The sequence below is a fragment of the Hesperophylax consimilis genome, chromosome 21, assembly GCF_061612785.1.
Source record: "Hesperophylax consimilis isolate HC1 chromosome 21, BYU_Hcon_1.0, whole genome shotgun sequence".
NCBI lineage: Eukaryota > Metazoa > Arthropoda > Insecta > Trichoptera > Limnephilidae > Hesperophylax > Hesperophylax consimilis.
In genome coordinates, this window is record NC_142856.1 from 14777467 (window position 1) to 14899362 (window position 121896).

The 121896-nt window shown below is 33.3% G+C and overlaps 1 protein-coding gene across 1 annotated transcript; it reads left to right on the forward strand.

Annotated features, from left to right (window-relative positions):
- Positions 1–22845: 22845 nt before the first annotated feature.
- On the forward strand, positions 22846–121407 carry LOC149413648 (uncharacterized). The gene is made up of 8 exons (XM_089644510.1): positions 22846–23349; positions 92728–92938; positions 106552–106662; positions 108482–108646; positions 110019–110119; positions 111037–111196; positions 112413–112625; positions 114726–121407. The coding sequence occupies exons 2-8, from the start codon at positions 92827–92829 to the stop codon at positions 114806–114808; spliced, it is 945 nt and encodes a 314-aa protein (XP_089500636.1). The 5' UTR covers positions 22846–23349; positions 92728–92826; the 3' UTR covers positions 114809–121407.
- The last annotated feature ends 489 nt before the right edge of the window (positions 121408–121896 follow it).

Below are 121896 nucleotides of genomic sequence, written 5' to 3' on the forward strand. Positions count from 1 at the left end.
TCTTTGATGCTTGTCTTGTTCTTTGATTCTTGTTTTGTTATTTTGTTGATACTTGTCTTGTTCTTTGATGCTTGTTTTGTTCATTGATTCTTGTTTTGTTTTTTGATGCTTGTCTTGTTCTTCGATGCTTGTATTGTTCTTTGATTCTTGCTTTGTTTTTTTATGATTGTCTTGTTCTTTGATTCTTGTTTTGTTCTTTGATGCTTGTCTTGTTTTTTATGCTTGTTTTGTCCTATCATGCATATTTGCTTTACAATTGGCTTTCTCAGAATAAGTTTTAAACATTTCTGGAGCTCATCGAGAGTGTATTTTGACTGAGCGTAGCGAAGTCCATTTTTAAGTCAACCATTTTGCAATTCGTCTGTCTGTAAATTTGTATATACGTTTTGTTTTGTTTCCGGTTCAAGATGGTGATCGTCTTAATGGTTTCGTGAAGATTTTTTTTTCAAATGAGAAGTTATCGTGTGTATTCTAACCTACCGAAAGAAATTTTGAAAAAAAATGAGATGGTTTCGTTTTATTCGACAAATTTCATAATTCCTTATTTGAAATTTGAAAAAAAGTACGTAAAATATACGATTTATAATTTTGTAGGTACCTATGTAAGTCTTACAATATCAGCGAAAATTTGGTTTTAATTTATTAAATTAAAGAAAATTAGATACACACCTACATTTTTTGCGCGATATCTAGGTATTATTCACAGAACTACTAGTATGTTATTACAATATGTAAATTATCGTCTCTTGTTAAAATTATAATACTAACAAGATTATTAATATATTTTTTAGAATTGTTACCATATTCTTTTGTCCAGAATATAGATTCTAATATTGGTCATTTTGACGTTTCCAGGGCCATTCTCGCGTGCGTTTTTCTTTGAGTTCAACCCAATGATTGTAGCACGGAATACATCAGGGATTAAAAAATAAAATACTTGATAAATAACTGAATTTCTTGGGCGAGCCAGAAAGGAGCGCTGTCGCTGACATCTAGCGGAGGGATCGGCAAACTAACACACCTTAGCTTGGGGAAATTATCGTTTAATGAGACAGGTGTCGCTTTTAAATATTGATAATAAAGTGGGTTTACAAAAGTTCCAAACCCACGCACACAACAAAATTATTAATTAAGCTAATATATTATTAAGGAATTTACGAAACGTGATGCGCATACTAATTAGATTTTTTTATTTGCAACTGATGTAATGCCCTATAGGCTAGAGAGAATTTTCATTTTAATTATAAAAGTTATGTTTTTTCGTAAAGCACAAACCTATTTCAGTCGGCTTAAAATAATATAGTAAATAAGAAATAAAAATCTGAAATACATGGCAAAGTGTTTTAAATTTGCGTTTAGCCTTGATCCTCTGTAGAATTTTTTGATTTCAAATTATTTTACATTATATTAATCTGTTTATTTAGAAAACGATATATTGTAGGTTGGTAGATAGGTACTCTATGGTGAAATAACACAATTTAGAATGAAAACGTTGCTTGAAATGGCTTTAGCAGTATTTGGGGGCCCGATCTGCAGTATATATATATATATATAAGGTATGCGGGCACAAGCCCGGGGACCTTCGTACTGAAGAAGCATCGCAACTGTATTGTTGTTGTTTTTCTCTATGCTTTCAAAAAGGGCTCCCAAACTTTGTGCAGGGGCCCAAAACCTAGGGCAGAAGCCAAGGCGATATTCTGGAGAAAGTTTTCTCTTTTAAATTCTCTAGCTACCATCTTTCCTACTTCTAAACCTACCTCTTCCTTATCTCCTTTCCTTCCCACTCCCTCCAACCTCCCAACACGCCACAATTGGGGATGACATTATTTTATTAGCTCTGAGGAATTATAACTTCTGTTCGGTTCACATTTTTTTTTAAATATATTAATTATGATATTTATATTATGCTTTGTGGTGAATAAAATACGGTAGATATTAGTAGCATATACCTACACGGTGTTCGTAAACTAGTGGTACAAGCGGGAATCTAATGAATCCAATTTTTTTTTAGATTGATCATTTCGATTTTTTTTATTTACTATTTTCCTTTTTTTCAACCGGAATGAACAGCAGATAGTAATGAGTAATGCTGATTTATTAAATATCTCTTCAAATTATTGGTAATCCTGGAAAAGACTGCAAGCCGCTTCCTGATTGAGTCAATTCGTAATACTATCGGAACAAGTGTACACCTGCGTGTGTCTTAAGGCGATGCACTACGTAATAATGCAAAATCATGTGTTTTTGGTTTGAAAATTTGGTCTCCTAGAAATGTTTCAGATGCTTTAATTAAATACTGCAAGTAGAATACATCTTAGCCTTTGAAGCAATCGAGTATTTTTTAGATAAGTCTTTTTATAAGCCCAGAAAAAAATAATGTATAAGGCCTATGAAAACTGCTTTAAAGTTTTTTAAAGCAGTTTTTCGGTTATAGTTTTATTGTATAATGTAGAAATTTAAGTTATTTATAAAATGATCGAATAACATTTAAATATTTGTGCCTGAACATCCACAAAATAAAATAAAATGCACTTTTTGGAAACGTTTTTTTCTTGCATAATTCAAAACAGGTGGATGGTGTTAAGCGGGAACTTAAGCCTTACGTAAGGTGTGTTATCGATAGCGGGTCGATTCAAAATATTACACGACGTAGTGCATCGCCTTAATAACATAACGAAAATAAAAAAAATATGATTTTATGGAAACGTGTTCGGACATCGTGACAAAACATTGGTATTTTACTTAAAGTTTATCAGGATTCCTGTCAATTCTTTCGTTAATGGACTGCAATCCCGTTTTTAACAGGAATACGAATAATGTGAAGAGTCTTAATAAATAAGCTTTTTTTACAGATGTAAAAAATCCAACTTAGGAATAAAAATAAATATTCGATATAATTTCGCCAGTTTCTCGACACCGTGTAAATGTAAAAAATCATGTTTTCAGCAGTTTCAGTTTTTACTGTACATTCGAGCATAATAAAACAATAAACACTATATCTTGAACATTAATTTTATTGATAAAAATCATCAATTATGGAAGCAGGGCTCGAAAAATGACTGCCTTGAAAAGACTCTTCAGCATTGTGACATACATCCCAACCCTTCTCTTCCCCATCTCCTTCACTACCCACTCCCCTCAGCCTAGACCCTCCTTGCTTTGCCTTGATAATGCCTTCGGTAACTTAATAGTATGGCAATGCCTTCGGAAGGCGAAACAGCTGTCACGCCTAATAATAATTACACAGCTGAACTTGCTTAATAATAAACCTTTTTTTGTAAATTTAATAATAATACTATTTAATTTATAATGAAAAAAACAAAAAATTATATTGATGATAAAATAAATAAATATATAAAATAATAATATTCAGGATGAAAAAAAGCTAAGTAATAATTTATTTGAAATAGTAATAATGATAAAAAAATATGTCCACAATGGATTGCTAGTACCTACCCTTATGTACGGCATTAAGGCCTGGAAATGGCAGAGGAAGGATGAAAGTAGGCTGAATGCTGTAGAAATTAGATCCCTGAGGCGTATGTGTATTAAGACCATGTATGAACGTGTGAGAAACGTAGTGATCAGCAAATAATGCAAGGCCGATGGCGATGACGTTTAGATGGTTTGGGCATGTAGAGCGAATGAACGAAGAAAGGAGTGTAGAGAGAATATATCACGCAAATGTAAATGGAAGAAGAAGTTGGGGACATGGAACATGGAAGACATGACACGATCAAGTGAATGAGATACTAGAGTCGGGTCATGTCAAGGGTCAGAATAATATAAGAGTATTTATGAGACGATGTATGAATATGAATGAGGCAAGGAGTGTGTGCCAAGACCGAGTTCACTCTGGCTACCCCTGCGGGGAAACGGCCTGATGGTTAGTTAAAAAATAAATATTTGAAATAATCATAAATTTAAAAAAATAAATACAGGGTTTTCCAATAAGAGGTGTTATTTTGATATTCAAAGAGCTATCGAGCTAAGCTATCGATTTTTTATGGCCGGAATTGGATGGTATTGATCTAGACAACGTTTACTTTCAACAAAACGGCGCTACGTGCCACACAAGCAACCATTGATCTTTTACGGGAAAAGAGGTGATCACAATTGGCCACCGAGATCTTGTGATTTAACACCTTGCGACTTCTTCCTTTGGGACCACGTGAAAGAGAAGGTCTACGTCAACAGCCCAGCGTCGATTCAAGACCTCAAAGATGGAATTCGTGAGGCTATCGAGGACATAAGGCAGCCACTTTGCGATTTGGTTATGGAAAATTTTATGAAAAGGATATGGTCCTGTAGGCGTAGTCGTGGTGGTCATTTGACTGATGTTATTTTTCACTATTAACGGCATACCTTTCTCTTTATAATGAAATAAACATTTGATCATTTATATTAAAAAAGGCATTTTTCTTTGAATATCAAAATAACACCTCTTATTGGAAAACCCTGTATTTTAAATAATCATAAATTTAAAAAAAAAAATTAATAAAATGGTTAAAAAACGTGAAAATAATAATTATTTTATCTATGCATGCATCTGCAAATCAAACCATCCACACGATCCGACTTGCAGAACCCAATACACATGTAGGCAAAACCGCAAACAAAATTATTATTTTTCCAAATAAATGAAACAGTGTAACATTGCTTGAACCACTATATAGTATATTTTTTTAATAAACGCCTACTGGTTTCGGAACAACCGTTCCTTTCTCAGTCGTAATAATAATAATTCGGTTGGCAGTTCAATGTGTTGGGTTCTGCAAGTAGGATCGTGTGTAGGGCATATAACATTGACCTGCCGCCCCGGCTAAATAATGATTTGTCAGTTTCCCTCGTCCTTGTTCTTTGTTTATCACTCGCGATGCCTCTCCCCTATCAGTCGACATTTGCAGTCGTGTAGCCTGGTGCCCAGTGCGTGTCGAGACCATTTCATGATGATAAACATTATAAAGCAGAGGTCCGAAATCCGAAGACCGCGGTACCTGTTTTTATTTAAATTAATTAGATGTACTTGACGAGTTTTTTGGGGTGAGGCGAATTAAGAGTCTTCCATTGGATTGATTGATTTGGAGTCTTCCATTGGATTGTCGCTTTGTTTCGGGGTATTATCCAAAGCACCATGCTTCTTCACCTCTGACAACCTTGGATAAAAAGTTTGGGTCGTTTGGAACTCTGTGGATAACAACACTCACCAAAAAATTACACCAGCCGAAATAAAGACTTCTCCACCGCAGTGCTTGGCATACTGACTCGGGGAAGGTAGCTAAACACTACGACCACCGCAACATCAGTTCGGTTTATTTTGGGTACCCCTTCGTGTAAATTTTTTATTATAGACTATCCAAAAATAGATTTAAAAAAACAGTATGCTGACAAATATATATAAATAACTTTCCAGTGATTCCTGGGTTTTTTGGAGTTAATTACGTAGGCAACTTTCCAATACCTACTTATGTTTGTACATTTTTATTCATCGAATTTTGTACTCCAAATAAATTCAGAAATTGCTGGTTAATGTAAGTTAAACAATCTGCACATAATATTTTTACATACAGTTTTCATGAGTCAAAATCATGGAAAACCAAAATTACTTGGAACAAGAAAATGAAGGCAATTTGTTAAATTTAATGAATAAATTGATATGATATGATTTGAGATTTTCACTACCTCTTTCTTTAGCCAATAAATTGTACAGCGCCCTTTAGGTGATTTTTCACAAAAACGGCGCTCTACAAATTATCCAATTATTATTATTATTATTGTTTTGGACAGCATTATAGTTTCCATCATAAGGGCAGATATGTAATCAGATAAAATGTAGAATACACATCTGCCCTGATGATAGACACCGTAATACTGTCCAAAATTTTGCCTTCATAAGGAGGTAGCCCAACACGGCATAATACCTCGAAAATAAATCACTATAAAATTGGAAAATATTTATATTGAGAATGATAGTTTGCGATCCCTGTAAAAAGAATTAGGGAGTGTGGATATCGATTGCACGTGTTTTAAAGGCTGTGGGTGTGGCTATTACGTGACTTTCTACATAAAATGTAGATTGCAGCAAATAACACTTTACGATTTTATTTTTTATTTCTATGAGTACATTATTTTTCATTAGTGAAAACTATATTTTTATGTGATATTTTTATATTACCGTTGAAGAGTCCCAGCTGGCCGAACTAATCGAGGCTATGACTACCCCACTCGGAGTATGTTATGAAACTTAAGGGAGTGAGGAGGGGAAGTAAATAGGGAATAGGAAGGTGGGGAATGGCACATGGAAGTACATGGATATTCAGATCTGGTCACCAAATCTCTTAATATTAATTATTATTTTTTTGGTAGACTAATGTTTTAAGACAAGGTTTTTTTATGCATAGCACAAAGGGTAACAATTATTTTACAAGCAATAATTATTCGCCTGAAACACTCATCCACATTGAAAAATCTCCTGATAAAAGATACATGACCATCTAGTGAGAGAGCATTAGAGAGCATAGCACTTACAATGCCTTTCTCATATAAAATAAAGTTGGTTGTTTTCAGGTGAAAAAATGTAACAAGCAGTAATTGTTGAATGAAACACTAGTATATATTGAATCATTTCGCGAGTAAGAGATAAGCCGCCATAGCTCAGTGGTCAGAGCTGTCGACCGGAAATCGAAGGGACACGGGTTCGTGTCCCGTTGGCGTCATGTATCTTTTATCAGGAGATTTTTACCAATAAGAGGTGTTATTTTGAATAGCCCGCTATTTCGGTAGATGATACTTTTGAAGCTGTCATTTTTTGACATTTAACAAATAGAAACTATGCCATTAATAAAAATGGAACAATACATGCTTCAACAACGCAGTAAAATTATTAAAATTCACTTGAGTGAATCAAATGCAAATCATCTTGAGTGATGAGGACCATTTCCACCTCGGTGGCTTCGTCAACAAGAAAAATTGTCGCATCTGGGGCTCGGAAAACCCAAGAGTTATTGTTGAAAAGCCTTTTTATCCTCAAAGTGTGACTGTTTGGTGCGGTTTATGGTCCGGCGGAGTCATTAAACCTTACTTTTTTGAAAATGAGGCTGGAGCAACAGTAACGGTGAATGGATTGCGCTATCGAGAGGTGATTAATGATTTTTTGTAGCCGGAATTGGATGGTATTGATTTGGAAAACGTTTAATTTCAACAAGACGGCGCTACGTGCCACACAAGCAACGAAACCATTGATATTTTACGATTGAATATCAAAATAACACCTCTTATTGGAAAACTCTGTAGTTAACTGTGAATGGAGAAAGTTTTTTAAAGTTTTATTTAGGTCAGCAAGGAGCGACAGGTTCGTGTTTGCCCGCGCTGACTTCGGAACCGAACCCGTGGATTTATAAACTAAGCATTGTATTACACTCCCCTACTCTAGCAAACCATCCCAACCCCTACAAACAGCTATCAAAGACAAACATAACATAGTGATAGACTAACAATTAACAAATAACTAACTAACTACTAACCATCATGCCGTTAGGTAAGGATTATTTATTATTCATTCCTTTCTTTGCAAGTCCGTTCTATATTATATATTTTTTCCTATTTTAAATAAGTCATGATTTATTAAATATTTAGGCTACCGCCCACTATACAGGGTGTATCGGCACGTACCCGACAAACTATAACCAGATTTTCCTTGGCACATTTGGAGTAAAAAATGTTATGGGCACTTTGCTGTCCAGTAACATTTTTTTCAATTATAAACAAAAAATTATAAAAAAATCCACACTCCGTCACTGTCATTGGCATTGTTTCTCGTGTTCAACAGCTGTTATTAGCAAGTGTGTCAAAAAGCGTCTTCGCTCTTTCATACACACTAAATAATAATAGTTAAAAATGAGACGAATAGTGCCATGCCATTTCGTTGTGATTGTAAAAGCGCGCCATTGTAGGTATGTACGTATATTATTCAACGAAACTCGAATAAATATTGCCAGATGGGTTTTTAAACTGTGACAAAGGATAAAACAGTGGTGACATGTAGTGAAAATATGAATGGTAATTTTTTTATTAAAAAAAATGTTACCTGTTAAGGAATAGCTGGTTAACGTTTGTCGGGTACGTGCCGATACACCCTGTATAGAAACTTTTTTATTAAATATTAGCGCCCTCCGTCCAACACTTTTATTTACATATCTCCTTTTAAAACCATCTTTTTCTTCTTTTTGAAAGCTTACTACGGAGCCTTAAGATATAACTCCAGTACTCAATGTTCCCGTTCTGCTACAATCTTCTTACAACCAGTATACCACCTCTTCCTCTGTTTGCCTTTGCGTTGCTTCTATTGGGACACACACACACACAGTCACAATCGTTCGTGTCCTGTCATATGTTATTCTTTCATCGGGTACAATCCTCGTTGTTTTTGCGATGTCTTGGGCTCTAGATTTTCTAATTCACAGTTCATTTGAATATTCAATGATCCATTTTCTACCTTATTTCCAAATTTTAGAGTCATTGGTCAGCAAAATTCATTCACTAAATGACAGTTTTAAATTCATTAAAATGTCTTCTTCTCCTTCGTATGCCATTCTGTGGCAAAAAAAAATATTTTACTGTATCTGCCAACGCAAGTAAATAATCCAGCTTCTGATTTGAGAGCCTGCTCCGAGACGATCTGCTGCTTTCAGGGCCTCGATTCTCGACGAAGTCATTTCACTCGACAACGAGTGATTCGACCCACCCGTTGTTTGAGTGCAATAACTTTTGACGTTTGGTGTATGTACTTTCGACGAGACTCAAAAATAAGAACGTCGACCTATGTATGTACTTTGGACGGCGATTGCGAGCGGCCTGGATTGGAGAATCGATACCCTGGCCGTCTCAAAATAACAACGTCTGCTCCAAACTGACTGCATTCCGCTTGTGATATGGGAATCTATTAAAAGAGCTACCAGTTTCCGCACAGTCAGTGTTTTTTCAAGTGTCTTGGGGCTATGGAAATTATCTGCCAGTACGGTAGCACAGCTTCTGAGATGGTAACTTGACTCTGGGCCCTCGCCTGATAGACCAGAGTCAGAGCCAAGACCAGTGTTACACGAATCAAGCCAATGGGAGACTTGTTGAAATGACTGTTTTCGTTGATGTAGACTATATTTGTCATTTCTAGCCAATTTGGTCGTTATCAGACATGATTTGGTCTTTGAAACACTAATCGTCGACTGATATCAAAAGATCCACTCATGAAAGACTTCTAAGGAAGGGACTAATACATTTAGGTATCTGCTGGTTGTCGGGGATGTAACATATTAACAATAAAATATATTTTCATCGGTAAACAATTATTTCACTTGTGGTTTTCAATCAACATGAAATAAAAATTTGAAATCTTTGGTCTCCGGTGCAGGTCTTAATAATGTAGTAATACAGAATCGTCATCAATATTCAAATTTTGAGACGCGTATCCAAAATCTAAACAAACCTTAACGGTACATTCCGTTATGCCGGTTATGAAAGATTTATAGATCCGTTTATTGTAATGCAAAAGTAAATGTAATGCAAACTTATGCATTGATTTTTGTTGTGTTCCCACAAACAGTTCTCCAAATCGTCGTGGAAGGAGATTTTAAATAATAGGTTCTTGTGTTTAAATCAGGGATTTATTAATACTTCGCGTATTACAATGGTGACTCGATAGTCGACCTAACTAGAAGCTGGATAAATGAGATCTGAAAACACCAAGTTTGTCTGGAAGCATTCTAACTGGTCCTGGCGACTACTGACTACTAGCTGCCATCTTGCGGACTTCCAAGCAAGCTCTATGCACTGCCCTCTATGAGTACATCTGTGAAGCTCTTACTTCCCAACAATTTTCTTTTAAAGATATATCAATCTGTTCATTTTGTTTGTGGTGCTTTATTCAGTTCTTCTCGTCCTTGATGTCCAAACAATATTGTTAAATGCATTTATCGTATTTTTGGTGTCTTTATCCAAACGCGGTGAAGGTTGTAGGGATTTTTAGGTTTATTTTATTTATTTATTTAACGCCCAGAGGGCTTTTACATGGTTGGTAGTATAATTTTAATTTGACAAATACTTTCAAACATAAAAAATAAGAATAAAATTACATTTGATAAAAGCTATGAAACAAGTCATACAAACACAAGAAACAAAAACAGAAAATTACAGCTATTTGTTGGTTTACATGATGTGTTTAGGAGTATTGTTGAAATAAATGTTTTAAATGATCCACAAAACTTGCCAAGTTGGTATTGAATATGTCAACATCACCCAAGTAATGATTTCCCATTAATAACATTTATGTATGCATTTCGTTCCATTCTCTAATTCAACTCCTTGGAAAAATAAGGTCCATCTAACTGATTTCAGTTATTGATTGAAAAATGTTCCAACTTCACTATTTTTTATATTCATTATATATAGACACCAACGTCATTTACTGAATATCAAAAAAATATCATAATAATATATGTTAAAAGTTCCACCCTCAGACCTGAGATATGATGTTAGGTTCCAACTGAATCAGTTAAATAGGTACTATAATTTGTGACACAATATTTGAACTGCACATGGAACCTTGTTCTTTAAAATTTATTTTGAAATTCACTTCACACCATTATATGCATGATACTGAGCATTCCATCCATTTCATCTGACGGTTTATCATTATTGCTGTTTTTGTATTTCTTTTGTTTAGGTGTTTTTGAAGAACGTCAAATCTATTTCAAACATTCAGTCAATGACGTTACAACGTCATAGCAGTATTTTAAACCGATTTCTTTCGTAATTTTTATTATCTCAGTTGCACAGTTTATTGTCCCTCGATATTTCCATAATATTCAATTTATTGAGTTATGCTTATAGATGGGTTAAAATCAATCAAAATTTTTATAATTCTGAAGATTTTATTAGTGATGTTTTTAAAAGTTATAGGTTTGATTTTAATATTCTTGCTAGATGAAATTCCAAATGAAATGGCGTAAGTAATTTAAATATTTTTTTGGTATTTTTGATCATGACCATTGACCTATCGAGTGCAGATCTGTTTATGTCTGAGCACTATAATTATAACCCTAATGGCTTGGAACTTCTTCTGTAATATTGCGTGATAGCATGAATAAAATCCTACCCAGTTCATAATAAAATTGACAGAATTAGGCTAATTTCGCCTACTTACATAGTGTAGGGGAAACTATTGATCGTTTTTCGGGGTGTGTTTACCAACCCTCGTCAGCACGAGCTCGCTGCCCTAAGAGAACACGAGAAGCATATATATATATATATATATATATATATATATATATATATATATATATATATATATATGATGAGATCATCGTTAATTTTGGAAGAGCTATGCATCCTGAACAGGCTATCATCTGTTTACCTATAAGTATTTATCTCATTTTAGAATTCCACTGGAGTGCAGAATGTGCTGTATGCGGCCAGGCCGTCTGCGGACTCAAGATAACAACACTTCTGTTTGGCGAAAAGTCCTTTTATTGATGTTTCCGTTAGTGGTTAGTAGTGGGGGTGCGTCATCACTTTGCTCGTTAAAATGAGAATTCAAACAAAGTGGCTCATGATCTCTGGTAAAGTGGAAGGAAATACTGTCGTTCGTGCCAAAGATATTGTAGTCGCAAATTGCATTCGAATCATGTTTTTTTGGTGGACTGTAATTGACACAATTACTTGGGGAGCTGGTTAAAATTTAGTTAGAATTGGGAACTGACTTACCCTTGGTCTTCTGAACACGTCTTATGAGAACACATGTTAACTATTCTGGTTCTCTTAGCAAGCTCGATAGTATATACACGATGAGGGTCACTTAACGTGAACACAGCCTGTCTTAATAGAGTGACGAGGTATCGATAAAATGTTGCAAATGTCATTCGGTTGGTAATCAAAACTATCTGGTAGGGACAGATAATTGGCTAAGCGAATGCAGAGTGAGGGAATGTAGGTAAATATGTTAGTGGGAGATGCGTAGTTGCTTCAAAACGATATATAGATGAACCAGTGTTGACAGCGAAGATTATCCTATCGTTCCTGCTTAGTTTTCTCGCTGGGGATGTTTGTATTTAAATTTTTTAAAGAAAAAAATATTTTGATTAAAGTAAAAAATATTACAGCCCCGACTTTACGTGAAAGCATTGTGTATACACGTCTTAGTGTATTACTGTGTTAGCAAGTGCATACGATATCGATTTTGGACACCGTTCTTGTTGCTGGTGGCACAGCCATGAAAATCAATAAATGCCACATGCTTTGTGTTCATAATCAGTCGACAGTTTAGGCACTAGATCTGAATAGCTGGATGCAAACTTAAACTTTAACTTCATGTTTCCTATCCAATGAAGAATTGCAGTCAATTATTACAATATACTCTATCTTCAATGTCAGAATTAAAACGCAAATTTCATGTTGTTTTCCAATTTTTTTGTCTTTTTTTTTTAAACGAGTCTAATTTGAAGTATAAGTAGCGTCACAGGATTTTACATGCAAAAATGACGTTATTTGGTTCTACATCTCAGTACAATGCGTTCCGGACAGTACTGAATGACGGTCAGAGCCAAGTTGTTTGTTTTTTGTTTTTTTTTTTAAATATTGTTTATGTTATAAAGTTAAATACAAATAGTATTTCCTCGCCATAAAAAAAACAAGGTTCTTGTGTTTGGTAAGGGAACGAGCTCAATTAAGTGTGTAAAAATAAAAATTATAAAAAATACACAAGCAAAGCGCAAGATTGGCCAATAGCAGAAAAAAAAATCATAAGTATATTTTCTGACATACATTGCGACTGGACAAGTATACATATGCATATAAATAAATAAATTTCTTGTACTGACTCGCGTATTTATTTCGATTCCACGTATTTATTTATTTTTATTTATGTATATTTACTATTATTCGTATTGACATAATTATATTTCATAAGGTTTTACCCACCAGGATTTTCCGTACTGAGGAATACATTTTACGTTTTCCGCATTTTATTCAATTTACATATAATATAATTTAATACCTCTTACGCAGAGGCGGCTCTAGGGATTCAGTCGTGGTAGGTCATTTGAAAAAAATGTGTGACTAATCTTTATTTGATATTGTGAAAAATGCCCATATATTATTAACTATATCAATTTGTTATAGAGTTTTAGAGTCGCGGACTCTAAATAAATATTATGTTAATATAATAAATTGGAAATAAATACACAATCCATGTACTTACGGCAAATTATTTTTAAGATATTAAGTTTTAATGTAGTTGTCCACAACATTAAAATAAATAAAATCAGTGTTTGATTCTATTTGACAATGATTTTTGACGTTTTTTGTTTTGTTTCATTCTAAATCGATAACAACATAAATAATTATTCTAATCCTTTCCCGAACTATGCAATTGAAAAACAACCATTGTTCCACACACTACAAGCGTGTAAAATGAAAAAACGACATTTGTTTATGTCACCATCTCTGTAAAACATATAATATTCACCGTGTTGTCTCCCCCACGGTCATGACCTAAGCGTCCCTAAACTTTCTTCGGAAGCTAATTTTTACTTCGACGAAAAATATAGTGCCATCTCATTTATTCTATGGCGCGCGTAGGGACAGAAGATGCCAAATTGGACATTCTTTAAATTGACCCAGCCAATCGTGTGGACTTGTGAATGAAAGCTTCTATTAGAGACAACAGATGTCACTGCTAGTCACTCGCCGCCGCCGCTGTTTCGCGTTACATTTTAAATGTTTTGATGCACATAATTGATTATTATATTTATTATTGTTGTCTTATAATTTTGGGGGGTCAAACACCAATTGACCTAAGGGAAGAACCGCCACTGCTCTTACGCTAGTTAGGTTAGGTTTTACAATGTAAATATAAAAGCAAAAAATTTTTTTGAACTACACTGTATATGTGTGCATATCAATAAAATTTAATGTATCTGAATCATCGATGTAGGTATTATTGATGCTGCGTTATTAATGTAGATATATTATAATGTAAAAGTCACGTCAATTATAGAAGAATGATCAATATCACTCATCAATATAATAAGAAGTAAGTTTCGGCGTAGGTACTCTTAGGAGACCGACCTCTGGGACTTTGGAAGCTGGTCTGAGATTACATCAAATATGCCGATTGACAGGTGCATGATCCCGATGGTTTCTGGTTTTTTTTTTGATAGCCACTAATAGTTACGCTAATCAAGGGGGCAACTGTTTGGTGATTGACCCTTAAGAGAACTCATTTCAACTGCCTTCTCTCTACACGCGTGTTTTCCCATATAATATTTGCAGAATACCATCCATTGTATTCAGGTTTAGAAGTGTCAAATAAATAAGTTACCAAAATTACACCATACAGAAAGTATAGGTTTATTTAACTGTTGAGAAGTGAGTAAGTTAAGAGCTTCACAGATGCACTCATAGAGGGCAATGCAAAGAGCTTGTTTGGAAGTCCGTAAGATGGCAGCTAGTGGCCAGTAGTCGCCAGGGCCAGGGAGAATGCTCCCAGACAAACTTACTATCCCTAGATCCCATTTAGCCAGTTTCTAGTTAGGTCGACTATCGAGTCACCATTGTAATACGCGGAGTATTAATAAATCCCTGATTTATCACAAAGAACCACAGACATAAGAATATATAGACTAGAAATTAAAGGTGAGGGGTAAAATCAACTGTTGAAGAACGAAGGGGGTAAAGCTGACTGTGATTCGTCAATAAATCAATCTGACAGTATATAGGCATCTCGCATTTTAATATCACCATTTAGTTCTTAAAAGTAAAATCTGTTTTTGAATGAATAGACATTTTTACATGGGAGCGCAAATTACTCGCCACGTTATGAACAAATTTGCGAAGCTCAAATTCGGCAAAAAAAATTTCTTCTATTTTCAGAGTCAAATATTTTGTTTACGTATTTAGTTAAGACACTTTTATAAGTGTTCATAATTTACTTCCAAGTAACAACGATGCGCACACTTGAGAATCGCTACATTCGACCAGTATCTCGATGTGATAGTATATGTTTCTACAACTGATTCATATTATACGACGTGAATAAGCTTAAAATGATGCTTACATATGGAATGTAATACGACAATTGGGTTTATTCTCTTTTTCACATCTATTTTTACAAGTTTTCATATCACAAGCCACTATTTTGCCGTGTTATTTCATAAAATGCCTCGACCATAGCTCGACGCTAGTTCGAACAAAAATGATGACGTCACATTCTCAAGATTCAAGGGAAGCCATACGCGAGCCCAGCCGGCTCCAATGGAACCGGTATGGGGAGTGGGGAATAATACGCTTTTAATCACTTAGGGCAGGTCTACTAATATTCATATGTCTATGCAAAGAACCAATTATTTATAATCTACTTCCACGACGAGTTGGAGAACTGTTTGTGGTTTGAACCCACTAAAAACAGATGTACAAATAAAGTCTTAAAGCTAACTAAGACTAAGAACAAAGATGAGTCGAGTACTGTATATATATATGAATATATAAGGAATATTGTGTCACAGGTTGCAGGGTATAGGAATATGGATCGGTGTGATTAATTTTTACCAGAATACAGATACAGTAGGTACATCTCAAACATTGTAGTCAACAAAGTGATTAATCAAAATAAATAATTATCAACTTCTTGTTTTTAACTTTAAACTTTTTATAGATTAGTTTTTGTATCTACTGGCCACATATGATAGTGATTACAAGTGGGTATCGTTTTATAACAGTACGTTCCTTTCGAATACTCCACGTTGATGTGGATACGTGCTCTGCCTGTGAACACTTATTAATAACACACTTATTATTTTAATACAGCCCAAGAGTCCCAACTGTCTAGGAACAGTTAAACTTTCTTCTTTTTTTAATGTTTTTTACTTTTGGCTGTGTCGTATCGCTTGTGCAGTGAACAAAATGAATTACTTTGTATGTTTCATTAATCCCCCGACTAGAAAGAAATTAGGGAATACGAAAATTTCCAGTAATGAAAAGTGGTTGTTATTTAATGACGTTACCTTTAGGGAAAACAAATTCGTGTATTTTATACGACTCTGAATCAGTTACGCAAAATACTCCTTTCGACTTATCTAATACTTTCGTACGCAGTGGGTGATTGCTCGTGGTGTAAACGGATAAATTGATAAACGATTGAGCCATTGGTATAAAAAAAATATGATTTTAACGAAGAATTATAGTGACATCATCAAACATACTTATTTTCTGTTGTCACGATTCACGACAACTCAACACAGTGGCAAATCAACATAACTTTGACAAGTAATATAATGTCATTAAAAGTGTGTTGATTTATCACTGTATTGAATTGTCCGAATACCGATTGTAACTCTGGTTCAATGAACTCAGATTTCTTTTGAATGCAAGTGTCATTTTCAACTAATTGTGTCAAGAAATCATATAAGCGATAAAATACCTTCCTATAATTAAAAAAAAAACATATATTTATTTTAATTGTAATTTTGAAAATTGGAATGTGTCAAGAATTCAGACTTTGATAGTAATATTTTATACTATTTTGCGTGATATTGTATATGTTTGGCATCAAAATCTATTCACTTCATAGAAATAAGGTGGATTGATACATCATTGTTGCCCTCGGAGAATCTTAATCAAATGTAATAGAAAAAATATGCCAGCATGCTGACCACGATGGTTCTAATCGTTGCTAAGCTACGAAAAAATTGCACGGATCATCAAAGCGGCGAAGCCAATGAATAATGCGCTTTTGGTGTGCAGCAAGAAACAAAGTCTAGTGGATGGTGCTGACGATTCTTTTAATTGATTTTTTTTATGTATATATGTTTTATTTTTTTATATTTCTTATAAGGATAGCGTTATATTGCTTTAGATAATGCTTGGTTTTATTAACTAGCTTAGTCAAAAATAATAGATTTTCATTTGTAAGGATTTTGAAAGTTCAATTGATGAACTATTTTTTTGTATCATCAAACTCCCCCTTAAAGGGGTGATTAGATTCCCGTCCCTGCTCCAACGCAGACGAATTTTGATCATCGTTACTTTTCCTGTGTATTTACGTGATATTTATAGAATATTCCCTATTTTGTTTATTCCCAATATTAATGTAATTTTGTTGAAAGTTATTGTTATTGTTTGTTTGCTGCTGAAATTTCATTACTGTTCCCTACTGTTTAAATACTAATCCATCGTCAACATACACATGTTACTAATTCCTGTTGTGTAAGGACACTTGAGGCTCTAGATTCGTTTTACATAATCATTATATTATTTTCTAGTTCCTTATGTTTAAGGATGCAGTTTTAACCGAACATTCAACCACCTAAGCTAAGGACTCCCAACACTCCTTCTTCTTGCAGGCTTGCTAAATTAATAATAGTCACTTCAATTTGGGAGGCGGGTTTTCAATTCAAGAAACATTTTTCGTACACAATAATAGGTTACTGGATTTTCCGAATACCTTGCTTACAATACAAGTCATAACAGTATTACGTATACACCAATCTTATTGATTTCTTGCAAATAATAATTCTATTACACTAAATTTAATAACATGAGTAACTTATTTGACTTCTTTTTAGGAAGGTACCTAATGTCTCCTGTGATAAGTTGAGGAATATAAGTAGTGTATAAGAATGGTAAAAAAATAATAAACCAGCTATTTAGTTATTAAAGTCATTTAATTTCCTCACTGGTGAGATTCTGATAAGTATCTTCCACTATGGCATGTAGCAAAAAACGAACTATCACTTCCACACCGATAATGGCCAAGAAAGTCGATCGAAAATAAATTATAGATCAACACAAGCCACACTTTCAGATCGGCTAAACTATACATAAAAATACAATTCCAACTAATATTGTTGCTTCAGAAGAGGAAAATTTACTGGATATTTGATGATGTTCACTGACTATGTTTCCAGGTCCCATTAGATAGTGAATAATACCAATAGAGTTAAAATTTGATGCCCCTTGTCAAAACCAGTAGAACCTAGTAAGGTGATGACTGTAATCAATAATATTCGAATGATTTGTATTTTTTTGTGGCGCCGTTTTTTTGAAAAATAATCTGAACAGCAATGTTCAGATTGTACCTTTAGGTGTTAGGTATTATCAGCAACTTGGAAACTTGACAATTCGGCGCCCGGAGCAGACTGCTCCAATTGCGCTTGCATAGTGCCGGCCCTAAATACCGCATTTATATCAGCCTTACATTCTTTCCAGATCTCCACATTTTTAACACGATCTTACAAAGTGTTACCCCGAATACGCCTCAAAAAGATCTCATTTCTGCAACATTCAATTCACATTCATTCTTCGTTTACCTAACAGGTAAACGAAGCCACAAATCAGGGCCGGTACCAGCACTCGATCACTGATAGCTTCGCATCTTTGGACATTTTTAAAAAACATTTTCATAGCCAATTCTATTAGGTTGGTTAACTTTTGGGGTAATAGCTCTTTAAAATACATTCACTGCTGTCGTGACGGACATCGATAAAACGAAAACTAACTGTTTCCAAGAGGAATTTTTACGTCGTTGACAGAGCTGAATAATGGCTAGGAGTAACTGTAATTCAAAACAAAGAATTCTGTCCGGTGTTGCCATAAAGAAGGAAAAACAACTTCGCCAAATGTAGCGAATAAAAGTAGCGAGTTAAAATCGTAATATAAATCAATGATTTTTAATCTTTTACAATAAATTATACATAAATCACGTTTTATACATAAAATACCTTTTTGTGAATACCGAATCCCATCTGCTAATCCGACCGAATTTCTTAAAACCGTGGCGTATTCAATCAGGGTATGTTATGTTATAGGCTGAAGAGAGTGGGGCAGATGACGAGATGGGGTCGAGGAGGGTTCAATGGTTCCTTTCTCTTCAGGTATGCCACCAAACACAGCTAAAGCTATTTCAAACTTCATTTTGTTCTGATTGGCTATGATTAGTGTACATATCTACATTTGATGAACGTGCTTCAAATACACTATTATGTTATATTATTATGTGTGGGTTAGATGGTTTATGTATGTAGAGTGGATAAACGAAGAAATTTTGCTAATTTTACACCAGCTTTTATGTAATTTTCAGGTAAACTGTAAGAAATTAGGTACTTACGAAGCAATTATTATTATAAACCTTTAAAATTATTTTGATTTGAATATGTAAGTTTTAAGAGAAGTCAGAATATATGTTATGGTTAAGGTTTTCACGGGTGTAAGATGTAGAATAATGTTCTCGGTTTACCCGCGTAAAGTAGTCCTTAAAAGGACTTTTTAATTTCTGACGTTTCGGACAGATCTCACTGTCCATCTTCAGAGGCCTTATGTCCTGAATTTCGTCTCAAACTGAACGCTTTCGCGTGTCTGTTAGGTCCGGAAGTCAAGATACAAGTGGGTGCTTATCAATTCTTATGTCTAGGACGAAGTATGCGTGTTGATAGTGATTTGACGGTAGAGGGGGTGGGGGCGGGGTTGGCAATATCAAGCAGTATGTGTGTAGCGACCTGATTGGGTTGTTTTGAACTTGTTGGAAGTGTTTCTGAGAATTTTGGAAATGTCGGTTTTGGGTTATTTTGGTCAATTATAACTTTCCAGGTGTTGGGAATTCTAATTGAGTCATTTCTGGTATTCATATTATTTTTATGTTTATGAATTTCAATTGCATCGCGGTAAATTCTTTTTGGCTCATTGTATATGCTAGCTATTGTTGTGGTATTATTAAAGTCCATTTTATGACCTTCATTAAGGACATGTTGTACTATGGATGAAGTTAAGCGTTTATTAGTGACATCTACCTTGTGTTCTGCAATTCTACATGATATTTTTCTGTTACACCGTCCAATATACACCTTTTCACATGCCCCACAAGGTATTTTATAAATACCATGAGACTCAAGTGGAATGTGGTCTTTCGGACTTCTTAATAGAGATGAGATTTTATTTTCCGATTTATAAATTGTTTTGATTTTATTGCTTTTGAGGATACGACTAATTTTATCTGTTGAGCCTTTGATGTATGGGAGAATCGCTATAGAAAGGGGGGGTTCTTCTTCCGTTTCAGGATCAGTTTTTTTGCGTCTATTTATGGATTTGTCTATTAAATATTTGGAGAAGCCATTTGCTTGAAGAGCGCTGCTAAGAAGATCTAGTTCTTCGTGAATATGATCTTTGTCCGCTAGTCGTTGTGATCGGGTAACTAAGGTATTTATAACTGATGATAATTGAGATGGATTGTGATTGGAGTAAGCGTTTAAGTATCTATTTGTATGTGTCGGTTTACGATATACGGTATGGCCAAGGCTGCCGTTATTTTTCTTTTTAACTAAAATATCGAGAAATGGGAGACAACCGTTTTCTTCGATTTCCATGGTAAATTTAATATCTTCGTGGATACTGTTCAAATGAATAAGAAAGTTATTTAATTCTTTAATTCCGTGTTGCCAAATAATGAAGGTATCATCTACGTACCGACGCCATAGTGAAGGTTTCAGAGGAGCGCTCTCTAGTGCCTTTAATTCAAAGTACATCATATAAATATTAGCGATTACTGGGCTAAGGGGGGAACCCATGGGAGCCCCAAGGATTTGTTTATGTATTTGTTCCTCAAACTGAAAGTAGGTATTTTTAAGGCAATGTTCCGTCAAAGTGATAAAATCAGCAGGAACGTCTAGTTTTGTTTTAATTAACTCTAATGCTTCAACGATTGGTATTTTTGTAAACAAAGAGACTACATCGAAGCTAACTAAAATGTCCCCTTTTTTTAGAGTTATATTAGAAATTATTGAAGTAAAGTGCTCAGCATTACGCACGTAAGAATCAGCTTTTTCAACAAAAGGCTGAAAGCGTCGGGCTAGAAATTTTGCTAATTTCTGGGTGGGTGAACCACACGAGCTAACAATAGGCCTGAGGGGTGCGTTAGGTTTATGAATCTTTGGAAGACCATACATTTTTGGACAGCGTGATGACTTTTCTCTAGGGATAAGTATCTTCTTGATTTCATCATCGAGTTTGGAGGCCATGATTTTACTTTTTGTTGTTTTCTCAAGGTATGTAGTGGGGTCATTTTTATTTACTTTGTAAACAGGATCAAGTAAAATTTCGCGCATTTTTGAGCTATAATCGCTTGTATTCATTATTACTGTCGCGTTGCCTTTATCTGCCGGTAAGACTATAATTTCTTTATTCAAACGAAGTGCCTTAAGGGCTTTAGATTCTTCTAGTGTAATATTTTTCTTGGGTTGAACGGCTTTTCTAAGAATATGACAAGTTTCTTGTCGGATAATTTCGGCTTTGTTTAAGGGAAGTTTTGAGATGGATGATTCTACTGCGGTGATAATATCTTCTTTTGGAATTTTTGAAGGTGTTACACTAAAATTGAAACCTTTTGCAAGTACTGATTTAGTGGCGTTATCAAGGGGAAAGTTTGACAAATTGTGAACGACTTTATCTATGTCTAAAGCGTGTGTTTTAGAGGATGGAGGTGCGCGGATGAGAATTGCAGAACACAAGGTAGATGTCACTAATAAACGCTTAACTTCATCCATAGTACAACATGTCCTTAATGAAGGTCATAAAATGGACTTTAATAATACCACAACAATAGCTAGCATATACAATGAGCCAAAAAGAATTTACCGCGAAGCAATTGAAATTCATAAACATAAAAATAATATGAATACCAGAAATGACTCAATTAGAATTCCCAACACCTGGAAAGTTATAATTGACCAAAATAACCCAAAACCGACATTTCCAAAATTCTCAGAAACACTTCCAACAAGTTCAAAACAACCCAATCAGGTCGCTACACACATACTGCTTGATATTGCCAACCCCGCCCCCACCCCCTCTACCGTCAAATCACTATCAACACGCATACTTCGTCCTAGACATAAGAATTGATAAGCACCCACTTGTATCTTGACTTCCGGACCTAACAGACACGCGAAAGCGTTCAGTTTGAGACGAAATTCAGGACATAAGGCCTCTGAAGATGGACAGTGAGATCTGTCCGAAACGTCAGAAATTAAAAAGTCCTTTTAAGGACTACTTTACGCGGGTAAACCGAGAACATTATTCTACATATATATATATATATATATATATATATATATATATATATATATATATATATATATATATATATATAAAAAAAAAATACATATATTTGTAATAAATGTTGTTTTAAATTTAAAATTTTTTAATTGTTTAAAATGAAAATCTGAATTAAAAATCATATCAATAACAATAGTAAAATTATGAAGTTATTATAAATAATTATGGGTAAATCATTTTTACATATTTATAGTTATATCATTATTTATTATTACTTATATCAATTGTAACATATTTTTTTGGAAATGATATAACATTACTATTTTGAAAACATATATTTGTAAAAACATTTATTTTCCAATAGATAAATTTTACATATTTTTCAACATAAACTCTATTGACAAAAAGGTCACTGCTCAGCTATGCATTCCGGATCAGCATAATAAGAAGAAAAAAATGATTAAATATTTTTCTGTTTAGGTTTTTATTTTATCAAACAAAATTTAAAATTTACGTGCCATGCATATATAAATCTAATACTACAACCATACTCAGCATACTAACAATATCTAACATTTGGAAATCGTACATGTAATGAGACATATTTTTTAAAATTACTGTTTATATTTGAATTGTGGAATCTCGCTATCGGTAGATAGTAGATAGCGAGAATCATTTCGTGTGGCAACACCGCACACCGCCCTCTGGCGCCCGCCGCGCAAACCGGCGGGAGTCGTCTCACCTTTACAGAAAGACACGTTGAATTAGTCCGCGAACAGACGCGACCACGCCGGTCGTTGGCATTCAATCATATTATATTAAATTCTAGAACAATCTCCCGAATATAACCGTTTCACACAAAAAATTCAAACACTATACAAAACCTATGACGTGCGTTCCAAAACTCACTATTAACAAAAATCACGCGCGAACGCCGCCATTTTTAAAAACATTTAAAATTGTTCTTTTTTAAATAATGCAATATTGTTATTTTATTCTCCTTTCATAGGTGTGCCATAAAGTTGTGCAACGAAACGTGAAAACAGGTGTGTCCTTGTCTCTTTGAGTATGTATAACAGTGTAGTGGAAAGAGATAACTAGATTCGGTTGTAATTTTTTTCTTCTCTTTGTTCGTTTTTTCCATAATTTTGTGCTTCGCTGGTTTCGAGTTTGGATGATATTTAGTGACATCTCATTGGCTGTTTTTTTTTATCATTCCGAGAAGATTCTAACTGGATTCTTGGATGCTTTAAAAAGGCAAGTACTTATATTATTTTATTTCTAACTTGCAACTAAATAGGATATGAAATATGTTTTATTTATATCGTGCAACTATGTACCTACATAATAAATACATGAGTACTTATGAATATGTAGATTATATTTTCTAACTTACAACTAAGTCCATATCTGTATTGAAATGTGTTTTATTTCCATCTTGCAATTAACTTGCAACTAATCATTGAATTATAACTTATTTACGACCATAGGTAAGTATGTATATATGGAATTTAAAGATTATTGTTTATAAACCATCTTCGTTCGAATTAGGTTTGATTTATAACATGCTAATCTATCAAAGTACCTATATAGAAGTAGGTTTTATTTCTAATTTATAGTATGACTAAGTATAGTAGTATAAATAAATATTGAAATGTACGCTAAATCAAAATACCATAAGTTTTTTGATCGAAATTAATTGGCTTTTTATTAAATATTGAATTGGTTGTGCATTATGTATCTTTTAATTTATTTGAAATACCCGTATTTATCGTGAGTTTACTCAGGATTTTCAATATAATTTCAGATATCTGACGGTAATAAATGCCCTGTATCTACTTAGTTTTTGAGAGATCTAATGATTTTAATTTATTTTTTACTATTGTCAGCTGATCTATTTCAACAGATTCTCGTGTTTCTTATAAATAATAATAATAATAATAATAATAAATGTAGAACGATCCATATAGAGAAAGGCAAAATTGTAGATGGGGACGAGAGTATATTTAGAAATTTCCAAATTACTAGTATGAAAAGGGATGAGGTTTATAAGTATTTAGGATACCCACAATCAAATAGATTAGACCATAGTAGTATTAAAAATGATATTAGGATTAAATTTCAAACTAGGATAAGGAAAATTTTAAAATGCAATCTATCTGCTAAAAATTTAGTAAAAGCAATAAATACTTGGGCAATACCTCTATTAACGTACTCATTTGGCATAATTAAATGGTCTAATACAGATTTAGATAACTTAGAAAGATTAATTAGAACTACGCTAACAAAGTTTAATTGCCATCATCCAAATTCAGCTATAGAACGAGTTAATTTACCTAGAAATTTAGGAGGTAGAGGTATAGTCAAAATAACTTCTTTGAAACATAATCAGGTAGAAATGCTAAGAACTTTTTTCCATAGGAAAGCTCATAGCTCAGAAATGCACAAAATAATTTGCAAGGCAGATAGAAATATTACACCTTTAAATTTATACGATGAGAATGCCAACATTTTTATAAATCCCAACCAGGAATTATTAGATTCCTGGTCAAATAAAATTTTACACGCAAAACACTTCAATTATCTCAACCAAACGTATGTTGACAAAATTAAGTCAAACAAATGGTTGAGTATTGGAGAGTTGAGCGCAGAAATAGAAGGATTTATGCTTGCAATTCAGGATAGAGTCATTAATACTAAAAATTATAGAAAGCATATAATCAAAGATACAAATCAAATTGATGATTTGTGTAGAAAATGTTTGGCTTTTCCGGAAACTATAGAACATATCATATCGGGATGTTCTATATTAGCACCGTCCGAGTATACATTTAGGCACAATCAAGTTTTTAAAATAATTCACCAAAATTTGGTAATTAAACATAACTTGATTGACTGCCGTAATGTAGTACCATATTATGAATACGAACCAAATTCATTTTTAGAAAACGAATTTTATAAAATATATTATGATAAAACTATACTAACAGACCGAGCGATTAGTCATAATAGACCCGATATAGTTTTACATGACAAAATTAAAAAAATAACTTATATCATTGATGTTGCTATTCCAAATTCCTGTAATATTCAAAAATCTGTTAGTGAAAAAATAAGAAAATACACAGATTTAGGAAATGAAATAAAAAGAATTTGGCATTCTCAGACTATAAAAATATTACCATTCGTTATTTCGGCTACTGGCATTATACCTAGCTCTCTAATTAAAAATTTAGGCGTATTAGATCTATCAAAAAATTTATATATAAAGATGCAAAAGTCGGTCATTTTGAATACATGTAGGATAACAAAAGATTTTTTAAATATTTATGTTGAGGGATCAGTAGGATTTATAGGCCCTGTTAGAAGTTCTACCGAGCCGAACCCTCTGATATGAAAATATCTGGAGACGGTGAATTTTTTTTCCCATTTGATATCTGGTGATTTGACGTGTTGTTGTTCTTGTATTGTTTTGTATTTATTTTACTTATATAATGCACTTACATAGTGTTGATTGACTAGCTGATCGTTTGTGGAAAAGTGAGTGGAAGGGTTAAGTTTTTCCTTTGGGGAAGACTTAACCCGGACAACTAAATCGGAAGTTTAAAAAAAAAAAAAAAAAAAAATAATATCTTTATTTAGGAAAGTTTACACATTACAACTATACATACATATTAAGGTGTACATTAATTTGTAACTTTTATATTTAAGGTTATAAATTTAACAAAAATTAAGAACTATTTATACAAACATAATATTTTGAAGGTAAATAGAAAATAAAAGCACAGTTGTGGTTTCTCAAATACCATTAAATAACAGTAAATTATTTGCTATGCGCTGATGAACCTGTGTTTGCTACCAATTCACGTACCTAGAAAGAAATAACTGGTTTGTGTATGCAGACATACGTGAAAAGGTTGTAAAGTCATTAAAATTGATGCATAGAAAAGCTACACCACACATGTCATTTTCATCTGCTTGGAGTACGTGGTCACACTCGAAAAAGTGGAGAAGATAATAAGAAAGAGGAAGGTAGGGAAATGGTTAATTAAAAATTGATTAAATTGATAAAACGGATAATTATAAATAAACCACCGTCCTTGAAAAACATTATTTATTGTATCTATTCTAAAATCGATCTTTGTTAAATTAAAATGAAATTCTTTATTCAAATTAGTATTTTTTTTTACATTACCCGTAAAAATAAAATATAATACTGGTTGCTATAACAACCAGTCGGCCAAATTGATTTTTTTTTCACTAAGAATTTACGTAATAATGTAATTATTATCATTTAATACAGCGTGCTTCAAGGAGTTAAAAGTTTTTGAATGCTCAATTAGTTAATATTGTTCAACTATATTCGTATAATATTTGGATGGTTTGTAACACGATGTCTAGAAAATCTCTCAATTGAAAATTCCATAGCTCATGATGGAAACGACGTGCAAAGCAGTAACCCAAACAGAAAAAGCATGCCTGAGTACCACACAATCTAAAAAGTTTAGATGTTTTGATTTTTGAGTCATTGTACCGTGTTGCGTTTCCTCCTCCCTGAGTTAAAGTGTCCATCATCAGGGCAGATATCTCTGCACAACTGCACAAAACTCAACACAGCACAATAATCCAAAAATCAATAACAATAATACCTTTAGCCGTGAAAATCTCAAATCATGTCTCCTTAAAAGTTGTTTCTTATTCTCTTGAAGCCCTCTCGAATCGTAGGTTGGCTATCATCAGGATCATATTTACTTGTAGAGTATGGCTTGGAACAATGCTTCCTCATAAGTTTTAAACGTCAATGTTATTAAACGTATTGTATTAGAGTAGACCCTGACTTGATCCCTGAGGAGCGCCTTTTCTAGTAGGAAAGCTTGTAACGTGAACATTTTCTTCACTTAGGTGGTCCTATTTATTTGTAAAGTTAATTTAGGAGGCTACTGTAAAGTCAAATTGTTCAGTGGGTCACATATTCAAAGCTATCTAATTCTGTTTATAGTGAAGTGAACACATTAGAGACACGTAGACCAACGCATGAAATCTATTACCTGCAGTGTAGGTACCTATTACTAATTACTTCTACACTGATGGATTACTCATTTAGAAATATGTACATCTTAGTAATATGTCTTTGACTTTTCAATTATTATGAATAAACAGAAAGGCACCTCCCATCAACTTTCAACGCGGAAACAGGTTTTTATAAGCTGATAGACTTCGTATTTTTAATAAGGCATCAGTTAGGTCATCACTATTTTTACTATTCCACAGTCGTAGCATTCGGAATGTATTGTTATTATTTTATAAACATTACCTTATATTATAAAACGCATAATAATCTTACAGTCAAGATCAATAACACTCCAATAACGAATGTTATGTGTTTGAAATAAAGCAGAGTGTATTAAAAAAATGTTAAAAATAATTTTTTTTTAATTATGCCCTCTTCTTGTTTTTTCTGGTTCTTGGGAGGTTGGCTATCACCAGGGTTGACTGTTACCACTGCAGATTGCAGCCTAGAACGACCTCGAAGACTCCAGCACTTGTACCAGTCATGTTAATATCAAAGTTATTTTAAGCTAGGTTATCGGCTAGTCGCTTTTTATGATATGGTCAATTATTTGAGTAATTTTCTTTCTAAATCTTCTACAATTTCACAAATTTCAGTGGATTCATCACTTGGGTGATCTTGTATTTGTCGCCTCCTCATGATTTGACCAGTATTTTGGGGTTTTATTATTCATATCTTCTTAATTTCTCTTCAGAATAGAATTCCACCAAATCCGACGGTTCCAAACATAGAAATTTTAATAATTTAGAAAATCTTGGCTGTTTGACAAGCAACTTCAATGTTACTCTATCTGTCCAGATAATTTGGATTACATCAAAGTCTTATTAAATTATTAATTAAAATGCTTGTACCATTTGAAGCAATGTTTGTGAATGGTGGTCTTTCATTAGACCTATCAAAGTTATGTTGTCACTTCTTTGCTTCTTTTTTATCCATCCAACTTTTACATTCGCAGAAATCGTTTCGCACCGCAGAAAATGCGTAGCCAAAAATAGGGACGCGTGAATTTTTTATTATCTCAACACCAAGACCAAGAGTTCGCTTGAGAGACTCTTGTATTATTTACGTTGATAGTAAATAAATTTAGAGAACGTGTTAACCCCTCAAACCTCAGAAAGTGATTACTAGCCACAAACATATTCCATTAGAGCTTCTGAAGGACAAATCTGACCGGGGCGTCCATACATTATAAAAGTATTTTTAATATTTTTTTGTTTCCTTACAAAAAATTTTTTTAAATAATTTTCTTGTTCTTGGTTTTCTTTGAATTTCTGCATCCTTACAGTTATATTTTTCAATGTTTTCGGTCCTCTGATTTTTGGCGGTTATAAAACCAGTTCCACGAGGACCAACGCAGGATGGGCAGGTATTCAATAGACAGGTAGGTACCGGCGCATATCTTGGTCCACGCTGACCGACGCGCCTACACAATAATATTATCTGTGAATTGTTTATTTACAAAAACCTCCGTGAGAAAGTGCTAAATGGCCATTAGTGGTAAAGCCGATTTAAAAATGTTGATTTACACTATTATTAGACAACCCACATCGTCATTTAAAGAAAATACAAAAGAAATGGCTCAGTATCAGTATCGCCCCAGTGAAAGACCAAGACCAGAAACGAATCATTGCTTGAAATGGCGTTAACCATGTTTGGTGATCGATTAACATTTCACAGCCTTCGTCTTTTCCATTTCCTTTACATCTTCACTACCTTATACCTCACTCCCAAATAGATGATACCATAGTCCAGTTGGGACTCTTTTGCTGTGTTCGCATAAAAAAGCGGGATTACTGAAATAAATCAATATTCAAACGATTATAGGACCTGTCCACGAAAATCATTCTCGGCCAAAAGCCTACCTTAACCCTTACAGCCCCAGTTTTAATTCAAATTAACACGAACTTTGTGATTTTTTTTGCCGTAACTTTAGTGATTTAGAAAACCCATGTTTTTATTTTATTATAGCTTGTTATCTTTTCTGTGGCGTCTATTTTTTCCTCTTGATTGAAATCTTTATTCCCGCACAAAAACGATAAATATTTTGACATCTGCTGATTGTGAGTTTCATAGAATTTCTGCCGTCATTGATTACTTCATTTTAGGTGAGATATCAATATTTTCTACTAGAATTACAAATATTTTAACGCATTAAGATGTGTTCTATAATAATAACATCAGTTCAATTCACTGTTCACAGTCATTTGCCAGAATATCGTAAATGAATTTCAATGTTTATTCAAATTAACACTGGTAGTGACGGACATGTTTTCGACTAGTATGGCGAATTTTTAAAGATTATTATTATCCTAGATTATTTCTGAATGAATTTTAGTTTAAATGTTATTTTTTTCAAACCTTAGAGATTATCACTACATTGTAAATGTACATTTTTTACATGAAACAGTTATTTGTATTACTTTTGTGTTATTTGTCAAAGGTATAATAGTGATTTATTCTTGAGGCATTATGCCGTGTTATACCTCCTTCTTTAGTCCACGTTTCGCCTTTTTTAGCCAATATAACACATCTGCCCTAAAGGTAAACACTGTAAGGCTGTCATTAGCCATTTGGTTTTTTTTTTCGCTGATTTCGCTGAACGCTGATTCTACATAGACTCCTTTCAGATTTTTATCAAATTATGATCCATATAACGGTTGTGTTGTTAGGCTCGTAAGCTCGTATTTGTTTAAAAGCTGAAACGAGCCAAGAATAGGCTTTTAACGGGAATCATTCACATGACAAAAATTCAAAATGGTGTTGATCGATGAGAGTTTTACAATAAGTTTTGAAAAACTCATAGCCCATACAACCTAATTAAGTGGGTACTTCCCTTTATTTAGTTTACGTGAACTGTTGTTCGTTCGTTGGCGATCTGCAATCGTACTCGGGAACGATGACAAATTACTGACGTTGTCGATAATACCTTAGCGACAGATAACCCAATTCTTTATTTCCAAACCTTCCGAAGGAGCAGAGCTGTTCCTTTGATGATCAGTTCTCCTAAAATAGAACTTATCCGCCCAAATCTGCATGGAATTTGGTACTTAAATAGCTGCCCTTCAACCATGAAAGCAAGAATAAAGACCTGTTTTTCCACACGAAAACTATGAAGAAATATACCCAAATAATTTATTTTAAATGTATTATTTTTTTCATGTAAATACCGCACAAGAGTCCGTAGTCAATGATATTATGGCATATTCAATTATAATTTTGAAAATGTTACACCAGTACGAACTAGGATCGTTTTTATTCAAAAGTTAATTTTGGATTTTAGGCCAAAATACCAAACTGAATATATATTCAATGTGTTTGTGGTATTTCGACCTTAAATCCAAAAATAAAGTTTTGTGTGTAAAAGACCGGGAACTCGTTCCTCAACAGCGTAACAAAGTATTGCCTGCTACTAAAAGTTTATCAGGATACCTATCAATTCATTCGTTAATGGCTTGAAATTCGGTTAAAAATTGGATTACGAATAACTTGAAGATATTCATAATAAATTAGCAACATGTTTTGTCAGTAAGTTTTCTCGGTGCATGACCAAACGATCAAGTTAATAAAAACTATTCTCCCAGAACTGTAGTTAAAGAAATGCATTTAATTAAAAAGAAGCTTAATTTACGGAGCTGATTATTTCTTTGAAGCTTTGTGACTTAACTTTTCGTTACGTATGTACAACTTATACTGAGTTGCATGACCATTGTACGACGTTGCGTGAGAAACTTGTATCATTCTTTCTTCCCCCCATGAAAAGCTATTTATAGAATGATAAATAGGTTATTTTTATTCAAGCAGGTAGCTATTTGCATGAATATATTTTGTCAATAAGATGCCAAGTCTAGTTGGAGCTTTTCTGTTTTTTTCTGATTGAATTGCTTCAAATAAAGTATTATTATCTCAATATTTCTCCAGCGTATGAAATATATAGCGTATGAAAACTCATTTTTATTTATCTTTATTTTATATTATGGAAACAGTAAATGATTTACAGAGTTGAAACAATATACAGGAATAAGATACTTCATGTTGTGTACCTATGATATGTTTCCTTGTAATGTCTGCTAAGTGATATATTTATTCCTTAATTACCAGGTGACTTGTGTAGTTTATAGGTGTGTGTGTGTGTGTCTGCATCTAGCGCATCTGTATGTATGTGCTGTGAATAGTTTAATTTATTGACATGATGCCACGTTTGAATTTGGGCAGTGAATCCGAAAAAATGTCAATGTTAGAGTTAAGACAAATATTAATACAAATAATTTCAACATAATGCAAATTTCAAAAAGGAATGAGTGATATATATTCTATTATGACAAAAAAAATTATACATATATTTACAGATATATCATAATGCGTGTAGGTATCATTATCAAAACTGTTCACTAAGAATATTAGGCTCACTAGATATCTACCTACCTGCTGAAAATCTTGCCTGTCTAATAAAAATAAAACAATCCAAAATATTCGTAAGTTAGGGGTCCGAAAAGTTTGCGTTTTTTATCGAATAAATGCGCGTTATTTTTCTAGAAATTCGCGTTACTTTATAAGAAATTTTTAAATGGTAAAGCGGTGTTATTCTTCAAAAATGGTGGTACTTTGCAACAGAAGTAATGTTGTATTACTTTTTAATTATTTTTTAATCTAAATACGTTTCTAAATTAACATTTTCACAAAATCGAAAATGAATGACAGTACGTCACGTTTTCTAAGTTGATTGCGTTCCGTGACTATTCAAGCTTGTTACAACCATAGAGAAATAAATATTTAGCATGCAGGTTAAATGTTACCTACTTTCTTGTATAAAAAAATACAAGAAAATTGTGTGAAGAACAAGAACTCGCGAATTTCGCTTTATTCGCATGAAAATGGGGAAAGATAACCAAATTTTCGGGTCACTAGTAACATTTTTTCCAGGAGAACAGAAAGTTCTATGGATGAAACATTATCCTAACAAAATAGTAGCCGCTATTCACCGCTTCGGAGCATTCACGACTCCGCCTAGACTGTGCGAGTAACGGCATCTTCCCGACACGCCGTGCGCCGTGCGCCGTGACGCTAGTCAGACACGTTTCTGCCCGGGCACATCCGTTCTGGCCCTTCATCCTCTGCAGTCACGAGAACCGGTACGAACGCTGTCTAGAGTCACGTCACGGATTCTGTACACTGATTAAATCCTAGACAAAGATTTGGCATTAGAAGAAAAGTAATAGAGTGGTAGATACCAATAGAATGACGAAAGACCACAAATCACTATCGGTGGTCAACCTAACCTAACCTAACCTAACCCAACCTTCATTTTCTTCATCTCATTCCCCTAAACAGTCCAAACTTCTGGCTTTCATCCTCTGCTGTCACGAGATCTGGACAGACACTGTTTAGAGACACGTAATGGATTCTGTAGATTGATGAAATTGCAGGTTTGGCATTTTTATGGAACTAGAAAATCCGCCGATAGTAACCTTAAGTGGATAATTTTGAGGTGCAACCTAAATTTCCCTGGTTAATAGGGTCACCAGCTTTTGTGGTTTATTTTTAGCACCAATACATTTTATTTTAAATTACTAGGTTAAAGGAAAATATTCGTAATATATTTCTTTGTTCCCCTCACTGGAGATTTCTGCGCTGAGGCTTACGAGGATTTAATTAAATACTGATAATGTTGCATAATTCCATTTCTTTAAGCCAGTATTTTTTTTAAATCATTTGTTTTATCCGTTAGAACGTTAGGAGTAATTAATTGAAAACATAGATTGTGTTCCCTTCTGTTTTGTTTTTAAATTTATTATTTATTTATTTATTTGACAATTTGTATAGCGCCGCTTTTGTGAGATATCACCTCAGGGGCGCTTTACAGTTGATGCAGGTATTACAAAAATATATAAATATTACAAAAATAAAGTGAAGTCAAGTTAAATAAAATGAAGTACAGGAACAGGTGACACGAAGATAGAAGATGGAGACTCTGCAGCTAGAATCCTAGGTGGTGAGGAAACTGGTCCAGCTGCTGCATCGAAAGAGTCCACCGCGTCCATCAACAGTGCCAGCACGAGGTTCGTCATCCGTCCAGGTATGTGTCTGCTGCTAACAAAGCGCTGACACAATATCCTCTCACAGATACCAGACCTTGGCAGCACCGCTGTGACGTTCGACGAAGATAGAAGATGGAGACTCTGACAAGAATCTTTGGTGGTAATCCATTTTCTCTTCTTTTCATATTGGTCGATATTTCTTAGGAGCTCTTCAACTCATCACCTCCTCCTAACACTTTCTTACATTCAGGGCCGGTCCTGGGTATACCTTAACCGTAGAGAAATAGATGCATAGAGTTCATTGACTATTTTTTCATTTCCATTTATGGGTGGGTACATTTAACCACACATTATCCACTTTCGATTACCCACTTTATCAGTGGCCACTGCTAAACCATAGTGTCGATCGGTAGGACTTACAATGATTGAATGCTGTGTTGAAATTATAGCTTATTATTGACTTAATCATAGTTTGCCAAGCTTGCATGTGACGGCAGGGCTGGTGAACCTCCCCAAGGATATTCTGTCAGGGATAGTGAACTAATTGAAATCCTGGACTTTGGCTCTTTTTTACTTCAAATACTCAGCAGCTACCAAAGAAGAATATCAATTTTAAATAAATACCTATATTCTGAACATGTTAACAATAAAACACTTACCAAATATAAAATATGGATTCCATTTTTTTTTTAAAATTAATTGACATATCTTTTTTTAAAGATATAATTTTGTTTTTAAAGCAAACATAGTTTACACCAAATATATATAGGTTATGTCGAGAAATATATAATGTCTTCTTTATTAATTTTTCTTATCATTTTTTTGTGATTATAACAAAATTAATTTATTATTTAATTAATTAATCGATTACTGGAATTCTAAGTGAAGTGATCAACTTCTGTGATTTTATTGGGAGTATTTAAAATATACTTTAATTGAATGATGAAAATATAGCTTAATCGTGTATAAATTTTAATATTTAATTTTAGTTTTTTTATTTTTTTTTAGTTTTCTGAATTTTTATTTTTTATTGTAACACATTGCATTTCACAAGTCTTTTAATCAAGACCATAAACGTCTCCAGTTTGGTAAGTCAGAGATCCTGGGTTCGATTCTCAGTTGAGAAAGATATCTTTTTATTTTTCTGTATCTTGTTCTGTTTAATTTTTCATTTGAATTTATTAGAATTTTCTTCTTTTTCAATAAAATATTACATTGATGGGTATATCCTTCATAATTTTTAAAAGGAAATTTGACATTATTCATTTAGACTTTTAGAAATGGTTAGTAGATACTCCATATTAATAAAAATCAGATGTGTTTATCCGAGACACCATCTAGGTTGCAATCCAATTCTTTAGAACTTTGTAATCATTCAAAAAGATAGTTGCCAAAAATATGGGAAAAATTGGTTGCAAGATGATACTGTTAATTTTTAATTTGAAATAGTGATCGACAAATATATCTTATAATAATTAAGTATCAATGGTCGAGTGGGTAAAGACGTTGTCCCGGTGAGACAGGAATTCTGGGTTCGATTCCCAGTTGACACCGTTATCTTTTTTATTTTTCTGTATCGTATTCTGTTTCATCTTTCGTTTCGATTAATTAATATTAATTAATATTTTAAGTGATAAGTTGGAGAAATAGCCACCGTGTTAGTATTTTGAAACTTCTAAAAAACTCCGTTTTCAATCAGTATAAATAACGTCCCCCGCAAAGCCATAAAGGTTGGTAACCTCTACTTTGTAGTAACAAGACTCGATCCGGAATAACCGGATTTTTTTTGCTTTCTCGCATACCAAACACTTTGCATTGCGATCACGCCGTACAAATCATTGAGTGGACAAATTAATCCAATCAATAAAAAGGATTTAGGCTTTACGATCAATCCAATTTCAACACATTAAAAAGATAAGACTTTTTTGATATGTTGGTTGAGCTTTTTATTTTATTTGATGGGGTGATTCTATTTTTTAAATCTCTTGTCTAGCCTACGTAGATGACTGAAAAATGACGACATTTACAAACAGGGGTAGGCAAAAATGGTTGATTACTAACTTCATCTACTTCTTAAATGATGTATTGACTCGTTTCAAGCGGGTGCATAATGTTTAAAATAACTAAATCTTGTAATTTATTGTTCAATTGTCTTGTACTGGAATACTGCATTTTCAATTATTATTCTGAGTTAGATAGTATCACGACTATATGATACAAATTTGAAAAAAAATTATGTGTGCTTAGGTTGTTCCTGAGTAGATACCCGCTCCACCCAAGAATAATAAAAAATACATGCCACATAAAAAAAAATAAAAAGTCTTTGAATCAAATTTCAACCACGCTTTAAAAAAGACAGGAATCACAAAAGGAAGATTATACCTGATATGTATTTGAGGCATTCCTTTTTACTCCTTTTGTCTTCATTATCCCATATTGTAAAGCTGTGGGTGTAGAGAGAGCATCGACCGAGAGCGTTTTATGAGAGCAATAATAAAGATCAGATTGGGCGAACGTTCGATATTGTAAAAAGCATTGACTTATAATATATACATAATATTACGAATACCAATGAAATACCTTATAATACTATGGAGCGGTTTGTTCCTTTCAAAATGTTTAAAACAGCTTGACACGTTTAACTTTGCAGAAGCTTAAACCAGTGCAAAATAAAGCCTACTCATAATAATTTCACCACCCTCCATTGATGGAGTGGTTTAAGGTCGTGGGGTGCGGGAAGGAAAGGGATGAGATTCTATTTTGGTAGAAGGATTTCTAGCAATCAAACTTCTAAATCTAAACACGTCCACAATTAATCCATTAGAAAGACCAATTTAACGTTTTGCTGTTGGAATATAATAAAATATACATATTTTAATTTCTTTCTCATTGTAATGATTTTTTTCTTCTTCATTTAATATATTATAGTTAATTGAATCGTTTAGAATTTTTTGATCATCAGACGGTCGGTTGATCTGATTTTGCATTCTTTATAATAATAATAATAATTGGATGACTTGTATAGCGCCGTTTTTGTGCAAAATCACCTCAAGGGCGCTGTACAAACTTATAATACATTTTTACAGTGATCTATGTTATGACTTAACTATTTATGGAGGAAATATACAGTACAATCTTTACCTGGTAGGTCACTTGAGATTAACACTCAATTAACATTATCTAATTGTTTATTGGCGAAATTAAGATACAGGATTTAGGACTTAATTGAAAAATTTAATATAACTGGACTTTCTCTTAGGAATGGTATATTTAATCTAAGGGTACGACAGCTTAAAACGGTAAGTTTTTAGTTTAGACCTGAATTCTGTTGGAGTTGTTATGGATCTTAGTTCCGGAGGGAGTTTATTCCAAGCCTTCGGCCCAGATACTCCAAAAGCGCGATCACCAAACTTAGTATTTGGCTTGCGCTTAGGTTCCATCAGTCTGCCTACAGCTATTATGTGAGCGACCTGATACCTCTACAGATGTCTTTAGTGTAATATCCTTGAAATTAGTGTAAGAGCTCACCCATAGATGGCGTTTAGCTGTTGAATATTGTAGAGCACGAGGTACAACAAATAAGGTGGGACCCTCATGGTCGGGGTCCACATTATTCTAACCACCTACTAATTAAGATATCAAAGACAATTGTCAATTTATCACGTTAAATTCCAAGTGTTTTGTTGAACCGGAATTTTATTTAAAAAAGGGAGTTTATGAGAAAACCCGGAGACACAACAGTTAGGAACATATATTTTCAGTTAACTTTTACCAGTAGTGCGACAATAAATAGTGTTACAGCACTGTAGTATTATACTCAAAGATCTTACTAAATCTCTACTAGAAATAAAACACTAAAGTATTACAATAGGAACCAGTCCACCACAAATTAATTTCGCAGTAATAGGATTATAAAAATCCACCAGTTGGCGCTGTTTTTCAAAAAAACATGTTTACCTGTCACAGGTGACATCTATATAGTATTAAGTAATCGGTGAGAACTTTTGGAGATTTAAGATTTTGAACAGAAGAACATTAAATTTTTTATTTACATAAATAGATAGACAAACGGCTACTAAATGCTGTCAAATTGGTCGCTATTTCATTCGAATTGATTCCAATTATGTTTACATTAAACAAGTAGGTTATACTCGTAACCGCACGAATATGTTAAGATTATTTTGAAAATTGTATCTAATTTTTCATCAATCCCAATTAAATCTGAAATTAATTGAAGGACATTGACCTCTTGTCGACCCAACTACTCTCATTTGCGATTACGTTTGAACTACAGCAACAGTTAAACAAGTTACAGTTATTTTTGCCTTCTGAGGGTCTGCCAACCGTGTCTTTTCAACTACGACGAGATGAATATATAATCGTTGAGCGAGCAAAAAAGACGTAAAAATGGTAGGATCGAAACTAAATACTTAATTTTGATGGGCATGGTTTAGCTTCGGTTTTTATCGGAATTAAAACTGGCAGCGGTTGAACATACTTGATAGCAATTGGTATTGGTATTGGCTATACTTTATTTTGTAAAGTTTTTCAATAGGTTTAATTTAATGCAATTTATTGCTAATTTAATTTAAAAGAACATTAGGTCTCAGAGGACACGTAAAGTTTCACATGAAAAAAAAAAAACAAATCGTACACTGTATACAAATCGTACACTGTATACAAATCGTACACTGTATACAAATCGTACACTGTATACAAATCGTACACTGTATACAAATCGTACACTGTATCTATACAAATCGTACACTGTATACAAAACATTGTATACAGTGTACGACGGCTGGGAGCAGTTGGGACTATTGTGTGGTTTCACATTAAAAATATATATATATAAAAACAGAACGAGTGTCTAAAATCCAAATTATAAAATGGCGTCTGATATTTGATATACTAGCAATTGGCAAACTAAAACCGACAATTTTTATTCGCTCTAGTTTAGATAGGGAGGAAAAAATCTAAAACCTATGTATTTTAAAATATACATACGGTCTGAAAGGGTTAATAGTTGCTAGATCATGTTTGTATTTAAACAGGATTTTTTTTCGTAACACGACACAGGACTATTTTTCCAGAACCGACGGGACTGAGACACTTTAAATTGGGGTACATATCCACCGAACTGGACCGGAAAATCCTTCCATCTATGTAGATGGAAGGATTTTCCAGTCTGATGAATTACATATAGGTTCAAAAATAGATTTCACCAAATTACAGATAGGTACATAAACAAACCTTTTAGGTATATTTAAAATCTTTCCTTCCAACATCAAAGCAAAAATAATTAAATATTGAAGACAATATTAGTGATTCTTAAACGCAAATCTGAAACAGAAAAATCAGAAAAGGAAACGGTCACATCTGGGACTCGAACCCAGGACCCTTGTCTTTCCGGGACAATGCTCTACCAACTGCGCTAATGGGACCCTATCCTCATCGGTCACTTTTAACTGTATCATACTTCGAATAAGAACTACCAACGTTGTCTTCATTTTTTCACCGCACATTTTTATTGGCAACTATCTTTATGTATGATCGCAAGATTCAACCCGAACTAAATGCAATCCTAGACAGCGTCTTATAGATAAACCTATCTTATTGTTTTTATTTTTAATGTGCGACATCTATTGACTTTTTCTGCAAGTCTAGAAATGAATTATTATTTTTCGGAATAACTTATTGAGTAAAACCTCAAATTATAATATTTAAATATTGAAGACAATATTAGTGATTCTTAAACGCAAATCTGAAACAGAAAAATCAGAAAAGGAAACGGTCACATCTGGGACTCGAACCCAGGACCCTTGTCTTTCCGGGACAATGCTAGCGCAGTTGGTAGAGCATTGTCCCGGAAAGACAAGGGTCCTGGGTTCGAGTCCCAGATGTGACCGTTTCCTTTTCTGATTTTTCTGTTTCAGATTTGCGTTTAAGAATCACTAATATTGTCTTCAATATTTAAATATTATAATTTGAGGTTTTACTCAATAAGTTATTCCGAAAAATAATAACAAAAATAATTAGTTTTAAATATGTTTTTATATTTTGTTTTCAAAATATGACTGATATGTCTTGTCTGTATTATGTTTGTAAAATAAAAATATTTATTTTATTATATGTATGTTCTGATATGTTATTTCTGTATGCTGTTTATAAATTTTCGACATGTATATTATGTTTGAAAAAAACTTTAAAAAACCGTGTTGGAGAAATACAGTAATTGGCCCTATATCTCAGTGGTTAAAGAATTCTTGACAACTGTACTTCATAATTGGAGGGATGAAAATAATATGGATATCTTATAAAAAAACTACCAGGATCATGTTATACAATATTTAAGAGGTCAGTTAACCAAATTCATCAGTTCGTTTGGTTGAGTTCAGAAACCTTTGAAGTTTTTGCGCATTTATTTATGTATTTAAAGAAGATTGTTTCTCTCTTCGAAAAAGTCACCTTGAAATAATACTGACTGAAAACAGTTTTGTTTTTATTGTTTCGGTTGCTCGTATACCCTTTTAGATTGGAGTGGTTTTAGTTTATATAATGGCGGTAAACTTTTGCAACTCAGTTTTCATTACTAGTTAAGTGATAAATGCAATTATTGTATTATTTTTCTTCTTCGTATGGTGGGGGAAAATTGGCACACGTCAAAGTGGATTGCTGAAGTTATTCGGCGAATCGACGGCATCAGGAGTCGCTTGGTTTAGCACAGATGTACCATAGGAAAACAGATGAAAGGAACATTATTGTACGATTTATTCTGTTGTTTAAATATGTCCAAATTCACAAAATTCAGAATCCTTTCATGCCCAACTTGTGCATCATAATATATGCACCGCAACTGACTGCAAATGATGTGGTTTATTTAGATTCATGTTTTTTATCGTCCTCGTAACGTTAAAGTTCGGCCCACAAAAAGATATGTGTTTTTTCACATCTAAGGGCTTTCACTACCGAATTCTTATCATTATCATGTACAATATGCATATTCAAGTTGATCGACAATCTAAAATCATCTCTTTACTTTTTAAATAGTTCATTTTTAGTTCATAATATTCTGAAAGCATTCTTGCAACTTAATACGAAGAGGATACATGCTGTCCCCCCTCTGTCTGTGAAGTCCCATCTGTTCTTTTGTTGATGTTTGCCCAACTAGAGGTTTTTCTGACAGGAGGTGACATTTGATATCCCTCAGACAGTTTAAGTGACAGGACAAGATTAATTACAAATTTGAACCCAAATTTAATTAGACTAGTAGCTGCCTAGTAAATAATTGGCTATTTTTATACAGTTAACAACATTATCAAGTGTTTTGATAACGTTGTTACCCCAAGGGTGTTTTTTATTAACTGTTATCATATACAGGTTTGGTCTAGTTGTGTTTCTTTGTTATGTTTTTTTTAAGAATCTATCGGTTAGCCCATTTAAATACAGTATTTAACTAAAGGATGATATACATACATGTCAATTAAATATGTATTTCAAGGGAAAAAACACTTCAATGGACTTCGTAAGCTTACTAAAAATATTCCAATAAAGAAAGCGTTTAGCCAAATACTGGGTTTACTTATGTAATAACATTAATATATTATAACATCTAAGATAATTCTTATAGGATAGTTGATTTATCATTTAGGATACTCCTAACTAAAAATGAGAAAATAAAAGTTTTTGAAATAATGATGTCACATTCATTTCACAGTTTATGAAATAAACATTTCACTTCTTAGTTTATTTGTGATACAGGAGCGTTTGTCATTATTAAATATAAATGGTCATATTAAAATGTTATATTAAATAAGTTCAATTTCCTTTTCGCTTACTTATAATAGATTTTGATTAAAAATGAAGCTATGTTGCCAAAATGAGCTAGTCTAGATATTAATAATGAAAAGGGTGATTTTTTAAATCATTATTTGATCTCTAGAAACATATGTTTTAGTATTTCGTTTTTGAAAACATTTTTTTTCCGTTTTACTTGATATGGTAAGTACGTATATTGTGCAAAGAAACAATAATTAGTTTTTCGATGTTTACTGGCTTAATACTTTGCAACACATCTATTACATTTTCTCTATACTCATGTCGTCGTACTTGGGTATAAGTTTCTTGCGCATCGTTTCAGTGTTAATCCGGGCACAAGGCCAGTTTACCTATACCTACGTCGTGGTTTTCCGTGAGAAAAGTGACAGAGAAGAAATCCATTGAAGTCTAGATTCTAGTTCACAGCTCAAAAATTACGCATTATGAAAAAGCTGACTTTGGAAAAACTTGTGACGAAATTTTCTCAACATTAGTCTGATGAATTTATTGTCATCTTGTCATGTGTCATGTTATTATTGAAAGAAATAGTTCACAAATTAAGAGCAATCACCTTATATTAGATTCACCTACATTTAGAGCGTCTTACAGGTGCCGGATTTAGCTGTGTTGAAAATTGTGTTTTGGTTTATGATGGGTGAAGGAAAAACCAGTTTTTATATCATATAGCATCCGACCTTAAAATTTTCATTCGTATTTACCTTCAAAATTTCTATATTGTTAATTGCATATTCCGTCGATTTATGAAATTAAAAATATGAAACAGTATTTATTCTTCACCTGATTAAAAAAACAGCATATTATTTTAAACATTTAATTTATCTGGAATAGAATATAATGCAAAAATATTTCCCGATCAATCCGCATTTCGAAAGTTCGCTTAACAAAAATAAATTGTAAAATATCAGAGGCTCTAGGGGTTAAAATATGAATACATACCAACATGTTACAGCTGAGTTAGCTTATCGGAAAATCCGACACTGCTTCCCATGCATAATATTTCACAATTCATACTCTGGACGTTCTAAAAGTTCACATCTCGGTTCACCTTTGCGCTAAGTACTTCTAGGCAGATACCTCCTTTCCCGCTATAGAATTTCGCCCACGAAAAGAATATTCTTCATTAGGTCAGAAGATAATAGGACACGCACACGAGGAGCCTATTTACATCGGCAATAACAGATGGGTCATTCAACGGGAGATAATGATAAAATAAACAATAATGTTATATATAATACTAATATTAATTCAGCCCAATTTAAATTGGCCCATTTACTGCATGAAACTGCATGTGGACATAATCTAACTAGTAATAATTAATAACTCATGGAACAGGTTACTAACAAAACATCTTATCAAATTATGAGATGTATATATAGAAAATCACGGGTTTCCGCAAGGGTTCTGGTTGGTGCCTGTTTAGTTTTTTTTTTAAATTTTCGATACTGGTAATTTAAACAATAAATAACAATGTTATCTTAAGCGAAAAAATACATTATAGATGCATCTTGCCAATAAAGTTATTATATTAATCTATACAAGTATTAAACATATTGTCATATTTAAAATTATAACTAACGTTAATATTAATTCAGATTTCAGAGTCAATATTTCTGCCCAAAGAAATGGATAATCTAAGCATGTTTATAAATTAATAAAATAGCTAATACGCCAGTCATCTGGATGTAAGGACACCGATGTTAAGCCAACTATATGACCTTAATTTGATTTCATGCCTCGGTACAGATTTTGACGTCTTAACGTCATTAAACTGGGTGGATATACTGTCAACTCTGATGGAATGAGAACACAGGCAATCCGACCGATGCTTTCTTGAAAGATTGGTTATATGAAACTAGCCTAAATATAAAACAATATGAAGTTTGGAATACATGACTATGGAGTGGGTGAAGGCATACCACTGATAGATCTACTGTAACCTCCCCATCTTTCTAGTAAAAGACGCACCTATTAGAGAGATAGGTTTCCTCGGTATTATCAATGGTACAAAATAGTTGGTTTTGAACGAAAATATGAAATATATTGAGGATATTTTCAAGCAAGAGAGCGTTCGCTAACACATTTACACATGTTCAAATGCTGTCCAATTACGTGAACTGACGTAATTGGACAGGCGTGAGGTGGTCGTTTTTGCATACAAATGGATTCTCGCCCATAACAGGTAAATATTAATGTTGGTTTCACGTGTTGAAAATTTATTATTAGTACATTAATAAGTGAAACGTTGTTAAAATGACTTTAGCTATGTTTATTAACTATATCAGAACAGTCAAAGACTTTCCAACCTTCCTATTCGACGTCACTTCCCCCATTTCTAACCACCATACGATATTTCCTACACGCCAAAGATCAGCTATTAGTAGCAATATTAGGGCTTAACAATAAGGTATCACAAAATTATTAATGGTTTATCCATTAAATTACATCTGTCATATACCAACACAAAAGAGCACAAGTGAGGTCTCCGTGGTCGAAGGGTAAGGCTTTTGATTACGAATCCGGAGGACTTGGGTTCATATTTCGGATCGTGCGAGTAAAATTTATTTAAATAATTTGTGATATTTCACATTTATTAATTATTTTAAAATAATATATGCTGTACGTTCCAGAGAGGAAAATATTCTTAGTATCGCCCTGGTGGAAAGACATCACCATTCAGAATTGAAACGTGGCTTGAAATGGCTTTGGCTGTCTTTGGTGATCAGATCTTAATGTCCAGGTTCTCCCCCATCTATATCTTCCCCATCTTCTTCCTCTTCCCACTATCTTCAGTCTCACAACATATTCCAATGGAGAATGCCATAGTCTCACTGATTCCAGATGAAAACACATAACCAGACACAAACATACCAAAAATTAATCAATATTTCATTACTTTTTCGACCTTTTACCAGGACCTTTGGCTGACCTAATCCTATGTACACGTGTCACAGATACCATTACTTCTAGGTATACCTACAAACAAGAACTTACCTATCGGACATTAAGTGAGATGGATCGGACTGTGTCAAGCCAATTCTCTAGCTCACCTTGTTAAATTAGTATTTGCTGTGGACTTGAATTAGTTGTCTCTCGTCTGTTGACTGAGTCACCAAAGGCATTCAGGTGTGTAAAAGCATTCTTAATAATCGTAACCACGACATGTTTTATTTTATTTTATGGATGTCAAACCGTACATGTATTAGTCATAATATCACTGATCAACCTCTAATGTAATATAACAACATTTAAACGAAAAATAATGATAGTTAGTGATTAGATCATACCGGACCAATACATTTAATTCATCAAGACATTAAAGATTAGATTATAAAGCGAAGAAATGAACATTAATTATTAAATCGTGGATATTAAAGATGTGACCTTGAATAATATTGCACATTAAAGAGAAGAAGTTAAATATAAAACTTTGATAAATTTGACATTAAAAATTACCAAATTAAATATTAGGTTTCAAGAAAAAAAATTACATATAAAATTTTTATTTACCTGAAGTTCCCGGGATTTAACCAGAGTTTTTCGAAATCAGATCTAGACTGTGAATTTTTTCTTGTTTTGAAGGTCAAGTGTGCAAAATTTCATCAATCTCACAATTGTTTGAAAATCAAACGTTGCCCGCCCGCCTGATACAAACATTCTACTTTATATTAATATTTATAGAAATAAAAATATTAAAATTTAAATATAAAAATCTCTGATACTTCTACACGGACTGCTTTGAAATTTTGACACAACGTTGAATTCGAATACGTGTGTGTTTTTATATACCTATATTATATAGATGTCACCCGTGACACCGTTGACTAACACGCACTATTGTTTTTCCATCTGAACAGACAAACTGAGCCACTAGTATATATATATATATATATATATATATATATATATATATATATATAAAGATAAAAGATAAAAGAAAGCAATAAGAATTTCACATTTAAAGATGGAATTAAAAAATGATTTCACATGGAAAGATTGAAAATATCATATGTAATCTTATTTATTCATTGAAGGTTTTATATTATGGATTAGACGTTAAAGATTGGACATTTGAAGATTAGGCATTATAAATTAATGATAATAGTTGCATGCTCACGGGAGAGTTTAAGAAAGGGACGCTGAGATGTGCAATATATATTTTCATAAATTAGCATAAGAAATGCATTACATAACATAAAAGCTGATGATGTGACTGTCAAAGTTGTCACTGAATGCATTGCAAACACTAAGTTAGACAATGGCGGATCACTGCAAATATCAGGTTTCTGAGAAGTGTTTCATGCCATAAGAATAATAATATCTGCGGTCGGGGAATAAATGGCTATTGTATTGTAATTTGCTTATACATTTCAAAGTCCAAGAACACACAAGTGCAAAAAGCGAAGATCTATAGAGAGAGACAAATGGCAAAACGCACCTACTAGTATTTAAAATAATCCATCAATAGCTTCCAAGCCCTACAAATAATTTTAGCCACCTTTCATAAAATGAAAAGATCAGCCTGTTAATAATTTATATCTATTAATATTAATTTATATTTATTAGTAATAATTGACACATAAACGACACAATACCCTAAAATAAAGTCAGAAGCAGGCGTCTAAAAAACATGCAACGTGCGGCCCCGGTGTATTGAACGGACCTACGCCTACGGTCGAAATTTCCCTAAACACTTGCAAGAAGTGTTTACTCTAAAATAATTTGGGAATCTTAACGACGTAAGTGAAAAAGGCGTGTACATAAAATATACGAAGCACGGCCCGGCGTTTTGGTCCGACCTACGGTCGAATTTGCGCTGGCAGGCATGGATAATTGGTCTTTCGTGGTTTTGATGGTTTTAACTTATTTGAAAGTAGGCCCATAACCAGAGGTGGGTCCAGGGGTCCAGAAGTGGAAGGACAATCGAAAAAAAGAAATGTTAGTACATATTGCTAATGCGTAATGAATATTAGAAAAACGCCAAGGTGAGTAATTAATTTGCCGGTATCCACCTATTCTGAAGCCGGTAGTACAATATTGATAATTTATTTACATATATAACTCATTAATGTTTTTCTTTCCTTGGAAGATCTTTTCCTATTAAAATGTTTAATTTATTTTGTATTAACTCCAAACTTATTCCATTAATTATCAGTAGACTTAAAAAGAAAACAATGAAAGCAAAAGTACTTATACGTTTTTTTGTTGTTTGTTTTTGGGGTGTTATGCCGTGTTGCGCTAACTCCTTCTTTAGCCGACGTTTCGGACAGCGTTGCAGTGTCCATCATCAGGGCAGATCCGGTAGATCCGAAGATGTGTAAATTTTGGTTGTCGAGTTTGTGCTTATTTATTTGTGGCCTGGGCCCGTCCAAGTGCGAAATGCCAACGGAAGTTAGCATTTCGCAGGCCATTTTCGTTAGGCCACAAATAAATAAGCACAAACTCGACAGCCAAAATTTACACATCTTCGGATCTACCGGATCTGCCCTGATGATGGACACTGCAACGCTGTCCGAAACGTCGGCTAAAGAAGGAGTTAGCGCAACACGGCATAACACCCCAAAAACAAACAACAAAAATGCTTTTGGCCGTGAGAATCTAAAAACTTACCTACTTATACGTTCATTATCACCCGCAAATGCACAGATAAAAATGATAACTTTTGTTTTAAACCTCTTTGTTTTACTCTTGTTATATAAACTAATTTTCACTTTATTTGAGTACGTTTGTCATGATTCAATGAATTGTTTGCGATTTATTTCGATATGATATCCACAAATTTGACATTTTAAATTATTCCATGCAAATTACCTCAAAAATGGATAAAAAATTTCGCAAAAATTCAAGTTCAAGATGGCTTTCATCATTTATAACACAAAAAAAACTTACGACTGACATTTTTTCACATCTCCCTCTAATACCTTGATAATCTTAGGTCGTAGATATCTCTTTCTCACCGCGGTCATGTCCGAAATCCCTTTATAATAATTTTTGTATGATACTAAGCATATGTCAGACATGACAGTGTTTCCATCTTTTGTCTGTATAGCAAAGCGAAAGAAAGGAGATAGCTTGGGGACAAAACTTGATGTGATCCACGATAGGTACACATACAGTAGCTTCTAATTTGGACGCTAGACGGCACTGGAACTCGCTATTACTGTATGAATATGCACAGATATTAAAAAATAATTAATAATCGGTTAGTTTGTTAAATCCTTTTATTATATTAACAGAATTGCAGCATATTTTGGGAGATCATTGACCAAAAGACCTCCGTAGATGAGCCGCCACTGCCCATAACCTATAACTATATACGTCGTTTTTTTAACGGTAAGTGCCTTACCCAATTGATTTTCTAAATCTATTGAGTGAGGATTTAGTAAATCGGTTTATATTGAAAATATTAAAAAATAATTTTAAACATTTGAATAAAAATAGGGTAGAGGTTAATTAAATCATATAATAAGTGAGTCACGTCAATGTGGTATTGCGCATAACCACATTTTGATAGTGACCTTGAACGCCAAAACAGCTGTCACAATAATCAAAGCTAAAATTCTGGCAAGACTTAGTAGTAACACTAATTTGATTTGTTAAATTTAAAAAATATATTAAATGGAGATCTAAGAAGAGGAATGTAAGATAAAATCTATGTTATATTAATTACAGATATTAAACATTCTAGAACAGAACATCATGACTATCTCACAATTAAAACTAGTGAACAGTTAGATCTAGCGTCACGAAATTTGCTCAGATTTTTCTGTCTGAAGTTCCTAGATAAACGCAACAATGCTACGTTCTTTTCTTCATGACATATGAAGCTGTTGATATTCTAAATGTAAACATATCGGACGTCATTTTGTTTCCTCTATATTTTATAATCCAAACAAATATTGTTGAAACTTAGACAAAGCACTGTTTAAAAAAAAACTGCACCTTGATAAAATTATATTTTAATTTAATTTCTTCTTTATTCTGGAATTTAACGAGGTTAGTGCAATCCCAAATATCCTATAAATTATACGCATACAAATGTGTAACAATTCTCTTTATACTCTTGCAAAATAACAGCCTTATTGCCAATGTATGTTATACTTTTCATTGTTAGAGCATTGCTTCCCCAACAATTGCACAATTTTTCATCCTAAATGGGTCAAACGTGGCACGTAATGTGTTTAACTGCAGCAGTAACCAGCAACTGCAAGCACATGCATTCAATCACAACTAACTTTACTCTCGAACACTTTTACGACTCTCACCCAGTTAAAATTTAACAACTGTTTAGAGCGATTAGCCAAGAAAATTCTTATGGTTTTTTACAGTAACTGTATATCTACCTATGCAAAGCCGATTATGCGATTTAATTTCATTTAGTGATTTATTTTTGGGGCATCAATTAATTTCCTTATTATTATTTACTTTATAGTTATCTACTTAATGTACTTATACTTATCTGCTTAATTTATGTAAGTAATATTATTCTCTTTTTATTGTGCACTCAATTTCCTAATATTTATTGACTATTATTTAACAAAGAAGTAAGTTTAAGAAAACGAGGCTTAGTTCGTTTGGGCATGTAGAGCGAATGAACGAAGAAAGGAGTGTAAGGAGAATATGTTACGACAGTGTGAATGATAGAATAAGTCAGGGATGCCCGAGGAAGACATGGCACGATTGAGTGAATCAGATACTTGAGCCGGGCCATGTCAAGAGTCAGAATAATAGAAGCGTATGTGTGAGACGATGTATGAATGTGAATAAGGCAAGGAGTGTGTGTCAAGACCGAATGTTTTGACGGTTTATTCTCTCTGCCTACTCCTGCGGGGAAACGGCATGAAGGTTAGTTAGTTAGTTAGTTACTATTATTAACTTATTATTACTTACCGGTTAGTACCTATTTTTGTTTTTATTTATTTATTGTTATTTTTTAATAATTATTATTCATGCTATCCTTCTTGCCATTGTCAGTATGGTTACCCTAGGATTGTGGATGATAAGCCAACACTGGTACTTTGTAATACTTATTTGGCTCATCTCACTAGGGAATTCCTGTGTCGAGATGAGCAGCTTTACAATTAATGTTTATTTATTTTAATATTTTGTAGGTTTATATTTTCAATATTATATAAAGTTTGAATGTGTTTTACTATAATTGTATAGTTACAAATCTAGATAATGGAATTTCCTAGTGAGATGAGCGGCTTATGATTTTATTCTAATATACTGTTTTTTTTTTAATACGTAAATTTTATATTTTAGTAAATTCCTAGCTTTTTTTTTTTTTTTTTTTATTCATTCATTTAAATTTACACACAGTACAATATGTTATATACAAGATATAATGAAAATATATTTTGTGATTATTGATTATTGTACCTTATCAGGTCGAAATTATTGGTTCCTAACTAGGCAAATTGCCCGTTCCAAGAAACCAAAAAATATGTGAAAGTAAGTGTGTGATTTGTCTATGTCTATAATATATCTCATTAATGTTTTAATTTGTGATGTTTAATCGTTACAATCTTATGATAGAGTCGAACTTGAGCTGTTGTGTATGTTTCGAATGTGTATGAGCAATAATTAGAATAATTAGAATAATGGGAGATATATATAGTATAGATATATATATATATAGCTTAATACTTCTCTTACAATGCAATTCAAAGCAGAAATTTATACCCAACTTACTCCAAAACATCTTCTAACTTTGCTAACTGTGCTTCGAACCCGACCAGTTCCATCCTACACTTTTCTAAGCTGGATTGCTAACCATTCGCTGTTTTTGTAATGAAGTGATCTCGTGAATACAACAAACGAAAGATTTTATGAGAATCATTGTTAAATCTGTTTTACTTTGCAGATTAAAGGATTGGGAACTCTTTGTTAAAAAGTAAAAAGTTCTACTTATAATTGCGTGTATTTACGTTATAAATAATTGGTCTGGATTTAGCTAAACTGTTCATTACCCGAGGGTTGGTAATTCTCTCGTTCGAGAAGCTTGTTCCCTATCAATATCATCTCACAAGTAATTGTTACACTCTAGCGACATCTGTCGGACTCTGGAGTAAGCTTTATGACTAGCGCCATCTATCGCTTAAATACTCAACTTTATTACCATACATCACAATCATTAACTTAGTTATATTTTAAAATTATTTTGAAAGCTGACACTGTGCACCTAAAACTAGGCCACTTTATTTATATTTATACAATTTAATTTAAAAAAATTAAAATAATAAATACCTTCGTAACCCTTCAGGCCTCGGAAGGACATAACTAGCTACATAACATCATATTCCATTATAGCCTCTGAAGGACAGATCTGACCGGAGCGTCAATACATTACAAAAGTATTTTTATCTATAATGCGTAGATATGTGATATGTTCGTCATTGGAAAGATAAATGATTATTTTTCACAGTTTGTATCAAATATTTATACATTTTTACATGAATAAAATTTAAAAAAAAATGTCAAAGTGCATAATTACGAATTTCGGCAATTTTTCATTGACAGTTGAAAGTTAAAAAATTATTAATATTTTTTTATTATAAAAACAGTATAAAAAATGAAGAGACAGTTTCATTACTTATTACTTATTACCTATACATTATGTTTTATAAATATCGAATTATTCCAAAATTATGGACGTTCCAAGTCGAAATGTCCTGGTAAGTTTTTTTGTTAACATTTTCATGTTTGATATTAAATAATTATTTTTTAAAAAGATTAATGTTTTTTCAAATGCAAATATTTTAACTAGTTTCTAAAATAGTATTTCTTTTAACGAAAACTTCAAAAATAAGTAATATGTTGCACATTTTAGATAACTCGGGATCATTCCAAAATTCTAAGAAAATTCATCATGTCGTTGGGACTTGTTCGTAAAAATATTTAAAAACTGAAGGGTTAATGTCACCGATTCGCTTCATTGATAAGTTCTTGGAAGCATTTGCAAAAAAAAATCAACAAAACCATTGTTTAATCAGAATATACAAACAATTACGATATTAATGGTTATTTACAAATAAGAATTCTACTGTCCGAAGCCAGTCGGGGAATGTTGTGAGTTGTGGAATGAACGGAAATTTCAGAGAGGAAAGTTTGGGAAGAACAATTTTATAGGTAACCCCAAGAATTCGCAACGTTTGGTGATTTAGCAGGGGTGCCCGGGTTCATCGAATGAGGTGTGTTCAGGATGCGCTTGCCCACCAACTTCTTGGCGTGCCAGATCGGTAGAGGCTGGTTTGGGGAGACCCTTTGACCTCTCCAACGTCTCATGGGTCTCTCGACCCATCGCCTTGCACCACAGTGGGAGGGATATATTCACACGTCCGTCACTCCTGGACACACTGATTCCTAGATTCCTACCCAACCCTCATACCTTTTACCTTATTTTCATTAAAACCCCCTACACAGCATCCCCAAAGATGACAGACCCAGACAAAGACGACAGATTAAGTTATAAAACAAACGTGGATCCATATCAACATTTTGATTCTTAATCGTGGTCTTCTAGTTCCATTATCTGTTTGGAACAGAAGAAAAAAATTGTATTTTTCTAAATTTTCCTGTCAAAAGGACTACGAGTATAAAAATTGTAACGATTGGTGATTGTCGCATTAGAATAAATTAAGGTGGTTACCAAGTAAAATACTAGAGTATCAGATCAGGAATTCAGGAACCTTGATCAGGTACCTTGTGCAGTGGTCGAAAGACCACGGCTCGCGAGCCGCGTGCGGCTCTTTTCATTGGCGTTTGCGGCTCTTCAGGCTTCATTTCCACCTCCACTCAACCAGTCGCCATGAAATGGAGCATTCGAACAAATTTTGACTCTTACGGCATCAGTGTTACCCTCTTAGATCTTGGAGCAACTAAATCAATATCATAAGCTAAAAAAATGGTTTAGCTTATTTATGTTGATCTCCTTCTGAAAATGTTAATTAAGTCATTTGTGTGTTGAAATCACCATCTCACAAATTCTCTAGCCACCTCCTCTCTGGATTATATGGCTCCATGATACATTTGTTATCCTGTTTCCTTTGAGATCCCTGAATTAGTGTTATAATACACAATGTGGGTACAAGTTATAAATCGTATTGCTAAAATTTGTTACGCGTTGGGAAGGTAGGGTATTAAAATGGCGAACAAAACAGTTCTATCCTTTTATTACGTACTAACTATCATGTTGTCTCATTCATACTCGTTTGTTTTTTTCATAAATTTGGACGTAGATTTCCAAATGCGTTGGCTTTTAGTTTTGACCAAATACCAGATACCTATTTTTTATGGTTTATTGCAAACATTTGAATGTGCTGAACTAAATTATACTATCTTGTATCACTTTGTGGTATTGACTTAAAAGTTGTTTTCGCTTTCAGTTACAGAAAAAAAAATTGTAGCAGTCAATAAACATAGTAATACGATGAGCAATAGACCGCAGAATATCTGTGCAATAAATGAATGAGCTGCGGTTATGATGTAACAAAATTTACACCTCACCGCAAAACTTCATCAGAATATGGAATTCATTTGTGACTTATTGACTCCTGTGACACAATTAATTGATAGATGACCATCGACTTGGTTATAAGGCAATGGAAATACGAATAAAGAATAAAAATGTCCAATACTTGTTTGAAGAAACTTGTGTTGGTGTATGGTTGGTGTCCATCCTATATTAGAAGTGGCACACCAATCTAACTATCTATATATATTATTTATAAATAAAAAATTTAGTGCTGGTTTTTTCAAAATCTCAATTCTTTAATTTCACCGATTGGTTTAATTTTGACAAAACGTTGCATTCGAATACATGTGTGTGTTTATATTATATTAATTTCATCTGTGACAAAAAAAAACACATTTTTTTAAAACAGCGCCATCTGTTTGACGTAATAAATCTCTTTAAACAGGCGAATTATGAAAATATAAACAATGTCCTCAACAATGTTGATTGGGATGCTGAATTTTCTAATCTAACAACCGATATAGCTATTAACCGTTTTTACGATATATTGGATGAAATCATTCACTGTAACGTTCCATCAAAAAAAGTTCAGGATAACAGCACATATCCATATTGGTATAACCCGGCTTTAATAAAATTAACAAAAGAAAAATACAGAATATTTAAAAAGTGGAAAAAATGGTCAAATCCTTTAGATTATCATGAATTCTGTGTTCTGCGAACGAGACAAAAAAAAGTTTCGAACGAATGTCATAGACAATTCATAATAAATGCAGAAGTCAAAATATCGCATGACCCAAAGAATTTCTGGTCCTATGTTAAAAGTAAAAGAAATAGTACGGGGTTACCCAACACTATGAAACTAATGAATGTAACTGCTAACGATCCTTTAGCTATATGTAATATGTTTTCAAATCATTTTGCATCCACTTATAATCATAATGTTACTCCAAAGGCTTTCGCTAATAATCCCCAAACTGATAATCCTATAAATATTTCTACTATTTCAATTTCCAAGGAACAGATAGAAAAAATAATTAATGATATCTCATGGTCGTTGGGAGAAGGATATGACAAAATACCATCTTACTTTATAAAAATGTGCAGCAAGCAATTATCTAAGCCTCTCCTACTGCTTTTTCAATCATCACTGAAAGAAGGCATCTTCCCAGACCGATGGAAATGTGCTCTCATTACACCAGTATTCAAATCCGGCTCTAAAAACGACGTCCAGAACTATCGGCCAATTTCAAAACTACCTATCTTCAGTAAGATTCTTGAAAAGATTGTTCATGAGCAACTCTATGACTGTGTTAAGTCTGTTATAACTGATAATCAACACGGCTTTATGAAAAAAAGATCAACTGTATCCAATCTTGCAGTATTCACCGAATATATTTCAAAATCAATGGATAAACGAATCCAAGTGGATGCTATATATACAGATTTCTCAAAAGCATTCGATAAAATCAACCACAGCCTATTATTGTCTAAACTTTTAGCTTTAGGAATACACGGTAATTTGTACCGATGGCTAGTTTCATACCTAAATGGACGCTCCCAGATAATAGCAGTAAACGGTTTCAATTCTGAGATTGTCAATGTACCTTCAGGTGTCCCTCAAGGATCTCACCTGGGACCGTTGCTTTTTACTATATTTATCAATGACATTGTAAAATGCTTTAAGCATGCTAAAGTTTTACTTTTTGCTGATGACATGAAAATATTTCTTTCTATTAACTCTATTATTGAATGTTATAAACTGCAACAAGATCTTAATAGGCTTAATGATTATTGTACTGTCAACTATCTCCACATGAATACTGCCAAATGTTATGTAATAACCTTTACAAAAAATAAAAATAAAATTGAATATAATTACCATATTACAAACAGTCAACCACTCAAAAAAGTCAATCAAATTCGAGATCTCGGTGTACTGATTGACGACAAACTTTCATTCAAGGCACATGTGGATAAGATTGTCAAGAAATCATTGAGCATGTTAGGATTTTTATTCCGTATTGGAAAGGAATTCAACAATATCCATACACTCAAAATTTTGTATTACTCCTACGTCCGTAGTCATCTTGAGTACGCTTCTGCCATATGGAATCCTTTTTATAACATTCATACAAAACGCATTGAAGCTGTTCAAAGAAAGTTTGTACATCACTTGAACTTCAGGAGACAATTACGTTATTACGATATGGAAAGCTCTATCAAGCACTACGGACTTAAAACATTAAAAAGCAGGAGAGACACTGCGGACATGATTTACTTACACAAAGTCTTGAGTGGTCATATTGACTGTCCAGCCCTTTTGTCATCAATCAATATTAGAGTCCCAAGTAAGAAAACTAGAGACAAATCATTGTTTCATATCGAAATTGCTTCAACGAGTCTCAGGCAAAATTCTTTCTTACTAAGAACTTGCAATCATTATAATGAAACCTATTTTGATGCTGATATCCTGTCGTGTACCTTAGGAGCTTTTAAAAAAATTGTTAACAGAGTATTGTAATAATTAACCCTTTTCTAAATTTAATACATTACATTAATCATTTATTCATTATCACTCTTACATATTATTTGTATTTAATATCAAATGTACGTGTGTATATGTATGTATGTATGCATGTATGTATGCGTATGTATGTATGCAACTATGTATATGTTTGTGTGTACGTATGTATTTATATGTGTATATGCATGTGTATGTATATATATGTATGTATGTGTTTATACGTGTATATATATATACATTTTCTCTTATTCTCTCTTATTATTTCCTTGTTTTTAACATTTCTTTGTTTTTAACCTTTCTTTGTTTTCTTTGTTTGTTTATTGCTTTTTAAACTTCTTTATCTTTTTTGCATGATGTGAACATTGGTTATTGGGTTGTAACCTAATTCTTTTACTTATTTTTTCTCTCTCTCTATGCATGTTATGTTATAAACCTGTTAATGTTCCTAATAAAATAAAATAAAAAAAAAAAATAAAAAAAGCAACAATCACTATTGTTTCTCTATTTGCACAGACAAAAAGCGTGGCGGGGTACACCTAGTATGAAAAAAAAGAGAGAACTGTATAAGGTGTGAAATTTTCTGCAAATAACTGCAAAAATGGAGTTGAGGCTTTCTATTTAGGTATGTAACATATTTCTTTAGGTATATTAGGTTTTTACAAATTGTTCACACGTGATTTATAAAAAAAAAACAGTTAAAAGACACATAATACAAAACCGAGATAAAAAATTGCTGCAGAGAATTCAAGGCTTCTTCAAATGGCAGAAGGGAATATTATAAGCAAACAGTCTTATGCAAACCTTATTCATACTGAATTCAATAATAGCAGAAGAAATTACAAACAAATAGTGGCAAATACAAGTAAATTGCTGAAAATAATGCAAGAAAAATATTATATGCTAGCATTCTTAAGCAGATCTTATTCATTTTAAATACGTGAATAGCTGGAGAGAATATAAGCAAGTAGAGTTGAATAGAAACAACTATATAGCAGAAAAGAATGCATGAAAAAAATAATAGAATACAAGAAGAAAGTAGAAATAAATAGCAAAAATAGTTTAAGAAAAAAAAGAGCGAGCATAAGAGAAAACATAAAAATAGTAAAAGAGATTTAAGAACAGGAAAATAGCAGAAGATAATACCGTAAACCATTAAAGAGAATAAAATCAACCACAAGAGAGTACAAAAGCAAACAGAATAAAAAGCAATTCAAGCAAAAATTACTTAATTTCATTTTCATACTCATAGAGATAAAAAAATTGCATTAAATAATACAAAATCTAACCGAATCAACATGGCAGCTAGTCCATCTTGCCTGACCCCAGTTGGATGTGCACCGCGACCCCACCGTGAGAGATTGCCCGTTCAGATAGCCCAGTGGACCGTGGCAACGAATCCGACAAGGCGGGAACTGTGCTCGTTCAACTTACATACACAGCCGCAGTAGTATTATGGCTTGTGTGCAGGCTGGATTGGTGAAACGGAATTATTGGTTTAGTCAAACTGGTGGAGGTTGGCTGCGATTTGTTGCATTTTTATATCACTGAGATTTATTTTATGATTGAAATACATTGCCTTTCCTTTAGACATAATGTTAATAATCAATATCATTTAGTACACTGCTGAGGTACTAAACTGGCCTTTTTCTAAGGTGTTATAAATCATTACATATTTTTGTCCTGATTAAACTCGAACGTTTTGCATTTGGTCTCTATAAATTTTATATTTTACGATCCATTTCCGGTTCAATATGGTGGCCGTTTTAATAGTTCAGTAAAGTTGTTTTTTCAAATGTGAAATTGTCGTGTTTATTTTGACTTTTTCTTTTACACTTTTTTCAATTTTGTGATACCTACCTGCCTGAAGCAAGTTTGAAAAAAGAATTGTCGTTGAGATAGTGACGTTTCTTTGAATAAATTTTATAATTCCTTAGTTAAAAGTTTTAAGAATTTTGATTTATCAAGAGATTTATTAATAAGAGAAAATTAGAATTATATATTTTTGAATGCGAGTTCCACAGTTCACAGAACTTTTTGTGAACTTGTTTGAAAAACATTTCAGCTCTCCAAAATTTTGGAATATTGCTGAAAGCAGTTTCTGTACTGGCCACGTTTTATTTTAATTTTATACCGCAAAAGTTGCAACTGCCCGCAACCAGTGGATATAATGTGGCATCCCCAATTCTGCGAATGCTGTATATTGTAGTAGAGAAAGGAGGTGGGAAAATGGAATGCATAACCTGGTTAATTAGATCTGTTAATTATTCAGAAACTTCCCAATCTTCCACAGCCCTTTCTTCTTCCTCTACCCAATTCTGTTTAGTTTTACGAAATTTTTAACAGCGTTGCACATGGTTTAGAATGCATCAGCCTCGGATATTTAATTTCTACTGGATCAGTCTGTTTCCATTATTCTTCTGTTAGTTTTCATGCCTCCCTCTTCAGAGTTTTTATCAACACTCCATTGTGGACTACCATCTCAGTATTAAACATAAATGATTGTTATTTCCTTGACTTTACCATAATAAATATTATGTTTTTGGGCTTTCCCTTCCACTTACTAAATATAAAATACAAAAAATTATAATTTTGAATACTTCCAATATTGAATATTTCAAATATTGAAATTTTCCAATTAAACTTATCTCCAAGAAGTACAAAAGGGAAGTGTTTTCGAACAATGCCGGTATTAAATTTATCGATTAATTACGTTTGTCCCTAATGGAAACGTAAGCAGATAAAGTCTTTATCGACAAAACTCCCTCAAACCCGGAAGCTTACGGCTTGTTCCTGCTTGGCATTGTTTTGTTATCAAAGTTATAATAATATATTGCAGAGTTGATAAAACAAAGAGGTTAACACACTCATATGAAAATAAGCAAATCAAATGTTAAGGAAGGCATTTTTTGTTGTAAGCGATGTTGTACGACAATACTGTTTAAAAATGCATTGTGAATACCACATCAGATATTGAAATTTTGTTATTTTGGATTGAAACGTTATAAAGATGAATAGATACCAAACTACTTTTGTATATAGTCTTACCATCGTCAGATCTGCATTTTTACTAAAAACAATTACGAGTATGATATCACTTAAATCATTGATTCCATCAAAACCCTTGACCAAACGTTATCTTACTGCTGTATGTTTTTACGTAATTATTTGTCATTGCTATTCAGGTGTAGGTATCATTATCTTCTATCATTTATATTGTTTCCCAGTTAGTTTCATGTCGGAGGCTTAGGATCACAGGGGCCTAGCTACAAACACTGGTTTTTTGAGTTAAGCTTTGTTTCGGTAATGCCCTAATCATATTTATTAGTGAAACGAAGCTCGTTTAAAAGATACTGTTGGGCATATGAGCATGCCAATCTGTATTTGCGTCTATCTCAAAACTATATTTTTGTAGGTAGAACCTGTGATCTTAAACCTCACATAATAGGTTATTTTTGGATAATATTCTGTAAATAAAAAATTAAAAGATCCCTGGTTCATTGTTGTACATTGGTTCATACAATATTTTTTTGAGAAAATCATCACATGTCTTTTTGGTTCTCATTTTGTATTAAAGACTTCATAAAGTTTTTATCCATTTTCGTGTCACTCTTTTTATTTTGAACGCAATTATTTTTAGTTTAGTCTGTAACCAAAAAAAATAAAAAAAGCCATGATATGTCTTTTTTGGTTTTTTATCATTCTGTATTCAAGAGGTTTATATCCATTGTTATGTCACCAGTTATATTTATCAGATAGGTAATTTTGTTTTCTTTATCATTGATCCATTTTCATGAATTAGGCACGTCAAAAGAAGGAAAAATAATGATAATATAATTTGAACAAATCATTACGAAATTTCATCGGCGTGTCCATATTCCATTTGTTATTGCATAACACAAACCGTCATTAATGTGTCTGACAAACCGTCTAATTGATTTTATTAATTTAGAATACAGACAGATGTTTCTCGGATGATTTCGAAAAATCTGGAGAATTTCGTTCGCTATCCGTGAATAAATATAAATGGAACGTTGAAAACGTTTTTTTCACGTTGATCCGTAAATAATCACGGGATAGTCAATTATAGCCAATTATGATAGCCAATTCTCGACAAATCAGTTCCAGTTCTGAAAACGGTCATTAAGATAATTTAAAATAATAATTTTCTGTTAATAATATTATAATACAGGTAGGTACTTTTTTGCTTATTTGAATTCTTTAAACAATCAGTTCCAATTTTGAAAATTAACACTTTTTATTTTTTTATTTGAATTCCGCACAAAGTCTCAACTGCTCCAACCGTCTGTATTCAGAGAGACTATGGCATCGCCAATTGGTGTATGTTTTAAGGCTGGAGGTAGTGGGGAGGGGAAGGAGACGGGGAAGAGGAAAGTTGGGAGTACCTGGCTATTCAGATCTGGTCACCAAACATGGCCAAAGCCATTTCAAGTAACGTCTCAATTTTTAATGGTCCTCTTTCACCAGAGAGATACTAACATTAGATTCTACTCTGAAACGTGCCAAGTATTCTATACATTATTTTACATGAATAAAATGTGAAAATAACACAAATTCATCAAATAAAAATTTACTTTCACACGCCGGGATTTGAACCCGCGACCTTCTGAATGCTAGTCGAGAGCCTTACCCCTCGTACGCGGAGGCCGTCAAAATTTCGTCAAATTTGAATTCACTGAATCGGGTTTCACGTAGGAATAACTAACCCACATCACAGACAACGGAAATTAGTGTGTTTGATTTAACATTTTATTAATGTATTCCAGCTTTGCGAAAAACGTAATGCATGTTCTTACTCTTGTTAAGTAGGGTTTGACCCAGGGTACAAATAATAATAATTGTATAAACTTTGTTCGTTAGAACGCGCCAATCTAGGTTAGAATTAATCATCTAGAATGTTTATACTCAATAATCTCAGGTGTGAAAGTTCGCAACCAAGGTCGCGTGTCAGCATCATGATAGTTTCTTTTGTTTTAGGATGGTATCTCAATGTACATAAATAAAAGGCAGTGCATGGATAGATATTACATGTATTATAAACCTTTTGGACATTTTACATAATTATATAATTTTGACTTACCCCAAAGACCGACCAGTTTTTAGCTATCTGTATCTAAACTATGGGAGAAGCGACGGAACGTCCCGCACACCCATTCGGCGGCGGACGTAACTCCGTAGAAGCGTGATCCGTCTTCTGGAAAGGTGGATATACTCCTCCTGGCCACATCCATGAACTCCAGCTATCTATAAGCGCGTAGCCGTTCCTGGGGATGCTGCAACCCATAAATAGGGCTCTTTCTCGGCCCGTCGAACACGTGCGATGTCGGGATTCAAACTCCAGAAATCAAAAAGAACGAAGTTCCCGATTGACAGCCATGCATGGCACAAAATATAAATAGCGTATGATCCAATCCTACGCAGGATTGACCGTTACTTTACGGATTCCCGTTCAATTGTATAACGGCGGTCGCGTGGTCCGTCCGTACAACTTCCGTCCAGCGAGATCACTATTACCCACTTCGGGAATGGTTATTTTACGGTCACAAAAACGTTTACCGCCGTGCCCGTAAGCAAGAGTCGCACTCATCGGCGACAAAAATAAGGAATTACATTCCGTACAATTAATTATTCAAAAACGAAAAGCACTGCGACCATCGTCTGTACAGTCCACGAACCCACCCGTTCACTGTCCAGCCGAGAAGTGTTTTGTTTTTCTGTTTCCGCCCGGTACAGATTTTAAATTTTAAATTATGATTCGAAATTTTACCAAAACCAATACCAGCGACAATCGCCCAGTTCCTAACTAGGTTAGAGAATCGGCGAGGATAAATGTGATGATGCAGAATAAATTAATGAATAAAATATTAAAACAAAAGGAGTCTAGCCCTGCATCATAACATTACCCCCCTCGCCACCAAATGTTTGCCCTCAAACATATAAAATTGTCAAAATAACCTAACCCTATTCTTTCCAGGTCGGTCCAAGGGTCTACTACAACAGAAGAACAAAGTTAACAATAAATATCAACAGTAGATAATAATCATCAATAGGAAGTATTCTAAGAACGGAATTAAACCAAAGTGAGAATAGCGAATGGGCGTGCCGCAACTCCGGTCGCACTTCATCGAACGTAAGGCAGGATGAACAGGTTTGCGGTGCAGCCATTCTTACTTAAATAACTATAATATTGTAGGAACTAAACTTAAAAACTTAATCTAAACATAACAACCAATGTTACGTGAACGGGATCCGCCAACACCCACAGCTTGAATATGCTGGGTGAAGACTAATTGACTTAGCGTCATGGACAACCGTTGACGTTACATTTATAACTAACGTAATACCTGAGTGTCTATCACATTCATTTTACACAACCAAATGCAAAAATGCATCACTGTCCCAAAATAGGGTTATAAGCCCGTCAGGCAACACTTTTTAGGGAGCATAGCAACCCTCACTTATCACTGACTCTACTTCTCCATAGGAGATAAGAAAACACTTTGTCGATGTTTCTACCTAATCTACCTAACTAGGTCGTATGGGGGTGCACACAAAAGAACAGAGCAGTTAATGAAAATACACAATCTTATTTCAACAAAGAGTTTTAAGCAGTCAACAACCATCGCATAAGAATGGAGCCAAAGTAATAGAGTATACAGCCATCAATATAGAAGGTGCAATCGTGTTAAGTGATATGCAACTATTATTAGTGCAGTGATCTAGGTATACGTCCAACAGTAACGAAGGCGTAATCGATATTGTTATGGGACAACTTATGGTTTTCTCTGTAAACCGTTGTTCAACAAAGTTGCTAATAGTAATTCTCTCAGGACAATACCAACAAGTATGTAATACAAACTTATAATATTCATAATATGAATTCTATAACAATAGGAAAGGAACATCCCAGGTTACTTACATGATAGCAAGATTTAATACAAAAAAAAAATATTCATAAATTGAAACATTAATTGTAACAATTAACACCAGTGTATTTACAGACATAACTGATGAGAAGTAAATGGATCAACAATAAATAAAATTAACGTTTATCGAGAAAAATTTGACTCAGAATATAAGGAAAGGTCTCAGTACCTCTCTCCATGTTCTGGTCTTAAGGTCAAATATAAGAAAATATGATTCAAGGATCAACATATCAACAAAGTGGCTTAAAATGTGGAAGGATCGGTGGTGGGATATCGTTCCACATTATAAGTCAGAACCGTACTTATAAAGGAAAACAAGTAAGTTATGTCTCGTTTCATCAGTAATAAAGCGAACAGCTCCATTTTATCACTAGGAGATTAAATGTTCAGTGCACCGCCTGGTGCAGTCTTTAATATATTTTCAGGACCCATCAAGACATTTACTGTAAAACAATGACAAAAATATCCGTTTACATATTAATGATGAAACGAGAACAACCAGTGTTCAAGCACGTAATTTGTAGACAATGCTTCTTTGTTTTCCCCATCATGAAACGAAAGAGACAGTTGGAATGTAACTCCTTACATTTCAAGATGTTATATCCTAACACATACTACATGTTAAGGTATATTAGCCAATTTCATTATACAAAATTCATAATATTTTTAAATGAGTGTTCATTTGTTCACTTGGAGTCTGTTGTGTACTTAAGTTTAAGTAAATAATTAAATTATTGCTAATAAATAAATACTACATTAATTATTACTAATTCTAATAAGGTTTATTTCTAGTCCATTCAATTCGAGCATTCATACCGGAGTTGATGGTTAATTGTTTTAAGCAAGTAGCTTATAATCAACAATAACAGATATATAAAAAAAAACGCCCTCGTGAGGTATTTAAACATTTCTTCCGAAATGAAATTATGACAGGACCAAAGTCTGTCAGATGGCATGAGAATTCTTCAACTCGGTTGATCAGGCCGGTGAAGTTTTCCGTGCTTAGAAATTCTAATAAGGAACCGAAGTTCTTAATTATTAATAATATCAATCCTCACGAAAGTTGGCCAGACCTTCGGAGGCACTGATGTTCGAAAAGAATTTATACCGGAACATTGTCCGTCTTGACGATATCCTTTACATGGAAATCGCCAGATACTTTTCCTGTAAGGTCTGCCAGGGTATACACTAAATCCGATTTCTTCTTTATTATAACATTTTGCACGAAGCGTGGGGACAATTTTTGAGAGAAGTAATTTAATGCGTTTGACTGAACAAAGTTTCGTCTCCACACGACGTCCCCTACTTGAAATGTGACATTTCTTCTGCGTAAGTTATAACGATTCGCTCCCGTCTTGTAGGCTTTGAACAAAGCGTCTGAAACCTGCTTGTATATGTTTGCTAGACCCTGTAGCCTTTGAGCATAAGCGGAGGGCGAAGCTCCTCTTTCCGAGTTAATTTCCCCATTATCTATAGGTATACGGTGCAAATCTCCGTCGAGAATTTGCTCCCTGCCGTGCATAAGGAAGTACGGTGTATAATTTGTCGCGCAATTAACAGTGTTGTTCATTGCGGACTGAACCTGTGGCAGAAATTTAGCCCAGTTACGGTGGTCTGATTCCACCAGGATTGACAACGCAGTTCCAAGAGTTTGGTTGTATCTTTCGACGACATTATTCTGAGGAGTATAATATGAGTTATAAAATGGGGGTGGAACATTATAACTCTTAAGGAGGTCCTTAAATTCTTTTGAGATGAATTGGGGCCCGTTGTCACAAATAATAGTTTTCGGTACACCGTGTACTAGGAAAATATTTTCCTCTAAATTCTTTACTATGCTTCCCGCGGTGCCTTTGCGCAGCGGAAATAACCACGTGAATTTAGAGAAAACATCAACGCAGGTTAAAATTACCGTATGTCCTGAATAACTACGAGGCAAAGGTCCTACCAAATCTAAAGATAGCATCTGCATAGGCCTTGTTACTTTTTTCGGGTTAGAAGATAAACCGTTCGGTGGTGCCGTGCTGATTTTATGCGCTTTGCAAACAGCACAATGACTAATAAATTCTTTGACATCTTTGTACATGTTAGGCCAAAAATAGCGAAGTTGTAACTTTTTATATGTTTTAAAAACTCCTGGATGACATGAACGAGTCGACTCGTGGGAGTCTGAAATAATAGCTTTCCTATTTTCCTGAGGAATCACCTTCTTCCAAGCAGTGTCCTCCCGTAAGGCTAATTGAGTTTTCGTATGGCGATACAATTCGTTATCTTTAATTTGGAAGTTAGAAAATCTTTGAGGAAAATTCTGGCAACCTTGCCATGCATTTTGGTACCATTTTTCTAAATCTACAAATTGCTTAAAACTATCTCCCCCTAAACAAGAGACTGTTGCTCCACTGTCTAAGAGAGCAGAAAACGTATTATCTAATATATATATATTAACGAATGGACGATTATCTCCCACAACCTCCGGCTTCTGTGGTAGCGGGCCCACCACCCCAGAAGACGGTGTTGACAAAAACTGACGAACCAGTCGGAGCCAACTCTGCCACTCCCGTTCCCTTTGCGCACAGGGAGGGGCGTGTCCAGATTGACTCCAAGCTAGTTTTTTTTTAGTGTGATTCTTGGTACCAGTATGTACGGTACCAACGTTAGCATTTTTAGAATTGGAGGCTTTCTTCCAGCATTCCGTTACCTTATGCCCACTTTTCTTACAAAAGTCACAAATAATCTTATTATTTGGAAGAGAAGACGTCTTACGCGTGAAAACATCATTCTTGTACATATTCTGAGGACTTTGTTGTTTTTGATGAAAAGTCGAAGTGTTGTGGCTATTATTGAAGCTAGCCTTGTTATTGAAAGACGAAAACTTTCTAAAGTTACTTGATTTTTCTGGTAGTTCAACCACTTTTTGATTAGAAGAAGAAGACGTTGAAGCTTCAGTTAGTGATTCTAATTTTGTTGCTGCCTTAGAGAGATCTTTGAAAGAGATAAAATCTCTTGCTGCTAGTAAGTTTGCATATGATGGTAGCAGTGCCTTCATTCTGCCTCTGGCAGTTTGGCATCAAGTTTATTATTGAGGGCCTTCATTCTCAAAGTAAACTCAAAAACAGACATACCCTCAGGCTGTTTCAAATTAAAAAGTTCTGTTTTTAATTCTAGCTGTTTACCCTCTCCCGTTCCCTCTAACGTTCATCTAACAAACTCAAAAAGTCCCGCACACAGGTTTTACCATCGAACTTGTAATCCCAGTTACCAAGCCCACGCGACGAAGATTCCTTATAAATTATTTTGGTTTCTTTAATTAGGGTAACCTTCCCCTTAACTTCACTATTTATTTCCCCGTCCGAATTATTACCCGTCGTTTCAACTTCGGAGTCACAATCTGAATCATTAATCTCTGAATCCGCGTTAGAAATTTGTTTTTGTTTTTTATTAAAAGCGCGCGCTTGTGCGCGTAACGCTTGGAATGTATTATCTGGTTTGATTGACCGCGCCGTTAGTTCTTTAATTAGCTCCTCCTTGGAAGCGTTGTTCACATTCGGAATTGGAGTAGACATGATGACGTCAGAAGTTATTCTTGATAAAAAATAGAAAAAGAAGATGACCGTTAGTTTCAAAAATCTGAAAGAATTTGTCTATAACATATTATGACAATACTAGAAAGCAAAAACTCAAAAGAAGTATATTAAGTAGAAACACATTAGTATAGTGCGTACCTTTTTCCAATTCAAAATTAATAAAAATAAATTTCACAACCCTGAAAAATATTTGTGGCAACCTTGATAAAATATATGTGGCAACCTTGATAAAATATTTATTTCTTTTGCCAGCCCTGCTTTTTCCGTACTATTATTATGTTTATATTATTATATTTTTAGGTAGAATATTATTTATTCTCGTATTAAATCCACACGACAATAAAAAAAAAAAATCACTTTTCAAAATGAAAACAATTACCTAATTAGAATAAACATTTATTATTTGAAATTATTAGCGAAGACGCACCCGTGCTATGAACTAATGGCAATGAACCGACTCCCGTTACTTCGATATGCGTTGTTATTTGTGTATAATAATATTCAGTTGTCAACTGCATTAATAAATAAACATGTTTCAATTTATTATTTAACGGTACCATAAAGGAGGAATGATCCCTAACATTCACACAATACCTTAAAACAACGCACATAAGAAATTCATACAATCATGCGATAACAATTTCACTGCTGTCACTTTTACAGTTATCGGGTTAACATTTAACAAACAATGTTAACATTTTAGGTTATGTATCAGAGCTCCAAGAGAACAAAATAACCCTAAACCATCAAAAAAAAAAAACATAATCCTGACACACGACTTACGCCGTTTTTTTTTATTAAAAACGCGGGCAGCCAATTGTTAAGTAGGGTTTGACCCAGGGTACAAATAATAATAATTGTATAAACTTTGTTCGTTAGAACGCGCCAATCTAGGTTAGAATTAATCATCTAGAATGTTTATACTCAATAATCTCAGGTGTGAAAGTTCGCAACCAAGGTCGCGTGTCAGCATCATGATAGTTTCTTTTGTTTTAGGATGGTATCTCAATGTACATAAATAAAAGGCAGTGCATGGATAGATATTACATGTATTATAAACCTTTTGGACATTTTACATAATTATATAATTTTGACTTACCCCAAAGACCGACCAGTTTTTAGCTATCTGTATCTAAACTATGGGAGAAGCGACGGAACGTCCCGCACACCCATTCGGCGGCGGACGTAACTCCGTAGAAGCGTGATCCGTCTTCTGGAAAGGTGGATATACTCCTCCTGGCCACATCCATGAACTCCAGCTATCTATAAGCGCGTAGCCGTTCCTGGGGATGCTGCAACCCATACATAGGGCTCTTTCTCGGCCCGTCGAACACGTGCGATGTCGGGATTCAAACTCCAGAAATCAAAAAGAACGAAGTTCCCGATTGACAGCCATGCATGGCACAAAATATAAATAGCGTATGATCCAATCCTACGCAGGATTGACCGTTACTTTACGGATTCCCGTTCAATTGTATAACGGCGGTCGCGTGGTCCGTCCGTACAACTTCCGTCCAGCGAGATCACTATTACCCACTTCGGGAATGGTTATTTTACGGTCACAAAAACGTTTACCGCCGTGCCCGTAAGCAAGAGTCGCACTCATCGGCGACAAAAATAAGGAATTACATTCCGTACAATTAATTATTCAAAAACGAAAAGCACTGCGACCATCGTCTGTACAGTCCACGAACCCACCCGTTCACTGTCCAGTCGAGAAGTGTTTTGTTTTTCTGTTTCTGCCCGGTACAGATTTTAAATTTTAAATTATGATTCGAAATTTTACCAAAACCAATACCAGCGACAATCGCCCAGTTCCTAACTAGGTTAGAGAATCGGCGAGGATAAATGTGATGATGCAGAATAAATTAATGAATAAAATATTAAAACAAAAGGAGTCTAGCCCTGCATCATAACATTCTATGTAAATCGTTAGAATAGTACACCGAGCATAGTTGTTTTCTGTAATGCTTTAGAAATCCATGTAAGGACATTTTTTATCGTATTATCTAGCAAAATCGTAGTGCAATTTTTAAGGCGATGCACTTCGTCGTCGTGTAATATTTTAAATCGAGCCGCTATCAATAACAGCCCTTACGTAGATGGCGATAAGGTTTAAATTCCCGCTTAACACCATCCGCCTGTTTTGATTTATGCAAGAAAAAAACATGGCCAAAAAGTGCCTTTTATTTTATTTTGTGGAAGTTCAGGCATAAATATTAAATTTTTTTCTGACCATTTTATAAATAACTTAATTTGCCACATTATATAATAAAATCATAATCGAAAATGGGTTTGTAAGTAGGAGATTTTTAACTTTAAAGCAGTTTTCATAGGCCTTATACATTATTTTTTTCTGGGATTATAAAAAGATTTATCTAAAAAATACTCGATTATTTCAAAGGCCAAGATGTATTCTACTCACAGTATTTAATTAAAGCATCTGAAACATTTCTAGGCGACCAAATTTTCAAACCAAAAACACATGATTTTGCATTACTACGTAGTGCATCGCCTTAAAAGATTGAACTGTAACACACTTCAAGGCACACATTTTAAGAACACGATTTCTTGTAGTTGTCTTCAAGAGTGCGGTCTAAAGCGGAATAGAAAAAAGAAAAAAAAATCCTTAGCTAGATAGGTCCCGCTTCACCTCGTCCGTTTTGTATTTCGTCTGTACTAAATTTTTTATACGTTACGTTTTAAGGTGGTAGCCGTGTTGGAAGTAGCTTTATTATACTTATCCTTCTACGAACTGTCAAACCGGCATAATCAATATTATGTTGAGTACCTGCCTGAAGTATGTTTTAAAAATGAATTGTCGTTGAGATAGTGACGTTTCTTTGGACCAATTGTATAATTATTTATTTGATTTACTACTTTTTTATTACGTATAAATAATAATTGTGAAGTACTTAGGTATTTTAGTACCTACTTATAAAACTGATAATACTAAATTACACAAAATTAGAAACATTATTTTTGGACGCCAGGTCTAACTGTTCATAGAACTACCAGTAATGGTTACTAGGCAGATTACAATTTTATTTTATTATTATCATGTAAACTTTTTATTTTGTAGCATAGGTTATATTTTAAGTCGATTTTATTAAATAATACTAAAACATTTTCTACAATCGTCTATTTATCAATCATGAAATCATTTTCAACTGATGACTGTTGTTTTACAATCATTGCAACAACTGTTATTGATCTCGCGTGGTCACACGTCCTTGGCCCAACATTAGTGCTAGCATGAACGATGACAGCCATTTGCATAAAACGCGAACGAAGTCTGTTTATTGTCCTATCTAATATTTACCTAAGTATTTATTTCGCTAATTCGCCAAATTCTTACTTCCGATGCAAATAAGAGTACCATGATAAAACAGAACGGTTACAAAAGAGGACAAATTGAAACAAAATATTAAATTAATAACAGGTATCTAACCTTACCTAAACTAAAAATCTGTGTTAGGCTGATTTTAGTGTCACGCTCACCATCAGCGCTCATAGATCAGCGCGTAGTTCGTCAGCGATGAGGCTCAGCGTGGCTCGTTTCAGTATCGTACTGACCGCCTTACTGTACAGTCGAAGACCAAAATGCGGAGTGTATTAGTTATTGCTGCTTTGTACTACCTATCCCAAAAAAATAAAAACCGGCGACGACGAAGACTCCATGTTCATCCATTGATTGATCAGAGAGCCGTTGCTGGAGACTTTTTCTTGTTATATGGCGAACCTCATCGATAACTCGACCTGTATCCACTTCACGATTCGCCATGACTGTACACGCGATGACGTCTGCTCCGCTCGACACTAGAACGCTCGCTGAAAGCAGAGGCGCTCGTGCGATCGTCAGCGCCGACAGCTACGCGGCGCCGACGCGCGACGCGTACGGCCGCGTAGCCATCAGCGCTGACCACCTTGCGCGCTGACAGCTACGCGTCATTCAAAAACGCTTTCTAGAAGTTCATATATCTCGACCATCAGCGCCGACGGTGCGCGTGCGGTCGGCGTGACACTAAAATCAGCCTTACGGTCACTATTTCGTTTTTTCGCTGATCAATTTTTACTCTGTTCTGTTCTTGTCACTGTTCTGATTTGTCACAATGCTCTTTCTGTCATTGTTTAGTGTTTACAATGTTGTATTTTATCACTATTCAGTTTTTACAATTTACTGTTTTGTCACTGTTCAATTTGTTCACTGTTCAGTATTTTCTCTGTTCAGTATTTTCACTGTTCAGTTTTGTCACTGTTCTTAAATGTTACTGTTCAGTTTTGTTACTGATCAGTTTTGTCACTGATCAGTTTGGTACTGTTCTGTTTTTTAAATGTTCCGTTTTGTAAATCTTTCTGTTTTTGTCATCGTTTAGTTTGTTCGTTCTGTTCTGGTTTTACACTGTCCTGTTTTGTTACTGTTCAGTTTTGTCACTGTTCTAATTTTTCACTGTTTGGTTTCATCACTGTTCTGTTTAATCCGGCTACTGTCAATAATGCTCTTGTCTTGATTTTGTTTTGTATATTTTGCCATTTCACTTCTAAACATCTAACGATTTGGGAAGAATTCCAATGGTGAATCCAATAAATACTATGAAGCACAGATCTGTGAAAAATCGTGGGATATTCTGAATTCTTAACCCAATTAAAAAATTGAATTATTAAGAACCTGTTGAAAAACGGTTATCTAGCAGTTTAACTGGACTTATTTTTTACGATTTTCTACAATAGATTTTACAAATCGATCTATGAAGATGACTCTATTGTCAATAGATCTAAATTCCGCTCTGAAGTCATAAAGACCGCATCACGGACGAAATTTGCAATTATGTGAAATCATGCTATGCAAAATGGCTTGAATCGACTTAACACGACTTTAATAATTTAAAAAAATCTATATACCTACCTATAACTATTAAGATATATTTTTCTACGAAAATGTTTAAAAACTGCCATTAAAGTTGTAAAACAATACCACTTTTAATATCCAAAGTAACCTTGAAAGTGAGATTTTTGAAATCATGGTAATTTTTGAGATCATGGTAATTTTTGAACTGTGAAATAATGTGTGAATGATATGGTAGTTTAGATTTTCAAATATTTTCTCAATACTTGAAGGAAGAAAGCATCTATTTTAAGAAATATGATAATGATAATAATAAATATAATATGAAGAACGAGCAGATAAAACTTGAGTGTTCAAGAAATTTGGTGAACACGGTATGCAACTGTGAGTCAATATTGGGAAAAATACCACACAATGTCAACAAAACTAATAGCAGTCGACTTCTGCCTAAACAGTAGTAACATGTTGTTACTTAGTTCACGTATGCTGATTGTTTTGCCCTTTGAGGTGTATACTACAGCTTTAAGGAATTCCAAACAGAACAGGTGATAAAAATTATCACCTTGTTTTCAAGTGTTTGCTGTTGTCAGCGTTTAGCTAGGCTAGTTGAATATGTACGGAATATCTACAAATTCATAATATCATTTTGTAGAAACTAAAATAAACTTTCTACTAACAATGTTATCGCTAATTTAAATGGTTCAGCCAATTTTCATGCAGTTTTATGTGGTCTCTCTGGAGGGAGTGAGCTAAAGATGAAGACTTAGATTTCTGAAGAAAGGACGTAGTAGAGAATGAGGAAGACAAAAACGTAGCGGGGAAAAAAAACAGAGTAAAAGACGTGTTGAGAAAGAATTTGTAGAAAAAGGTGTAGTAGAGAAAGGACACGGTAGGGAAATAAGTAATAGACAAAGAAGTTGTAGAAAAGATATAGTAGAGAAAGAACATGATAGACAAAGAAGTTGTAGAAAAGATATAGTAGAGATAGAACATGATATACAAATTAGTAATAGACAAAGACCTAGTAGAGAAAGATTAACAGGGAAAGATATAATGGAGAAATACGTAGTAGAGATAGACATAGTAGAAAATAGTCAAAATATGGAGTAAAGAAAGACGTAGCAGAAAAGGACGTAGCAGAGAAAGACTTTGTAGAGAAAGACACGATGTAGAGAACGACACAGTAGAGATGTACGAATTAAATAAATACGTAGAAGAGAAAGATGTCGTGGAAAAAGACGTAGTAGAGAAAGGAGTACAAATTCACTGTTGAATTTTTTATTTATTTTTATTTCATTTCTATATTGCCCAGTTCTTAGGCTGACGGAAGTGGGTAGGAGGTGGGGAGGGATGGAGATGACCAAGAGAAAGCTTGAAAGCAAGAAATTTTTACAAATAATAATAAATGTGAATTTATTGTGACAACATTACGTTATTCTCTCTAATTAAAAATACGATAAGTCCGTTGAATTTATTTTCGTAAGCAAATTTCTCCCACGCGTCAGTGTGAGTTACAATAACTAATTACATCTGAAATATGCATTAGCATTGCATTCAAATGCACATTTTCACTTCCTACAACGCAGAGCCACCTAACTAGACAAAATAATTTCAAGGTAAAAATTCCTTCCGCACGAGTGTAGGCAATTTCACGCTTCGGAAATTAAAATCCGGCCCCGGGGTATCGGGGGCGTGTCATTAGGCGCCTGTACTTTAATATGCAAGTCATTGGGTCGGGACATTTCGATCATTTGTTTGCGCTATTCACGGAACGGCACAATGTGAAGACGAGACTTTCTCTCAGATGACCGTGACACCTCAGTGAGTTCAAATGGCTAAAATCTTCTTCTGCCGAATGATAGACTTTGTTAGTTAGAACCACTGAAGATCGGTGGAAGCGTATTGTGGGCGTGTTCGTGTGCCTGAAGTAAGCAAAATTTTACCTTACATCTTTTGAAAATGATCTAAGTTTTTGTAAGTATCGAAATTAATTATTTTTCTTTATGTGAATACCGTACAAGAGTGCGAACTGCTCCCAATTGGTGTATTTGTGAGTATGAAGGGAATGGGGATGGGTAGGAGTTGGAAAGGGGAATCTTGCTATTCAGATCTGGTCATTAAATACGACTAAACCTATTTCAAGCAACATTTCGGTTCTTAATTACGAGGGCGATATTTATTTTCTACTCTGGAACGTGCCACAAATAATACATTAATGAAAAGTGGGAAAATGCAATGTTATTTAAATGAAATTTACTGGCGTACGCCTGGATTTGATACCGCGACCTCTTGATTTATAGTCGAGGAACTTCACCAATCGACCACGGAATTTCGTTAAAAATAATAAATACAACATGTTAGAGCTAGGGTTTGCAAATCCCGCGGGATCGCGGTATTGCGGGAGAGAATTTTGAAATCCCTGTTATTTTTATTAAGGAGTATAAAATTGAATTTTATACTCCATAAAAATTCCATAAACATTTTTAAAAATTAGTTGTTATTAATTATCTTTCACACAAGTATATTCTTCTTCTTTCGTTTGGTGGGGGGGGGGGGGGGTAAGAGGGGGTCATCGAGGTCTGCGAGCCATTCTAGGGCCTCAGGCGTCGCCATGTGAACCTCATTAATCCCGCCGGGGAATGAATGGAGCGGGCATTCGTTGACCATACGACACAAGAATATTATAACATAAGACGTTGGAAAGGTAGCATAGTGTGTCATTTAAGAGGACTTTTCATATCAATCATCTTTGTTACTAGTAATTTTATAACAATACATTAAAAAGGTAGCGTAATATATATTAAGGACTATGATAATAAAAAACACTTCAAAAAATAAACCATAACAACTGTCACTGACATATTGAAGACTGATCAAAAGTATGATCGAAATACTTTGGAAGCGCGTGTTTTTTGCGTAAATTTAGTCTTTTTTCAATCCTACAAAACTTCGGGATCATATATTTCTGAATCCCGCGGGATTACGGGATGCGGGATTGTGGGATTTCAAACCCTAGTTACAGCGTTCTTGGGTTGATTTGTCACGAAAACGGTTCAAATTATCCAATTAATGTTATTTTTAACTTGCGTGTAGCATGTATCTTTTATAAAAAAGTGGGTGTGTCAAGCCTACGCAAGACAGAAGTGAAACTTCTAGTATTCCTCTCTCTCTATTTTCATTTCATCATCTCTATTTTCTCTCTTAGGTTAGTTTGAAAATTAGAGGTTAAATAATTCAACGACGAAGCATGGATTTGCTTTTTCTAATATTTTCTTATAGATGAATGACGTTCGATTAATGTATAGTTCCAAAAATTTTCAATTTATTCACAAGTATACAATATTACATAAATAACAATATTACAATTAAAAATTACAAAGAAATTACAATGACAATTTACCAATCATGTGCCATTTTCATTGTCAATTTCATGAATATCATTTCCTAATGTCGTGATAATTGGGTTATGGTAACTAAAGTGCGAGATATATACATGAGCACTTAAATCCTTAATGAATCGTGCAAAAACTGCATCGATTGTTGTCCCGTGTCGGGAGAGAACGTTCGTGAGCGGCTCCCCCACCTCAACAAGCGCATATGGTGAGAGAGGGACAGTGAACGGTGAGCGGTGGTGGGGGTACCCGCATTTTCGTGTCGATCCTGACTCGGTTTTACTCCGTCCCCGAAAATTCATTACGCGCCTAAAGAAGTTTCACTTCAAAAATATTCATTTAACAATAATTCACCCATTGCTTTGCAAATAAAAGTTATTTTTTACAGCAGGTATCCGGAAATATTAAATTTTATGAACGTAGTTTTCAGAATTCAAGACTGGTTAACAGTCATCGGAAAGTCCACATTTAACCCATATGTTATTTCGATATCCTTATTACTTCACTGTCACGTGTTATTTAAAAAAAAGGATAAATATATACCTACTACACATTATATTTTTGAAATACAGATGTAATAATTTTGTTTACTGTGCATCATAAAAAAAAAATAAAAAAAATCATAACCATAGATAATGCAATTATCTGCAATGACCTCTACGTTTTTTTCTAAAAGCCCAATTTGTTTTTAAAAGTAAAGCTCTAACATTGCAGTTTTCCCTTTATACTCTTAAAAACAACTCAGATAAGGGCATCTCGATTTCTATATCGACCTGCAGCAATGTTGGTGTAGTCTACGAGACCGAAATAGCTACACCATCTGTACAAATGTGTTTTGTATCATTTAAACCTTTCAGTACAATACTTATACTATTTTCATATCCTAATAGAATATCGTTCACAAGCGTTACGCACAATACGAGGCAATTTGTTTGACAAAATCAAGAGATATTCATTTTTAATCACTTTGATTGTTTAGATATAACCGACATGTGTCGTGAACGATGCTCACCTCTACTTCCTAAATTTACTAAAGCTAACTAACTTAATAGGCTCACTCTCTAACTCTGCATTACAAATATAGAATTAAAGATGTAGTGAGAAAAGGAATTCGGGGGAATGGGTGGAAAGGTTGGAAAGGGCTGAAACGGGTTTATAAAAGTGACACATTTATCAGACGATCATTCAATTTATTCCCATTTTAATATTTCATCCCACTATCCCCCATTCCTTTTTGCACTACATCTTTAAGTCTGTATTTGTAATTTAGTTTTAAGTAAATCCCGATGAGGTGAGCATTGCTCTCGAAACATGCCGGTTGTATCTAAACGATAAATGTGGTAAAAACTTGATTATTATTTTAAATATTGAAAATCTTTTAAATTTTAACAACATATTCAGAACACTAACTTTTAGATCAAAGACCTCTCTGACCAAACCTCAGACTACATTGTTAATCTCCAAAGTTCCATAATTGACCTTACCGCTATTAGAATATTCCTGCATTGTCTCCCAGAGCTTTGAAAGACAATAACAGCTCTTCGTCTCTCATATCCAACATTCTCCTGTCCTTTTTGAGGACACAGACCTCGGTATTTGAATCACAAGTCGTGACGTGGGATCCTTTTTCTACAGGGTGTTTCAAATATTATTCAAAGTATTGTTGAAAATATTGTTTGAAAGCTAAAAAACGTTTATTAACTTATTTTATAAATATTTCTCTTGGGATAGTTACTCCGTCGCCAATGAGAAATTTCAGTTCTTTTTTGACAATATTCACCGAACAACTGGCCAGTTTTATTTTAAATTTAATTATTTTACCGTAGTAAAATAAATGCTTAGTATTTTATCATTGCGTCCGATAAAAATAGTCCAGTTTTCAATGGATTTCGCCATAGACGACGTCACAGAATTGTTCGCAATGTTGTTCCGAAAGGTACACTTTGGATTGAGCGTTTTTTTAGATTTGTTGGTTTTTAATCTTTTTTCAAGATAGTTTTGAGAATTATTTTTCGAATACTAATATTTAAAATTAATTTTTAAATTAAAAAGAAAGACAAACAATATAATATATATTTACTAATATTTATAATGGTAGGTACCTACAGTAATACATAAATATTATTAAAAACCTTTCTTTTGTTTGCATCTTGTTCTTTAAGAACCATTTGTTTATAGTGTTGAAAATATAAATATTACAGTCGACTGTGTTTTGATAAAACCCTTCAAGCCACATTTTTGGGAATCTCACGTCTCAGTGGTTTGTGTTGAATAATTTTCAAAGTACAACATGTAAAGTATTTTTTTTCTGATTAAGGCGATACCATACGTAGTAATGCAAAATCATGTGTTTTTGGTTTGAAAATTTCGTCACCTAGAAATGTTTCAGATGCTTTAATTAAATACTGCGAGTAGAATACGGCCTTTGAAATAATCGAGTATTTTCTAGATAAGTCTTTTTATAAGCCCAGAAAAAAATAATGTAAAAGCCTATGAAAACTGCTTTTAAGTTCAAAATCTCCTACTTACGAACCCATTTTCGGTTATATTTTATTGTATAATGTGGCAAATTAAGTTATTTATAAAATAATCGAAAAAAAAAAATATTTATGCCTGAACATCCACAAAATAAAATAAAAGGCACTTTTTGGCCATGTTTTTTTCTTGCATAAATCAAAACAGGCGGATGGTGTTAAGCGGGAATTTAAACCTTATCGCCATCTACGTAAGGGTTATTATTGATAGCGGCTCAGTTTGAAATATTACAGGACGTAGTGCATCGCCTTAAGGCATTTTTAATATTTAAAACAATTTTTTTTTTTGGTTATTTCAAGAAAACCTTTGATGAAATTTTGAGAATTTATTTTATTTATTTATTGTTCTTCAAAGTACAATACCACTAAACCGCAATTAAGCAGTTTGTCAACAGGATGTTCATGTTCAATTACAATATAACATATTTTCATAATATTTTTACTTATTACAATACAACTTATACATCATATTTATCACCAACCACTGCCATAATCAAAAGTATTACTAATACAGAGTATCTCTGCTTAGTAGCCATGTTTTCAGCATATATCTGAATCTCTGAGGTAATTCATTATTAAAAATTAATTAATTAATAATAAATGGAATTGCAATATTTTACATCAAAATTTAAAAAAACAAATAACCACCTAAATACATTTCAAGATTTTTAATTAGTTATACGAATCCATTTTGTGGCTTGAAGTATTTTACGAAACCACAGTGCAATAAACATGGTAAGCCGTGCATTATAAACTTGTTAACAAAACAGTTAAAATACGCTAACAAATTATAATATTATCCGCATTCAGCGAGTATTAAAAAAATGTCAATAAGTTTTTCAATGGTCACACTGTAAAATCACCTTCTTCAGTCTTCATGTTTGGTTTGCTCCTTGAATATTAATGACATTCATTTCTCATAAACAATTTCGTGCATCTATGACTCAATGCCATTAACATACACACAACAATAAATATTAAGTATTAATGCGATGTTTAATACAACTCATGCATTAAATGGATGTATGTGTCACAGACGTTATCCGTTTATGACACCTGTTCAAATACGATTAATTAAATGATTTTATTAGTAGATTTCGTTAAATTACATATTAATGATTTGATAGCCTCCGTGTTAGAACGACAAGCTCCTTGTTTCTAGACCCAAAAGTTACGATTTCGAAACCTGACATCAACAATGTTTCTTTATTTAATTATTTTTTTAATGTGAATTAAAAAAAACATCTCCTAGCTAGTGGGATTATGGCATCCCAAATTGGAGTATGTTTTATTCGTAAAGGGGATGGAGAGGGAAAGAAAATGGGGAAGAGGGAGGTTAGTACGCAACTGGCTATGCAAATCCGGTTATTAAACATGGCTTAAGCCATTTCAAGCAGAAAGGCCATTCAACCGAATCTAAGATTTGCGTTGCCGAATTGCTTTAGCCATATATAGTGATCAGATTTCAATTTCTAGGTATTTCATAACCTAATTTTATTTGACAATCTCCCATGGTCGAGGGGTAAGGCTCTCTACTAGCAATCCGGAGGTTGTGGATTCAAATCCCGGAGTGCAGAAGCAGGTAAATTTTGTTTCATTAATTTGTGTTATTTCACAATTTATGCATTTAAAATAATATGAAGTTTATTTGCGGCACGTTGCAGAATGGAATTTTCTCTCAGTATCGCCTCGATGTAACAACACCATTCAGAATTCAAATTTTACTGTTGACCAGATCTGAATAGCCAGGTACTTCCTCACCTTCCTCCTCTCCATCTCCTTCCCCTGTCCAGTACCTCCAGCCTCACAACATATCCCAATTGAGAATGCCAGTCTTACTGGCTCCAGACAGTTGGGAGAAGTTGGGTATAGTTTAATAAGTTGCGGTATTCACATAAAACAAAAAAATTAAAAACTCCCTCTTCCCGTTCCAACTTCCTTTATACTAATAACATACCCCAAGTAGAGAGCCATAGTTCCATTGGCTTGGGGTTCTTGGGACTCTTGTGCGATTCACTTTTAAAAAAGTAACATTACATGATATTTAGTGACTAGATCTACATAATCAGGTACTTCCCAACTTTCCATCTGCTTAGCGAAAACATAATGCCTCAAAACCTCCCTCAAACAGATCCACTGGCTTCGGAAATTAATTTACACTATGGCACCGTATACAGAATTTTCCAATAAGAGGTGTTATTTTGATATTCAATCGTAAAAGATCAAAGATTTCGTTGCTTGTGTGGCACATAGTGCCGTCTTGTTGAAAGTAAACGTTGTCCAGATCAATGTCATCCAATTCCGGCCATAAAAAATCATTAATCATCTCTCGATAGCAATCCATTCACCGTAACTGTTGCTCCAGCCTCGTTTTCGAAAAAGTAAGGACCAATGACTCCGCCGGACCATAAACCGCACCAAACAGTCTCACGTTGAAGATAGAGAGGCTTTTCAACAATAATTCTTGGGTTTTCCCAGCCCCAAATGCGACAATTTCGCTTGTTGACGAAGCCACCGAGATGGAAATGGGCCTCATCACTCAAGATGATTTGCATTTGATTCACTCAAGTGAATTTGAATAATTTCAATGCGTTGTTGAAGCGTTTATCGTTAATCCATTTTTATTAATAGCGTAGTTACTTGTCAAATGTCAAAAAATGACAGCTTCAAAAGTAACATCTACAGAAATAGCGGGCTATTCAAAATAACACCTCTTATTGGAAAATCCTGTATAAATTCTAGTAATAGTTTCGGTAAGATGCGTATTTAAAAAAAAATAACATCACTTATAAGTTATTTTATACCGTCTTCGGCTCTTTTTGGTCATATTTTTAAATTAAAAGCACTTTAAAAATTAACGAAAAATTATTACTATTATTATTGGCTCCATTACCCTTGCTACCATTTTCTCTCAAACAAATTGTGTTAGAGAAGTGTTTCTAAAAATACGTTTTCCATTACGCAGCGCAGGTTTCAAGTTTACATCAAAACAGTCACATTAATTCAAGGTACTGGCAATGGTTTATATGTGTATTTATAATAATGTTTGTCGGCGAAATTTGTTTCTCTTTTTGGAAAATCGATATGTCCCATTAAGGTCACATTAGTGTGTTTTTTGTACAAATTGTGGTAGAGTATAAATATACTACAGTGTATCTACCTAAAAACTTTTAAATTATGGATTTGATCGTCAAAGTAAAATCGTATAGATATGTCATGTCAACGAATATTCGCGGGAATTAAAACTCAATACAAGGTTAATCCTTACAGCAAGGTCTACTATTTTTAGAAAGAAAAACAAACATTTATTTTTAAATAATTTCTTTCACTTTTTTAAGCTTGAACAATTATCTTTTTTTTGCTTGTGATATTCTTTGAGCATTTGAGGAATTATCTTGTGCACACCTTCCGATATTGCAACTTTTTAATTAAAATCCTATGAATCCTGCTACGGGAAACCTCAAAAACTACAGATTCTCTCCTTAAATTTGAAAGGTTTAATTTGAGACGGAACTATTAATATTATTGTATTTGAACCCAGACGTGATGGATTCTAAGCCTGGATTAGTCCCTCAAAGAAAAAAATTGTACGGGTTATTTCAAATATAGAATTTGTGTTAATAATAATGTTCTTCATTCAAAAAATTCTAAGCTAATCTTGCACCTACTCATTGGGGTGTTATGTTTAGATGAAACATCAAGCGAAAAAATAGGTTCCACTTTTTTACATCCAATTGACCTCCAATCTCTAACTAAAACCACCGAATTCTGTCAACGCGCACCGCTTATCACGTTCTTGGAAGCGGAACGCATTTCGACAAAATTAGTACGCAATAGCGAATCTAATTGTATAGCTCTATGCGCCTAGTTGCAGAGTGGAAGATACTCATTCAACTTTCGCCCTCAGAACTTGGGGCGACCGTTCTCGTTTACATTCATCTCATTCAAATCCATCAATGAAATGGCCCCACCATACATCTCTGAACTATGCATCCCGGAAAACACTGGTCTGAAGCAGTCAATTCTTAGATCAGCAACATCATCAGCAGTAGGCAGACTCATGGAACCTAAGCGAATGCCAAATACTAAGTTTGGTGATCGCACTTTCGGAGCATCTAGGCCGAAGTCTTAGAATATACTTCCTCGGGAACTAAGATCCATAACATGTCCAATAGAATTCATGTAAACTAAAAACTCATCTTTTTAAGCTGTCATACCCTTAAATTAAATATACCATTCCTGAGAGAAAGTCGAATTATATCCAATTTTATGTCCAAAATCCTGTATCTAAATTTCGCTAATAAACAATTAGTTAATGTTAATTAAGTCTTAATCTCAAGTGACCTACCAGGTAAGTATTGTAATAAATAATAATAATAATAATACTTGGATAACTTGTATAGCGCCGTTTTTGTGCAAAAACACCTCAAGGTAATATACATTATCTCCATATATAGTTAGTAATAACGTAGATCATTGTAGAAATGTATTATATATTTGTACATCGCCTTTGAGGTGATTTTGCACAAAAACGGCGCTATAAAAATCATCCAAATATTATTATTATTATTATGATTACCTTCCCAATCAAAGTTGGGACGTTCCGTACAGTTGGGAACCCCAATCCATACAGCAATAGTTATATTGGCTCCAGCAGTTGAAATTATTGTGTTGATGAATGAATTTCAGCAGCACAGTCAAATTTTTCTGAAAATATCAATAATTACATTTTTCTAAAGGAAAAATTCTACTTACTTACCCTATTGTTTGAGCTTGGGAAGGAAACGATATTCTGATTATATAATTTATTTTATTTTGTTTATTCATTTTCGGGAAATCGACAGTTTACACTTTATAGGTATTATATAGTAAAATTTTGGATTTCCTTCTTGTGACTTTAACTGAGACAGCATAATATGGAATAAGTTATATAAATTTGTGAGGAAGGAATATGAATTAAACAAATTATACAAAACAAAAGATTATATAAAATGAAAAATTTACAAAACCAATACATTTATAGTCATGGAGAGAGGATGTAGATATAAATCAAATCATAATAGAGATATAAACATTATTCACAAACCATCAGAGAAATATTATTTTATGGACCTCTTGTATTTGGTAAATTCGCAACTGAAAATATCAACCTTGGATAATACGCTATTATAATTATTGCATAGTCTGTTTAGGCAAGAATTCTGCTTAGAGTTCGTTTTGCTTTGATCAACCCTGAACAGGACACAAGAGCGTGTTGAACGCGCAGGTACATTTAATGGAATCTTGCTTAGCAACTCTAGGCATTGAATATTATTGTCATATAGACTTATATACATACTGGAATTTGCCAATTTTTGGTATATTTTGACGTAGTATAGGCCACCTTTGAATTTTTTCGTCAATGGTTTTCGAAATGTACGGCGTAGTTTGTATTTAATCGTTATGTGATATACCTGCCTACATGTTGAGTGTGGCAGTCAAATATTCGTTACCACCAGGTTACTAATAACTAATAACAGTTAGTTTCAGAGTTATTTGCTAGCGATTACGCAACACGGTTCTTGTTATTTAATCATTCAGTTAACATGCTGGCGCTTTCAATGGCTTCTCAAACTTAGAAGGAATAATTTAATTTATACACGTTTCATTAAAGTTTTAGAAAAATTCAATATACTTACACTTGTTATAATAATTCTAATCCACTTGTATCTTTTCGAACTGAAGTATAAAATTTTAATCTCACTAAGATGTAGTTATAGCAGAGGTGATTATACCAACTTTTCCTATGAAACTTTTGTTGCTATCTTAGGGTAGCGGCGTTTCGCGCCATTTGCGGTTGCATCGTTTCTTTCCCATAAGTTGAGGTTGACGGTTGAGGTTGTATACGTAGCATAAGGGGACGGAAACATGGGGTGCAGGGGGGAATTTCAAATTGACACGTCCATTACTATATAATAATATTTTACAAGTTAGACGACTTTCATTATATAATAAAAATATGTTTTAAGGCGATGCACTAGGTAGTAATGCAAAATCATGTGTTTTGGGTTTGAAAATTTGATCGCCTAGAAATGTTTCAGATGCTTTAATTAAATATTGCGAGTAGAATACATCCTGGCTTTTGAAATAATCGAGAATTTTTTAGGTAAGACTTTTTATAAGCCCAGAAAAAATAATGTATAAGGCCTATGAAAACTGCTTTAAATTTCAAATTTTCCCAAACCCATTTTCGGTTATGGTTTTATTGTATAATCTGGCAAATTAAAAGGCACTTTTTTGCCATGCTTTTTTCTTGCATAAATCAAAACAGCTGGATGGTGTTAAACGGGAATTTAATCCTTATCGCCATCTACGTAAGGTGTGTTATTGATAGCGGCTAGATTCAAATATTGCACGACGTAGTGCATCGCCTTAATGTTTATTTATGTAATTATGAGAGAGGTATCTAGCGGGATTAAGGAAACAGTGAAATCAACATGGTTTATTGACCCAATGGAATAACAATGTTCCATCCGACAAGCCAATAATATGCGATTATGATCTCTAAAGTATCATTCTTTAGAGCCCATTATTATAAAGCATAACATTGCCGTACCATTTTCTCCATGGGAGTTTGCCGAGACAACGAGCGTCAGAATTACGAGCGATGTATTATTAAAAAAAAAAAAAAAAAACAGAAAAATACCTTCACGTGAAAATTAACGCCATCCCTATTTTTTTCTTTCTTCCTTTGTAGTTTTCACAAAATTGTATAATGTATTTCATTGTTTAAGGCGAAGCTTAGTGCCAAATCACTATTTTGATTAATCTTTATAACGAATTGGTGTACATTATGAATATCAAAAATATGCTTTAGATAAATTGAAGGTTTTTCTATCGTTTCGCTTGAAGAGAATACTAATAAAAAATAAATTACCTACTCAATAAAAAATATAAATGTAAACTGCTAAAAAAAATATTTTTTCGATAGAAATGTATGAACGCATAAAGAAACATTTAAAATGTATTTGTTTTTGTATTTTTTTTAAAAGAAAAGCCCACTATGGCGCGTAATAAATAAACAAATAAATAAATATCGAAACCAAAATTTCCTCTGGAATCGTACACGGAGAAAACATACTGATATAAAATATTGGTAATTTATTTAAAAAAATCTTTAAAAAATTTGTTAAAATCGGGACTGCAAGCCCTTACTGAATGAATTGATACGTTTCATGTAATACTTTTAGTTAAAAAGGAATGTATTAAAGTCGGAACACGTGTTCATAAAAATCATTATATTTTCCCATTTTCTCATTATACATTAACATGAACATGTGTTCCGATATATTCGGAAAGTATTGAGTATTTTCAACAGGATTTTAATAAATCAGTAATACAAATTTAAACAGGAAAATTTATCACTACCTCAATGAAAATTTTTTTTTCCGAATTTTCTTCAGGGAGGTAGGTAGCTACCATAATATTGAAAAAATCGGAATAAGAATGTCCAAATAAACACGACGATATCAAATTTGATTTTTTTTTTACTAAACCATTAAAACGGCCGCCATCTTGAAACTGAAACGGAACGTATATACAAATTTACAGAACAGGTCTTCGCTACGCTTAGTCAACTAATTCTGAGCTACTTGACGGTGATGAAACAGTTGCCGGTTTATCATCAAGCTAATCCTATGATTAAAATTACTTGTCGAGTAATTACTCAACAGTTTACTCAGAGGTGATAATATGCCCTTTACTCTCATTTCAACACGAGTTAAACCAAAACCTCCTAGATCACGAGGCCCGGACACTGAATCAAATTAGCCTACTAACTTGTATGATTTTTTCAAAGCATTTTGAAGTTTGAGAAATAATAACATTCTACCGGCAATGCATTGAACCATAAAGTTTTTGATATTCTTCCCATCAACCTGCAGCTCTCAAAAAAGGTCTTGAAATAAATTGAATGCACTAAGCACCTAAAAAGATATCACACCTGTGCGCCTATACCTTATACGGTTTAATAAAATCATTTGCACGCCTTGATGGATGTCAGGGATAATAAGTCATCAATATTTATATCCATACAATTAAACCTTATTATTTATTGTTTGAATGCATTTATGTGGCAGTGTTAGATCCTTGCTGAAAGATCGTCATTTGGAATAGAAACGTTTGGTACCTAACAGTTTCACAGTATTTTAAACATCGCGTCGACCAGTTTATTAGTACAGTTTGTACATGTGATAATATCACAGTTAAAATATGTAAATGAGTATACAATGTTATTACATAACCGTTTCACCATGCCATCTATGATTAAAGTTTGACAACTTTAGCCAAGTTTTTCACCACTGCTTCCTACTTACGAACTCTTGAAAACGCACAACTTTTGAGTTTTTGTTGTTGTTATTAGGGTTTGCAATCCCGCAATCCGGTGAGATTTTAGCTATATTTAACTCGCGGTATTGCGGGATTTGCGGGGATTAAAAAACAACTGAATTTACATCAAAAACATGTTGATTTCATGTGTAAAAGCTAGAATGTCAGTACCTAAGAATTTTTACGATCTTATTTTTTTTATCAAAGTCATCTTAAAATACTTACTTTTCACAAAGACGAATAATCTCAAATGTCTGTGGAGAGTCCTGCCAGTGACGGTAAGGTTTCTATATTTTTTATTCAAAGTCTTTTAAAAATACTTAACATGTTACTTTTTCAATACGTGTTTAAAATATAACTAGTAACAAAGATGATTGATTTGTAAAGTCTTCTGATATAACTCTTCCATATCTTTTTTTATAATATTCTAGTATCAAAGATAATTGATAAAAAATACATTTAAAAATATGCAGTGTTAGCATTATTTCAATTTAATCCCCCCTTAATAAAAATCCTGCAAATGGCGGGATACCGCGGATTCACAAATTATATCCCGCAATCCCGCGGTGTTTAAAAAGTGCGGGATTTATTTTCGGGAACCCTAGTTTTTATGAAGTTACAAGGCACTAACTTTCGTGACCAACCGGTTTTGCGTTTTATTACCAATAATAATTAACAACGTTATTTAGGTACGTTATAAACCAGAGCATAATCCTTCTTAATGAAAACTTGCAAGGTTAAAAATACTTTTCTGAAAATGTGTATTTTGAGGTGATTTTTCACAAAAACGGCCCTATAAAAGTTATCGAATTACTGTAATAATAATTATTGTAACCATTTTTCTCAGCTAAAATTAAAAGCAAACGTGTACCGAAAAAGGTACAGTTTTCAATAGCCCGTGCAAAGAGCCCCTGGGCGTATAGCCTAGTGAAATTGATAGCTTTACAATATCTGATCGAAAGGCGAAACTACCGATGATTTTATACCTACTACCCGAGCACGGTCGCGCGTTGATAGTCAGACCGATATTGATGATTTTATACCTACTACTCGAGCACGGTCGCGCGTTGATAGTCAGACCGATATTGATAATTCAATAAATAATGAATCGATACCTGCTGGTAACACTGAAGGTATTTCTAATTCCGAAACGTTAATTGTCAAAAAGTACGTAAAAATATTAATAAATTTATAGTGTTGAATTGAAATACTAACCCAAATTTGCATTGACAGTTCGCATTTACTTTTTGTTACTGAAAAGTGAGTCAATTAGTTAATGAGGTCTTTATTCACTACTCGTTATGTAAAAATTCCAAACCAATGTAGCGTTATTGGCCCGAACGGATTTATTTCAATTCTTAGAGCTTCGTTAGTTCTACTCCGTCCATTAATGACATTATTAAAAAGATATTGACGGTAGTCAACCAAAGCTAATGTAATACGATGGAGGCCGCGCTTATATTTGTCTCGGCCGTCGGAACATTTCTAATCAATCGTTGACTGTGCTCACAAATATTGCTAACTGACCGTAGACAACGAAATTGGACAGATCTTTATCGATCCTCCATGCTATACCTCCAGGTGTGATTTATTTGTTAAACCACGCTTAATAAATTAATTATATTTTTTGAAACTCGCTATGGTTTGTTTTATTCTTGCTATATTTAAGGTTAACACTACTGTATCAACTATATTGTTCAACATTCCTACGAATAATGTCATTGTTAAAAGCTCGCAGAAGTTTGTTGTGCAACGGACCTTCACAAAGAAGATAGGTACTAAACAGTTCTGGCATTCCCACCTATTATTACGCAAGAATGCAGCTGTGATAACGCGGCCAGCTGTCGTTTGGAAGCGTTTTACGTGAATAAATTACAACCGGGCGACACAACATGCCGTCAAGTATTTCTCTAGTAGAGTTAAATCTTAAAAAATAGAAACAAGGGAGATATACTGTAGACTATCATTAGTATAAAAAGTGTCGACAACATACAGGGTTTTCTATAAGAGGTGTTATTTTGAATAGCCCGGTATTTCGGTAGATGTTACTTTTGAAGCTGCCATTTTTTGACATGTGACAAGTAGAAACTACGCCATTAATAAAAATGGACGCTTCAACAACGCATTCAAATTATTAAAATTCACTTGAGTGAATTAAATGCAAATCATCTTGAGTGATGAGGCCCATTTCCACCTCGGTGGCTTCGTCAACAAGCAAAATTGTCGCATCTGGGGCTCGGAAAACCCAAGAGTTATTCTTGAAAAACCTCTATATCCTCAACGTGTGACTGTTTGGTTTGGTTTATGGTCCGGCGGAGTCATTGGACCTTACTTTTTCGAAAATGAGGCTGATTAATGATTTTTTATGGCCGGAATTGGATGGTTTTGATCTGGACAACGTTTACTTTCAACAAGACGGCGCTACGTGCCACACAAGAAACGAAACCATTGATCTTTTACGATTTAATATCAAAATAACACCTCTTATCTATTTTAATTCACCCATACTACTTCAAGTGGCAAATACTTGTGCAGTTTGGTTTTACCTCGACGATACTTGATACGCTTCGATGCCATATCTCCAATTGTTTCTATTATCTATGAGTTAAATACTCTTGCGTGCAAGACATATATATTTGTCAGCCACCAACCACAAGCAGTAATTACTAAAGTTCTCGTACATTTTCTTTTTCTTCTGATATATAATTTCCTTTTGTCTGGAAGTTTAGTTTACAAAGTACAAACTTTTGTCCCTATGTTAATAACGGTTTACGAGAGTAAATCTAAAGGTACACAGGTATAGCGTACAGGTAAATCATTTTAAAGTAATTCTTGCTGGTGTGGTGTTGTACTGGATGGATAAAATAAAAAAACATTAGATGCTTTAATTAAATACCGCTACATACAAGATATCTTGGTCTTTGAAATAAAAGAGCTTTTTATTATTTTTTATAAGCCCAGAAAAAAATAAATTGTCAAACCTTAAAGTTAAAAATCATCTTCTTAGAAACTCCCTTTTGGTGATTGTTTTGTTGTACAATGTGATAAATTAAAAATTATTGTAAAACATTTAAATATTAGTGCATAAACTTTGCAAAATGAAATAAAACACACTATTTGAGGATGTTTTTTTTTGCATAAATCAAAACCGGGAAATTAAACCATATCGCCATCTACATAAGGAGTGTTATTGTTAGTGGCCTGATTCTAAATGCTACACAACGTGGTTTATTGCCTTAACCCTTCGTATGTCCACATTAATATATTATATATGTATTTTGAACTCATTATGGATTTCAAATTAAAGCATATAAAACATTTAAAATAATTTCAAACCTAAAACACGTGTTTTTGCCGTAGGACTTCGCCTTAACATAACTACTAATATCATGAGTATAAATTTAAACGTTATAATTCTAAAGGAACTCGAAATTTTTTTAAATTAATTTATTTTAATTTCAATAGTAAAATAATATTGATAAATGTCACTACGTACCTGGCATCTTTGGGCTACTGCGGGGTAAGAGAGGACTGCGAGAGGGTGCTCCAAAGATATTAGAATGGGGTGTTCCAAGCTAGATTTCTTTTTTGAAACTGTCGATACGGTTTGTACAAATAAATTCGAACACGACATCTTTAAAATGATTTGCCTGTACCCGCATTAAACTTGTATGGAAAAAGTTTTTTTGCCTTTCCATTCGGTTGATTATTGGATTTTGACGAAATTTTGTCGGGATTTGGGATATATCAGAATAATGTATTGAAGGATACAATGTAAACAGATACCATTTGAGTTTTTTTAGTTAGTCTAGCGTTGTCGATAAGCTTGAAAAGTATTGCAATCAGAGTTGAGCCGAAGACAATACTAACACAGATGTATTTTTTGCATACATCACGTTTCAAAATTTTTGTTCGATTTCAGGAAAGAAAATTTCTAATTAGGATAAGTTAATTAGGATAAGTTGTTTCACAAATATTGAACACTTCCTCAAATTTTAATTATGATTTTCAAGTTCTGTGAAGGTTCTATTCAAGTTCTGTTATCATATCATTTTTGGCCAGTTGTTTCACTAAACAGAACATGAATAGAGCCTTCACAGAACTATGAAATTATGAATTTTTCAAATTTAGTGGAACAACCCGTCCTTAATATATTAAAAGAACCCACTGTGAAACATCAACATATATTCAGGATGTTAAGAAACGTACTTGACTTACTGTTCGTGATTTCTGACATAATTTAACCAGTGATTTCTGACATAATTTGAAGTAAAAAATGTAAATGAAATTTTATCTCCGGATAATTTTTTAAAGTTTTTCTTTTAAATATTTTTCTTCAAAAACATCCTTTTGTTCTTCCACATGGTCACTTAGCCGTGTAAAAAAAACGTCAAAAATGTCACCAGAGAACAAAATGTTATGAACAGTTTTACTCCAAATAATGTCAGAAATCACTGGTTAAAGTAAATCAAACACTTGTCCATTTTTCTACAAAAAACAATAAGCAGGCAGCAACACAAAATAATGATTTTTATCAGTGACGCTTTTCAAGAACATCATAATAATGTATACAAATGCACCAATGAACGCAATCCTAAGTATGCTATGTTCGCAACAACTCATATAAATAAACGTAGATTACAATAAATGCCAACAAATTATAATATCTGTTGTGGGTCTCTCAGTCTGTGAGTGACTGTAACTCTGGTTCTTTGTTTTGAATTTTTGTCATTTTCAAAATTGGAACTGATTGTTTGAAGAATTCAGACAACGATGAAGTACCTACCCACAAAATAATATTTTTACAGAGAATTGTTTTGATTGCCATTTTAAAAATTGGAACTGAAATCTCAAGAATTTGGACTATCCCGTGATTTTTCACCAGTCTTCTCTAGTTTATAGCAAATTATTCAACATCATTGATATATCCTACATTCCACGATCACTTTACCAGTTATTTAGGTAATCATATTCTAAATCTAAAGTTCATCCAACCGCTCCCATATCCACTTTAACAGTATCCCAGTATATGTATATATCCGATACATTCCACAATTTCAAACGCGAACAGGAACCCTTCAATGTGATTATTTGGGAACCGGTTTCGCATGATTGCACACCATCCTGTCGGGATTGAATAAGTCGAGTGAATGAATACGGAAATTGAATGGGATTGGAACTGTGATGTGTTTACCCTGATGAAATATCTCGCCAACCGTTAATTCGTATTTCAACCGTTTTGGATATGAATCTACCTACTGGATATTATATTTTATGTTCTAGTTTATATTATAAATATTTTTATTAATAACATGTCGTAACATATTATTTATTTATTTTATGTATTAATTTTCGGGAAATCGACAGTTAACATTTATTTCAGTTTGTACATAAGTATTACAGAGCCAAAATAAAACCAATTATGGATTTCCTCCTTGTAACTTTACCTCTACTGAGACAGCATAATAAGGAATAAGTTAATTAAATTTGTAAGAAAGGAATATGAATTCAAAGATTATATAAAACGAAAAATTTACAAAACAAAACATTTATAGCCATGGAGAGAGGTTGTAGATATAAATCAAATCATAATAGAAATATAAACAACAGACATAAAATTATTCACAAACCATTAGAGAGATATTATTTTATGTACTTCTTGTATTTGGTAAGTTCGCAACTGAAAATATCCACCTTGGATAATACCCTATTGTATTAATAATTTTATGAGAAGTTTCCATAACGTGTCCAAAACAGTATTTATTAATCTTTTCCAACTCCGCTGCACGCTTGATACGAAAATAAATTATAATCGTATATAACAACACTTGGTTTCGACTTACTACAAAAAAATAACCATTTATGTGGTGGGAGATGGTAAAAGATGTATTAAAGTTCCATGTTTTCTCAATTAAAGTAAAGTTCTCAGGTTAGGAAATACACATAAATTATAAAAATAACCCAAACTAAACCCGAAAAACACATTAAGTGCGACAATCACGTTCGACTTAAACTCCCGACTTAAATACTTATAAACATTAGATAGAGAACTTCAAATCAAGTGGTGTTTTTTTAAAGAGCTAAATAACTAACTAACCATCACGCCGTTTTTCCGCAGGTTTAATATATTCTTAAATTATTCTGTCTCTTGACATGGCCCGACTCAAGTAACTGATTCACTTGATCGTGCCATGTCTTCCTCGGGCGTCTCCGACTTGTGCTACCATTTCACATATGCGTCATATATTTTCCTTACACTCCTTTCTTCGCTTATTTGCTCTTCATGCATAATCCATCTAAGCGTCCTTTTCTTAATCTTTCCCATTACGCTTACATCAGCCTTGCATTCTTTGCGGATCTCTACGTTTCTCACAAAATCATACATGGTTTTACAACACACACGCCTCAGGGGTTTCATTTGGAATTCGAAAAATTTGCCCAGTATTTTTATTTTATTTCATAAATCGAACCGAAAATTTCCTCTGATATCATAAGATTTAAAAGTGCGTATTTAAATACTTACCTACTCTAACAATTGTTTTTTTTTAAATTTTAAATCCACTCGAGCGATTGATCGTAAATACATTTACCATATGATAATTAATATCATTCCTCAATATATCAATATGGAAACATGTGAACTGCTTACTGAGGTTTAAAATCAATGAATCCACTTGATTTCGCCATCTATCCCATATTTAAGGTTCTATAAATTTGGCACATTATAACGAGCGATCGCTCAAAACCTTTTTGCAAATTTGCCAGAATATGCCAAAAATCGCTCGAGTGTATATACTTATGTGTTGAAAATTTCGACCATTGATCTTCCAATCGTCTGTCCTAGCTTACGGACATAGATCGGCATTTGAAACATATCATGGTATACTGGGCTTATCCTACCGATATCTAAGTGCGAGATGTTCCAAATCATTAGTGTCATTGATTCCGGTATGGCCGGGAGATATGTTAAATGTGCCCAGCGTTTGTACATGGTTGATATTTGTCACTTGAGAACAGGTTGTGTTTACAACTAGTTCTTGGTCGACAGTTCGACTGTGGGAAGATTGTCGGCATCTGTGTTTAGTTCTAGAAATCGACAAGTGTGTCTATAAATCTCAAATTTTCATCTACTTTTATTTTTAAATACCATACACCCATGATCCACAAAGATGAATCCCGTGTTTTAGTTAATATTTCATCAGGCTCTGATCCGTAACAACTCCGTGGAACTAACCTAGTTACGGGCATTTAAGTCCAAATTGCTCTTCACTCCACATCCATGTTGCTACATTTCAATATATATACTTTCTTGTTCTACTTAAGTACTATCGTCAATTAACCGCCTTTCAAATCCCTAATTTTAACTTAATCGTTTTGCATACTGTGTTACCGTGTTACTCAACGTCTACAAATCATAATCTTCCATCTAACTGTATTTTTTCTATGTTCCTTGCTATCTGCAATTTAACTGCCTTGCGAATACCTTAATTAAGTTCAGATGACTTTATACTCATCCCTCAAGTTGGCCTTTTCACTACAAACCTAATTTCTTGATGTAAACTGTATCCTTCCTGTCCCAGTTGTGAATCCTCATGCAACTTTTCGGCTCCAATCAATAGCCTTGCTAACACCTAAATTAAGTCTAGATGTCTTTGCGCTAACCCATTCCAGTTGGCCCAATCTACAAGTTTAGAGCCTCAATCAACTTTAATATGTAATCTCCTTCTTCCTTTATAGTGTTTTATGTTTGGGGTACAATTTAGCCTAAAGACTAAAGAATAAAGACAGAAGAACAACACCCCAAAATAAATCACTATTTTCACTTTTGGCCGTGAAAATTTTAAATCATATCTCCTTCTTCCTTGTTCCAGTTGACACTCTTCTCTTATATGCTCTGCTCATCTCACTAATCAAACCTAAATTACTACGACAAGATGATAGCTTTAAACATACTCTACCAGTTGGCCCACATATCTCAACAAATTTAAAATGCTCGTTCTAAACTATTTATTCCTTGATCCAGGTGCCACTCTTCTGGTCAGCTTCTCTCGGAAATCTCCGACTGCGTTCAGCTCCTCGACCAGTCCAGTGATGGCAGGAGGCTGACGGACGCTATGCGGCCATGGCTAACGGGAAGGCGGTGTACTCGCTGTGCGTGGCTTGCCTCGGCTTCGTCTGCTTTGCCATCGGTGCCACTGCCATCGGGCTGCCCATGTGGGGGTATTTCTACAATCGTAAGTGCTATTACATATTACACTACATTATATTATATCAATCATGTTTTTTTAAACCCTCCAGACCTGTTATATTTAGAGTTAGGTATTGAATGTTTCAATAAGGAAAATAAGAAATATTCTTCTTCTACTTACTATCTTTGGAGAGTTGATTTTTCGCTACTAGGGAAAGTTATGATTCTTCATCCGACCAATGGCATCCAACGTTTCAACGTGCAGCAAAGCTGTACTCCGGGGAACTGGTACAGAATACACTCTTTTAAGACGTGCTCTGTGATTTTAACTTGTCCCCCATTCACACAGCGCACAGTCCTTTTAAGTTCATATTTGTGCATCTTGCATTCATTGCGGCTGTAATAAGTAGTAATAGTAATTAGAATAATATTTGGATGATTTGTATAGCTCCGTTTTTGTGCAAAATCACCTCAAGGGCGCTAATAGTCCACATTAATTTAGAACCTGATCAGGGTCTAAAGATAGGGTACTTCTACATGCATAAAAGTTAAAGTTCATAATTTTTTTAAGTGTTCTCACAGTGATGCACCACTCTAATTTTTGAGTTACATACAGGATGCGGCAAAACAGACAGTGCAGTTTTGAAGAGCTAATAAAAAACGGCGCAACTTACATAAATGAGATCTATTTAATTTTATTGGGTACATCATGCCGTTTTATGCATCAAGTTCTGAAGATGACATCAGAAAGATGATGCCCCTTACCAGCGATACATTGATGAAGGTGATTTCTCAAGTTTTTGGCCGCATATTGGCACATCTCGATGGGTATAGCGGCGATTTACACCCAAATTCGATCTTTGAGTTCTACCAAGGTGTGAGGCCGACGATTGAAAATATTTTTCTACAGAAAGAAGTCGCAAATTGCAGTCGGAAGGCACGCTGGGTGGCGACGAATAAACGGCCATTTTCAAGAAACGTGCGTTGTCCGATTATTGTCCGGGCAAAACAATGGTGATGACTGAAAACGACACGACCCTCCCGATACAATAAAGCCTGACCCCCACCACATGGGATGTACCGCACTGTCTGTTTTGCTGCACCCTGTTTTATAAGAGATCCTTTGTATCAAATTACTGGGCCAAGTAAACAGCGGACGGAAACTCAGATTTCGTTAAAAGTTCTCTCGCTGGGACAATTTTAGAGCGTGATAGAAATACTATATCCGTCCCACTTTAAGCCGCATATCATGCGCAACTTGCGATGTTTACAGTACGGTTCAGATGTTGAATTCTCGGTTCCCGTTTTTTTTTCGATTAAGTTATTATTTGCAACTTGGACATCGAAGTCCGTAAACATAAATAGATGTTGTTATAAAATAGGTACAAAATAAGTAGGTAAATGAATAAACATTTTTATTCAGTTTTTCTTTTTTTATTTGTATTTTACACAGATCTTGAGTCATACATAAAATCAGTGTGATTGTGAGAAACCTCTCATTTTTACATATTTATTTGTTTATATTATAGGTTTTGTCAGGATATTTTATTTCTAATACTTAAATACAACTACAAGTTTTACTTGAAAAATTTGAAAAAGTTGAAAAATTAGAGAAGTCAAAAATTTTAATCTCGTGATTAGAAATCTTCTCTCAAAAATTTAAACAAACAAATACAAATTTCACATATATAATTGTTTCTTTACATTGTATCTTTTTACGTTAGAATTTTAAACCTCACTAGAACAAGCTTGTGTTGGGGTTAGTTACCAAAATTGGTGTGATTAAATAATAACATGGAACAATACGTCTTAAACCTATCGGAAAACAGTAAACAAATTGAATACGACACATTACAAACTCATTTACAATTTCCTTTCTGATACAATATCTTTCCGAAAACGGAGAATAATTGTTAAGATAAGATATTATGGATTATTTCAATATTATGAAATCAACTCTTTTGTAGTACCTAATACAAAGAAAAAGATTTGGGACACATATTTTGCGAGGTGGCGGGACATTTTACGTTTTTGCGTGGAAATTTGTAGTAATCTTTTAGGAGGTACTCAACACTAGACTGAATAGTAAATTCATTAGAATAATAATCATATTATTGAAATTTTTTTAGGGAATAATTAAAGTAAAATATGTGTGTAAAAAAATCTATTTAATATCAATTTGTAAGTGAGTAAATAAATAATCAAACTGTGGAATTTTCGTCACAAAACGCGTTTTATGATTTTATTAATAATAATTTATTTGAAGTAAAATTAAAATTCTGAAAAGTGTTACATATAGATAATTTGTTATTTTATAATATTGTACAATGTATATGACATCAAATATGTGTTGTTTAATAAACAATTACGATTAAAAATTTAAAAAAAAGCTCAAGGATCAATGGTATAATTTTATTAAAATTTATTTATTTTTCGAAGTATAAAAAACGACTTTACCACATAAAATTACAATCTTGCGAAATCAATTTGTATTTTTTGTAGAAAAAGTCGATAGGTCTAGAATTCGATTTAAAATGACCAATTTTCGGATGTATCTGGTTGTATTTCTCACGCTCTAATTTAGGAATTTCAACCTTAATACTTGGTTGATCCAGGATTAAACAGTTTACCAAATTTGATAAATCCACAGCATTATCTTTAATATCTAGTTACCTTAAATAATATCAATATTCAACTTGAAAACGATATAAAGGTTTCTTTGATTTTCGTTAGCAAAATGTCTTTTAATTATATTATCCAAAAAATATTCTATTATGCAGTAAGTTGGTTTCCTGTCTTCAGAATTCCATCTGGTATTTTTTTTATTTGTGATCTATTCGTATTCAACATCACAACTGGCAAATACGGTATACATTGTTGTGAACAGATCTTTCAAATTCTGTTTTTCGGAATAACCAGTTGTTTAAATATGCTTCGAATTCTATAGTTATCTTATACGAAACAAACTGGCCAATTGTGTAGTGGTAGCATAATGATGGATTTTATATCTGCTTGCAAGTTTTTTTACAATGATGTTTATGACATTATGAAGACACCATGTGCCGAAACCAGTTCCCTTGATGTACTATACATATTTAAAGAAAGCTTAAAAAAATGTGTCTTAAGTCAACGTCCCTAAACTAACTGTGAAAAGGTCAACTCACAATTCCCAGACAAAAATTGCTTTGACAACCTTAAAAACTTCATGAAAAAAATATGTTGGAAAGAAACATTTGGATGCCATTTATTTTATATATATACATATACTTGTTTATACACTAACCCAAATAGGAGTTTTACACGCGTCATATATTCTGTTGACCTATTTTGAGAATTCGTAAAGGGCATCCTCAGTGACTGGCAACCTTTATAATACGATTCAATGTATATTTGGGTGTGGAAAAACAAAAAGATGAGACCTTGATTTTTTTTTTTAAATCGCACTTTATGGTATTTAATTAAATTTAACTTGTTTTTGCTTTTGCTCCGCTACTCGCAACCTTTTTTACAGATATATTAGGCAGATCTAACTGTAAAAACACGTTCATAACAACTCAAATTCAAACTCATAACAACTCAAACTCGCATTAGTAATATGGCACAGCGGATTAAATTAATAATTGAACATTCCGGTGAAATTGTCCATTTCCTCTCTGCTTTCCATTGCATTTCATTTCCTTTGGTATAATGTCGCAACGCACACGCCGCAGATTTACCTGACTGTATGAGAGTTTGAACGCATCACTTAACGCATGTCTGATGTGTATTTTGTAGGTAATTTAATGTCAATTATGCAGACGCCTTAATTTAGGGACATTTATATTGATTTTTAATTTCTTTTTAATTAAAGCATGTCCTGCATGTGTTTCGAAGGAATATACAGGGTGTATCGGCACGTACCCGACAAACTTTAACCAGCTATTCCTTAGCATATTTGGAGTAAAAGATGTTATGGCACTTTGCTGTCCGGTAACATTTTTTTTTAATAAAAAAATTATCATTCATATTTTCACCACATGTCACCAATGTTTTATCCTTTGTCATAGTTTGAAAACCCATCTGGCAATATTTTGTTCGAGTTTCGTTGAATAATGTATGTACGTACCTACGTTGGCGCTCTTTTACAATCACAACGAAATGGCACGGCACCATTCGTCTCATTTTTCACTATTACTATTAAGTGTGTACGAAAGAGCGAGGACACTTTTTGACACACTTGCTAATAACAGCTGTTGTACACGAGAAACAATGCAAATGACAGTGACGGAGTGTGGATTTTTTATTTATTTTTTGTTTTTAATCGAAAAAAAATGTTACCGGACAGCTAAGCGCTCATAACATTTTTTACTCCAAATGTGCTGAGGAATAGCTGGTTAAAGTTTGTCGGGTACTTGCCGATACACCCTGTATAAATAAAAAAATAAGTTAGAGGTGTTTTCCCGGTGAGACAGAGATCCTGGGTTTGATTCCCAGTTGAGACTGTTACCTTTTTGGGTCTTATTCGGTTTTATATTTCTTTTAGTATTATCTTCTTCCATGATACGTTACATTAATGGGTATATCCTTAAAAAGTTATTTTAATTAAATTAAAAGTTTAAGAATCTACTAATTTATTTATATTTTTTACGTTACGTTTAGTTATTTATTAACCGTAATGCTGCAATATAGTTGCAATGAATCGCGGGGTTTTACCTTGAAGTTTGCACGCACGTTGCACATTGCACAACGCTGCAATGTGCACTACAGATACTAGGTGCTAGGTGGTATGGTGATATGGTGCTACAGTGCTATTATAGTGCTATATAGTTCTACAGTAATTATCGCTGCCATTTAGTGCTAATGCACTTAAAGCATTTAATGTCGTCCGCTATTCATGGCGCACTGAATGCAAAGATGCATTCACGCTCCACCTATTACTCTCATTCCATCATATGTTTATTACCGATTATTTAGTTGGTTGAGCGATCCAAAGCGTCGGGTTCTACCTCAGGCGTTAGGGGCTAAATCCAAAAGCTAACTACACGGAGAAAAATGAGCATTGCTAATTTATTAAGAATTATTGGTAATGCGATTAAAAACGGGATTGCAGGCCATAAACTTTTAGTAAATTTCTAATAAATCGGAATACGTGTTCATGCACTTGCATTTGCCTTGATAATATATAATGAGTAAATGTGAAAATATTCGGATTTATTTGAACACGTGTTCCTAAATCGAGATAATATATTCGCATTTTACTAAAAGTTGTTAATGACGAATGGATTATCAGGAAACCTATTTATTCGTTAATTGGCTGAAATTCCGTTTTAACCGGATTACCAATAATTTTAAGATATTCTTAATCTCTATTCTTGCGGAATTGTCGTTTTTTGTTTATTATGATGGCAGTAGGAGAAATTCAAATATTGTCTGTCTGAAAAATTGGTAGTCTGGTAAAATATGCATTAAAAAAAGACATTTTTATAATTGTGTGCTATGACTCTTAATTTTTTTTGTAATCAAATCTAAAATACTCGTATGACTACTTAAATCACATCGCATCTAAATAAAATGGGTTAGTAACGGCAGTTGTTCACGAATATAACAAAATTATTATAACTTTCGGGCAAAACTTTAAATCCATCGTCAGGAACAAAAAAAAACCGCCCAGAAATGTATTTTATGTGTTACATCTTGGACCACTACCAACTACTAAGTACCAGTGGCGGCTCGTGATTTCTGGATGTACTAGAGTGCTAATATTATTAAAAATGGCATTTCTGATGTTGTTGTAGCTGAAAATGACTTTCAGGAAAGGTTTTTCTGTAAATTTCAGTTTAGCCGTGAATTTCCTGAAAATCTTCATACTAAAAATTAATTTTTCGAAAAAAAAATTAAATAAACGTTTTCAGCTACAACAACATCAAATAACGCCATTTTTGTAATAATAGCACTCTAGTAACCCAAAATTCACGAGCCGCCACTGCTAAGTAGGTACCCCGAGTTTTTAAAGGTTATCAATTTAACCGCTTTTATTTTAAAAGACTTAGCGTTAGGGATAATATTTAATCATCCTTTAAAAAAACTTACCACTATACTTCTATTTTTATAAAGAATTTGGTTTGAATGAGGATTGAACCTTCCTCCCCAGGGACTGAAATCAATCGTGCTAACAACTGAGCCAAATCCCAAAACGGTAGGACCGACATTTATTTAGTGTGTTAACTGCGGTAATATCATCTTTCAGGAAAATGCGTACTTGTCCGCGTGTGTATGCGTGATTGCCACCAATGCTTGATAGAATGCATTGTCATCTACGACGAGTCTATCTGCCGATTTTCAGCTCGATCGGAAGTAGGAAAGTGGGCTAATTTCCATTTCCAAGATACCATTACATTCACGAAAACAAAATCAAAATTCAAAATGATCTTTTTATAAAGGGACATTCCTTCGCCCCTGTCCTACAGGAGGTTGGCTACCATGATATTAATAATATTTTGATGTTTTTATAGCGCCGTTATTTTGCAAAATCACTTCAACGGCGCTGTACAAATATATGATACATTTCTACAATTATCTATCTTATTACATACTAGACTAGTCAACCTATTATCAATTTATGACAGATTTCATCCACCGGTTCGTCAATTACCAATACAAAGCCACGTGTACAATGCATTTGTTTGATGAACGTGATGTTAGAATGTATAATTATTATTTATTTACATTTTATACAGGAAGATACTGTATTACAGTACCTACTGTATCACAGTACTTATAGAGTACCACACTTACCTGGTAGGTCACTTGAGATTCAGGACAATCTTCATCCTTAATTTATGGAATCTACTTATTTTGGCTGATCTTGCATTGCTTGTTTTTAATAAGAAAAAATATACGTATATAAACAAATTCTTTGAAAAAAAGCGTTACATCACTTAAATGTTTTGTATGAGTAATTTTACATTTAAATTTTCGCGTGATTTCATTGAAAAGGTAGATTTACGATGTGATTATCATATGACAGTTGGCAGTGTGCCTTGGTAACATGCCTTGGTAACGAATTGTACATAATTAACAAAGAAAATACACAGTTCCTATTATTTTTACGTTACATTAATATAATGCTTAAAGAAATGTGATAAAGAAAACAATTTTTATACTCAGTGATTCAAATGTTTGGAAGAATAATAAGGCATTGCGGTAAGGAATTCAGAAAGGCAAAAAAAATTTAAAATTAAAATTTATTTATTAATAATTTTTTGTTACATACATATAAATATATAAAATTTATATTAAGTAAAAAAGAAAGAACTTTATTTTTTTAAGGGGCCGCCTTTTTGTTATTATAGAATGGAATATAAATGGATTTTCACAGTTTAGAGTTAGAAGGTTTTGGTTGAGCCATTCTTTGACAATGGATGTGCACTTATTTGCATTTTCAGAGACTTCTTTCCAAGATTATCCATGGATTGTGATTGCAGTATCATCAGCATACGTGAATAGTTTTCCCGGGATACTAATATTACATAAGTCATTGATATAAAATAGGATCAATAACGGACCGATAACTGTTCCTTGTGGAACCCCATGTCTCACAGATTCTGGGTTACTAATATTATACCAATTTTTGTACAAAAAAATTGGTATGCAGTAACTTTCCTTTAACCCCTACTGAAATTATTACTCTCTTTATATGCACTGCAGTTTGCAGTGTATAGAACTACGTTTTAGAAGTTTTTAATGCATTCAATTACTGTTCAAGAAAATTACAAAGTGAAAAATTTAATTCGAAAGAAGCGTTTCTATTATTTCATATCTAATTTTCAATACTAAATTTGGTTTTGAGATATATACAAAATTTTGCCTGTAGTGTTAATATTATATGAAACCAGCGCATACCCGTGAAAAATTACATAATTCAGATAGATTTTTTGCATAACGTGATTGATTACAATAAAATTATAATACATTAAGATTGATATTCCGATTGATTTATGAAAAAACGTGATTAATTATATAAAAAAATTAGATTGATTTACGAAATAACGTGATTAATTATTATTTCATAAGCAATAATTATTCGCCTGAAACACTCATCCACATCGAAAAATCTCCTAAATAGATAAAAGATACATGACGATTCATAAAATTATGATGATTATAGTAAAAATATTATACATATTTCATATTGATCTATTGCATAACCTAAATAATTTAATATAAATTGAGATATATTGATTTATTACATAACGTGATTAGTTAAATAAAAAATTCAGATAGAATGATTTACTACATAACGTGATTAATAATATTCAGAGTTCAGACAGATTGATTTATTACATAAAGTGATTAATTTTATTAAAATTCAGATTGATTGATTTATTCACATAATGACGATTATAATATGATTCAGATTGATTTATTACATACTGACGATTATAATACATAATTCAGATTGATTTAACACATAATGACGATTATAATACACAATTCAGATTGATTTATTACTTAATGACGATTATAATATATTGATTATAATATATTATATATATATATATATATATATATATATATATATATATATATATAGATATATATATATATATATATATATATATATATATTCAGATTGATTTATTACATAAATATTGATTACATTTTGTTGTGAAAAAATATGAAAATCACAATTAAATTAAATAGAGAATGCGAGACATAAAAATATACAGCGTGTTAAGGAACGTACCCGACTTACTGTGATTCTTGATATTATTGATATTATTTCGATATTATTTCGAGTAAAAATGTAGATGAAATGTTGGTCTTCTAATTTCTATGAATGCACCGGTAAATTGGGGTGTATTGCAGATGTATTGATATAAATAGAAAAATGTTTAAAAAAATCAAATTATACACTCTCTTTCTTCCCCACAATATTTGCCCTGAAACGTTAGGAGGAAACGCGACACGACATAAAAACATTAACATTTTTAGAGGGATAAACATTTTCCTCGTCGTTTTCCCAATTAACTACGAAGTAACTCATTCTTCATTATTATCTCAGCGTTTCCATTGTATTAATACGTCTTTAATCTTTTGTCTTTAGTTATTTCGATGGGGTAATAAACGTCCAATGGTCCCATAAAATCCCCGACTCGAATACAAAATCAATTAAGTTCCGTCGGTGATATCAGTGAGAGAGAGAAAGAGAATTAATTCTCGGGAAATCCAATAATCACGTGAAAAGTAATCTGTTTGAGGAGGCAGAGACACTTTATTAAAATCTGGCTTTATTAATACTGGAGGGTGTCTTTTTAGTTGTTGGGTATAGAGTTGCATGACAAAACAGGACATTGAAGTAAAAAAAAAACCTAACACAGCGAAACCTAACCTTACCTAATCCAACTTCATAGAACCTGATTTAATTTAAATTGTTTTTTGTGAAACTTTACAATAGTCCAAATTGCTCCCAACAGTCTGAACTATCCAGTGACACTATGGCATCTCGAATTGTGAAGCCAAATGTACAGGGTTTTCCAATAAGAGGTGTTATTTTGAATAGCCCGCTATTTCGGCAGATGTTACTTTTGAAGCTGTCATTTTTTAACATTTGACTAGTAAAAACTACGTAATTAATAAAAATGGAACGATACACTCTTCAACAACGCATTGAAATTATTAAAATTCACTTGAGTGAATCAAATGCAAATCATCTTGAGTGATGATGCCCATTTCCACCTCGGTGGCTTCGTCAACAAGTAAAATTGTCGCATCTGGGGCTCGGAAAACCTAGATTGAAAATTGTTGAAAAGCCTCTCTATCCTCAACGTGTGACTGTTTTTGGGGTTTATAGTCCGGCGGAGTCATTGGACCTTACTTTTTCGAAAATTAGGATGGAGCAACAGTTACGGTGAATGGATTGCGCTATCGAGAGATGATTAATGATTTTTTCTGGCCGGAATTGGATAGTATTGATCTAGACAATGTTTACTTTCAACAAGACGGCGCTACGTGCCACACAAGCTACGAAACCATTGATCTTTTACGATTGAATATCAAAATAACACCTCTTATTGGAAAACCCTGTAGCAGGGAGGGGAAGGAGATGGGTAAGAGGAAGGCGGGGAAGTACCTGGCTATTCAGATCAAACAAAAGCCATTTCAAGCTACGTTTCAATTCTGAATGGTTGTCTTGCACCAAGGTGATACTGAAAGTAAATTCCACTCTGAAACGTGCCGCAAATATAATATTTATTATTATAAATGAGCCAATTGTGATTTGAACCCGCGACCTCCGGCATGCAAGTCGAGAGCTTTACCCGTCGACCACGGACTCCATGAGACCTATTATCATATTTTGGTTTGTCTCTGTTTTATTTTAACCAATTACTGATTTCAAGATCAGTTTCAGGATTATAATTTTTGTAATTGTCAATTATAGTTTTTTTTTAAATATATACATTTGAATTTCGATTTGTTTTCTTGGATGAATGCATGAATGAAGTGTAAACTTGGAAGTGTAAATTAACCTTATTCTCGACGTACGATTGAGCTGAAACTTGGCTGATAGACTGTTTGTTGATGACCATGAATTTCATCCTCCTTTAGTGGCACTCACGCACACATGCATTTTTCTGAAATTGGATTAGTTTGCAACAAAATATTGCAGTTAATATAATGCATACATCACGGTATCATCCTATCAGGATTTTGACTTAAGTGATAGTGTACTTCACATATTTTAGTCGGTCCCTGGGTAGGAAGGTACAATTCTCAGTAAAAACAAATTACACATGTATATTTTTAAATACACCTATTAATAAAAATATATATATTATTGTAAAATTTTTTTTTTTTTGTGACTTGAGTAAAGATTTGATCCATAGAAGAAAACCACTTTTTTCTTATCATTTTAAAGCATGTATGAAAACAGCTCATCACGGAGTGGATACTAATTGTACGTTGCTTTACATTCTTGTCGAGACTTTATTCTAACGAAATTCTCTGCTCACGATGAAGGTTCCAGAGTTCAAAGGCGTCTATTTTGACTTTTCGTCAAGGTCTTTTTTTAAATCCACACGTTTTGGTTTAATTTTCCGCTTGAGAGGTCTGCGCGCATTTAGCAAGCGGAATAGATATTGCATAATAATTATTTTACGTAAATAAATCCACACTATTTCTTTTATCATGTGGAAAGAAATAATATATTATAACAAGGATGGAACTCTGCCAACTGTCGCGAGAGAAAAGTAATACCGAGGTGAACAGAAATGAACACTTGAAAAAATAATACATACTAACGGTATGATATACATTTTTTTAGGCTTAATATCAAAATCTGATAAGTTGATAAAACATGATTTTTAGACAGTATCCAATTATCTCTTCAATGTTACAATTGATAAATTGTTATTTCTTTTTTTTAAATGTCGCTTTGACAATCATTGTTTAGCTTACTTAAGTCATTAGTCATTATAATTCTTAATTATATGACAGCAGCGATTCTCAAAGTGTGCGACACTTGTAAATAAATTTACATTAGGCAACTTAGATGGGCGACAAGACGTAACTAAAATAACTTGGCGTATTGTCTGATTCATTGACAGTGTAACCAAAGCTCCATGGCTCGTGATGGAAATTAAGCAGCTCATCACTTTTTTCTCCGTTCATATTATACACACCCTAATGGGCTTTTTCTTGATATATATATTTTACATGTTTTATTGAATGATACAGTTACAACAAGAGTTTTTTTAATGTTTAGATATGGTGATGATCTGACTTGTAAGTCACACAGACAATCACGGAATAATTAATTCCCTGTGAAAAAATGGGTTGATTATTAAATTCACTCTGCAGGAAAAGTAACAAATTATAATCCAGCAACCAAATACATAAAAACAGAAGACTCACCGAAAATATCACTCGCATTGAGTTTAGCTGCGATTCCTTAATCTTCAAATTCGGCAGCGGACGGTAATCGGCACAATAATATTTGCATTCGCACCATGAAATTATAATCTGTCACGACCAGCTCTCAAGAGAGTAGAATTTAGAATAATATTGAATTAGCACATTGTAATTCCAAAAGTAATGCCACATTATTGTGACAAAAATATTTTAATCCTTTAGTCTTAAATCCACCAAACAGGAATAGTGGTGCCCTCTTTTATCAAATAATGTAATTCGGATGAATCCAGCTGATTAATACAAAGATGACTGTAATTCATTATTACTTACCTGCAGAACAAAATCTATACAAAACTGACCAGAGATGTCTATTCTGTAAACTATTTTTATTTTTAATTTAAAATTTTAAAATGTTATTTCAAACTAATTTTAAGTCTACTGCTTCTCCAAGATAACAACAAAAAACAATGAAAAACGAACATAATACATAGTAAATATAATGTTGCACTTTTTTATGTTTTTATTTATTTATAAATAAAATTACATTTTTATATCTAGTATAAACCTTTTAACAACATATTTCTAAGGCATTTAGGACACTTTTCTATATATCTAAAACATATTCTTTATAGTATTTAGGCATAACCCACGAAAAGCAGCTTGGCTTTTAGCTTCTTTAATATCTGCCGGTATTCATTAAAAATCTTAAATCCTTTAAAATAGAGATTATTTTGGGTTCCCGACAAATTTGTTTTTGGAAGTCTAAAATCTCCACAGTTTCTTGTGGGGTAGCCATGTATTGCGAAATTAAAATTTACATTCTAAAACATGTATTTCGGGAGAATCTTATTTTTTAAAAGTATATAATTCATAAGAAGAGAGAGAAAGGAGAAAGAAAAAAATCTGTAACCAGTTTTAAAATTGCCGATCGTATACAAATAATATCAACAGTCATAATACATAATTAGTCAACAATATGACGAATTAAAAATATGTGCAATCGCTTCTATGCTAAAAATTACATCTGATTTCGAAAACTCTGTGAAAAACCGGGCAACGACGGACTTCAGCTAGAGGGTGGATAATGTAAGCAACCATTAGATGTTTAAAAACCACGTTCTGACAGCCTGCGTGGTCGAGTGGTAAGTCACTCAACTAGTAAGCTAAAGGCCGAGGGTTCAAGTTCAAATCCCGGCGTCCGCAAGTAAAATCTATCTGATTAATTTGTATTATTTCACAATTTATTAATTTTAAATAATATATAGTATACTTGCGGCATGTTCCAAAGTGGGAGATACTCATATTTAAAATTGAAACATTGCTTGAAATGGCTTCAGCCGTGCTTGGTGACCAGATATGAATAACCAGATACTCCCCAACCTTCTTCTCCCCATCTTCTTCCCCTCCCCAATACCCTTCAGCCTCACAACATACCACAATTGAGAATGCCATAGTCTTACTGGCTTCAGACGGTTGGGAGCAGTTAGGACTCTTGTGCGGTAAATAAAATAATGATCTAGTGCGGCATAAAAAAATAAAATTAAAAAGAGAACAAAAAAGTTTGACAACCTCTGACTAACATTATCTTCGTAAATTATGTGTTATTTTCCTACGTACCTACAATTATTCTGGAGAATTCTTTTTTAATTTTCTTATAATTGTTGGAATCTTCGTAAATATTCAAATTATGTTCCATTTTAATCGTCTAGTTCTAATTTCCATTTACAAATAAGTAGCTTTATTAATTTTGATTGTTTTATTTGTTTCTAGCTGATAATTTGAACCACGACAAGGGATATTTTGGACCGTTCAGGATATGCAAGAAACTGCTATACAACAGAGAAAAATGCGGCTCGGAAGTTGGCCGATTCAGGCCAAATGGTAAGTACAATAATTCAGAAATTCTATCTTCCTCAGTGGCGGTTCGTTATCTTTTACTCCGAGGGATTAGAATATCAATTGAAGATATTATATTTATATACCTATTACATCAAATTTTACGGATATCTCTCTGTTTTTATTCATTGTAAGCCTTTTTTCACACCAACTCCCATTATTATTTTTACGTGCAAAATCTGCTTTACTAGTAGATTTACAAATGCCATTAAAAGAAAACGGTTGGAATAATTCAGGAACAAGAAAAAAATGTACAAAAATTTACTATAACGAAAAACGACATTTTTCTTGCATCTATGTAGTCCAAAATTCAGTTCCATAGTTGTTTTTTTTTGTAAAAAGTATTTTATGCTGATTCTATAACGCACATCATCGGTATGTCGGGTTGCTATTTGACATTTTTTTTCGGTCTTGTCGATTTTAAAAGCAGAATTTTAATTGCGCGCTATTTATAATGTGCTAATATCCAAGTTTGTCTCATAATGTCATCTTTCCACTGCACAAACGAACATTCGAGAAAACCGCCACTGCTTTTCTTTAGCTGGCCTACCCAGTTCGCTGTTTAACAGTATTTTATCGAACAATTTTATTCTTCCTCAACAATTTAAAATTTTAAACAAACGTGTTGCCTCATTATTGATAGATTAATTACTATTCATTCTGTGAACAGTTGACCTCGCGTCCAAAAAAGTATGTTTCCAAATTAATCTTATTAAAATAGTCAAAAACAATTTTCCTGTGAAATCATGAGATTTGTAAGTAGGTAGCTACCTACTTATTTAAAAACCATATGTTTTATGTTTTTTTTTTTTTTTCAAATAAGGAATTATGTAATTTGTTAAAGAAAAACCTCAATTTCAATTTTTTTAAACGTTTTCAAAAGTTTTTAAACCCTTTATTTGCTTAAAAAAATATAGATATAAGTATCGATTTAAGAATGGAAAAATATAACTTTTAGTGTTCTCGGTGTGACGTAGATACCTGTTTCCCGCTAGCACTATGAGTTTCCGTACACATATACACGGTGTTAAGAGATGTGCTTGACTTAACCCTTAAATGCATGATTCATTTATTTTTCTGGAAAAAAAAACATTTCGTAGATATTTACATGCATATGCAAGGAAATATAAAGATTTTTTTTTTTGTAATTTTTTAATGATATTTGATTAAAAAAAATTGTTGCAGATTTACAACACCATGTATTTAATAAAAAATAATATGAACAATTTACGTATGAAAAAAAATAAAAAACCTAAAAAAAATTCTCCATACCTATAAGTGTACCGGAAAAATACGAGTTATTACATATAAGTATTGTATTATTGTATCTACTTACCTAAGAAAATCAAAATAATAACAGCAAAACAAAACTGTAATTCTAACCTCCAACCAATTTTCGAGAATCTTCACTTTGTTAAAGAAAAAGTGACATTTGACATTCGCGAAAGAAAAAAAAGGTGACGCCACTCGATAAAATATATTACCGTGAACTTGATAATTCTAAAACGGCATGCATTAAGTATACACCAAAGAGTTAAAGGTGGTTTGAACGGTATGTTGCCGTTTTGCAACAGTATGCATTTAAGGGTAAAGTAAAACATATAAATTAAATTTTTGTCGATAACATTTCTGATGTTCTTTTTTGCAGCAACAAAAACTTTTTAAAAATAAATAAATAATAATCGTCTCATGTAAAGTTTTCAATTTATGGCTGGAAACATTTTATCTATATATAGCGATGCAACACTTGTAAAGTAGAAAACTTTAATAACGGTGCTAATAGCTCTTTGCAATTCTGTTTCAGTGGCCGTTCAAATAACAGGGATAGTAGGAATAGTGGGTGTGATCACCCTGGGTTTGTTCTGCACTCTGTCAGTCCTGCAGTTGGCCATGTTGGCCTCCAAGGAAAAGGTGGTCATGCGATACTCGCCGCTAGTCATGACGAAGATGGCTCTCTCTCTACTGGCAGGTCAGTTGTCTTTGCTTTAATTGCTATTGATGTACAAGGTGTGTTAATGATATAATAATACTGTTAGCGAAGCGTTCGAATTTAATTACTGTAAGTGGTGTGTAAGGTGTTATTAAGTGGTTTTATGAGTGAAAAAATGTTTCTCGAAGGACCTTGAATTTAGTGTAATTACCACATGAGACAATATGTTGCATGGAAGGAAAGACTCACCATTAGGAAAAGGGGCACTTGTTCTTCCTGTTTGTTCTTCTCACAGATCACGGTGGTGGCACTGAACACGTAACTGTCGCACGATATTGGCGCGAATAAAAGATATAATAAAGCGTGGTAGGATCTCGCACGGATGCGGTTTTTATAGTGAGTTATGCGTGATATTGAAACAGACTTCTCGAGATATTGTAACACACTGAATGCAAAGTGCACATAAATGTGCAGGAATGGATAGGAAGGTAGGACCAAAGGACAAAAATACTATCTCAGTACAGTGGTCGCAGGTATGTATATATTTGTGCATAAGATGTGTGTATAAATTGATATATACTGTGTATTGGCGCAACCAGTAAGGATATCTCGTATGGGAAGTGAAAAGCACGCCAAATAGTACTTCAAAAGACATGACTAAGGGGTCCCTAGTGGAAGTAACCCAGAGGAGAGCCGACGAGCAGGTGGTCTTGCAAATCTCTCTACTGGGCATGACAAAGATGTCTCTCTCACTATTCACAGGTTGATCATATTTAGGCAATTAAGAGTAGCTTTGTTTTCGTGTAAATTTTGATTTTTTTTTTTTTTTTAAAGAAAGACAAACATTCCCAGGTTACGAATAACCCAAAAATGTTTTAAAATCTCCTACTACTACCACAGAAAACCGAAAATGTTGCTTGTGTTGTGATGGAGGACTTAGCCAGCCGAGGAATCGAACACGCGACGCTCGGGTGAAACCCAAGCACTGACCGCATATGAAATAGATGTGATCTATAAACATACTGAGGAAGTTGGAAGGTGGACTGACAGTATGAAAGGGGATTAGAGCAGAATGGGAAGATGAGATAGTCTGAGGACTATGATAATTGTCTCTATCTCAAAAAATCTTATATAGGACTTTTCTGGAAATGTGGCATGACTGCTAAATTGCTCTTATTATTTTAAAACCTAAACCTGAGAATAAGAATTACTGAAACTAAACGAGGATATGTTGAAGACTGGGCCAGCAATAAGCCAAGACACTCGAAAATACCCAGGAATCGTAGATACAGTAATAAAAAGATGGTAAAAATAGTGATGCTGATTGATATTACAAGATGTCTTATGATTTTCAAATTTTTGAAATACCTCAACCAATAAACCTGCAAATTAAAATGTTTTGCATTTTCAGGTTTGCTCTCAATAGTGGCTGCCGGTCTATTTGCCATCCAAATAGACGACAAGGACACACAAGGATTTATCATAGAAAGGGGAGAAGCCTTCTACTTACAAGTAAGTCTCATTTTACCAGTTAACTAATTTTTGTTAGACCAAGACCTGGTACATAAATAGATGATCACCAAATATTCGAAATACTTAACCAAGAATTATGAAATTGCTAATGAATGAATTTGCTAGATGCACAATGGTAAAGGTTAATTAATAGGGAGACTGATATTTCTATGATTGAATAAATTTCGTCAGCTCATTTGATGTATGCCAACATTGGGTTTATATATTGAAAAAAATAGATTTTAATCCGAATCGAATGCAATATGAAGGAAAAAACTTTTGTAGTAATAGAAAAACTTTACTTAGATGTAGGTCAAACTTTTATGCATTGACAAAACTAGCGGTTTACAAAATGGTCCCAGTACAATAATATGAAGACGATGGTGATAATTTTCCGACAGCATAATTTAAAACCTTCACTTGGATTGAGATGGAATAAAATTGAACCCTAGTTATCATTAAACCACCCTGAAGATGGACATGGCTGTCAATCTTGGAGCGTTGGCTTACCGAGCAGGAAGCACAACATGGTAAAATACACCAAAAGACAATATCAATAACTTGGTTATCACTATGAAAAAAACAAACGAGTTGGGAGTCTTATTTCCATCAGTACAAAGATTCTCTTCTTTATAGACTGGAAACTTTAAATGCATAAAATAGTGTATTATCGGCCCTACAACCCTTGAAGAATTTTGATCGCATCTAATAAATGCATCTTCTTTAGCCGCCTTTTTATGTTTCCTCCCAGTGACTTTCGTCTAAGGCCAAATGCTTTAACTGTTGTATAATTAATTATCTTTAATTTTTTTGATTCTACTGTATAGACGCGTGTCCCCAATCAATTCAGCCGCCTAAGCTTAAGATTCCAGCACATACTAAAATCTGTTCATTGATTTTTATCGTTTTATTTCCAGATCCTAGCGATAGCCCTGAACGCAGTACTGTTCGTGATGTCCATTTACGACACTCTGTACTCGCGCAGGGAGGGTGGAGATCCTACTGCACCCCCTCCAGCCGTGGGGCCCGATGGAACCACAATCAATAATCCTGGCTTCAGGGACGGCATTAGGAGCGGTAAGGATTAACCAAATATTTTGTCTAACAGATAGTAATGACTCGTAATGAGTAATGACAACTAATTATTTGGAGATTAGAGATAGAAGCTTTCCGGACGAATGATTATGTCATCATGGCCTCAGCTCAAAATTCATCACATGCCAAAATATATTTCTGATTTTATTGATGTATGACAGTACTAAATTGTGAAACTGAATGGAGAAATAATTATGTTAAATTTTCATACCTGCACCAGAAAAAGTCATATCATACAGAACTGGAACGAATCGTAAGTTTGAAAACCTACACACATTCATAGGTCGGCGAGGAGGTGGGTTTTGGTACCGCCTCCCCGGGAACCATTTAATGGATAACCAACATCTCTGCCATAGGTCATTCCAAGTGATTCGCTACATTTGGTGACTTGATGTCAATCAAATGCCCGGGTTCTCGGAGTGAAGTTTTCCTAGGTCTTGGCGGCGGATGCATCTGCCCACCTATTGCGTGGTGGGCCGCATCGGGAGAAGCCGGTTGATAAAGACCCTCTGAACTCTCCAATTTGACTCTCTCGACCCATTGCCTTGCAAAACAGTGGGAGGGGTATGTTCAAACGTCCGTCACTCCTGGGAACCTGACCGCCAGATTCCTACCTATCTTTTATAACTTTTTCTTTCCCAGACCATCCTTTCCTTCCTTTTCTATAAAAAAGCATACACAGCATCCCCAAATATGATAAAGGTCCTGAGGAAATAATTTCCTTCAAGAAGGAAACTACTAAGGTTCAACTACTCAATATTGATAGAAATTCACCGAGGGAACTGGTAGGACTACTAACGGGATACTGCCATCTCAGGAGACATATGCAGTTGCTCGAAGTGGAAAACACCAGTAGATGCAGAAAATGTGAAGAGAATTTAGAGACTTGAATTCACCTTTGGTGGATACCAAGATCTCAGATACCTGGAAAGACACCTTGTAGAACCAGAGGACAGAGGCCAGACAGACCAGAGCCACATATTCAATGACAAGTCTGGTAAACTTTATAAAATGGACCGGTTTACTGTTAAAGAAATAAGGTAAAATGGGAGATAGCACAATGGGCCTAAGTGCTCACGGGAACTACGTCAACCATCTCCTCTTTAAAAAAGCTTCAATTGCTTACTTTTACTGCACCATTTGAAGTTTTTTAATCGAATAATTTATTGAAGGTAAAACTTATTTGTTCTGCTTCCAGGAGTCTCGATGACGGATTCCTCCGGCAAGCCGTACGTGTACAACGGCCACGGCAGTGTGGTGTCCATGAATACCACTGCTACCACAGTCACGTCCCTAAGCGCTGACGGATCATCGGTGGCTGTGGCCAGGTCACCGCTGCGGTCATCCCTCAAGAAGACAAGACCTCCAAGGGAAGAGGGACAGCCACCGGGGTTAGGCATCCACAATCCAGGTAATTGACCGGTCGGTGGTTGAGTTGACATCGCGTTTGGGTCCGACCCAGGCGTAGTGTGTCAATTCCTCGGCTGGCTAAGTATTCCATCACAACACTAGTAATATTTCCCGCTTACTGTGGTGGTAGTAGGAGATTTTCAAATATTGTCAGGTTATTCGTAAACCGGAAATGTTTGTATTTCTTTAGAAAAAAAAATGATTCGATTTATTTGTGTAATTTGACAATTTAATCCTTTAAAATAGTATGAGGTATATTTGCGGAACGTTCCAGTATGGAAGATCCTCTGAGTATCGCCTTGGCGTAAGACCACCATTCATACGTAGCTTGAAATGGCTTTAGCCGTGTTTGGTGACCATTTATGCATAGTCAGATATTTCCTCACCTTTCTCCTCCCCATATACTTTCCTGCCCCACTTCTTTCAGCCTCACAACATACCCCAATCGTGGATGCCATAGTCCCACTGCTCCAGACGGTTGGGAACGTTGGGCGGTATTCACATAAAAAATAGAGGATTCTCATGCACAAATTAATTACACAGATTTCTGCTCTTTTGCTAATATGTTTTGTGCCAACAACTACGGAAATGCTAAGGTTATAGAATAAACGATAAATAATATAACTAATTACTTCTTTTTGAAACATTTTTGCTGCCTTTTTCAATGGAACAGATTATCGCGGTAAGTAATACACAAACGTTTTGAGTTTTATAAAGTACTAGAGCAGGATTTTACGATTTGTGAAAATGAAGAATTTAAAAAATAATTCTTCTGATTCGATTGCCTATCAAAAAAACAATTAGAAGGAAGATCTTCCAATGAACACCGCTAGTAAGCGTTAAAAATAAAAATCATCAGTTTTTCAGATTTAGATGTGTCAAAATTTTTAACAAAATATACTTATACACATTTCAAATGAAATTTTTAAACATTTATATTTTCATACCCACGTCACAACATGTATAAAGTGTTAAAAATATATAAGTATAAAATAATGAAATAACAAGTATCTATCTATCAATCTATATAAATAAAAATGTTCGTTTGTTCAAAATCTTAAATTTATGAAAGTTCTACACCGTTTGTTTTAAAATTTTAACACAAAGTTGCATTCGAATACGCTTGTGTTTTTATATACCTATATTATATAGATGTCATAAATATGATTTTTTTTCAACTACGCCATCTGTAAGACGTTAAAGCAAACGCGCTATTTTATCCCTATCTGCGCAGATAAACTGAGCCACAAAATGCGTGGCGGGATACAGCTAGTTATGAATTAAAATAATTTTGGTATCTACTTTATCGTTTGGTTCCCAAAATTAGTTCGAATATTGAAAATTAAAAGTTAATATTAATATTTCATATCACTTAAATATATCAAAATAAAAACTCTAAATAATCATCTATAACTGATGATACCAAGTTCCATAGACAGTAAAAAATATTTTAAAATATAATTTTCAATGTGACATTTATGATAATTTCCTATTGATTCTAAATTCAGGGATACCAGTGTATTCAATTTAATATTATTTTATCGCTTCGCTACGTTATAAATGTGTCTCAATCTATGTTTCTTGTTTGAAAACTTCTTCCACCCATTCATCTGTGAAAAACCTCAGTAGTAAAAGTTTCAGCTATTCTCCTTATACTCCATGATGATGATATCCTATGTGATATGACCTCAGATGGATTCACAGAAGAATCTAATCATTTACTGTTAGACCTCCATCTAAGTTTCTTGTTTGAAAACTTCTTCCACCCATCCATCTGTGAAAAGCCTTAGTTGTAAAAGTTTCAGCTATGCTCTTTATACTCCATGATGATGATATCCTATGTGATATGGCCTCAGATGGATTCACAGAAGAATCTAATCATTTACTGGTAGACCTCCATCTATGTTTATTGTTTGAAAACTTCTTCCACCCATCCATCTGTGAAAAACCTCAGTAGTAAAAGTTTCAGCTATGCTCCTTATACTCCATGACGATGATATCTTATGTGATATGGCCTCAGATGGATTCACAGAGGAAACTAATAATATACTATTGATAATGTTTTATGATAGGTATCTAATGACCATCTATCTGTTTTTAGGTTACTCCGGACACTCTCCCACGCTGTCCAGGAATGGAAGCCAGAAGAAAGTAAGAATACAAACGCACAGTACTGAGGTTTGATACTAATGGCAGCTTCTTAGTCGTTACCTCATCTCTGAAGATCATAACCCATGCACCACTAGCCCCGAGGAACCAGGTTTCTTCGTACACCATGGCGCTGCGCTGCACGAAGAGCTGAAAACACAAATGTTTTGGACTTTCTCTGCTTCCACTTCGCTAGTGTCCAAAAGTTTATCCAGGTTTAAATCTTGGGTTTGTTGGACGATCTATCCAAAATATATCTTGATTTGTGGAAATCTCAGTGACTGTTAGAAAGCCGAACTCTTTCAGAAACTACAGACTGTTATCCTGATTTTTTCCTTCACGACCAATATATTGATTTGGTCTTATTTTGTTTTATCATGTTGATAAACCATTCAGATTTATTGGGAATATCAGCCACCTGTTGCAGCTAAACAAAAAAAATTACAAAATAGTGTATAATAATTATTTAACAAATAAGTTCAATTACAAAACGAATTGTTATCCACGTACAATTTTAAATAGTTTTATACCAAGAAGGTGAGTTAAAAGTGTTAATATCTGGCTACCAATTGCATGGACAGTCTAAATTTTTAAAATAAATTATTTTAATCGACTGATATTTGAAGTGAAATACTACATTTTATGCAAATCTGAAATTTGTGGTGAGTTTTGATGTCTTAGAAAATTTTTATTATTCTGAATGTCCAAACTCACCACAAGTTAATATAATCGAATAATATTATATTTTCAATAACTTATTTTTAAAACTAAAACATCATCACACATTTTCTATATCTGTAATCGATATATGTTGCCACTATGATGCAATTTTCCTTATAAACGCACAATGCAAAATGCCAACTAATTAAGAAAAATCTCAATTAAAAACACGCACAATTTTTGAAAATCTGATGGCATTGTAAAAATTTAATGTAACACATTTTTACTATCATTCTTGAAATGTATTATGAATCTAAAAATATTTCTTTCGTATCTCACTTTATAAATAATATTAAGTAAAGTAGAATAATCCTATTCATAATCATCTCACAGAATTAATGCATATCGACTGATATTATTAAAATAGAGAGTTTTATATGAATGAGATACGCCCAAGGTATTGTTCAAGATGAGAATTGTGCAAATTAGTATTTAAGATAGATCTCAAAATGGCAATCGGTAAAACACGTCGTTTTTGAAAAGGCAGAAAAAAATTGCAGCATATTTACAAAAATGTGAAAAAGGGAATAAAAATTAAATACTGTTAACCCTTCCACAACAATTGGTCAATTGGGAAGGGTCAAGATAAGGAAGCAAGCCACAGTATATACAAGGTGATTCTACATGATACAAGATTCTAATTCATATTTTTATTTTCCCATACAAAATATTTTTCCATAGAATAATATTTATATTGCCATACAAAAAATTCAACTTTTTTTACCTATAAACTCCCTTAAAACTTTGGATTATGAAAACGGTTTTTTTTTAAATTTCTTTTTTCACTAGTACTTTCATGTAGAATCACGCACTTTACCCCTAGACACCACAGGGTGTATACAGATAAGAAATTTGAAATTATTACTAATTTTTTATATTTTTTACATAAAAGATATTTATTTATATTATTAATTTTTTAAATTTTAAGTATTATTTTATTCTGATTACAACAAAAAACGTCTGTATATTACAGTTGTTTTAATTTTGACAAATATTTTAAAAATCTTCAAAAAAATTTCAAAACCGTGTTTTGAAAATAGGAGTCATTCAGATACAAACGTTTTTTTTAAATTACATGATCGAAATATCAATTCAGTTCAATTAAAATTAGGTACCGAAAATGTTCTCTCCCATCCAAATTAATTCGTTTTTAGGAAGGTTATTTTTAAATTAATTATTTTTTAAAATGAAATAATTAAAAACACGTTGCATTATTATTTTTATTCAATTATTTTCAAGAAATTTTCAAAACCACAGAATTTCAAAAATGAGTTCAAATACTAAATTCCTATTCTGAAGACGAAACCGCGAATAAGCAAAGCAATTTTATTTTTATTTTTTATTATATTTACGAAATTTAAAAAAAAAATGAATTTATAAACCTTGTTAGTATTTTCTCTTGCCTTTTCACATTCGAAATATTGAATAATTGAAAATTAATACAAATATATTTAATCTATTTACCTTTATTACTGCCTAGAGGCAATTCGTCGGGTAAATTTGTTTACCGTTTGTTTGTTTTAGTAGATATTTTGTCTTTAGCACAGATTTTAAAATTATAACCAAGCTATTAGAGCTTATAAAAGTATTTTAAATTTTCTCTGTTAAATTATATTCTTACATTTATAATATAAGTACTAACTTAGTTATTAAATTATAAAATGTAGGTGAATGGCTTAAATTAAAATGTTTTAGGAGTCCAGTTGAAATCTAAAAAAAAAAAGGTTTTTTTTATGAATTTAATTAACCCATCCCAAAATTGATGGGTCATATATGACCCAGGGGTTAAAATAAATATTAAAGTTCGCAGTACATACTATATACGATATTTCGTTTGATTTGTGTCAAATCTTTTAACGAATATTGTCTAGTTACTCTAGATTCAATTTCATAAGAAGTTGTTAAAATTTAAAAAAAAACACTTTACATTCAATACCTAAATTAAGACAACTATTTTTTTTATTCCATTAGAGTCTCATTAACTCAGTCATTTAGTTTGAAAAAACTTGTGTACGATTTATGGTACACTAAAAAACCTTTTTTTAACTATGTCAGATTCGACATCCGACCCATCATTGATGTATATTATTTGGCACCGCTCACCATAAGGGTTAAATTCACTTTCAAGTTTTATCTTTGGTAATATCATAAAGTTACTTGAAGCTTTAACATTTAATAAAAACTCAAGAATTACCTACGACGATTTAAATTTTCAGACAGGTTAAAAGTGTACATAAACCTATCTACGTGACTGTTTTATGCAAAATATTATAAAAATAGATTTTAAGAACTATTTTTGGTAATTTAAAATTACTAACTAGAATCTAATTAATCTAATAATGATGACTATCACAAATATTATGTTAAAAACATTTATCCGAATTTTCATTACAGTTTTATAAAAGTGTTAATTCATAACACATTTTATAACAAACATTTAATTACAATACTTATCGGAAGTATGTTATTTTGTTAGGATAAAATTTTGTTTCCAAAATGCTGGAAAATTTTCTAAAAATTACAATTCCAATAATTACAATTTGTACAATCTTTTTTTACTGTTTTGTACAAATGACACATGTTTATGCTGAAACTCCATATTTTAATAAATACAGTGATATCTATTCAAAAAACGCCTTAATTAAAGGTCCAAAAAGTTTTTGTAAATTTTTAAACTAACTTTTTTTACCGTTTTTCACGAAAAGTACCTAAAATGTAAACTTTTCTAATAGTATCTTGAAAAGATTTCGAAACTGTAATTTATTAATAAACATTAAAACTTTGAGAAATTTTAATATTGGCACTGAGTGTATCAATACCATTAAAAATATTGTTTAAAATTTTTAGAAATTTTTATGAACTGTTATTTTGAAATTTTATGTTCGGGGATTTTTTAAATATATAAATAAGGAAAATGTCTTAACAACTATTATTAAACACTGTGCAATTTAATAAAACATTTTTTAATTATTTTGTATGTATTAGAAAATCTATGCTAAACTTTATGACAGCTCATACATTCCAGCTTATATACGATGTGTACAAAAATGTTATGTATTACACATATATGATTAATTTCTGCATAGTACTAAACTGCGTTCGAAAACTTGGAAAGCAGGAAAAATAAATTCAATGTTTTGCCTAAAATTAAACTGAATACTATAAAGTTTGATTACAGGAGAATCTAGATGATTTTGAAATCTGTGAAAAGATTTTCTTAATATCTTCAAAATTATATTGTTTTTAGTTTCCTGTTTACACTAAAAGTTTCCAAACACAGTGAAAAATATTTCATTTACAGAGAATAATCATTTGGATGAAGGCCACATAATTTTTTTTATCTGACCAAATACCAAATTTGGCAAAGTTTGTATGACGATTTGTAATACAGTGTTTTTAATTAGTGATAGATTTATATTTAACTCACAGAGTTCTAAATTTAATTTAAAATATGGTCTGTGCCAGAAAATGTTATATATAATGTACCTATCATATTTTTATTACTATCACTATTAATTTGATTTACGATCTTGTATACAACATTAATATAAAAGCTATATTGAGTTTATGAAAATGCTTGTAATTTTTGACCGACAAAAGTATTTTTTTTATAGTGCTGGATATTTTTTTTAAATGCCTACCTACATACTGTCATATTTTGATTTTTGTCTCAGTTTGTCTAAAATATTCATACATCTTTACATGGATAAGACCGAAAAAAGGTCAAAGTGTATGATTACAAATTGGCGGGATTTTTTCGTTGTAAATTGAAAAAATTATTTATATTTTTTATTTTACAAACGACATAAAAAGTGAAGTGATAGTTTTCCTACTAATTCCCTACACGAAAGGAATATGTTTTCTAAATTTTAAATTCTTACAAAATCATGCACATTTTAATATGAAAATTTTTGAAATGTCAATGTTTATCTAAAATAAAAATATTACAAAGATAATTTTATTTAGTTTCTAAATTGGTATTTATTTTTAACACAACTTCAAAAGTAAGAAATATGTAGCACATTTCATATACCTCGGGAGAATTTCAACAAAATTCCCGAATAACCTTATCGTTGGGACTTGTAGGTAAAAATAGTTCAAAGCCTGAAGGGTTAAAACTGAGAAAATAATAAATGATATATTTTTTTATATATACATTTGAATCCATCACAATCATTGCATAGATAATCCCAACAAGTGAGATCGCGATTTTAAAGAAAATTGAAGTCACCTTTTCAACTCCTAGATATATTTCTATATTTAAGCCCCGATCAATGAAATTGGCCATTTGTTCAAGAAAAATTTTGACATTTTTTAATGTTTAAAACCATTTTTCAGCAAAATTAAGGAATAATTGATCTTACTTCGTTTACGCGGACATGACCACAACATTATTCTATCGGTTTTTATCTTCAATGATCACAACATTAAACTGGCCGGTAATTTGGGGTCACCAATAATATTTTGAATTTTATGAATATTTCTGTAATGTTTCCTATTTTTATACCTCATTTGGGAGACATGGTAGTATTTTTTAATAAATCATTTTATCTTCTTATATATACATCCCATTGAAAAAAGCAGATATTTTGTATATTTAGTTTCCAAAATATTACTTTTGGACGAGATAGAGAAAACACCATATTTATAATAAAATAATTTGATCGACTTGTCCTGGAATAAAGTGCAGTAACTTCGGGAGGTGTTTCTACACGATAGTACCCAAACGTAGAACAGATAAATAACTTCATAAGTAAAATACTTCCTTTTTTATTTAACTTTAAAACTGTGGTGTAAGGAGGAATTGTGTATACATTTCTTCGAACGATGGTACTAACCCGATATGTATATGTGCATGTATGTCAGGAGTGAATAGTGGCAATTTTGCACATATATATCTGATCTTTATCGGGATCCAATGGAAATCGGATACAAACATTGATAGTTTTAACGTTTAAACAAATTGCTCAACTAAACATTTTTTTACGGAAAAACCGCTAGCTCTTTAAATGTTAGAATTTGAACAAAGGTAGATATTTATCTCACGAGCTTTTACAAATCAGAATAAATAGATTTTTTTTTGTGGATTCTGCGGGGTAAGAAGGAACTGAAGACAGGTGTTCCACACCAGTTCGAACCAGTTTGAACCTCTATCGTTATGCACAAATTCCTTCAAATGTACACTCTTAAAAATGATTTTCCAATACTATCACATGTAATCAATTCTCGGACTTACTGCACTTTAAAGCCTACTTACACGAGGCCCGTGTTTAGTAGAGTGCGTTTTAATGGCAAGTAGTAACCGACTCCGCAAACATCATACTTGCCACCGTTTTTTAAGAAAATATGTGGAAAGGGTTCGAACAATGGGCATCTTTTGAAGCGATGATAGCTTCAATTCATCTACTAAATGCTTCAACTAGTACGAATGAAAACGGTCGTCTATAGTCACACTTGTTTAGCTATGCAGTAGCCATTAAATCACTCACTGGCTTGCTAAACACAGGCCTCTTGTCAACCGGCTATCACCAAAACCTCCTAGATCACATAGGAAGTTTTGCTATTACCCATGGTACACTTTGTATAAGAGCTTATAGAATTTATATTGTATTTACACAAAGAAATAAAATTTCTTTACGCAATGAACATACAATGTTTTTGTTTCAGTTTACATTTGCGTTCATTATTCCGTCCAATTTGAACACTTAATTTATATTTTAGTATTGTTTATTTACATAGGAAGAATCTGTTTTTTAAAGTATTGTTAAGTTTTGTTTTTAAATAAATAGGGTTTGTTTCGAATAGAGTTGATTTTTTTATTTGCAAACTACGGCTTATTTTTAATTATGTACCACAATAATGGAGACCATGTAAGTAATAATAAAAATTGCTTTATAGAACTATTATTATCGTAATAAATATCTTGTAAAATACAGAAATTGTTTTTATTTTTGCATTAATTTTTAAAAAATGGTACTAGTTAACAATGTTCCTGGTAACAATGTTCCCTGTCAAAATTTTCCAGTTGAAAATGTTCCCAGTTAAAATGTTCCCGGTCAAAATGTTACCAATCAGAAACAGGTAAAATGTCATTATAATGGCACGGTCTGTCAGCAGACTCAACAAGTCACAACGAAGCTAACCTAACCTAACCCAACCTACCATTATCATCTTCGATTACACAAGATAAATATTAATATTTCGTCCATTTTTTGAAAAAAAAAATAACGAAACGTTTTGTGGCCACACCTAAATGGTCGTTTTTTTATTGTGATTGTGTAATCTATTTGAGTTTTTTCCACTGCGCGGACTATTAATCAGAAACATTTTGGCATGGAATGTTTTTCCCAGGGATATTTTGGTAGGGAAAATCTTAACTGGGGACGTTTTTACAGGAAATAATA

Bases quoted from the DNA above. Each gene is read 5' to 3' on its own strand.
- LOC149413648 (XM_089644510.1), top strand. From the start codon at position 92,827: ATGGCTAACGGGAAGGCGGTGTACTCGCTGTGCGTGGCTTGCCTCGGC. The intron at 92,939-106,551 runs GTAAGTGCTATT...ATTTGTTTCTAG, and splicing joins GTGGGGGTATTTCTACAATC to CTGATAATTTGAACCACGAC. The intron at 112,626-114,725 runs GTAATTGACCGG...ATCTGTTTTTAG, and splicing joins GTTAGGCATCCACAATCCAG to GTTACTCCGGACACTCTCCC.